Source organism: Petromyzon marinus, chromosome 4, assembly GCF_048934315.1.
Source record: "Petromyzon marinus isolate PM22_M1 ecotype Great Lakes invasive population chromosome 4, UKy_Petmar_22M1.pri1.0, whole genome shotgun sequence".
Taxonomy (NCBI): domain Eukaryota; kingdom Metazoa; phylum Chordata; class Hyperoartia; order Petromyzontiformes; family Petromyzontidae; genus Petromyzon; species Petromyzon marinus.
Genome location: NC_133670.1, coordinates 12,257,623 through 12,359,961, shown reverse-complemented (window position 1 = coordinate 12,359,961; position 102,339 = coordinate 12,257,623). Strand labels below are relative to the sequence as shown.

Here is a 102,339-nt window from a genome sequence, read left to right as displayed (position 1 = left end):
CCGAGAGTTTAGTAGAACTTCTCTGCTCGCTTTCGCAAACAACTGAACGAGAGTTTTTTTCTTTTCTTCCGAAGCTGTTGGTTGAACCCCGCCGCCGACGCCGCATTCCTTTGTTGCTGCGCGAGTCGTCGTGGGGTGTCCGTTCCTGGGCTGCGGGTGACGCAGAGTTTATTCCTGCCGCTGGTGCTCCTCCTCCTCCTCCTTCCCTGCAGGTGTTGCTGGGTGCTTCTCTCTGCTGCTCCTGCCGCTGCCCCTTCTTCAACTTGTTGCCGCTACTGCCGCCGCACGCCGACGGCAGAATTTCTACCGCCACTGCCGGCCAACCACAACACCACCAACACCACCACGACCACCACCACCACCACGACCCGTCAGCGGCTCCTGTCGTGTCGACACGCTCCGAGCTGCCCGCCCGCCCGCCCGTCCGTCCCGTCTGCCACCAGTCTCCCGCGTTCGGCTTCGGAAACGACACCGCCGTGCTGTCTGTTCCACCACCGCTGAGTAAAATAAAGAGTGGGGGGGGGGTGGTGTTTGTGAGAGCAGAAGAATAGGAAGACGCGGAGACTTGCGCCTGCGTGCGTGCGTGCGCGTGTCCTCCTCCTCCACCACCACCACCCCCGTCCGTCCGTCCATCCGCTGCCGACGCCGCGATGCTCAAGTTCCTGCGCCGCACGTTCGGGCGGCGTTCGCGTCGCTCGCAGCCCGTGGTGGAGCGCGACTCGCAACGCGCGCAGGTGCACATCCCCGCCGCGGCGGGAGCCGGCCGCGCCACGCTCACCTGCCGCGTGGCGCTTCTCGACGGCGGCGACGTCAGCGTGGACCTGAGCGTGAGTGAAGGGCGGCGGCGGCGATGTCGCGGACGGGTGGGTGGTAGATGGAGAGGGTAACCGGGATGGATGATGGATGGGGGGGGGGGTGTTGGCAGGGAGGTCTTTCAAAGAAGAAGAAGAGGAGATATTTTTTTTGGGGGGGTGGGGTGCGGGGTGTTGTGTTTGTTTTTTGACCAAAATAGTTTGAGAGAGCCGCATCACACGCAGAGCTGTCTGTGCGCAAACACAGCACGCGTACAGCGGACGAGAAACGCATTTTTAAGTGAACAAAATAGATGATGGCATAAACTGCGTCTAATTAGTCCTCCCCCCCCCCCCCCCTTTAGTTATTCTTTAACAATACAGTTAGATTGTACATTCTGTGGTCACTAAGACATTTCAGAGTGACCCACTGCCTGCCATATTTATTCAATTATCTTTACGTTAAATTACGTTTAAGATTTAAGTAATGAAAAAAACTGCTGCCCGAAGGAGGGAGGGTAGGGGGCAGCCATAGAGCTGCGAGTGGAAGCCGAAGAGCCGCATGCTGACGACCCCTCATCTAGAGAGCCTCACCTCTTGTCAAAGCTCGCTCCCTCCCTCCCTTCATCCATTCCCCCACCCGTCTAGAGGTCGCTCGTGCGACCTCCCGTGGCGGCAACTGAACCAATGAGCACATTTCTTAATTCGTCCTCCACCTCCAGACTCTCCACTCAGAAGTATAAATTGATACGCCACGGTTCAGTCGACGAGCAGGTCGCGGGCGGTAGGGTAAAGAGTGGGTACGCCCACGTGTATGTATGTTGCCTTCTTTCGCACCGTACGTCGCCAACCGGAGGTGCCCGGGAAGGACATCTGTCCAGCGTGGAAGAGTAGGCCAAGTACGCTCTAAAGAGGATCTCCAGAGCTCCCTCTAGTGGAGGCCCTTTCACGAGCAGTGGTGCGAACAAGACATTGCAGGGCTGCGCCTTTAACTTTTCACCTTTTACCACATTCCATACCGGGTGTTTTGACTCGGCGAGGTGCTTTTCTCAACGGTGTTTTTTTTAGGTGACGTCTAAATATACAGTGTAATCTCGTATCGAGGGCTCATTTGAATGTTATTGACACCTTAGCCATCAATGGGCATCCAGAACCGGACCCAAACCATAGACACCTGTACCGGAACACGAACCCTAAGTTCACACACTGGGACCTGAGCTGAAACATTAACACCATAACCCTGCAAAGGAACCTAGTACGGGGGTAATAATAAAAAAAACGTAACATCCACATGGTCACCTTACCATATCCCCAACCACATGAGGGTACGATACTGGCACAAAAATCCAAACCCTCACGTTCACATCGAGATCCTGCAATGAATTCTAGAACCAAACCTGCACAATCACCTGTACCGAATGCGATACAAGGTGCACCTCGTATGTGTATACCATGTGAATCACTGCGGCATGTGGCAGTGTGTGGGTTATTGCATGTATGGTTGTTAATGCTTTGTAGTATATTCCGAGAGTGGTGGAGAGTTGCTTTCTAGCCTGCGTTGAGCAAGAGGCCTTTGAAAAGTTTACCTTGATCGGGGCCTCTTATGTGGACACGGCCTACAGGAATACCTGGTGGAGTATTGTGAACATCAGGAGAGAGACAAAGGCAGCACAATGTCTATAAATACTTGGCTCTTATATGGCTATAAAGGGGGGTACATATATGCCTTCATACGGTATACTATACAAAGATTACGTTTTACAGCCCAAGATGTAACAAATCATGATGTGATGGAATTATGATATGATGCCCTGAGACAGGAATGTCTTCTGGTCAAGAAGTAACTTTGGTAAATTTTGCTCACGGCAGTGGCGTTATTTCAAACCTCGTTATTAAAAGAGGCCACAGATGGAATGTAGCCAGTGACTCATTGTAATTTACGCCCTGCCGATAATTTAATGCTGTCGTATGGCAGGATTATGTGTATTAAAAGCTACATTTAAATATTGAGGTTCGTGAGCCATATATATAACGGCTTCTGGTGTGGTTTCCTGTAAAGTATCGCTGATGAAGGCCGCTTGTGTTGTGGCCGAAACGTCGTGAGAATATTATTGTGTTATTTTATTTTATCAATTTATTATTTTATTCTCATTCTACGTGACTTTACCGAAAGAACCAAAGAAGATATATGTTCTGCTCGCATGTTAACCACGTCTCTAACTTGTATCACATCGACCACCTTTGCCTTTCTCAGTGACCCCATACCCCACTTTGAGCCTTGGCTGTATTTCCTCACTCTGGCAGCCTATCAGTATCAGACAGGTGACAGATTTATAGGGCCCATTCATATACCAGTGAATAACGTCTTCCCAACTGCATATTTTCCCAACTCTGGTATGCAGAGACTGTGTCCGTGTTCATTTTGCATGTGGCTGCGTTGAGCTGCTGTCTGTCAATCGTTTCATTTGTTGGAGACACTTCTAATACGGCTACAGTATTGAAATGCGGTGCAGTGTAGTAGGTCTGAGCTCGAGCAAAAGAGAACTAGACTTCTCAGTAAACCTCGTCGGAAAACATCACTTGTTCAGAGTTATCCCAGCAGTGTCAGTTTGACCCAATGCTCATGTCTAATCATTTTAAAAAGTACACGTTATTTTAAATAGTACAATAAAGTTATTTCACTTATATATTATATTTAAAAGAATTAATTTTATTTTATTATTGAAAGCATCATGGAAGGCATGCTCATTAAAGTCATGCTGCAACAATTTCCGGCATGTCTGTGTGGTGAGGTGACATCGCCATCCAATTCTCTGCTGCTCTGTTAGCCCTGCACTTGATCACTTTTTGTCCATTATCCCACTCCTTCTAGGCGCAATCTCTTCTCTCCGCTAACTCCGTACCAAAGAGGAGCCGCCCCTGGTTACCCCTCGAGCCATATCTTAAGCAGGTTCTCGTCAGCCACGGTCTCTGTGACCGCTCCTGATCTCTTTATCTCTGCAAGAGAGCAGGCTTAACTGGCGGTACAGTACAGCACTGTAACGTTTTTGTAGGGGGTTTACTGCAACAAAACACTGCATCAGGCCACAACTAGTTTTAAAGTTCCTTGTCTGTGTTGTTTCAGCCTTTTAAACCTCGTGAGATTAACGATTCCAAAGTGTACGACAATGGGTTACGAACAGGCATTTCATCATTGCAGACAAGTGTTATAGATATTCCAATTCGTTTACTGGTTAATGGAATTATTATAAATAATTGTACACACAAGCCTTGGACATTTATTTAATAGTTGACTCAAATTAACCCCGCCTCTGCATGACAAATGGTTACACCAGAGTCCATCAGCAGGTTGCGTGTGGTCGGACAAGGTGTGGGTTCTACCACCCCTTCCAAGACCTCTAGCCGGTGTGGAAGAGTAGGCCAAAAATACTCTCTATAACTTTCTCTATTGGAGGCTCTTCTGTCGGCAGTGGCATGAGCAAGTAATTGCAGGGCTGTGCCTTAACCTTTTATTTACGTGCTATAAATTTAAATATTATCAACTACTACTTATATATATGATGAAACTACATGCACGATAAGTCACCACACTACCTTTACAATAGTGATTTTTTTTTGCTAAACGTTTAATGCGTTTTTTATCCTTTAGAATGTGCCCCTTGTGAATTGTAGGATCACACTGCACATGCATGATGGCTGTCGATATGGGTTAACCTTAGATCTTGAACTCATTGTTTCAGGTAATTCCACGAGGAATTCGTCAAAATGTTCTCGTCCTGTCCTCTTATCCATCATCCCTCTTTTCCCATCCTGGCCCCTCACCTCCCCACCCCCATACCTCCCACAACAGCCCCTCACAACTGATACGGTTATCATTGATTTGTTGTGCCGCTTAAATGGTGAACTAAATAATCTATGGATTTAATTGATTTTACTTTGTTACAGCTGACATTTGATTGGTAGCGTACTGTTTATTTTTCGTGCCTATTGAGCACACAGGCTGTGTGATGCTACTGATTAACGCGTGCACACAAACTGTGGGTACTTCATATTCTGTAAATACCCAAACGCACACAAGCATCGTACAAATATAACTAACGTCTGCTGTAAAGAAATGGGAATGGCATTATCAAAGGTGAGTAACAAGAAAATAATGGAGAACAAAGATTGGATAGCATAAGACCCAGAGGCACTGAAATAAAACTTTACCAGGTGCATGATTTGACCACGAGGCATCTAATGCACTAAGTAAAAAAGAACATTAACTTGAAATGTCACGAATGTTGGTTTTACGCAGTTGCAAAGCAGAGTGCCAAGATATATTAGAAATTATGCGCACGTGTGTGGCATGATAAATGAATATATTCCCAAGTAATGGGATTACTTCCCGAATACTAGATCTCCATGGCAAGTGGTGGCTGTACCACAACCTCCACCGTGCCCTTCCTGCCAAAACTCTACACACAAATTAAACAAAGGTTAATTGTGCATTTACGGAAATCAGCACTGTTAAATAAAACAAAACATTCCATAAAGGATTCCTTTTTTCACGTTTTTTAATGACTGAACGGGTGATGTCCCTTCAAGCCCGACTGAGCTCAGTTGTGAGCCATCCTCAATTTGTGGTTTTATGTGAATATTAGCTTAACATCTCCAAAGGGCATGTGGGCTGTTGCTTTTACAATGCATATCCTCGATGGATCAGCGAGTCGAGACGGGTGTGCATTCTCGATCTCGTCCTTAATAGGATTTGCCTGTGGAGGATCTTTTCTCAGTGTGTCGAGATGTATGCCTCAACCCAACGACACCTCGTGGCGCGCACAGTGGAGTCCGATCCACAGGCCCATCCCCTTAGCGTGTGCGTTTTCTGTCCAGCAGTATTTGTCTATGACTACACCTGTTGTTGATGCAGTACATGTGAATGTCAATCCACTGCTGGATGAGGGCCTCATCGTTGTGGCGCTTGTTTGACCTTTCTTCACCAGGCTGGTCAGTGTAAGCTGGCCAAAGTGGGGAGCATAGATGCATGAGAATAGTGCAGCACAAGCATGTGTTTTTTTTCTGTACTGCCCACAACTTAGCCCGAAGCAGCCTATGACACATATTTTATATGTACGTGGTGTTCACTCATCCAAGTACTTTCCATAATTTGACATCTGACGAGATCGGGCACCTTCCTAGTGATATTTCGTCGGAAAATTGGATATACGTGCTTTACATATTATCAAAGCATTCATATATTCATTCCTATACACACTGTACATATGTACAAACATAAAACGAAATATCCATAATTTTGCAATGCTGTATTTATACTTATACAGTATTTTGCATTTCATTTTACCTCAGAAGGATATTTAAGTACATTTATTTCAGTATTTAGACACCGGGAACTAATTAAGAGTCAACACATTCTGCATGTCTTCAATGAGTCACTGGATATAACAACACACTTTGATTAGCACCCATTCTTAACCATACATGTTTATATTCTACAAAGCAATGTGAGCATTCTGGTTGATCCAGCTGTAGTTACCTATCAGGGAATCAGAGAACTCTGCAATGTGCTTTGTTGTGCAATTCTAATCTTCTGGCTAGTTCAGGCAAGTTTTGTGCGAATGAAGCTGTAATGAAGGAATTCATACCGTTTGGCAAACGTGACAGATCTGGAACGTTTACAGTAATATTCATGGTTCATTTGCTGGGTTATGCAAAAAATAATACACCTTTTTGTTATTGTGTATTGTAGATAAATGTATATAAAATGGCAATTCATTATAGCAGCGGTTTTTATTAAGCCACTGAGCAATGCTTTGCATTTATGTTGTTGTTTACCTGGAAGGCCTCCAAAGCTGTCAACTTAAGGTTCAGCTAAATTTAGATTTAAAGCTTTCGTGACTGCAGTAATTCATATTCTTAGCTCTTTCGGTAAAGTCACGTTGAAGGGAAACAATAAAATAATAAAATATACATAAAACAATAAAAATTATCACGACGTTTCGACCATAACACAAACGGTCGTCATCAGGTGTGTCGGTTTTCTCATACGTTTGTGTTATGGTCGAAACGTCGTGAGAATTTTAATTGTATATATATTTTATTACTTTATTGTTTCCCTTCAACGTGACTTTACCGAAAGAGCTAAGAATTTAAGGTTCAGCTGTTGAATGAGGCCATGGCCAAAGCGAGTAATCCAGGCCCTTGGAAGCATATGGGTTGAACCATTGGAAATGACTGTTCAGTTGGCAGGCATGATGACTGTGTTGCCCATCGTAATTGGGTTTTGATTGTCAACGATAAAGGCGTTGGCTGAGGGCATCTAGGTCTTTTAATGTGTTCTCAACATGTGGGTGTCAATGAAGTGGTGCCACACACACAATGAGGCCATTTGCTGTGAATGCTTGTTTATTAGGATGTTGTGGACCAGTGCACCAACCAACCAAGTTGGAAATAAAGCAGCCCTTTGTGAGACCTCAAAACCCAAGTAGCCTTTGGCCCGAATTCCTGACGTAATTGTTTATTGTTCAATGCACGCACCGCTGAACACTGTTGGATTGAACAGGAATGACCGGCTTAAGCAGGTTGCAGGGCGTCCTTATTCCAACCTTTTGAAGGGGAGTTGGTGCTTTTCAAAAACTCGATCCATGCTTATACGTAAATTCGTGGCTGTCGTGAATTCACATACAGTGACCATTCAATAACACCCGTTTATGATTCTTCAAAACACGTATTTGCATAGCGGTGAACGTATCGACCACCCGTGGCTACGGAGGTCACGTGAACTCAATACTGCACAAAAAAAGTAACATATTAATCAAAATGGGGAAAAACATTGATTGTTACAGAGGTGATTAGAGGGGTGCATTGTGAGAGCTTCGGAATCGATGTTACTGCAATTGATGCATCGCGATGGTTAGAAATGCTTGAGTGGGAGTTTGAGCTCTCATCACCGACTTACACAAAGAGTGGCTACGATGCCATTTCCAGCACCCTTAGATTAGCACGGTTGGCTACGTTACGGCGTGAAAGAAGTTAAACATATACATTTCACACACATACATACATTATGACCACTTGCATTTTTCGGTTACGACTAAAGTGGCATCGCCTTTATTTCACGCATGGCGTGTAAACAACTCATTCATTTGCTGGAAATATCTTCGCATGTAGTGGCTCGCAGAACTTGGCCAATTGTTGTGCGTCCGGCTCATTGCCTGGCTGATTTCCGTCTCGTCTGTGGTTCCCGAGCAATTTTGAGACGCAAGTCGCGTGGACAACCTTGTGTAACGCTAAGCATTACAGTATGAAACATTTCAGCAAGCATTAACGTGAACTTGCTTTTGGCCACGTCGTCGTTTTGCCACCTTGATGCTCGCTGCAACTTTCTGCAGTTGTGTACCGTCGAGAGTGAAGTAATTGTCCACGTGAAGGGACGCGTGCTGGCTCATTCATTAACAACGACTCTATTCCTCAACCTCTTGCTCCAGATGTTGTGTGCTCGCAAGCGCTGGTCGTCGTGCCTGGAGGCCCTGGCCTCATTGTGCACACACAAGACGTGTAATAAATAACCCCCCCCCCCCCCACCATTGTTAACAATTGAGTGCATTTGCGTAACAGTCGGGTTATGTGCATAATGCTCCTCTTTCATTAGTAATTGTCCTTTGTGTATGGATATGTTTTAGTCGAATGGAAGTTACGAGCGTAAGTTTATGCGCGTGTTATTTCATGGGGGTTGAATATATATACTGTACGTAAACTGATTAGAAATTGGTTGTTAACGTATATGTGCCAAACTTGGAAGGTATGCAGAGTTGAGCCTGGTTGGGTTGTGAGGTGGACAGATGATGGATTCACTCTTCAACACACCGGTGGGCTAAAGTAGTGAACTATTGGTCTTTTGTCAACGAGACACTTTTTTTTGCTGATTGGCCGTGTCGGGTGGTGGAGGGTTACGACACATTTATAAATAACGCGATCTAACCCAAAAACCATTATTATGAATAATATTGGTCGCGAAAGCCTACGTGTTAAGATGATGGCAGTGTACCATTATATATTATTAAATATATCTGTGCGGGGCTTTGAATGTTTTCTGCTCACACGTGCATGGATTTTTCTTCACGCTCTTTCGTAAGTTGGCCAAACATCCCAATGCAGGGCCCTGATAAAATAAAATTGTCTTCACATTCCGTCAGACTTTCCTGGGTTAATGAAGGCCATTGTTATTAGTAGGAGGGCAGCTGACAGACAAGTGCCTGACGTAATAAGTAAAACATCATCCTGCACTCTTTAGGATGCTTAGGATGCTTACCAAGCATTGCAGGACCCTTGCCTTTAGTAAGTGTGCCGTTGAAGGATAATACGGATACAAAAGTTCCTTTTGCACTCCCAATCAGTATGCATAATTGTGTATATCGTAAGTAGAAACATGAATGTGTGTTCTCAGAAAGCACTTGAACGTGTGAAGTTTTCTTCGCTACGTGTCGTGTGTTAAAACCGTGTAATCATACCTTGCAAACCGGCTGCAAAATTAAAGCAGTCAACCTTTCTCAGGAGTGCATTATAGTGTTCAATAATGCAAATAGAATTAGGTCAGATAAAAAAATGATGGTAATGTTGTACGGTAATTCATTATCGTCAGTTGCAGCCGTCATCAATCCACTGCTGGATGAAGGTCCCGCCCCCCAATCTCTTGCCATCTATTAGTGCATTCTATCCAGCTCCTGTATATGCGCTGATTTAATTTCACTTCCTACATCAGTCTCAACCACTGGCCATTCCTCTGCTCGCGACGTCTTCTGCCCAAGCTCATTTGCTTTTTGCGAACAGTCAACATGACGTCTCTAACTTGCGCATGTTCGTCTAATCCCTGCGTTTCTCTTTTGTTCTCTCTCTCAGCGTGACTCTAAATAGATCACTTTGTATCCTTTCAGTACCTTTCAGATTTAGTTCCATCTTCTTTGTCAATGTCCATGATTATAATCCATATTTCAACGCAGGTAATTTCCAAATCTCGTATTGCGGCACAAGTGTATGTTTCCTGTCATTATTATGGTATTGAAATGATCCTCTGATGCAGAGTAATTATGCTGTAGCGTGGAATTATTATGGTAACGAAATTGTAAGGACGGAACAAATTCCACAATACAGGTAGTAAATGTGTAAAATGTTAAATGTTAAAATGCTTTTATTTTTAGCATCGAATTTTTAGCGACTCTTAGAGAGTATATGTATGTAGTGTTTATGTTTTACACTGTATTAGAATGATAACTAGATTGTTTAGAGGCCTTAGTCGACTCACTGCTGGAAGGTTTGTTTTCAAGTATCATCCTCATGGAAAAACTTAACTTCTTATTTTAGCACGTGATTCAGTGCATGTATCATGAACTAAGGAATGGATATTGATTTGAGCATTCAATGCATCGTTCCACATCTAGTTTTTAGCACATTACACTATGCCAGTGTATATTGCCCGCCCCTACAGGCATATTGGTCTTCACAAGGGAGGCTCAGCACCATTAAAGAAGCTTGCTCTTTTATCCATTGTGCATGGAGACACTTTGACTTTATTAGCGCATGGCATACTAATTCATCACTGTCTGACAATTCTGATGAAGGACTCTGCAGGTAATTGCCACCCCATATAATCCCCTGATGCAACACTCCATCTAGCTCGAGCTGGTCGTTTCATTTCTACCATGGTGAATGTCCTCAAGCGTGTTCCCTCCTTTGGCTGTCAGGTCATGGTTGATAATGATGAATATCAAAACTCTTGATAATCATTTATAGAGATAATGCATTGATTATGTGTGTGTGTGTGCGCAACATTATGTTCAGAAAAAGGCAAAGGGTCAAGAGTTGTTCGACCAGATCATGTACCACCTGGATGTGGAAGAGACCGACTACTTTGGCCTGCAGTTCATGGACTCAGCACAAGTGCCGGTGAGTGACCTGGGACAGATTAGACAAGCTCCTTCCTTTCACATCCTGCATTCACTAACTTTATTTAGTACCAAGTGAGAGCCCATTGAGACCTGCATTTCTTTCCAACTGCACAACCAAGAAGCCACTCCAGGGCCGTGCCAATCCAGCCCGGTGCGGGAGGAGCCAAGTCGCGATTTCCTTACAGTTCATAGCATATGTCCTGACAGTGTTGTGCCGACTTATGTCACATGCGATGAACACGTCGTGAACTACACCCCAGCCCTGCTTGATCCCAAGCCAGATGCAGATGTCTTCGAGTGAGGCCAGCGTATCACGGTTTGGTTCCTGCCCGGCTAGGCAGATGGCCAGTGGAACAACCACCGCGTGCTGTGTGAACCCTACCACTGGCGCAACTCGGTGTGCCAGTGGTAGAGGGGTATTTGTCTCTCTTTTTCACGTAAGATTTGAATTTCAAGTGCTTTACGTCGTACAAATAAAATGTAGTGTACAGTATACATGCCCCTGGTAAATACAATCAAATACACCCTTGTTCAATCACCCCCTGCTTGGTCTTACAAGCTTCCGGTGCAGTCAAGTATGCCTCCTGGTGTTTTTAATTAGTGAAGGTAAGTGGTTGAAATTAATTGCTATTTTTCCAATTCTGTTGGCCAATCTAAGTGCTTTTCAGAATCCATATTATTTTTTGAAGAAAAAGTTTCGTAAAAAAGCATTTTTTTATTTTACGAAAAAAAATCCACACTTTGATATACCTTAAACGCCAACAATAATGATACCACTTTATTAAAGCATTTGCCAAATGTTTACTAAAGTATGTGTAAGCCCAGAGTTTCAGGCTGCTCTAATGAATTTGGACAGTCCGTGGGTGAGTGTTCCAATGCGGGCGAGTGCTCAAAAGGGTTACGAGTGGGAGTAACGGACGGGTTGGACTGCCCAGAAAGAAAGGCAAAGATATGAAAGGCGTTGCGCGTGGGAGTGTCGGATGTGGACAGGAGAGAGGGAGCGCGAAGCGCGAAGGGAAACAGAGCAGAGGTTTGAAAGCTTGCAGGAATGCTTGGAATGTGTACAGTGCATAGGGCACATTTGGATCAATATGCAGTTGAAGTCTACAATCTGTTCCCAGCACACGCAACGTTTGTATCATGTAAACATGCAAAGGACACACGAGGCTACATTATAACGCACGTTTGGTTTAATCGCGACCTTGCTCTGTAACTGATCTGGAAGCATTTATAACCAAATGTGCTCATGCAGCAATGGGCACTGCAAATGTATTGTTTTACATGTATTTTTATTTATTAAACTCTATTATTCATAAGTTAGTTGGGTTGCAGCCGCTGAGGCTTCCATGCCAGAATAAAATGATCACAGGTGGTGGTGTAGAGGCAACAGTTGGTGGTTCGCACAAATGTTGTGAAACTGCCTTCCCGTTGGTGTCGAGGTGTCATACCCTGGTCTGCCAGGAGAAGTCAGTACAGCAAGAGGACTAATTGTCATCTGATTCCATCTGTACGGGGGATCGAGTTTTGACCTGTCGCAAGCATCTGGGTGCTCCGGTTTACTCCCACTTCTTTCAACACTCAGTAATTGGCTGAAAATGTCTTTAAAAAATAAAAGCCCAATGCAAGCTGCTCCTGAAAAAGAGTCCCACGACTCAGTGTGTGGTTTCCCGGATAAGTAGGTAGAGAGAGTCTCGCATGCATGCCTTCCTTCACTTCAGAGCCCTGACAGCAGATCTCGTGTGTAGCTGCCAGCAGGATTTACTGTAGCAATTCTCGAGGTCAGTGTGAAATGTTTTACATGTGTGAGGCGTGTAACAATTCCTGGTGCGCTCCAGACTAAAACAACTATTTCACGTGTGTGTGTGTTAAAATAAAGACAAGCTGACATGTTTTTTTTATAGACGTAACTTTACACATATTACACTTGTTATTACCTGAAAAGTCCGTGTTCAAATGTAACTCACAAAATGACCTTTTAACCTTGTGATATAGCGGTGCCATCACTGATTCAGGACTGACCACAGACATGAACACCATTCCATTTGTTTTGTATTATCGCATAAACGTTACATTGTTCCGTTTGTCGACCTATCGATCTTCAAGATCAACATTAACCAGCAGCATTTGTTTAAACACTCAGTGCCTAGTTCGCAGAGAATTTAGTTTCATGCATTTGTTTTATTCTGATCATCGGTAGCAATTCCGCAAAAGCAATTGCTCAGGCTTAATGTTGCAATTGTTGGCCACATTCACTGGGTGGTATAAGTGAAGCTCGTTAATCTCTCAATGCTTATTTGCACACTTTTCCAGCTTTTGTTGCATTAGCTTTGTTAATGTCCACGTTTTTGATTCATTATTTCATAGCAGTAAGGCGCACTAATTAAAAAAAATATTAAGTGTGTTCTTTTTACTCATTGGAAAGAAATACTTAAATAAATAGACAAACTAGCAGGTTCGAGTGCTTTTGGAAAACTTAACTTAATAATGGAAGGGAAACAAAATAATAAAAAATGTTATTTCTCTTCTACGTGACTTTACCGAAAGAACCAAGAATATGAATCCCTGCAGTCACGAAAGCTTTAAATCAAAATTTAATAATGGAAAGCAAATTAAATTAGATTTCACCAAAATAAGTAGTTTGGTTAAAAATACATTCATTTTAAAGGTTGTATCACTTGCTGTTCTTGCAGGTGATTGTCTTTTTCAATTTGCCATGACCTTGGCAGCATACAATCACTGCCGACGACACCCAACTCTTCCCCTGCTTTTACCCCTGACCTTTCCTCTCGTATCGCCTCCTGCCTGGCTGCTATCCATTATTGGATGGTGTCTCACTTTTTCTCTATCAATCCTTAGAAAACGTCAATACATTTTTTTCCGGCCTCGCACTCTACTCTACCCATTCCCACCATCTCCTTCCCTCATTTCTTTCTCCTGTTTCATGTGCCCTCAACCTTGGTGTCACCTTTGACTTTTCCTACAATTTTTCCACCTACTCGCAGCTGCCACTTTCATTTATTAGGAAAATATGCCCTCTCATTTCACTTTCTGGCACCAAACTCTTAGTTCATGCTCTGATCTTTACCCACCTGGACTACTGCAATTATCTTTTTCTTGGTCTCCCTGCCTCTGCCCTCACTTCCCTCCAACAAATAAAAAAAAGCTTCTGTACAGTTATTTTAAATTTCCCGTTAAATTTTCAAATTTGTACCTCTCTTCTACGACTTGACTGGCTTCCCATTTGCGACCGTTGTCTTTTAAAATACCTGACACTAGTTTTTAAATCTCTGCATGGCCTTGCCCCAACTTATTTTGCCTCTCTCATCTCCTATGTCCCCTCTAATCCTCTTCATCCCCTATCTTTGTCTCTCTTGCCCTCCTTATCTATGTACCCAATCCCATTTTCGGTCCTTCTCCCTCCTTGCAACCTTCCACTGGAATAAACTTCTCCTGTACAGATAGCAGTCCCCCTCCTTAACATCCTTCCGTTCCTTTCTTAAAGATCACCTCTTCTCTATCGCCCATTATTTTTCTCATCTGGCCCTTCGCCCCTCCACTCGTTCCCGTCCCTTCCCAACTATTTCCTGACCTCAATTGCGGTCACTCATTTCTCAATCCTTGCGCACCCCTGTCATCTAAATCATTATATTTTGTCATAATTTATTTTACTATGTCAAGCGCCTTGAGTGAAGGCACTCCATAAATATCAAATACGGTAAGATATACAGAACATGGTGCTTGTGAACTTGATTAAATGCTGAATTAGTAACAAACGCTTTTAGCATTTTTACACACATTGGTTTCTATTTTAACATATCTAATGAGTGCATCCTTTACCAAAACGTGTACAGAAGTTTGCAGCTCCATCCTTATCCCAATATATAATTCACAAGTGTCCATCCGTCACATACTGTATCTCGCAAATGGTTACGTCGGAGTTGTTGTGGGCAGTTGAGTTGACCATACTTCATGGAGCTGGTCAGTGTTGGTTGGTGATGGTGAGGTGCAGAAATATGGTAGCCTACAAGTTGAGTAAAAGAATGCATTTTGCAGGAATGCCCTCTGCTGCCCACTGCATAGCCCCGTGCTGCCCACCACATTCCAACAATAATACGGGTGGAACAAGTGAGTCCATATGAGAGGTTAACATACTTAAACGGATAGAATGATACAGCTGAAGTGGCATACAATTGAAAGAGTTCTCAACACTGAACTCATTGACCACACACTTTGCCTTGAGCACTTCATCCATCATAGTTCTAACTCCTAACCAGTGTTCACGTCATTACACCGCAACAGTTCACTGGAAATATTCACATTCACCACGTGTCTCTCTTGCCCACAGCATTGGCTGGATAACACAAAGAGTATAAAGAAACAAGTGAAAAGTAAGTTTGTGGATTTGGATGTAAATCACTGTCTCTCTTGCATTGTTAACTTAACAGTTTACGCTTGAGCGGCATATCTTGTTAATCTGTTTCTTTTTTTACATTTTTTTTATCCGATGATGAGATTATTTAGTAATGTTGATGGAGAGTTTAGTTATCAATGCTGCCTTGTTATGGCTTCAGTATGTTGATTGATTTTCTTAGCTGTACATAGTCGGGCTCGAAGTGATGTTGCATTCACTAAAACGCCTCTGTCATTGTGCCTCTGGTGGCAGTCGGCCCTCCCTACTGCTTCCATCTGCGTGTCAAGTTTTACTCATCAGAGCCAAACAACCTGCGGGAGGAACTCACCAGGTGACTGGGGCAGGGAGGAATGAAGTGTTAGGGTGGGAGGATGTGGGGGAGGGGATGACTTAAGTGGAAGTGAAAGGTGGAACAGTTGTGGTTACGAAACAATGAAAACATTAAGGAAATGTTCTTATACAACAAAAAAAACAGTCATGGAAAATATTACACAGCTTAGAGAAAATGTTTTATTCTGTAAAATGTATATATATGAACTTCTTTCGCACCATACATAGCCAATCGTGCTGATCGGAGGTGCGAATTACAAGGAAAATAGAACGGCTGGCTTGAATTTCACTTGGCTTTTTTACTTTATCTTCCAGATATCTGTTTGTCCTGCAGCTGAAACAGGACATTCTCAGTGGCAAGTATGTATTCCTTGCAGACGAGCACAGCTGCATTGTCATGCAGAGCTGAGGGTTCCCCCCATGCTGGATCTGATGTCAGGTGACTCACCTGGTGTTCCCGTTCTGTCCCCCGGCCAGGTTAGAGTGCCCCTTCGACATCGCCGTGCAGCTCGCTGGCATTTCTCTCCAGGGTGAGCGTTGCATCAGTTCAATTAATGTTGATTCATTGGTACTACTGCGTAAGGTTTTCACGATTGCGCTGTATAGCTCTCCGATTTTTTTTTTCGGTTGTGCTGTGCGTTATTGGGCAAGTTGTCCAACGTGTTGCTCCACGTGAAGGGAGCTTATTCAGGAACTGAAGAAAATGAATAAGTGCCCAGTACGTGGAGTGAACCTCAGACGCTCAGTACAACCTGAAGACACATCGGAGAGCTATTGATAATTGTTAACGTTGTTTTCTTTTATTTTTGGTGTGAAGCAGTTACATGTTCTTACGAATTTAAAACATCTCTGCAGCTCAATAATATTGGTCACATTTTCTTAAATTTTTGGGGAATCTGTTGGAGGAATGGAAAAGCACTAATTATAATTAAATGTCGCATTTTCTCTCCAGCAAACATGACTCAATTGATTAATGAAACGATGTGGGCTATAATTACAATTTTACATGAATAGGTCAAAGCCAAAGCTGTGGCCGTTTCTTTGCCATGCATTCTCAAAACACAGTTTGGGTTCTGGGTCATTGTGCGAGGAATGAATTGGTGTCCCTTTCTCTACGTGTGTTCTTTTGTCCTCTGGTCCCTGAGGAGGAACACAACTGTGGCAGTTGCACTCCCTTCGCTTTTGTCTCTGCATTCTTCACACTGCCCTTTCAGACTTGCGTATGTGTTTATTGGTGATTTAATTTAGTTGTTTAAAGAATATCGCTTACAGCGTTATAATGAGACTATGCATGCACGTTTTATGCAATGTGTTAATGGTTCACGTTTGTAGCATGTACCGTGCTTTTGTCAATCCACTTCTGGTTGAGGGCCTGCCCATGCCATCCAGGTCATGAGTGGTTATTGGCCATACTTCACAATGGTCAGTGTGAGATAGTGGATATGGGGAACATAGATATGGAAGCATGGAAATGCAGTGTAACAATGGATGTTATTGCATTGCCACCACATAGCCGCAAAAGCTTTGTTTGTTCATGGTCGTCACCAATCCAAGGACAATATCCAGGCTCAAACTCTGCTTCCGTGACCTGATGAGTTCACACGTATTCCAGGTGATTTGGTCGTCGAGGTTTTTGTGCAATATATTAACTTTAATATTTTGAAGATGTTTTCTTTTCAAACCACCAGGATGGTAATAACACATTTCTATTTAATTTATTGAATTAAACAAAAATCAGAGCATTTCAATACAAATGTGTTAATTGAATAACAAAGGATAATGTCAACGTGGGACTGTGTTCATCATGGAGATTTCAGAGTGGAGAGACTCCCCTCCCCTCTCTGTTAGTTTATATCCTGCCCTGGTCAGGTTCTGTAAGAGGATAATATGTGAAATTCTGCTCTGCATACGCCTCGTTATACCTCTGCCATTGTCATTGGAAAATATGACTGAAAAGAATATTCAGCATTTCTGAAGTCCATCACCTACTGCATTGCCTGGAGTATTTTCCACGCAGACAAACGAAGGCAACGCGTTGCCCAGACTGTGCCTAGAACGCCGCACTTCTTCCTCTGTGACTCATCAGTGTGGCACAGCTCTGTCGACAAGTCACAAAAACCCTCGCCCCCCCCCCCCATTTTATTATTTGTTCTTCCTTTCCTTTCTCACAACTTATTTTTGAAAGCAGCGGTTTCTTCCTTGGGGCTGCTTTACAGCATTCACTGTTGCAGGCATTGTAGAATACACTTTGATGGAATAATTCATGATAAAGAAGAAGAAGAAATATAAATCCGTGTTTTGTGCCACAGGGATTTAACATGCGAGTTCACGTTCTGTTGGGTTATTAAAATGGGCAGCTGGTGCCGATGATACGAATATTTTCTTAAATGTTTCTTTTCGGAATAATGATTACATTTAGAATATGAATTCCTGCAGTCACGGAAGCATTAAGTCAAGATTATCAAATTTCTTCTGCAAGAAATTAATTTAGATGTGCGTCTGTGACTGTGCACATTTGTGTACATTATAGAGGGAATTAAAATGTGAATAGAAATGTTCTTGTGAAATTATTGTGTACGATTTAGTGATCATGAAGTGTGGCCTCCGATGCAATGTAATTCCATCAAACAGCATTGCGCGCACTGTGTTCCACCTGAAGTGGTGACAATAATGCAGCTTGAGCTGCGATTGCATCACCGTCTGTTTGGTGTTGGTGGGCGCATGCATGTGTGGACCAGCTGAGATTGGCGACTGTGACCCCGAGGAACATACGGCAGCTCTAGTGTCAGAGTTCCGCTTCGTGCCAGGCCAGACCGAGGACATGGAGATGGCTGTCTTTGATACGTGGAAAAGTTGCAGGTAAGTCAGACCCAGGGCAAGTGAATTTATACGTAGTGTGGCAACCTGGGTCATCGTTTCCACTTCCGTATTGCCACCACAATGCGAGGATGGGTTTTATTCAGAGGAATTGAGCCTTCTCTTTCTCTACCTACATTCAGACATCAGTATCTCTGGGGAAAAGAATATGAGAATGACTGCATTCATATAATTGAATTGGGCATAAACATCAATAAATGATGGGGAATAGTACATTGTAATTACAAATTACAGGAATAATCTAATGTAGATAGTAGATAAACAATAGACAAATTAGATACAAATTACAAATTATTTTGATTTATGTAATTTAAATTCCAATGACGTGTTGTTAAAATATATATGTAAAATACATGTAATTTAGATGCTGTCCATCTCTGCAGATGTAAGATGATGTATATGCTATCTACAACTGTAAGTAAGTCAATATACTAACAGCCGTCTCACTATTCTGAACAATAGGCATTGACTGAAATGTTAACCAGTATTTTGGCTGCTGTAATAGAATGCCTGTATTGACTGTTGTGAAGTGCTTTTGCTCTGCCTATATACACAAGACTGTTTCTCCTCTTTGCAACTTACGATTTCTTCCAGCAACTGATCATAGAAGGAATTACACTTATTTCGAGACTAAGTATTATATTGCTGTATTTAGATGAATTTGTAAAAAAAATATATATTATCATAGCTGCTGCTTCAATAAAACAAAATTTGGAGAGCATTTTTCACTGTGGAGTGTAGCAGATGGTCTCGAATAGAGCATGGGATATGTGTACCATACTGCAAGTAATGCATATGTAAATAAAGATTGTAAAAATGTTTTGACGAGGTCTCATTTTATTTCTAATCTCATTCCATTTTAAGTGATATGTTAAGGGGAAGCGTAATGATAATTACCTCCTCAAGAACCTTTGAAGTGGTAACAAATTTGTGCAATGTGAATTTAAATTTTGGAATATTTTTAATTAAGAAACAGCTTTAAGAGGCTTTAACAAAAAAAGTATATTTATTTATTTTAAGAGCGAACATCAACAAAATGAGTGATAAGACTTTGGATTAAGGGAAAGACTTTTGTTTAAAATACAGCTTTGTGGTTTGTTTTGACATCGGCACAATGTTCTTTACAGGGGCCAGATGCCATCGCAGGCGGAAATCAACTACCTTAACCGAGCCAAGTGGCTGGAGATGTACGGTGTGGACATGCACGCTGTCAAGGTGCCCTCACTCAAGATGCAGCAGCCCACACCAACTTGAGCACATGACCTGTGGTCTGGCTGGAACTCGGGGTCGTAGTGACCTTGTTTATAATTTTGTTTTATGAGGTGAATAGTGATGAATGAGTTACTTTGGGTTGAATATGTAACAGATGATAAAGTGTAGGTGCTGTCTGGAATACTCTTTTGCATCTTGATGTGATAATATGTTTTGATTTGTGTGTCAAGGGACGCGATGCCAACGATTACACCCTCGGCCTGACACCAACTGGAATATTGGTGTTTGAAGGAAAGACAAAGATTGGCCTCTTCTTCTGGCACGTGTTACAACTCTCATATGTGTAACCACATTATCACATGAGACACATTACTGGCATTATTTTAAAATAAAAAATAGGTAATTCCTCGTTTACTAAAGACGTAAATTTAAACTACATTTTACATTGGTTTGTGACACGAATGAGGCAATAAATGCTAGAAATTATAAATGCTAGAAGTTTCGAATGATCTGCTTTCTAGCTGTGCTTTCCCACCGTCTACACCATTTTTGCAACACGTGAAAAATGTATTTCACTTCTCTGGAATGTAGTACATTACTAAAACTGCCAGACATTTACTCATGAGCTTGAGTGCCTGCCATGTGCTGTCTTCTGTTGTTTGTTCCGAAGAGGTCAAAGTTCATCTTGCTACTGGCACACTCAATGCCCCTTTGCTAGCCGGTGCTGCATTCACCTCACAGTGACAGCTGCCTCAAGTGGTCTCCTGCCAAAGGGCATGTGTTGCATGAGCGGTGCGGTATACATATTAAGTAGTGATGATAATGCAATGTGCTCCCTGCAGGCCCAAGATCACGCGTTTGGATTTTAAGAGGGACAGGCTGACGCTGGTCGTTGTGGAGGATGATGAGCAGGTGAGTAATGTACTCAGTCGGAGAGCTCACGATCCTTTTTTCTCAGGTATGGGAAATATTTCCCAAGCTCGGGTCATGTTGGTAATGTCGTAAGTGTCACTGGCAGGGTGTACCATGCTAAAAATGATGTAACATTCTTAATATATGTGTACGTAATTATAATATGACTTTTCATTCCAGTTTTGATATCACTTCTGTAATATTTAATAAAAAATATATTTTGTGAAATTACAGTACTCCTCAATGATCATAATCTCACTAGCTATTTAAAAAAAAAACATACATGGGAGATAGGGATAAGAATATATATAAGATATAGGTTTTTTTTTTTTACAAATGAACAGAAATTCCAATTTTACCCTGCTGCTATACAGGCTGCCGGAGAGCGTTGAGTAAGTTCACCGTGTGTACGGACAGGGCAAGGAGAACGAGCACAAGTTTGTGTTCCGCATGGACCACCCCAAGGCCTGCAAGCACCTGTGGAAGTGCGCTGTGGAGCACCACGCCTTCTTCCGGCTGCGTGGCCCAACACAAAACGCCAAAGAGAGGCAGGACTTCATCCGCATGGGATCGCGCTTCCGCTACAGGTCAGGGTTCGTGGCACAGGTGCGCTTCTTTGGTCAGTCTCCTCGCTCCTCGCATCTCTACCATGGCAGAAAGAGGTCGCGATTCACCGGAGGAAATATCAAATCGCGTACCAGCTGTGGCGGCCTGTTTGACGTACGGGATTGTTTGGCGCAATGAACGTTACTACGACAGCTATTTGAAGATGGTTGTGGAAATACAGCGTGGCGTTTCCTGACTTTTTATGATGATGATGATGATGACGACTACGGTGGTGTGTCGGCAGTGGGCGTACTGAGTACCAGACAACAAGGATGGGCAAGGCACGCCGCTCCACCTCATTTGAGCGCAGGCCAAGCAAGCGTTATTCCCGCAGGCCTTCCTTCCAAAAGTGTAAGTGGAAAATAAAAAAAATAGTCTGTCAAAGCAACACTCAATAAATTTACTCACAAAAATGTCAAGAAGGAAAGTTAATACCCACAGACTGCGCTTTTGTTTCTTAGATAGATTGGTTCATTATAGTATCCTCGTTGAAAAGAACATTCTCGAATTCATGGTGTTTTTATCAAGCAAATTACAAAGTGTTGGTGAGCTTATCAATGACAAGAAAAAAATCCATGGTTTGCATTTTCAAATGTTCTTTCTATTTTGCAGTTAACGCTGTGCAAAGAATTCCTCCAAAAAGGTTAGTTTCTTCTGACGCACTTAAGATAATATGAAGGTAAATTCCGTTGTGCAACAGCCTCATTCTGAAGGGCATATTAAAGTTTCCTTTTGCAAGCCACATGGTGATGTGTAGTGAGTGGGGCACTGATTTGTACTGCTACACAAAATAGTTGGTAAGCAGCTTGCTTTGCATACAATCCAACGGTGATAGGTGCTGCGGGTTATGTTTGAAGTGAACGATGCAGTGTGTCCTCTCTTGTTTCTGACTATAGCATGTGTTGTTGTTCGTGTGCTTGCTCCTCTCCGCGTTTGCAGCATTACGACTGCTACAGCAAATAAACAGGTGAGCTTCAACTCGAGTTGCCACCCTTTTTCCACAAACTTAATTGGATTTACTGTACAGCATTTTTCTTAGTCGGCCTAAGTCAGGGATCGGCAACCTGCATCTTCATGGCCGTATGCGGCTAAGTATGGACTGCTTCGTGACATTACTAAGTAAGGACCACCGTCTCGTATTCACGTGAATTGCGGCTCTTGAAATATTTTTTTTTTACTGAATTATAAAAAAAATGGCTCTTGGTTGCCAACCCCCTGGCCTAGGTTTAATAAAACTCTGCAAAATTCTGTCGTGAAATTCACCAAGATGCATTCAATTCCTGCCACGCTATTACAATTTCCCAGACTGTTTATACTATCATTGCAACTTGAATTGTGATAATCAAATTTACCGGTGAAATGTTACATGTTTAGTATAGTGCCTTTCATGAATTGTGATAATCAATTTACTGGTGAAATGTTACATGTTTAGTATAGTGCCTTTCATGAATTGTGATAATCAATTTACTGGTGAAATGTTACATGTTTAGTATAGTGCATTTCATGAATTGTGACAATCAATTTACTGGTGAAATGTTACATGTTTAGTATAGTGCCTTTCATAAATTGTGATAATCAATTTACTGGCGAAATGTTACATGTTTAGTATAGTGCCTTTCATGAATTGTGATAATCAATTTACTGGTGAAATGTTACATGTTTAGTATAGTGCCTTTCATGAATTGTGATAATCAATTTACTGGTGAAATGTTACATGTTTAGTATAGTGCCTTTCATGAATTGTGATAATCAATTTACTGGTGAAATGTTACATGTTTATTATAGTGCCTTTCATGAATTGTGACAATCAATTTACTGGTGAAATGTTACATGTTTAGTACAGTGCCTTTCACGTTTGATTCGTTATGTGAAGTGTTGTTAAATTCATTGCGCAATGACTTTGTTGGTGCCCTTTCTCTGGTTCCTTGTGCCTTCTCATCCTCGGTCCCAGCCTGGGTCCTCATTCCCTGAGGTTGCATCTCTGCCTGCAGGAGGCATGCACCTCGAATCCAACCAAATGGCCAGCAACCCTCGGTGCGTAGCCTTTAACCAGCTCCTACAAGTTTTATTTCAGCACATCTGTGGAATTCTATCATGTTCACACATATTTGCAAATCACATTGTGATGCAGGATTTTGTGTTATTACAAGTTTTACATTGTCACATTGTATCTTAGAACTGTTGAAATGTGTAAGCTTCAATTCAATTCGTGGCTGCCGATTCTTCCGCTCGTGCTGTTCTCCGATTGACATGATTTCTGCAATGTTTGTACGTGAGAGAGAGTAAATGTGAGTGTGCGCGTGTCGCTTTGCCAATGTGAAGGTGGGGGGGCTGGCCAGTTCGTCTTTTGGTGGTGGCTTTCCCCCCTCTGGCTTCTGCACAGCCCTCATCTGATTTGTTGGTCGCTTTTTCCAGATTGATTGGTTTTGGTGTTCCTTGGTTGGCTTACTACCTGCCAAGCAGAGATTGGCTTGGCAGGGGTGGACGCCCAATTCTCTGTGCTGTAGTAAGTGGTGGTGGTGGTGAGCGCTGCTCTACTTTGTATTGGCATTTTGTCCTTTTAAAATATCTGGTGGGTCTCTTCCTGTCTGATGTCCTCTGATTGCTGCTTTTGTAACCGAAGAATAGATTGTTTGGCCACCTGCTGATCACGCAGAGCGGTATTGTTGATTGGTGAAGATTATTTACTCTGCTGTTAAATGGGCAACTATTATGTTAACAGCTGGATTTAAGCATGTATATTCATGGTTAGAAAACAACAAGGCTATAAATACCTAACTCATTCGTGGGAATGCTGCATGTGTAGTCCAATAGGTAGCATTTTTTACTTTCATAATAGCATGGTTAATTACTTTATAACAAACAAATTCGTTTTCTTAGCACCTCAGTATGTAACATTCCCATAAGAAAATACACATTTGCATGTGTACACGACATCAAATCAAAATACACTCTTTAGTGCCTCATGCCTGCACTCTTTTGCCCCTAATTAACCCATTAAAATGTTTTGCAATGTTTTGACTTATCTTTTCTAATAACAAAAGGCCATAAATGTGCAAGCCAATCTAATGATTCTATTAATGGCTGATTGGAAAAATGCACTTATGGTTGCATGCGCACACGCAAAATGTGCATTCGTGGTGCTTGCTCGTGCTCGCTTTTAGAAGCAATTATGATGCTAATGCTCACCGGCTGCAGCTGCAACCCCCACTCCGCTTGTTCACAGTGCTCACATTTGACTTGCTAAGCAGTACCCTGCTGCGTTATAACCATTGGCATCGTTTGGATTGGATGAGCCAGCATGCACTAACAAACCCTTCCCAACGACCCCACTTGTGAACCTCAACGCAGGCCAGCGGGTGAGCCCAACAGGGTGCGGGTGAACTCTGACCCCGCACGAGAGGAGTGGGGTCACGGGATGGGCCCGAACCAGGGAGGCACCGGGCCCGCTTATCACGGAGGATCCGCTCACAGCCAGCCCACCCCCACCACTGAGCTCTGAGGATGACTGCGGATATGATGCGGCGAAAACTAAAATCCAAACTAAATAAAAATGAAGGAAAAATATATAGAATGGTGAAGCTTTCAATGAGAAAGACGGAGAGACGAGTGAGTTCACAGGCTCAGCATTGCTGACATTCTGTTGTGCATGTAGAATATTCCTGCAGCACTTATCGGTAAACATGTACACTTTTATGTACAAATAATTCCTTCTTGTAGAGGAAAAAACATACTCCAGGACTGTATTGTTGTTATTGCTGTTTAACATACATAGCTAGAAGTGGAAAATCTTGTTTTTCAAACTTGCAGTGAGCTAAACATACCTCAAAACTAAATTTTTTGTAGAGTCAATGCAGTGCAGTATATTTTGCTTCCTCCAGTTCGGTGGATTATCTCTGAGCTCTTTGTTTGAAGTTTTAAATATGTTTAGCAAATATTCCTAAAGTAGGTTCTTCACAAATATAACTTCTGCCTTTGACACTTACAAGCAAGGGATGATAATAAAAAAATGTCTTTGAAACATGTTTCAAAATCACAGTCTAGCTGAGAAATACTCAATTATTTTATTTTACAAAATCTGTTTTGTATTGTGTGTGAGCGAAGGTGCCCATATGTAACTGAAGCAGTTTGGTATGGTATTGGAGTATGGTGATTGTGTGGCTGAGGTTGATTTCAGGTTTTATAAAAGCCCCTCCCCACTTACCCCCACCCCCTTCGTCCCCCACATAATCAGATCTATTAACCCGCACTTCCATTTAGCGCGGTTGGCTACATACGGTGCGAAAGGAGTTCAACATGCATACATGTGCTGTGTTATGTGCGAATAGTGATGAGGTAGCTACATGGAGAATGGTATCAGTCTTCCAAAAATCTGTGTATGGTTCCCAAAGCAAGGCACAATGAACTGTGTAAGCTGCCAAACCTGTCAATGTTTGGAAAGTGCATCAAGATGTGGGCACAGTAACAGTGCTAATCCTTGACCGGTGGCACTTGTGGCCTGTCAAAGCTAGCTTTGTGTATTACTACAATCATACTTGGGAATCAGTGTAGTGATAAACAGAGAGCTCTTGTCTTTGTCATTTTTCAGGTGAGCAGTTGAAAAGATAAACAAAGGTGCAATGAAAAAACGCAAGCACACATTGTTTATATGAGACATTTTATTTGTTTAGCTTAGTGAGAGTTTTGATTGCACTGCAATCATATTGTAGAAAATGTACCATTTGATTTGTTGAAATATAATCAGAAATATTTAAAAGAAGATTTAACTTGCATCTGCAGTGCTGTGAACCATCTTATTCTTTTAAGGTTACTGATTACTCAACCGTTCTTCTTTTAACAGCTTTGCAGTTGTTACGAACATTGGTGGTGGATTTGTTAAGATGCAGGGTAGGATGGATATATGAGTTTGTTGTTTCACCGTGTTCCGTATATGGCTTTAATGCCAAAGCTGGATATATTTTTTGAATGGAAATGTTATATTAAGGACAGAACAAGCTCTTTTCATGAAGTATACCTAACTTTCCAACCATATATGTTTATAAATGCATAATGTGTATATAACGTGACAATTCTATCTGTATTTATAGTAATGGCCTATGACCAAATCACCTGGATTTGCAAGATTGAGCCTGGATAGTCCATGGATGGGTGGGTGACCACCATGGCCAACAGGTTGTTTTGCACCGTGGGGACACCTGGTGGACAGCAGTGCAGCAAAATAACATTTTGCAACGTACTTGTATGCTCCCATGTCAATGCTCCCCACCTGCAACAACTCGCACTGAATCCGCAGTGATCAGCATGGTGAAGTATGGTCTAAATGATCCAGCAGTGGATTTACAAAAGGCTGTGCAATTACATACAGTAATGTATGCTTGGATTCACAGCGGTTCATTTATGAAGGGCATCTTCTAACATATTACATTTTATTTTGCTCACATTTTTGCTGTATTCCAGTCACTGTTACATTTTCACTCGTACACAAATATATTTCAATGAAAAAACCGATTTGCATTTAAGTTATTTTCTTACTAGCAAATATTTTAATGTAGGGACGAGTGGCTACTGACTAATTTCAATGTACAATATTGCTTGCAGTTATCAAGTATACTCAAATTTAATGTACTTCTAGCCCTAAATATAATGGTCAGCAGATGTAAAAAATATATTTTGCATTGGCTCTTTAGGTGACGATTTTACCTTGTGGCTTTATAGAAATACGTGAGTGTATTTCTTATATATTTTTGCTTAGATGTGTGCTTTTTCTGTAATGCAGGCATCTTCAGAATCATTGATTGGTGGGGTGTTTGCTGCTGGGTGTCTGCACTGAGCAAACCACTTGTACTTATTTTCCTAAACCACAGGTCTCATTATTGCATGGCTGCTCAGATTTTCTTTATCCCATTTACCTATATCCTGTGCTTCTTCTCGAGTCACATCCAATGTTCTCATATCTCATTCCACCACATCTTTTAATATCATCCTAGGTCTCCCTCTACTGCTGCCCTGCACCGGCATCCTCCAATGCCCGTGTAATTAATATCTTTATTTTTGTCTTCTCATCACATGTCCCATACTATCCCCATCCTAAAGCTCTAACTCCTTCATTCCTCCTCCTCTACCTGAGTAGAGCAACCACCTTAGCATTGTCATCCATGCCCTTCCAATGCACTCTAATTTCACGAAACACCTGTGCACGAGGACTTGTATAAATCTTGCTCAGAGTATATCGAGTGCTCTTTGATGCAGGTGTCATCTGGGAAAGTGCTAAAGTAAAAGTCAGGTTCGAGAGAGAGAGTGGTGCTAGAGGTGTGGGACTACTTCTGGCCTCGAGCTTAACTGTGTTTATTCCTCACTGAGTGTGTGGGTCTTCCAGATTTATATGGCGCTGAATCAACACCTAACCACTTTAAATGTAACGGTGTACTATAAATGCAGTATACATTGCTTTGTGCGTTTGGGGATGCATAGTTGAAAATGTGTACGTATCTCTTCATTTAATTTCGCATGTATTTTTACTAACCTACATATACACAATGTGCTGCGTCGATGCAAGGGGAGGTTGAAATGTGTTTACACTGTGAGAGCTCCAACAAGTTGCATCGATCTTACACTGGGCTTATTTCGAAGCGCCGTCTTTGTGTTAAACATTACAAAGCAATATGTTCGTTTTGTTTGGGGTGACTGTTGAAAAATAAAATATTAAATGTGAGTCTGCCCGTAAATTAAATATTCGATTATATTTTCCATCATACGTAATTGCATTGGCACACTGTATATAAGTAATAACCGTGAATTAAAGTACGCAGTGAACTATAAATAAATCACAGTGATTTAACAAAGTCACACCTTATTCCAATTGTTTACATCGCCCATTTAACAACACTTAAAAAGACATGTGATTCTGTAGGAAGCTGTTGTGGCATGTAATTTAATGTCATCATCAAAAATTCTGACGACGATTATAAACTTTTAACATTGACACAACCTTGACCTGATACCGCCTCAATAGCAGAAACTTCTCATGGGACGAGGCTATTATTCTGGCATGCCCACATTCCTCTACAGAAGTGCTTTTGCACAGATAATCTGCAGTGTTTAAAAAAAGTAAACCTGAATCCTTTCGGGGCAATCGGCGACATTCTTGGTTTTGTGTTGCAGTAGTTTTGAATTCTTGAGTGGGCGATCGTATGTGAGAAACTGCCTTGCCCTATGTATACGTATGTGTGTTTAGCAGATGGTTCCTGCATGCTTTTTGACGAAGGGCTTCAAGGCAGTCTGTGTGTTATCATGGTGCTTTCCTATGCAAAGGAGATGGATTCATGACTGATGTCTGGAATGTGGCAGTGTTTATACATTTGGTCAAGCCTGGCCTTCGTGTTTGTTAAAACACCATTTTTCAGGGCAAAACTACGGGAAGAAGAAGATATGGAGATTTAAAAACATGTTTGGCAGGTTCATGACAGTTGAAGTTCGGTTTGGGGGGGGGGAGGGGAGGATATGTGTGTTCTTGTTTTGTCTTTTTGTGGTGCTGGCCACCCACCCTCTCGTTTGCCGGTGCCAGCCTCCATAGGTGCTCGCTAAAAGCACTTGCTCCTACAGTCTGCTAAGGCCACAACGGTGGGTTTTTGTCTCTGCGCACCGCAGCGGAGAAGACTTCTGCCAGCAACCCCACGAGATCTCATGGCCAGCTAGGCGGAGTGCCCTGCGAAGCAGCCTGCTGCGGGAACAGTGGGGCAGCTGTGACCCACCACGTCTGTGCTGTGTGTAGCGGCCCCTCTGTGACCCCAGGCAGCAGCGACCTGCCCGTCACGGCCAATGACGACGCCGCCGACGCCGCCGCCTCCGCTGTTGCCGCGGAGAGGCTCGTGCCGGGCTGGTTCCCCCATCGCGTGGCTTCACCCACCAAGCCGATGGCCGCAGACCCAGGTAAGGGCGTACACGACACACAATAGGTGGTGGTGGTGGTGGTGGTTGGGTTGGATCGCCTTGAATATAAATGTGTCGTTAGGGGCCGTCCATAAATGACGTCACGCACCTAGGGGGTGGGGGGGGGGTTTGGGAAATGTGACGTCACATCGAAATGCGCAACTTTAAATAAACATAGACAACACGTTCTACTTAATTAAATATACTCTTTAATAAATGTTTTCTCCTACAACATCAGAGTGCTGCGCCACATTAAATACGCACTACAATGACAATAGTTTAAAGCGATTTGAAGCATGTTTTATTTGGGGGGGGGGGCAGAGCTTTGTGACGTCATATTTGAGGGGGGGTCTGACTTTTTGTGACGCTGTGTGACAAGGGGGGGGGGTCAAAAATCGTCCAAAATTGCGTGACGTCATTTATGGACGGCCCCTTAAACCCACCACCACGCTGACACAGCCAATTAGTAAGGTTTGTCATGTCAACAAAACATGCCAATTCGTGACTAGTTCAGCACACTGGAGTGTTGGAGAGTAACCCCACAACAGTTCTAGTTCAACTACTCTCCAACACACCGGTGTGCTGAATTAGTAACGAATTGACGGGTATCGTTTACGTGGCAAATCTTAGTAATTGGCCTGTGTCGGGTGGTGGCGGGTTTAACGACACATTTACGCACTCTAACCCAAAAAAAACCTCTCGTGACGGATAATATTGGTCGCGAAAGCCTACTTCGTCTTTGTCCGCCGCTCTTCTTTCCACGCATGGCAAAGGTGAAAGTCACCTTCGAGAGGAACCATCGGCGCGGGCGTCCCTGTGGTGACAGATACACTTCAGATATATATACACACACACACGTTAGGTGTGTGTATGAACATTAATTCAGGTGCACACCGCCACCGCTGAAACCCTGTACATGCCAATGTTGGGCCAACTTTCGCACGTGGTTTGGAACCGTCGGACAAACGTTGGCCCAACGTTCCATGTTTACTGGGGCGATGCCTTGTGCTGGGCGTTTAAATGCCCCCCCACCACCACCAACCCCCGCCGGAGTCCTGCAGTTGATTTTTCACGAGTTGCATATATCATGCCACCTGCAATGTACAATGTTCAGTCTTTGTTCATGTAATGAGATCTTTCACACAAGACTAGTATTAGTAAATGCGCGTGTACAAGAAAATACTACGTTGACTTTTCTATCTACGTGGCTTCACCGAAAGACCCAAAGAACATAAAAATACTACAGTATATTTGAAACCGGCTTTCTAAAAATGCAAAATATAATTATGGCTCGGTGATTTTTCTTACAAGGTGGATTAATAACCTTCCCCGACTTTTACATGAATACAATAATAGTAAAAACATTACAGTTACTCATACAAGCCACTGATTATTCCATTTCTCTGAAGTACCTTACACAGAAATGTTATTCACCACAGTTCCTAGAAATATGAAAAGATCAAAACCATTCAAAATAATTATGACAAACACTAATTAATCCTTCTAAAAGCTCTAGCACACATGTTCCGAGATGAGCACGACTACGTGTCTGTATTGTTCGCAAGTGCTTTTATACATTTGCATGTGCTTTTCTGAAGGTGTTATTGTGCACCCTTAACGTCCCTGTAAACATACCAACGTTGGGCAAACCGTGGCATGTGGTTGGAACCGTTGGGACTAAAGTTGGCCAAACGCTACGTGTTTACCAGGGGTTGTACTCGTCTGTGTGTGCGCACCACGAGTCGCTTGTGTACGTGACTGCTTTGTCCACATCTGTGCGTCTGTGTGTCCGCGCGTGTGTCTATGTGTCCGCGTGTGTGTCCGCCCATGTGTGTGCTTGCGTGTGTCTGCCCGTCCGTGTGTCCGTGGAGCCAGGCTATGAGGAGGCAGCTGCACGCCTCAAGCAGCTTGAGATTGAGAACAGCCCAGCGCGCCCGGCCCGCAACCCACTCGACATTAATGTCAACAACCTGGCGGTACTGCTTCCTCACCTCCCAGCCTCCGGCAATAATCTTACCAAACCAGTCGTGCTCCACCAGCCTAATGGAATATGCAAATGTCTTGTCAGAGCATTCGGAAATTATTGCGTGCCGTTTGTCCTACACATCCCATTGTACCGCTGCGGTATGAGTGGTCTCATACGCGACTGCATAGAGGACGCATGTGACGCTAGGTCGCACTGAGTTAAACAATGGCCCGGAGGCACTTGGCCTCCAGTTGAGATCTGAACAGAAAGCATTTCGACCCACAAATACCAGACTCTACTCATTCCATCATCAGCCATCTCGTGCTATCACGCTGTTGTTTTTGCATGGTGGAGAAGTTATGAATGGAAGCCAACTTTAGATCTCTCAGTACATGTGTAGTGACATTGAATGAGTCACTCTAGCGCGTGGCGCTGGGAGATTGGTAGACAATGGGATTGGGGGTAGCAGTCCGTTCTACCAGTTGGACATGTGGGCGAGGCACGGAGCCATCTGGGGGATCCAGAGGGGTGCGGGGCCGAGGGTAGAGCCTGGCCACGCTGGGGAGGATAAAAGGCGAGCTCCGACTCACATTCGGGGCTACTGCCATCTGGAGTGGAACTCGTCGTGCTGTCGACGTCGTGATCTTCGCCTCTTCAAGCTTTGGGTCTCGCAGCATGTTGGCTATCCTGACCCAGTATGTAGTTATCCCCTATGGCAGTGAAGGTCGGGATAAACAAGAGAGACCTCCTCGTGTCTCTGAATTAGTACGCTACACATGTAAATAAAAATTGGAGGGAAAACAAAAAAACACCTTATGTAACATCAATGATTCATGGGTTTTTTTAGTTAATTAACGTCAAGGAAAATACCTGCAAAGTTATTCATTTATAAGTCTTTACCTCTGCTAACTGAGACCTCTTTACCATGCATTAATTTATGGTGGGTAAAGTAAAATGTTTGTTATTGCACACTATACTGTACTGAATTGTGCATGCAAAAATGTTACATTTATATACAGCACATTGTATGGACTGTAAGCAGTCATTCTCCTGTAGCCACTCCTGGCTCTACAATGCATTTCAATATTTAAAAATAAACGTTTCTTGAATCAACTTGCAACTCACATTTTCTGACAATTCGTGTGAATTGCGAAGGGGTCATGAATCATAAAATACCAAAGCTAATATATTCATGAATGTATTGCAAAGATTTTGCACCATAGTGGAGTTTGATGGACATGTCTCTGGATTCCCATGCAGGTGGATAAGGTGAAGTTAAAAGAGAAGACTTTGAACACCTTCCCAGCAGCCACGGGCTCTCCCTCTATTCCTCTGTCCAACCTTAACCCAATCTCGTCGGTGACCATTGGTGCCTCAAACAACCAGGGCACCATCCAGGCCGCCTCCTCCGACACTTGGCACGAAGACGGCTCACGCACGGTGCAGCCCAATCCCTCCAGTCCCATCCCTCCGCACGCCTTCAGCTCTCTGCTCTGTTCGCCGGCGGGAGCCTGGCCTCCCCCTGGTCTCTTCATTGCAAACCCAGGGGCGGGTGCACCCTGCCTCTCTCTGGACCCGTCGCTCAAGAGCAACATCCTGAAAGCGCAGGTGGAGGCCGTGCTGCGTGAGAGCGGCAAGGTGCGGTGGCATGTGACCGAGTGGGTTCACAATCTTCACCCTTCTTAAGTCTGCGACAGTGTGCACAATAGACGCAGTGGTGGTGCACACCTGTAAGCCAGAATTTTCTGTCGAACTTAGACCCAATAAAGCAAGGGGATGGTCCTTGCCTATTTAATTGGCAGTTGACCAGAATTGATTCAAGCAAGCCTGACTCTGCTGATGAGACATTCTATTTCGAAACCAGTTCAGGGTTTGCCTGTATTGAAACATTGCTGCTGAAATTCTGCATTCCCACCCACGGCTTGTGTAAGAAATACTTTAGAAAAATTACATGGACTGACAGATATTTTAAGAAGACATCGGTTATTATTTTGTTATTCTGAAGAAGGGATTGCTAGACTTTGTTGAGCTGTCATTTGTGACCAGGTCACTTCTGGAAAAAAGCTTAATAGCTCAGTAGGCTTTACCTGATAAGATACAATAGCTTAGTTGTATTCATATGTTTTTACAGTGATTTGTTTACCTTTCCTATACTTTGCACTCCTATCGTGTTTTTGTATTGTTGTTGTCACGTTCTGACCCGCTCCTACTGGACATCTGTGAAAAAGAACTTTATAGCTCATCGGATTCCTCGAGTGTAAACACATATTCCTATTCTGTCTTCTTGTGCCTAGACATACATCTTAAGTGGTATAAGTTGGCCAGTAGATGGCAGTACAGTACAGTAAAGCTTGTTGAACTATTCTTATACACGGGAGTCTCCAGGTACTACTGACTTATTTAACCTCGTGTGTAATAGCCCTCGTTAGGAAAGTGACCAAACATGATCACATCTCTCTCGGGGAAAATAAAGTTGCATATTCAGCGAAGCTCTTCTGTATGACTAAAAGCTTAATTTCTGTGGTATCACAACATAGCTTATACATATTTATATATCATCGTAATAGCATAAGTGACAATGGTCATGGTGTAGTGCATGTTTATTCATTTGTGTATTGCCTTTCAGGTCACGCAGGATGATATTAATATTTCACGTCGGAGCACGCATGACCAAGGGGAAGCGTTCCGGTGAGATGCACACGGGAGGCTACAGGGGGGCAGCCACCTCTTGCTTGTCTACACATTTCTGATTCGTTCATTACCCATTCATCACTCGGAGGCATTGTGGAGTTATGGTTAGTACACTGTGCGCGTAATTGATTTATCTATACATGTATGCTGGGGAAAAATACTATTGTGATCCATTCTGTGTTTGAGTCATTGTGCATTTATAAGTGCAGTAGTTCATTCTTGTGTGTGCCAATTTGTTCAGGAGCTAAATGCCAATGTCGAGGTCTGCTAGCCATGAGAGGTCCTCAGGAGAGATTTTGTGTAGTCTTTATACTCAGGCAGGAGCGTAGACTGCAGTGGTTTACTATGTGGCCCATAGTTTAGATTGCATGGCCACAGTCGCACTGTGGATTGTCTTTAAATTTCCACAAATCAAGGAGATGTACGCATTGACCTGTTGATGTTCTGATGCGGTCGATGGCTACGGCATTGTCTTCGAGGAATCTCAAAGCCAGGAAGTGCGATGTTTGGGTCTAGAATTAGGTGTTTATTCTGGATGTCCATGTGCTTCCACTCTGTTTACCAGTGTTCTTCTGGATCATTTATAAATATGGCATGCATATGCAAGCATATACAGTTTTATACATATCGATATACTTTTGTAACTTCACATGTATCCAGTAATGGCAGAGTTTAAGGTAATTCGTATTGTCCAACTCAAGTTGTCTGCGTGCTCTATCAGCCGTCTAGGTCCAGCACACAGCAGCCTGCCTGTAGCGGGCGCACGAGACACGGAGGAGTCTGGCCACGGCGTTCGAAAGAGCAAATTCCCAAGCCAGCATATCACGTGAGAGCCCCATTTGTTTTCTGTTTCTTTACTCAGTGCAATTCTAAAAGACTGAAAATTCTATCGATTATATTGAGGACTAATTTTGTAAATTAGCCTCGCTTTTTATTTATCTAAAAAGGCATTGAAGAGGAAAACATTGAACAAATAAACTGTAGGAATACATTTCGATTTAAAGCTTTTGTGACTGCAATGATTCATCTTCTTTGGTTCTTTCGGTAAAGTCACGTAGAATGAGAATAAAATAATAAATTGATAAAATAAAATAACACAATAATATTCTCACGACGTTTCGGCCACAACACAAGCGGCCTTCATCAGGTGAAGGGGGCGAGACTGTCTGGTAGGACAGCGCTGGAGTGAGAGAGCCACGTTCAGATCACGGCTTTTAAGCCTCAAATTTCCGTACCACGGATAGCTACGGGCCCCGTTCAGACGGACGAGTTCGTCCATGGTCGGAACAGAGGAGGGGGAGAGAGACAGCTGCGAAGCCCTAGTATACTCCATGTTGTAAACCGTACCATTAACCGTGGTGTGAGAGGTATTAAGAGGCAATGCTGGCGAAAGAGCTGCGGTCTGAAGGTCATCGTAAAATTACAATTAATTAAGAACAGAAATGATTTAACACATCTTTCCAGTGGTTACTAAGCCTGAATCCATCTTCTCGGTTGAAATTGTCTCTGTGCTTGTATATGTGAATGGCCTCATGAACGAATCTCTCATGGTAGCCAGTTGGTTTGCAAAGAACCTCCGTCTTGGAGAAGTCAATGTCATGTGAGCCCACTGAATTGTAACAGTGATCTGCCACGGCAGAGGAGTTCGTCTTACCGTGTTTCAAGTCTGCTTTATGTTCGCGGATGCGGTCCGAGATATGTCTTTTGGTTTCTCCAATGTAGCTACTACCACAGAGGCACTTTAGTTTGTAAACGCCCGGGTACTGTATGTCTGGAAGAGCATCTTTTACAGATGGAACTAAATCACGGATTTTGTGTACTGTGTTGAATCGGACCTGGATCTTGTGTTTATTCAGGATTTTGGAGATCTTTTTAGTGACCCCTGCAATGTAGGGTAAGGTGATGGTTTTGGGTGGCTCCACAAGAGGATCCTTCTTCATGACTGGAGTGATGGCTTTGCGGATTGTGTAGTCGGAGTAGCCATTAGCCCTGAGAGCCTGGTGTACGTGCTTGAGTTCACTGGTAATGTGTTCCTGGTCGGAAATGCATTGGGCTCTATGGTATAGAGTCTTGATGAGGCAGTTCTTCTGGGATGGATGGTGGTGGGAATCCGGTTTCAAGTAAGCATCTGTATGGGTAGCTTTCCTGTAGACAGAGTGGCTCATTGAACCATCATGTCTCCTTTTAATTAAGACATCCAGAAAGGGTAGTTTGCCATCTTTTTCGACCTCCATGGTAAATCTGATGGCTGGGTGTATGGAATTGATGTGCTCGCGGAATTGGTCTAGAGCAGGCTGGCCATGTGGCCAGATGACAAAGGTGTCATCCACGTACCTCTTCCATAAGGTCGGGCGTAGAGTGGCAGTCTGGATGGCGTCAGTTTCAAATTTTTCCATGAATACGTTGGCTACAACCGGAGATAGGGGGGAGCCCATTGGGGTGCCCTCAGTTTGTTTGTAGAAAGTTCCATTCCAGGTGAAGTATGTGTTGGTTAAGCAATGTCTCACCAGGGGGGGTACATCAGTATGCAGTCCTTGATGAACCAGGTCTTCAATGATAGCGATGGTGTCAGGTACCGGGACTTTGGTGAACAAGGACACCACATCAAAACTGACAAGCAGGTCGTTTGGGGACAGGGAAATGTCTTTGATTGTCGATACCAGGTGAGTAGAATTTAGTACCGCAGAGGTGGTTTTTCCAGTGAAAGGTCGCAGTATATCAGCCAGAAAACGTGCCAGTTTGTAGGTGGGGGAGCTGATAGTAGAGACGATGGGACGAAGGGGTGTATCTTCTTTGTGTATCTTTGGAAGGCCATATAATCTTGGTGGTCTGGCAGCAGAGGGTTTCAACAGAGGGTTTCAACAAATTTGAGGCTTAAAAGCCGTGATCTGAATGTGGCTCTCTCACTCCAGCGCTGTCCTACCAGACAGTCTCGCCCCCTTCACCTGATGAAGGCCGCTTGTGTTGTGGCCGAAACGTCGTGAGAATATTATTGTGTTATTTTATTTTATCAATTTATTATTTTATTCTCATTCTACGTGACTTTACCGAAAGAACCAAAGAAGATGTAGGAATACACCCAATGTGATCTGCTTGTGGCAAGAATTAATTACGTGTTAAACATTGATGCGCCGTCTGGCATGCCTACAAACAACATGCATTTTATTTTATTTAAACGAGACTCGCAACTGCCTCCCATCATCCACCGGTGTTAAATATATTCATACTAGAGCCTTGCCCTTGTAGAGCTGGGATTTGGATGAGCACCATCTAAATCAGTTTGAGTCTTGTGACTTTGTTTAATGTGTAAACTTATAGCTCATCACTGCTGCTGTGCTTGAAACTGATACCTGCGGTCTTATTTAAGTTAAAGGAATGGATTACATTACATGGTGCGGCATCCACGCTGTGCATGACCAGATGTTTTCATCGGCTCTGTCTGGGCTCTCCCTTGGCATGTGATCCCAGCGATGAGACCTGTGATGGGACGAGCCAACTGCCTGTCCCCAATGGAGGCAGTGGCTGCATCAACCTGGCAGACCAGCCGATCATCACCAGCACCCCGGCAAAACCGTTGGTACAGAACGTGCCCAGGAATGTGTATTATTAACCTGTTTACTCTCACTGCTGCCTTAAACCGACTTTCATAATTTATTAACGGCTGGATGAGCTACTGTTTGAGCATGACAGCACAATCTGCATGCAATATACAGTGAAGGAAAAACGTATTTGATCCCCTGCTGTTCTGTACGTTTGCCCACTGACAAAGAAATGATCAGTCTATAATTTTAGTGGTAGGTTTATTTGAACAGTGAGAGACAGAATAACAACAACAAAATCCAGAAAAAACGCATGTCAAAAATGTTATAAATTGATTTGCATTTTAGTGAGGGAAATAAGTATTTGACCCCCTCTCAATCAGAAAGATTTATGGCTCCCAGGTGTCTTTTATACAGGTAACGAGCTGAGATTAGGAGCACACTCTTAAAGGGAGTGCTCCTAATCTCAGCTTGTTACCTGTGTAAAAGACACCTGTCCACAGAAGCAATCAATCAATCAGATTCCAAACTATCCACCATGGCCAAGACCAAAGAGCTCTCCAAGGATGTCGGGGACAAGATTGTAGACCTACACAAGGCCGGAATGGGCTACGAGACCATTGCCAAGCAGCTTGGTGAGAAGGTGGCAACCGTTGGTGCGATTATTTGCAAATGGAAGCAACACAAAAGGACTGTCAATCTCCCTCGGCCTGGGGCTCCATGCAAGATCTCACCTCGTGGAGTTGCAATGATCATGAGAACGGTGAGGAATCAGCCCAGAACTACACGGGAGGATCTTGTCAATAATCTCAAGGCAGCTGGAATCATAGTCACCAAGAAAACAATTGGTAACACACTACGCCGTGAAGGACTGAAATCCTGCAGCACCCGCAAGGTCCCCCTGCTCAAGAAAGCACATATACATGCCCGTCTGAAATTTGCCAATGAACATCTGAATGATTCAGAGGACAACTCGGTGAAAGTGTTGTGGTCAGATGAGACCAAAATGGAGCTCTTTGGCATCAACTCAACTCGCCGTGTTTGGAGGAGGAGGAATGCTGCCTATGACCCCAAGAACACCATCCCCACCGTCAAACATGGAGGTGGAAACATTATGCTTTGGGGGTGTTTTTCTGCTAAGGGGACAGGACAACTTCACCGCATCAAAGGGACGATGGACGGGGCCATGTACCATCAAATCTTTGGTGAGAACCTCCTTCCCTCAGCCAGGGCATTGAAAATGGGTTGGGGATGGGTATTCCAGCATGACAATGACCCAAAACACACGGCCAAGGCAACAAAGGAGTGGCTCAAGAAGAAGCACATTAAAGTCCTGGAGTGGCCTAGCCAGTCTCCAGACTTTAATCCCATAGAAAATCTGTGGAGGGAGCTGAAGGTACGAGTTGCCAAACGTCAGCTTCGAAACCTTAAGGACTTGGAGAAGATCTGCAAAGAGGAGTGGGACAAAATCCCTCCTGAGATGTGCGCAAACCTGGTGGCCAACTACAAGAAACGTCTGACCTCTGTGATTGCCAACAAGGGTTTTGCCACCAAGTACTAAGTCATGTTTTGCAGAGGGGTCAAATACTTATTTCCCTCATTAAAATGCAAATCAATTTATAACATTTTTGACATGCGTTTTTTTATTTTTTTTGTTGTTATTCTGTCTCTCACTGTTCAAATAAACCTACCATTAAAATTATAGACTGATCATTTATTTGTCAGTGGGCAAACATACAAAATCAGCAGGGGATCAAATACTTTTTTCCCTCACTGTAAATCCCGGGAGGGTGAGTTCTCGCAAACCCATAATACCATTCGCATCAATAAAATATGCTCTTTGAGAGGTCAATATTAGTTACCTTATGGAGTGACTGACCCATGCCATATGTAATTCCCACCACTGGTTCATTGACCTATTTGGGAATGAGCACTAACTAATTGCTATTTGAGTGGGGACAACACCGGCGTTTACATCAGTAATTAGAGTTGTAGTCCGAAAGAGATAGGAATGGGGGAGGAGGGGGAGGGGTGTTGGAGTGCATTTGCTTATTCCCAAATTTTCCATCTTCCAGCCCAGCTTCCTAAGCCCCAGGCTCCTGGGCTCGGCAGTGGAGACACTCGTGGATGTGAGCGACACAACACCTCTGGTGCGTCTGCAGATATATGTATACGCTTGCCCATGTGCGTCGGTGGTGTGTCCCCTAAGTTATCTCTCGGCATGTTAACGCTTTCCCATTCTGATAACGTACGTGTACGTCATCAGTTTTTGTTCCGTTAAAGTACATGTCATTTGTTCCCATGACATGTACTTTATCGGTACTGAGGCTCCTACAAGGCCATGTGGGAGGGCGTGTGGCACAGTTTGGCACCAGCTATTACACAGTGTGCGGTCGTGTCGCTACAGTTCTCTGTGGTGAGTACAATGTCTTTAAAAACAATGGCGCTATGCCTCTCTAAATACAATTAGTGCTAACCGCTTGCGCGTTCCGAGCTTTAGGGGTGAATGGGACCCACCCTGCAACTTGCAGACATCTCAGAATAGGAAAGCGTTAATAGCCGCCACCAATAATCTTGTCGCATGTATCTCGAGGGCGTATTTACCTGTAGATAGGGCAATATATTTCCCTTTTAGAAGAGCAACTTTGTGGTCACAGTACTGTTTGCATGGCACACTTAAAATTTTATCACGTGAGATTGCAGCCTAAATCTATTGCAAGTGGTAATTGCTTACAAACAAGTTTATTGCTAGTGATCCTAATCAATGATAATGAATGTACAGCAATTAGACCTGATAAAGTATTTGTGTTTTCAAGAGTGCATGATTTGAAACTGTAAATCAGGGCCATCAATAAGGGGAAGTGGCAATTTATTGGAACAACGTGGATATTTATATTCTTAGTTTTTTCGGTAAAGTCACGTTTGCAAACCGACACACCTGATGATGACCGTTTGAGTTATGGTCGAAACGTCGTGAGAATTTTTTTATTGTTTTATATATATTTTGTTATTTTGTTGTTTCTCTTCAACGTGACTTTACCGAAAAAACTAAGAATATGAATTACTGCAGTCACGAAAGCTTTAAATCAAAACGTGGATATTATTCACATTCAAGTTAAAATTGCTGCTGGAAATGAATACATTGCCATGAGTGTGCATGTGTAGCGGCATTGTTAAGCGCAACATGTATACTTGCCTGCATAGCAGTATTGTATGAGTCACGAGTACAATAACCGTTGACAGGGGTGAGGAGGCCAGAGCCCACTGCGGGAGGGGGCTGGGGGGGGCCAACGGTTGGACCCAGACCCTCTCGAGACAGGACGCTTGGGAGAGGAAGGATATAAAGGGCAGCAGCAGCTCTCCCAGCATGAGTCAGTCCGCACTCACCTCAAGACTCAAGACATCGAGATAGTGCCCTGGGACTTCCGACCTCCGGCCCTTGTCAGTGCCAGGAGGAACGGCCCAGTGGCGGTACCCATTAAGCAGAGTATAGTGTGAGGAGGGCACACTAAGTGTGAGGACGCATCATCCTCTAGGCTATCGGGTGGGAGAGGCCTTCACCTCTCTGTGTTAGGGACGTTCTCTACCGTTAGAGTAAATAAAGAGTGTTGCCTACGAAGAAGTCTCTGCCTCCTTTGTCAACACTACACTTGTGCATAGCCTTACTCTGTGGTCTGCATCTTCTTGGTGTGTACGCATATATGTTGAGTGCAATAGCTGAGTTAACACTTTTAAGCCCTGTGGAAGAGCGAGTTATTCATGAGGAAGAAATGCGACGTGGTCTCCTGGTGCTGAAAAAGCATGTGCATGTCAATGACCATTTGACAGCATCCAGAGTCCAGATGGTCTGTACACATTGCACACCACGTTCTGTCTGCTATGCAGGCAGTGGCAGAGCCAGGATATTCAGGTAGTGGGGGGCAACCCCTCCAGCAATGAAAAATGATAGAGGAGTTGTTAGTAAGTAAAGAGTTGTTATTAAGTAAGGACTTGTCCCTTGCTTTTTATCTGACGCGTCTGCGGCGATGGCGCAGCCATCGATCGAGGGTCGAATTCGAACCGCGTTGTGTGATCGGGATCGCGCTCGCTGAAGGTGTTGATGCCTTCAGGGAAGTCGTGTACTATGCGCAACTGCGCACAATTCTAAGTCACTTATAACTGCTTTGCCGTTACTTATTGCCAATTATGGACTCAGACTATTGTCCTATCATCTCATAGAGTCCCTGGCACGTAATAATATGCTACACAGTGGCAGTGGGGGTCGCAAAATGCCGATGTATTACTAATAAACCCCAATGATCCAAACGAAATTAGGGATTTCGATCGGATCATTGGGGGAGCACGTACCACCCCCCCCCCCCCCCCCACTGGCTCCGCCAGTGTATGCAGGTGATACAATTCAAAATTAATCCAAAGCCCCCATTTAATTTCCATCAGATAACATGGTCGTTTATACCATGTTAATTTTAGTCAAGTACTGTGACTTAAGAGATATATTAACTCTCTTGTGTTAAGTTTGTGCTTGTGACCGTATGTACCAATTCTTTAACCCACCACCCGTCTTATGACTGTAAGAGGAATACACATGTTTATTTTGTGCAATACAACTTATGAAATCCACAAAATGTTTACCAATTTCCCTGCAGGTCAATAAACAAGGTCACAAGTGTGCATTGTGCAATGAGAGGGAAGACGGTCATTACTTTGCAGATCCGAGCTCAGAAATTGGGGAGGGGGGGGGGGGGAAGTAACAAGTGGGAATGGGAAAGTGAGAGCGAGTGAGTTACATGAATAACAACTTGTGTTTTTCACTTTAATATCAGTGTTTTCATTTTCAGATTCCTGACGTGCCCAGCAACCTCGTGAAATACCTGACTCCTCATGCAACAGTGGGCACTCCAGTTAAACCACCCAATATATAATTGTTTTGATTGTTTATTTAATATTTATTTTTAAAACATACACAAATCACAGCCTTGTTTTGCTGCTTCAAACGATAAAAAGTTAAAATATTGACCAAAGCTCACATGACTAAAAAAATATATAAATGGTTGGATAATTTATCTATATATTTATTTCTATTAACCCCTCGATTTGTGAAAGCTTGGATAAATGCATGTGGTTCTACTACATCAAATTTCCACTGAATCTAATGCCTTTTCATGGTCTATTAAAAGCTAGGAATAAATGTATTTGAAAGGCATTTGCCCATCAGAGAATGTGATTGATAGTATGTATGTGGTTAATGGTCGAAAAATCTTTCCTCAAAACAGTTTTTTTGATTGGTTGAGGGGGTGGGGGTAGGAGATGGATGATCTTAGCCATGGCTGAGAATCAAACTTACGTAGATGAGTTAATCGAACTGTATGTAAATCACTTCCCTGTATTTTGGCTAAGTATATACATTTCAGAAAATGAATGTCATCAATAATTCCTTCACTAATGGCAGTAGAGTATATCACATGAAAATATCAATATTAATTTCCTTTGATCAGGTAATTAAAGTACCCAGGATATTGAGACATCTCACATATTACTTAGATCTATAATTAGACCCTGGTGCTGTGTGCGCTATTGAACCGACTCAACCTCGCTTTCCAAAGCCTCAAGCTCGCTGCAATTGTGTGTTCATTCAGGTGAAGTGTGCCGAAGATAGTGTGCCACTGACTGCATGCAAGCCGGGCATGCGGAGCACCGTGCTGCTCGAGACAAGTTTTGGCCCTGTGACGAGGAGCATCCCGGCGATGCTCGGGAAAGACCCTGTCCACGAACTCCCTCCCAGGTCACCCGCACCATCATGATTATCACCGTTGGTGTCAGTGGCGTTCTCATCACCAACATCGGCAGTACCTTCACAATCATCCCCATCATCATCATTGTAATGATCAACAGCAGCAGCAGCAGCCACCTCATCATCACCAGCAGCAGCAGTATATTCATGCTGATCATCCGCATCATCACTGGTTACTGACATCAGCAGCCACCACATCATCATTGGTTATTGACATCATCATTGGCATGATCATTATCATATGGCATCATTCATGTCATTACCACCATCGTCACTGACAGCGTGGTCATGCATCTTCCTCAGTGATGTGACGATTTTATTGATTAAAGTTGATTCTTAAGTTCATGATACACACATTGAACGGTGCATATGAGAACAGATTATGCGCAATGTATGCAATGTATATGCTAATGGTGCATGTAGACTTATTGAGTGGACAAAACTGTACAAAAAAGATTTTTAAAAAACTGATAGAGCGAGACAAGGGACTAGTCAATTATTAGATTTTTAATCACAACACCACATTTTGGCAAAGTCTTCAAGTCGTAGGTGTTGACCGATATTATCAGTGGCATTGCCTTTTTACCGATTGACATGGCTGGTTACTGCTTTTTGTAGAGGTTTGTGGTTCAAGCTTGACAGCCACCGTCGTTAATACTGCGTGTGTCACAACCAAATACACGAGCCATCTGCTTCACAATGGATGTTAAATATCCAAGTTACGTTATTTTAAATTAAGTAGGTCAGATGTGCTGGCGTCATGGTTACATTTGCTGGATTTGTAAAATTAACTGCTAATTAGTAACATGGGCAAATCAGCTAGAACCATCACCCACTATTAGCAGACTACCTGTCTGTGAAACTTAGCACCTTCATGATAGCCTTGTGCTATGATCGTGGCACAAATGGCAAATGTACTAATGATTTATTTTAACTCATAATGAGCTGCCCGCTTGCAGTGAAGGCACCTCCAATTAGCACGGTTGGCTATGTACGGTGCTAAATAAGTTCAGCATACATACTTTACATATATGTGGTTTTCACTGCAGGGTCTCTGAAGCCAGCAGTGGCCGGGACAGGCCAGGCTCTACCAGCACGAGGAGGCTGCTGACCACGGAACTGTGACATCGACGAGGCGGCTCAGACACGGGACCCTTCACTTGACGCATTGCTTGACGATAATTACGCCTTCCGAAAAGTGTTACAAGTCTTTAAATTTAACTGTAAAAAAACACGTTTTCCCCAGTCCTAATAGGCGAGTGATAATTACTTTTTTGTGTGACGAAAATTGCTTCCACCTGCACAATGTGGACTGCTCTTATTTACCCAGACCACTGCAATGCTCAGGTAAATTTTACTTGCCCATGGTTCCATGGAAAAACATTCATTTGTAGATCAAACTGTCCCGATGATTATGCTTTCGCAGGAGGGTTCTATATTGTCTCAAGAGTTTGTGTTTTTATTATTCCCCACTGCTCAATTGCAGGGAATATTTTGATGTTGCTGTTTGTGGTGTCTATCACACCAACAGCTACACCAGGTCTGGGAGACTGAAGAAGTGATTGAGCTTTGTTTTATTGCCCAAGTGTGTATTCATGCTTATTGATTTCCCCTTTCAATATGGCTTGTGCTGAGTCCTGACCTCAGCCCACCTTGACAAATAGCCCTCAAAAGGTCAATTTAAGAATGCCTGACATAATTACAGGTCGCGTTAAATGGTATTTTTTGTTAGAAAATGTCATGCAGGTGAAGCTTGTGTTAATTGCCTGTAGTTAGTATTCTCTAAATATATGATTTTTGTTATTTAAGTAACATTCGAACATATAGAAGTATGTACCTGATGTCACTTATAGTGGGTTGCACTTGCAGATTGTTTTCTGACAGCTGTGTTTTGCGACATCTCCAGGTGCTTGGTTACGTGATTTAGCGCCTTATAAATGAAAGTTGTATTAGCAGAAGATGTGAAGAAGCACAAAACTGATTGAGCATCATTCTTTTATTGGATTCATTCCTCAACTGAACTGTGGCGAATATGATTGAGCAAAAGATGTCAGATTATATCAATCCTCGGACTGCTGAAGAAATTTTTTTCTCGAGCTCACGATCCACGTGGCCATTGGCTGTAAATGCAGTAGGTTTTTGGGCTTTTCAGAGAAAGTTACTACCTTTTAAAATTACTAATTTTAAATTACATGTCCACTTCAATTCTATTCAACTCTAAGTTTGAAACATTTCTAACTCCATTGATTGTATCTTTCCTAACCGGTCTTGTAATATAGTCTATATAGCACACACCTGTTTTTAGTCCAATGCACTTTTAGAAAATGTGATTTTATACGAAAATGTACCCTCGAAAAATCACTTATTTTATAAATGTCAAGTGTTATGTATTTCTAATGCACATTTTACCTATGGCTTGTGTACTATGTTAATCACAAGTTCAGTTTATCTACTGTAAAGCATAATTATTATTTTTATATATTGTATCACTAATTTCCACTGTAGTTGCTTTAAAAATGAATGATTAAATATCATGGTTCCAGATAAAGTGGGTTGTAATGTGCTTTTTTTATTTGGCGAAGGAGAATTCGACTCAATTATATGCTCAGGATTTTTTTTAAGAGTAGTCAGTCATAGGCAGAGGAAATACAGCCTTCAGCCTTGAACAAGGGCAACACAGACAAGTGGGGGAAGGGAGTTCCAGACCATGGAGACAGCAGAGGAGACCGAGTGACCTCCCACTGAGAAAAGGTTGACTGAAGGCGTTGACAGGAAGCGTTGGTTACTTGACTGGAGTGTGTGGAGGGGAGTAGAGTGAGATGAGAGGAGAGATGGGCAGGGTCCATGTAGAAAATGAATGCAACCTTGATATTGATTCAATATTGCAAAGGTAGCCAGTGGAGGCATTGTGCTATTAGGGTGATTAGGGTGTGTTTTCCTTATGGGTGTGTTAACAGCATTTTGCATCGTATAGATTTTGGAAATGAGAGATTTAAGGAGACCCCAAAGGAGTTCAAGTGTCACGTTTATTTTGTTTAAACCAGGTGAAAAATCAAGTGATCAGGATAGTCTAATTTGCAAGAGTAACCTTGTGAATTAATCTGCCAGTCGGAGGCGATGCGTCCCATATACAATCCTAAATGAGTAATGTGCGGGTAATTTCAAATTTCCAAAATTTGGACCCCGCCACTGGCACACAGCGCCCTAGTCTTGCAAAAGATGTCAATAGATCCTTTACGTCGACTGTATGTATGTTGAACTTATTTCGCAATGTATGTAGCAACTGTGCTAATTTTACTGTGAAGTAGACACCTGCAGCGATGATTGCGGCGCTGGGTTTCGAACGGTGAACCCCTGCAGCGAGTGACTAACACACGACCGCTAAGGCATGGTATTTGCCATGCCTTAGCGGTTCTGCGAGACGTTTTAGCTGAAGGAAGTTAGTACCCATGTAAGATGAGAATGTGTCATGGCAGTATATGAGAGTGGACAGTGAGGTTGGGTTAATGGAGTGAATGGTGATGCAGCAGTGGAATATTATCGTCACAGAATAGATGGATGACATTACAGCTGAAGATGATTTTGCCAAGTTAAAAATATGATGAGAAGAGCAGAAGGCTGATGATAGAGCTTGTGGGGCACCATAGTACAGGGGACTTATGAATGGCGAAGGCTGCCATAATTTCAGGAAGCAGTGAAATAGCACGTCGGATTAACATGTTTTTGGTAACAGTGTTTATTGATCAATTACAATAAAAAAATCACGTCAGAATCTCTGATTACTGGTGCTCTATTAAAAGCGTGGTATTAAATCATGGTAATTAAAATGAAAATCATAACCCCCCCCCCCCTCAAAAGCCATTGTCAGATTCGCTCTGTTCCCGAGAGAAGAACCCATCCAGGCCGAAGCCTCTCAATGCACCATCGTCATCCCGACGTCATCCCAAACGACGTCGTGCTGCTTGAGGGAACGTGAGCATCCCATCCAGACGGCCGCCGTGTCCCTCGGGTAGCCGGGCTCCGTGCGCCGCGAATGCGAGTTGATGCGCCAGTAGCGCCCGTCCTTGAAGAAGAAGGAATGTCCATTGCCCCAGGTGAGCGCAGCGTCGGGGGACGAGGGCACGCCGCGCCACGTGGTTGCCATCTTCCTTGGGTACCCGTGCACGGCTTGCTCGTGATATTCATTCCAGCGCCAGTACTCGCCGCCCTGCAGGACATGCACAACATCATCGCCATGGTTTTTCGCAGTGCACAATCCATGATGCATCACGTCTCAAAGTGTTGTTATTATTTTTATAACGCTCATTTCCCCACGAAATCCTCACCAGAGTTTCAAGACACTTTTTGCATTTGGGGACGATATCGCTATGCGCAATCCAAATTGAATAATAATGCAGGTAATTTTTCAGCACTGGGATGTTTGGCCAGTACCAGTTACATTGTGTTTTTAGCTAAGGTGCGGTGACAGACCACAGAGGAACCCCATGCAGAACAGGGGGAGAACACAAACTTTACACAGAAAGGCACCTGAGTCCAGAATTTAACCCAGAATCTTGCACTAAGGCACCATCATTAGCACTGCGCCACCCTAATGTATGGCCTTGAATACACAAACACTGGCTGTGGTAAGCACTCATGTAACAACAAATCTAATGTCTACACGGCGAGCATGAATTGGTAAATTTAGCGTTAATTAATACACAAAGGCCTAAGCCTGAGAAAGTCCAGACAGCAGTTTAATTATATGAAAGAGCATTGCCTTGTTTCTTCCCTGGCATGCCTCACAGACCTTAAACACGTAGATCCTGTCCCGAAACATGAGGGCTGCATCGACATTGCTGGGAAGCCCACTGCTGGACATCATCTTGGGATAACCAGGATCACTTGCAAAACCACGGTATCGCCAATACTTGTCCCCTGCATTGGAGAGAGATAAATCAATGTCACCAAAAATTATCAAAAAGTCATAGGAAGCCTGAACGTAAGGGAAAGATGGACTGTCATATTTGTGCTTCTAGCCAGTTTCTCACATATATGAACACAGTAGTTTATCAAGCTAATATATTGATAGTATATGATCTGCAGTGTATTTAATGCAGAGAGAGGCTATAGCAACGTTGAAGACTAGGCATGAGTCAATAGACAATATTAGAAGAAAACATTTTTTATTTTGGGTGAGTTGTTTGGCTTATGCGCACTGTGAGAAGGTCTTTACACAAACCTACATGGAAAAAGAGCAAAAGGAGGACAAATACATGGACTGATAACATTAAATAATGGAGTCGTTTTAATGAACTAAATAAATGCTTCAGACGATGATGGGAGACCAGGAAAAAATGGAGATCTATGGCCACCATCGTCTCACCAAGGGACGGGACGATCGAGTGAATATTAACCTTTATATTTCAAACATGATGGCGACGATGGTTCAATGCAAACCTGCGAAAAAGAAGGTGTGTCCGGTGTGCTTGGAGTGCGCGGCAGCGCTGAGACTGGCGGGGAGGCCTGACCACAGGCTGCTGGTGGCAACTGGGTAGCCCTGTTGCACGCCTGTGTCCGTCACGACCCAGCAGTATGCACCGCTGAACGCGTACGTCCTCCCATCCGGCCCTGTGCCAACACAAATATGAGTGTTTTTTTTAATTGGCGTGCATGCGCTTCGGGTCATAAATAATGATCGACTCGGTGCCTCTCTGGGGAAAACTAGACGATGTCTCTTGTCTGAGCTCCACAGTCACTTGTTTCACCATCTGGAATAACCATGGATATTAAACATTTACAATGTCCTGCAGTCTCGTGATATTTAAAGGATTTGCATTTGTAGGATTTGCATGTAACTTTTCGTATATGTTTTACAGACAGTCAACTGTCAGAAAAGCTGTCATGGGTGTCTCTTGCAGAAGCTTGAGCGGGTGGAATTGTGAGCCCAAGGGTGTGAAAACAGCATAGGCGTCCTCCGAGGCACACCTTTAAAGAGTATTGTGGACCATGTGATGTGTACACTCCATATGGATCTGCTCCCCCACTGCCCTATATCTGTCTCGCCATCGATGCAGGTTGGCAACTTTATATGTCTTGTGGTTATCCAAGACTCAAAATTGTCTTTCAAATGTCATCTGAAGTTCAAATAATAAAACGCTAATTTACATAAGAAAGTTAATTATTCTCTCATATCCATATTGTCTGTATATCTCATACAACTCCATCTTTGTATCTTGCCTACAACTTTTGCTCCATCTCAGTCTCATCTCATTGCCATTTTTGTCTACATTTCTCTCATCTCACTCCATGTCGGTCTCTTGGCTATATCGTGATGTCATCTCACTCGGGGTTTAGAATTTAAAGGCCCCCCCCCCCCCCAAAATAAATTCTACTCGTGGGCCCCCAATGGGCCAGCACCACTGCTGCACATACCCATGGTGATAGCGTCCAGCTGAGCAGTGCATGGGTCCGGGACGTCATGGGGAATCGGGCTTCTTGTAGGAGCTGACTTCTCATTATTACCATGATCACTACCATCCAACGCTGATGTGCTGCGACCTGACCAATAAACATGTAAACACACACACACACCAATGAACATGTAAACACACACACACACCAATGAACATGTAAACACACACACCAATGAACATGTAAACACACACACACCGAAACCCACATCAGCCTTGTCAGGACATCTTGTCACATGGGCCACACCTGGTTCGTTGGCAACAGAAGGCTGTATTTCCACAATTTCTCAGCAACAAGTAAGCTTGCAGCAATGCTGGTGACTTGCTAAGAACCGATTTCATTCAACATAGGATTCTACAAATGAGCAGTACACACGCAGTAGTTTTGCTAAAAGAAGGTTTACAACTCTTCCCTTCATCTTTCATTTTATACACATCCAGTTGATAATCATTTCATAATCAACTTGATGTGAGAGTAATTAAAGACACGAGCTACGTCTCAATTTGCACATAGATTTATTAAAACGCGCCCTTAGTGTCAAGTTGTACACCAGGAATCACCACCACCACCACCACCACAACCACCACCTAAGAGAATAAGCATTGCACGATAGTCCAGTTTGGAACTATCTCACAATGCCATTCCCATCGCACACCTTCTGACCGCTCGGCTCCCTCGTCCTCCCTCCTTCCATGTGGCATCCACCGTGCGCGCGAGCGCGGCGGCGGTGCGGGCTGCGCTACCCGGCGCGTAGCGGTGTGGTGGCGCTTGCCGAGTCGTGTACCGTAGAGGCTCTGTATGCCCGCGATGTCGTCCGCGTGCAGACGGAATTTGGGTCTGTATCCCATATAGAAGGGCGCCATGAGGGCCGCCTGCTCCTTGGAGTGCCCGAGGCCGAGCAGGTGGCCGAACTCGTGCGTCGCCACAATGTGCAGGTTGATTCCCTGCGCAGTGCCCTCGCTCCACTGCTCGTCCTCGTCAAAGTGCGCCCGGCCGTCCTCAGGGAAGTACGCGTGCGCCAGCACACGGCCTAGGCAGCAGAAGAGGAGTGGGTGGAGGGCGGGCGGTTATGGCTACATGGAGTGAGAACACGCGTTGAGGGGTGACATGGCCTTAGTGGTAGCACATTCGCTGCTTTGTTGGAGCGGTTCACGGTTCGAATCCAGCGGGGGCCCTGAATCATTATGGTGGGTGTATTAACGATAACAATATACCGTGCAATCTGCTTTGCAAGAGAAGGATATTGTGTGCCTCTGGCGTCAGGGTTCGAATTTTAAATATTAGAAAAAATATATGCTGATATTAGAGGCAATCAGGAATCGAACTCAGTTGGCTGGATTCGCTACGACACACACACACAGTAAGCCGAAAAGACCAAAGAGGCGAATGTTATACAATAAGTATCTGTTAAGGCCAGTATGGCCAGCACCATGCCTGATTACCTTTGTGTTTTGAGTGAAAGTTTTTAGATACTGCATCAGGTCATCATGTATGAGTGAGCTATTCTATGTGAGGTTCACCACAGGTACAGACCACACTTGCCACTGATGTGTATCGTGGGCCGGATTGGAACCCACGTTGCAGGGATTGTGGCTCAATGCACAAACTGCTGTTCCACAACTCTGATGCTTGTATATAAGTTACACACATGGCCATAGCCATTACCTTGCCAATGGTATTTAACAATTATGTTAAAGGAAATTACGCTGTACTTTTCATCATGTCATCATGCAGATAGTTTTTTGTAAAATATTCTTCATCAATCATATTTAACCTTCCTTTCAACGATTAGCTCTGGGTGCCTTTTAAGCAGACAGTAGTGAATTGGAGAGATTTAAATTAGCAGGAGGAATACATGGATACGGGGCTCTGTGTTTAAGAGCGTGACAGGGAGGTGAGTAATGAAAAGCTGATTATGCTAGTGGCCAATTCTGAGTGAATCCAAGGGCTGGTGACTCATGTGTTAGACATATCGACTTGAATAAGGGCCTGCGTAAAAGTGCTGCTCACCTCGCCGTTGGCAAATGAACACAGGGCAACGTTGGAATTGTTTTTGTTTGTTACAGAATGACTCGCTTTCTTCCAAATGCACTCCGCTGCTTATGAGCAGATACACATGAAGATATTGACGGAAATGTAACATTGTCTCCTTTTTGAGGACATTTTGGGGAGTATGTCGTTGACATTTTGAACAAAGAAAAGCGCTAAAATACGTCGAATGAGAACTGACTTCATGGTATACTGCTTTTCTGAAGTGGCGAAGAAACGTCGTGACTTATAACAGACAATTGGGTTTAGCAGAAGATTATAATGTAAATGCCTCTCATTACATGTAAGGTATGTCTCGTGTGTCCGGAATACCGCGTTGTGAATTATTATACATTATGCGAACGATACAACCTTTACGAAATTGTTGCAACCATGATGCAACCATGAGCGGAACATCGGGAGGAAATATTGCCAATCCACTTCGTTTTATTGCAAGATTCAAAACCTTGAAGCCTTATAAAGTGGACATGATCTTGGTAATGTCATCCTCACTACGACACAGTCACGGTGACTGGTATAGTCATTGACCACAGTTGTGTTCTGAGCGCAGTTGATAAGCAGCCCTTGCACCAGTGGCACCCAAGTATGTGAAAATGTTGTTCACTGCCAGACAAAACGCTTTGTATGTGTAAGTTAAATTTCGATTTAAAGCTTTCGTGACTGCAAGGATTCATCTTCTTTGGTTCTTTCGGTAAAGTCACGTAGTTTATTCTCATTCTACGTGACTTCACCGAAAGAACCAAAGAAGAGGTGTAAGTTAGTTAAAGATAACGTTTATACCGAGAAATGCCACATTTTCATGGTCGGGGCTTGTGCATTCATAGACTGATCACCGTTAACTTATCACAAATAGTTTTTTTTTATTTCACAGTGTAAGAATCAATGTTTGTCCATTAAAATACTGTGAAATTCGTTCACCTAACCTTTGCACCCACAAGAGGCGCTACCATTCACCACAATGTAAAAAATACACTAAATAAAACTATGACCCGAAGTCACGACAATAAATCAAACTACTGGGGGTGGGTAGGGGAGGGGGTTGTTAGGTGTGAGTCATTTCACTGCTAATGCATGCACACATAAAGTGTAGCCATGAATGTGTCCAGATCATGAACCATTTTCAGTTCAATGCTTTATGAAGGCATTTCTATTTTGACACCACAACCCACAGTCATTTCCAGCTACAATTATCTCCCTCCAAAACGTGCACTGCTTTCATCACTCCATCACCTTCTTGGTCACCCGTACTTTGGCTACTATGTTGGCGTATATGCTATCAATAAGTGTAATTCGTCATAGTAATAAATAATGAATCTTTTTTTCAAGCATTTCTCTTCCTGTGCTTTTATGTCCATTATTGTTCTTCCATGAAAGCATTTCCAATTCCCCATGGCAAACTCAAACGTAACATTTTTATCCTGTGTCTGTTACATGTTATTACTTGCCCTATGCATAGATCAATGACATCCAACCTCAGAGAAAGCAATTGTATTCTTCATGAATTCAATGTTCCAAACGTACTACATCTTGAGAAGGACCTCATTTTTCTTCCATCACTCTGGCTGAGCTCTATACTCAGGAGCTGTCCAGCAAAACAAAAGATTTGGATTATTTGTCATTCAAGACATTAAATTTGATCATGGATATTTTGAAATAGTGTGACATTCACAATCCTGAATGTAATTGTTCATGCAGTATGAAGGATTTCATACCAATGTCGTCAGAAAACCGGGGACGTTTAAAATGTGTCTGTTTTTAGTTGCATCTCTGTTGTGCCAGCCCTGATTTCTAGTGTGCAATACAGGCTTGCTGGTGGCTTCACACAACGACATACAAACGCCACAGTTATTTTGTGCAAATCATATACAGTTTCAGTACCGTACTGCTAAATGTATTACAAAAAGTTTGTCTGGCTGCCTGGCTGCCTGGCGAGTGGGCGGGCAAGCATGTGGCGGTGTTGACATCACCAAATGTTCTCTGCCCTACATATAAGTCGTTGATATCCTCAGTTTAACCCGTCAGCCTTCGCGACTAATATTATTCATGATAAAGGTGTTATGGGGTTGATCGCGTAAATGTGTCGTTAATCCAACATCACGTGGCCTCAAAGTGCATCCAGCCGGGCACAGGCCGAATGACGGGGTGATTGGTATTGGTGGGGGTCATGAGATGGGACCGTGGCTCATGCTCACCCGGCCCATCGAAGGGCGCGAAGTCTCCGTGCTGCAAGCGGCTGAACTGGATGTGGATGTCGGCCTTGGACGAGGTCGGGGTCTCGTAGAACCGTAGCGGAGTCACCCGGCTCCATTCGTGGAAGGCGCGCGCGATGATCTTCTTCACCTCGTTCCCCTTCAGGTCCGGCGTCAGATTCAGGAAGTGGTACGCGAGGGTCGTCTTTCGCCAACGGCCCCCTGAGACGAAACAAGAGGCGGTTGGTTGTCATCGTGATGATCACCACCATCATCATCATTGTCATCGTAATGATCACCACCACCACCATCATCGTCATTGTTACCGGTAGCGACGTCCTCGTTGTCGTCCTCATCATTGGCATCGCACCGCTGAAAGCAGCAGCCTTTTGTTCCACTCTCGTTGCACGAACGTAACGAGAAGTACATAATCATTCCGCGAAAAATGTTAATCGACATTACAGTAGTTTATCAAGTGCGATATCACAACGTTGTGCTGTACATTGTTCAATCATACACTTTTGCAACTAAAATGCAAGTCTGCTTGTCTGGTATACCGGTATGCGTGTAACCGGATGATCTCTTCCTCCGGCTCTTATCCCCATTCCACGCGAACGTGATGTCCCTGCGCGTGTCTCCCACCCCGCAGCGTGGCTGTGCCATCTTCGCCGCGGTGTCCTCGTCCAGCAGGCCGGTTGCCTTGAGTCCCGCCATTTGCTGGAACTCACTGCGTGCAGGGCGGCGACACGACCACGGCACAAGAGGCAAAATAATACACTCGGCAGCAGGAGCGCCACTGCCCGCCACACGAACTGTTGATTCCCTGCTTTGGCATTGGAGTACAATAAACAATTAAAACACATTCGTCAATAGCACGGCCATCAAAGGAAAAATATATCACGCGTGACGTTTCAGGAAATGCCTATTCTTCATAGCGCAAGTGATTTATTAATTGTCTACCACTCTGTTGGCACCTGGCCTTGCCCACGCCTGGTGGCTGAGGCACATGAGCTGTGCATGCCCACCTTTGCATCCAAATGCTGTCAGGAAATTGATTAATCGTGCATTCTTCACCGATCTCTAGCGGCTACGTCTGCTGTTTAGGGATGATGCATGGCCCACGCTGGGTCTCTGATTTGCAGCTCTGTGTATGGCAATTATGGCCATGCTCACTGTGTCATAGTTACTTCATAATGGAGATCATACATCACTTCCAGAGGTATGAACATTCAAGGCACTTGAAAAACGACAAGGCGCATCCACGGCTCAAATACTGTATTCAAAAACCCACTCAGATTGGTCAGCAACTACCCTGACGGCCTTTTGCAGGTCACTCTGTAGCCAGCATATAGTAAAAATAATCTTACGATTTTAGAGTTGTGCGTATAACTACAGACACAAAAATACCACAGTACCTGATTGCTTTCTCCATTTCATTCTCGACTTTGAATCTTCCGTTCGATATGTAACCAAATTTCTGCAAGTATTCCTAAAATTCACACGCACATATAATATAGCAGCAACACATACATACAAATAAATGTCAATTAAAAGTTTAAATGTGTCACATTCGTGTAATGCTGCAGGATGGGTGGCACCTACCATGGCCTGTTTGGCATCCGGGGTGCTGCTCGGAAGATCCTGAGCCAGCACGTTGATCATTACGCACGTGGCCATGCAGGCCAGAGGCCACATGCGAAGTGCTGCTTGGGACAACCCTTGCATCGTGCTTGCGATATAGGCTCAACTCGACGCTTGGCAGGCTGCCGCTTATTCGAGCAAGTGCCCTTTTATATTACCGTGCGCTTCCAGCCACCCACCGCATCACACGTGACCCCCCCCTGGCAATCCATAAAAAAACACCGCAGGCACATCGGCAGTTGGGCAACTGGAAATGACTCAGTTCCACATGTAACTGGTGGTTTATTATTACTACAAGTTTGTTTTTATTATTTGTTATTGTGCTCGGACAATTTATCCTCATATTTGACATTCTGACCCGCTGGTCTGCCCAACGCCTGAAATGTTTTCCTCATTTTCTATTCAGCTACATATATGTAAAAGTATCTACAGCTTCATAACCAGTTGTAGTAGTCCACTGTGTTTTGTGGCTGTCCCCAAAGCTTCAGGCACTGATCACTGTTTTAACAAATAGACTAAATCACCACCGTCAGCAACTGTCTAGACTGCTCTATTTATTACTGCATTTTATAACCAGCATTCGTCCACATGACACCCATCACTGTATGCATAGGCCAATCTCCAACACTCTCTCCGGGCTCTCTATTTGATCTTAAAGGTGCATTGAAAAATGTGATACTCCGACTGATGCTCCTGTTGTTGTGGAGTGACTCATGCAGCCAGCTATGGCTCTAGGGTTTGGTGTTACATGTTATATAGTTTGTTAAAAATTCGGTCACAGTCCCTATGATCACTGTTACATTGCATTTATGGCTTTATTTTGGTGATTTCGAAAAGTTTTTTTGGTTTGGCCATGTTTTTGTTTATTGTAGTACGGAGTTAGACTGATGGCCTTAATCTTAGTTGTCTTGTGGTTGTTGTTGTTTGACTTGCATCCCACTGGGATTTTTGCACACAGCGTTGGTGTACGGTGCTATTTCAGGAATATTTTGATGTTTTTTCCTGGATTTTCTGTTTGCAGTCACAAAGTCACTTTAAGATGTTTTCTTGTTCATGTTTTTGTTTTTTTTGTTTGTTGCGGTTGCACCCGATTCAAGAGCCGAATGGCTCACAGGGCTATACCAAATAAATGGAACTATGTGCTATGAAGAAGGCACATTGCCAGAAATGTCGCCTATTGCGCTATGTTGTCCCTCTTAAAGCAGTGGTGTTGACAAATGTGTTGAGCTTTTGTTATTTTCGCGGTCTCACCAAACAATTTGCCAGATTAGGAACCCGCACCACAGGCACATTTGCATTGCAACTCTTTTCAGTGTCTCAATGTAATGTCATAAAAAAACTCTAATAATTGTACATCGCGTTGTCCATGTAAAACAACATTTCACAATCGCTGAGGATGCACAGACAAGCTGGGAATGCTGCCAGGCGATGAGGCGGTGCTAAACATTGCTCTGCAGTCCTCTAATAAATGTAGATGTTTTCAGCTAGTGGGTGTTTTATACGCTTGGGAAGAAATCGGAGCACTGAGAAACTCGTGCATGCACAGGGGCAACACTCTATCCCATAGAGAAGGGATTGATGATATTAGCCCATGCATTGTTGAATTGCAGGTGTATGTCTAGCCACCACCAAATACGGTATACTCATGGGAAATGTCATACCCTACAGACCATAGAATTTAAGACATTTTTATGAATTGAAGACAGAAATTCAATGCTGGGATAATAGTACAGTACTGTATATGCATTGTCGATGGGAAATTGTGGAATAGAGAATTTATAAATAATAAAATCAGAATGTCTACTCGTATTTGATAATGGACATTTTTAACACCACCATTTGAAAATGTTTTGATCACTCATATATGGTATTCACAAATTCTAGGCATATTTACAATTTTAGTTTGTGTTTGTTTTCATCTGACCCTGTGTGTATAACATGTACAAAACAAGTTGAAAGGAGGACACTTGTTAAAACTTCGGGTTTTATTTTCACAAGAAATGTTACGTGTTATTGCAAGGGTGATAAAATATAGACTTGCATTGCGGCCGCGTGTCTTAACTTAAATAAATAACATACCGTAGAGGCAACTATACACATATCATCATTATTATATTTACAACAATTAAATTTCACATCTGCAAATAAATAATTGAGAGAGCAACCTCGCACAGTAGTTTCAATTAAATGTCAAGAATTTAAAAAAACCTTCAAGGTCATTCAGCAAATTTATATAAAGCAGGTCAAAGGACTTTAATCATCACAAGTCATATACAACACAACGAACACATACAAAATTAAGGACACTCACACAACAGTCATAAATTAAAGTGTGTGCAAACCAAGTGTTCTCACATAATGTGGCAAGCATTTAAAGCGCTATCCATCTTGTGTGGGCTGCAAAAAATATGGCAATCATCAACGTTTTAAAATAAATGTATCCATATATGCAAGTTGTTACATACAACCTCCGGTACTAAAATACAGCACGTGGGTGCTGAGTGTGGAGCGTTTAAAGTGTATTGGTGCATGTGCTAGGAAATAATGAAAGTTATTAAATAGACAAAAACACAATACTCATGAGAACTCTAAGGGAATAAACGTATTGTTATTAATACTATGTTTGTTTAAAATCGTCTTATGTTGCTGTTTTGCGACTCATAATTTACAAGCACAGAAACTAAAAGCATTTAACAGCAAAAGAAAATCATGTTACCATTAAATGGGTTGAAGCTTTTTTTCACATTTTCATTTTTTATGGCAAAAAAAAATCTCTAATTCTCACTTCATCTACGTCGGTTTAGGGTCATTTATAACAATGCAGTACTTAACTTATGGTGTACCAGTGTTTTTGTAACACATACAATCTTATCGACAAGTTATTTCCATTTCTATACAGCACATTTCAATTGATGCCAAAAACTGAAGTTGCAAATTGAACTTGTGATAATGTGCGTGTGTGATTTCAGTGCACATTTTATTTTAAGCCATATATAGCAAAAGCCGCTGTGTCATTTTGATGTGCACCTATAGAAGGTTTTTTTTAAAGCTAGAATTCCACAGTATCACTGCCCAATTGTGACAGTGTGGGAGGGAATGTTGCTGCACGTTCACAGACAATGTGTCACTGAGACACGTTCTAATTTGTATCTTTAGTTCGGGCATGGTGCTTTATGCAGCTGTTTTAGCCTGCCTTGGCAGGAAAAACAGCGTAGTTGATTTAAAGCGAGAACTTAACTCATTTCCGGTGTGTGTGTATCACTATGTATGTTGTGTGTATATATATGAATTTGCAGTTTAAAAACAAGGTTTTTAACACAAATAACTATAATATGCAATGACGCTGCATGTGTGATGAAACAATTTGGAGAATTAAATGTACATGTGAACAATATATAGTCTAAAAATTGAGTTGAATTATTTTCATCATGCAAGACAGTTGAGAGTTGCAAATGGCCAGTCTATGCTTTCTTCCAACATGGATGTTATAATAATTAAAAAAGAATGGACTGTGTACACTAAACTGTGGTGTAGGGATGGACGTACATTTTACTCGTGACGTCTGCCCGTGCTTTTATTCGGGTGTCCACAAATGACTTCATCCCATTTTTAATGTGTATTGTATTTTTCGATTTAAAGCGTTCGTGACTGCAGGGATTCATCTTCTTGGTTCTTTCGGTAAAGTCACGTAGAAGGGAAATAATAAAATACACATCTTTTATTACCGAAAGAACCAAGAAGATGTGTGTATTGTCTTTATAGTAGTTTGCCTTCTGTAAATACACACGCGCGCACACATCATACGATGTGAGAACTAGCCAAAATGTTTTCGAGCATTGGGTCACAGTGACATCATGTTTGGCGTATTTTATAGCTCCCGATTTTGTTCTCATAATAGGATTAATAAATGCATTGATATTTGGGGTAATTACAAAGGAAAATTAAGTACAGCATCTGTAGATGTGTGCAGGATTTGCATGTTGCCTCCAACGTTTTCCCTGCCCCATTATGTGAATGTGCCTATGGATAGTCGTACGTATAGGTTGAATGTAAATTGTAAAGGTACAGCCCTGCAACTACTTGCTCACCCCACTGCTGGCAGAAGGGCCTCTCCTAGAGGGAGCTCTAGAGACTCCCCGTAGACGATATTTGTATGTACATGTATTGTACGTACTGCATACATATTTATAAGTTGATACTGATACAGTTGTAAATTCTGTATATAAATGCTTTTGAAGCCCTGTATGCATAAGGGAATAATTTTCCCCTTTTGTATCCCCATTAATAAGTGTCAAATTCTCCAAAAAAAAAACACTGTCAAATAGGTACATATGCAGTATTTTCGTCCACTTCTATGCTAGCGAGCATCGCGCGTCGCCGAATATGACATCTCTGCCTGCCAATATCAGCACCCCTGTAAGTACAGCAGTGTTGCACAAGGGCAGCCGTTGTTATGCTGTTGACCGAATGCTGATGTTCGGCGTCGGCGGCACAGCTAAAGCAAAGCCTCTGTGCGGCATGCGTTGCATATTGCTGCGGTGGACTCGGTCGTGCTTGAATGCGTGCGACGCTGCCCCCCCTTGCTCGTGCGCGGTTCTGCGCCTCCACTTGGTCGGCGGGCGTCACGCCCGCACCGCGGAGCTGCTCATGGGGGCAGTGAGCGGCACCATGGAGCCGCAGTCGTACTCCACGTCGACAGTGGTGTGGGGCCCCGCCGCAGCTCCGCTCAGGCTGCTCATCGACGCCTCGTGCTGCCGCTCGCGTAGGCTCTGGATGTAGCTCTGAGAGACGCGCGCGCGTGGGGGGGGGGGGGGGGGGCCCATGGGGGCAGACAGGGACCTTGCGTCAACTGCCGTAGCCCGGCACGGATGGGCAGTGCTCACCTCGCCACAGAACCACGTGTTCCCACGGTGTTTTGTAAGAAAGCCTTCTTAATGCACTGCCACATTGTGCGGTCTTATAATTTGTCTTGTCCACAAGGATCTTAGGAATGCGAAGGCTGACATCTTTTCTCTCACCTCTCTCACATCTGTCACCAATTATTCTTAGTGAAGAAAACACCCCACCCCCCCCCCCCTCGTTCATTTAAATCATCTTAGTGTTATTGCATCTCACACACTAATGTGCACAGGCGTGCATTTTGTGTACGCATTTTAATTAGACGTATTAAATGTAATTAAGAAACTGTAAGCCCAAAGGATATCAGTGCTATTCGGACACCAGACAGATCAACTGTGTTTTAAGTGAGCGTCCATGAAACATGACAGGCTGCATATGCAGGAATTGTAAGCAGTGGCAGAATATTATTGCATCATTTTCATGTTTGTGCCAAGACGGAGTATACCCCTGGGCTACATGGCTAATCTTACTGGCAATCCAAATATGTCCTTTAAACTGTACTCAGCCTGCATAGATTCTCTCAGCTGAGAATGAACATTTTCGTGGTATATACAATCCTGCTGCAAATTTGTACAATTTACACTTTGGGTTGTAAGGACATTAAGAGTTGAACAATACTTCTGGAAAATCGACTTTAAAACTCAAGCCTAATAGCTTTGTTATTACTCTCGCAATACGTCCCATTTTCATAAGAGCGTCCAGCAACCCATGGCCCCTCCAGGGCTGGCCTAACATTGACCGAATGGGCCACAAGGAGCAGTAAAGATAGGAGACATCTGGAGAGTTGCGCTTGCAGCTAAAACCAAAGTCCAATGGCATCAATGGGAAAACAAAAAGCACTTTTTATACCCCTTATGCCACAAGGGAGTGGGGAAGTGGTGGGCATGAGTTTGCAGTCATAGCATCAGCGAGGGAGCAGCAACAGATTATATACATTAGTTTTTTTGTTAAAAAAATGCATTTTCCATGGTTTTATTTCAATTTTGCGTTTGGTGTCATGCCATGAGCAAATTTATTTATGTGAATTCAGTTAGAGCATGGCCCACGGAATATCATATCATATTACAGAAATGCTTCTGAGTAATTCAAATGACCTGTTATTCATAATAGGGACATTGCAATGTCCTATGTGCCCTGCTATGGATGCATTCATCACATGGTAATTAAACTTTTTAATTATCAGAGGAAGATTTTTTGCCAAATTAAGGTAATAACTACATTTTTCACGGTTTTATCTAACTTGAAAGCTGTGTTGTGGTCAAACCTTGTAATCTACATTTCGTCCACTTCCCGTTGTCCAATCAATCCCTAATTTTGCACAGTACTCAGTTCCGGTGACAATGCATGCCTGTGTCAAAATCGCCATCAATTAATCATTTCCTTGGCTCGTTTAACGCATTTAATATTTTGTATGGAAACCTAATTCGACGAGTGCTTTGCGAACACGTTTTGTGAAAAAAATATATTAATACCAACGTAGGAGTCGAGTTCGAAGCTCGCCTGGAACATTTTTTTGTACTATTTCTTGTATTTTTTCTTATGTAAGGTCAACAGTCACATTCAATGCTTTGCTTAACTTTACAAAAGTTTATTATGTAGTGCATCCAATGGGACAATACATTGAGAGGGTCCGTGACGTCATTTTTGCACTAACCCCATTTAAAGCGAATTTTTAACATTTATATTGATTTTTGATTTAAAGCTTTCGTGACTGCAGGGATTCATATTCTTGGTTCTTTGATGTTTTTTCCATTTCAAAATTAAGCTGGTTGTGGTGGACAAATCGGTTGAGTGTTGCCCTTTTCAATACATTCTGAAATCAAATCTGTGAAGTCTGCACCAAACGCTGCTATCCAAATAGTATTTACAGAGTACGAGGTAATGAAAATGCTTTGCACTATCTACCAACCGAATTGTCATCAAAGCAAACATTGCAAATGTGTTCACGTTGCAAGCCACACATCAGCAGTAACAATAGAGCTGCACCGCCAAAAGCTCACAGGAATAATTTGGATCCCGGTGAAATTCTAGATGTGATTTGAGTCTTACCACAGCCAGAACAACGTCTATTATCAAGAGTTATACTGGTAGGAACCTCCTGGTTACACCAGCCCACAGGGGATTATTGTGTCCGACCGTCGTGCATCCAAAAATGGGAGGGGTGGGGCTGGGTGGAGAGGGGAGGGGTTGGGTGGGGAGGGAGGGGCTGGGTGGGAAGGGGCTGGATGGGGAGGGTGGGGCTGGGTGGGGAGGGGCTAGGTGGGCAGGGTGGGGAGGGGCTGGGTGGGAAGGGGCTGGTCACCCCGTGGTACCCTTATAAAACTCAACGTTTAACCTACTCACGCCGGCTTGTGCCCGCCCTCACAGTCGGGCATATTTGCGAAATACACCACGTGGTGCCGCCGTTGATCCTGGCCATTGACCGAGCAACCCAACGTTCCTACCAGCTCCCTCCGCAGGAATGTGTTACCTTTTGTGAACATCATCAAATTCACACGAGTATTTGGTCAATATGGCTTCCGTGGACAAGCAGTGCTCTTTGCTATGGACATCTTTGAAGTTAGTGACACACTTCCACGAGCAATGGCTAATACTGGAACGGTTGTCATCACAGAACATCTTGAAAATCTCAACATCACACGTGCATTCTCTATACATCGTGAACAGGTTTACAATGCACTTAACTGGCTAATTCGAAACAATCCACTTTATCGGGATGTAACAATCAATGAAGAAGCAAACATCGCTGATGTACATTCAATTGCTATTCCTGCGCAACAACCAGTGGGGCAAAATCAGCCGCAAAGGACCTGCAAATGCTGACATGCCAATCAATGAAAGATCGAGATTTGTTTGCGCTGCATGGCATCAAGCAAATGAAGATGTGTTTACATGGGCCAATGCAGGTGTTCAATGTTGTGCAATGGTGTTGGCAAATATTGTAAGAGCTGCTATACTGCCACCAAGCATATGGACCACAAACACATTGAATGTGAACTTGATTGCAGGTGATGGAATGTATGGAACCATTCGATTGGCCAAACTTGCGAATCTAGGATATCCAATGATAGCTAACGGATATCTGGAAGTCAAACATTTTGATGCCATAAGAAACGAATTCATTATGTTCAACAACTCATTCTCAATAGCCCCTGATGAGGAAACACTACTCGTTGGAAGTCTACAAGACTCAGTCAATGAAGACGATTCACAAGGAATCACAATGGGCGATGCATTTAATGATTTGTTCACAAATCATCAGGCTGGCGTACTAATAACAGGATCGAAATCACTAGAAATGATGCATTACGATGACAAATACTACTTCACTGATTCACATTCATGTGGTCAGAAAGGTGCACTGGCAGGCAATGGCAGAGCATGCATAATTGAGTGCGACACAATTGAAGAACTTGAACGAATCTGCAGACGATCAACAGGATCAAGAAATGTTCAATTCACCATCAACTTCATAGATGTTCATCCGAAAAATGACATTGTCAATCCAGGAATACGAGAAGAAGAAGATTCATCACCACATCTGCGAGAGGCAATGCAAGAAACTATGGCAGCACAAGTGGAATCAGTACCTGTACAAACATCAGTCATGGCTTCCATAGATTGTGATCAGCCAAATGTGGAGGATGAATACGAAGTCTGTGATAATACTCACGAAATAAGGCCTAAAACTACCAACAACATTGCCAACAAAGCACATGATTTGAAAGTTGAAAAGTTTGCATGGTTCTACCTCTTCCCAAAAGGAAGCAATGGACTCAAAGAAGTAAGAATCACTCCATTGGACTACTTTCAATTCAGAATTGTGGGTAGTGATACACCATTTCAACGCAACGACGACCTCTTCTACGCACAATCAATGTTCGAGTATTATCACATCCAATCTAACATCTCAACTTGTGGAAAGAAGGTTCAAGGACAATATGGTAGAGTAGAAGATCTTCACCTCTAGCTTAAGAATCTTCGAGGATCAGCTGCATATTGGCAAACAGTGCTGAATGAATTTATCGGACAAATACGTTCAATAGGACCACCAACATACTTCGGGACATTCAGTTGCGATGATTTGAATTGGCTTGATATGCGCAAGGCACTCTTAATAGCTGATGAAAGACCCGATGAAGATCCAAATGAACTCAACATATAGGCCACACAACGATTGATCGAACAGTATCCTGTCATAGTGACCCGACACTTGATGATACGATTTAACGCACTGATGAAATTCTTGACAAATAATCATGAAGTGTTTTGGTGGTCGATTGAAGGATTGCTGGTGGCGAATTGAGTTCCAAAAACGTGGAGGTCCACATCTACGTAGACATGCTCGTGTGGATAGAAGATCATCCCTCATTCAATACACCTGAGGGAATCAATAAAATTGATTAAATGTGCACAGCAAAAATAACCAGACGAGACTTCTGAGCGATATGAGCTTGTGAAAAAGTGTCAAGTTCACCACCAAACAAACACAAGCAAGGAGAATGATGACGACTCATCAATAGCGTGCTGCTTCAGATTGCCACGACAAGTTTGTGCTGAAACCCGCATCGTCTCTTAAAACATCTGATGACTTCATTAGCAATGGTGGTCAAATATGCATGCTGAAGCGAAGATACGAAGACTGATGGATGAACAATTATAATCCTACACTACTCAACCTCTGCAAAGGAATATGGACATCCAGCCATGTGGATCAAATGAGTCAATCGCGTACTACATTGCAAAGTACATTGCAAAATCTGAACCTACAGAGCTTTCCCCAGGAATTAGACAAGCAATACAGAAAATTCGACTTGAAGAAAATGATGTGTCGCGCAAACTGTTCAAGATCTGCATGAGAATAATGAAGGAGCGCGAGGTTTGAGCTAGTGAATGTGTATTCCGATTATGTCATCTCAAACTTCGAGCGAGTTCAAGAAAATGTGTCTTCCTCAATACTCGAAAACGCGGGCAGCCATGCAGAATTCAATGAACAAGGTCAGGCATCTGGATGTTGTGCCAACATCTTTGAACGACATGAAAAGCGTCCTTTCCAATATCAAGATATGTGCTTGGTAGAGTTTGCAAAGTTGTTAGAACATGACGCAAAAGCACAAGACGATATTCAAGTTAATATCGATTAAGATGGATATGAAGAGGTAGAAAACCCTGCAAGAGGAAGAGAGATCATCACGCTCACTGATAGAACACAAATGCTGAAAAGAACTGTTCCAGCAGTTGCTAGAGTGCCATAACTTGGGGTTGCAACAGATCATGAAAACTACTATTCTAGCCCTCTGGTTCAATGCAAACCATATAGAAGTTTCGATTTAAAGCTTTCATGACTGCAATGATTCATCTTCTTTGGTTCTTTCGGTAAAGTCACGTAGAATGAGAATAAAATAATAAATTGATAAAATTTTTTATTTTAAAATATTTTATTTTATCAATTTATTATTTTATTCTCATTCTACGTGACTTTACCGAAAGAACCAAAGAAGACATATAGAAGTTATATTCTTGGTTCTTTCGGTAAAGTCACGTAGAAAGGAAATCATAAAATAAATCCACAGCAAGAAAATTTTCTTGCTGTGGTTTTCACACCTGATGATGATATGCTTGTGTTGCAATCGAAACGTCGTGAGAATTTCATTGTTTTATTTCTATTATTTTATTATTTCCCTTCTACGTGACTTTACCGAAAGAACCAAGAATATGAATCCCTGCGGTCACGAAAGCTCTAAATCATACAGAAGTTAACAAGAGCTATTGCAAGCATTTGATACTGCAAATGACGCATTTCTGGCAAATGAACAACAGCTCAAACAGCTGAGTGACCACGTGCGAGTGCATCGTGAACGCGACGGACAACTGGAGAACGCATTACATCAAGTTCATGCGCTCAACAATCTCGAAGAAGCTGTACCAGTTCAAATGGAAGATGAAGAAGAAGAGGTGGCAGATGTGCCAATGGATGGAAAACAATTCCAATCGGCACATACAGCAATGAATGTAGGACCACAGGAAATGGTTCGAATGGTCGCAAAAATCATTAACATACATTTGCATGAAGACCCTGAGAGTGAAGACTCGTGAACACTTAAGAGTCTTCATCACTGGTCGAGCTGGAGTGGCCGAAACATTCCTACTGAAATTGTTGAAATATCAAATCAATCGTTGCTTTTGCAAAGAAAGCTGTCATAGTCTGTGCATTAATTGAAGTCGCTGCGCGCCTTATCGGTGGCACAACTCATCATTCCACATTCAAATTGCCTGTTCAAAGAGATGGTTGAAGCGCTACCATGTTACCATTAACCCGACATTACTTAAGAACCACGCGACTACAATGGAAGGACATTGAATGCATCATCATCGATGACATTTCAATGGTCTCATATCAGATGCTATGCATGATTGATATGCGTCTTCGACAGCTGAAGAATAAGTATGATCAATTTTTCGGTGGTATCAATGTCCTGTTCTTTGGCGATTTGATGGAGCTTCCTCCAGTTAGACCGAATAACACAACTGTCACTCCTATATATGGTCAGCCAGAACATCTACAACCAGCCACTCATCGATGGAGATGATTCACACTGTGCGAGCTTAAAGCAAATATGAGACAGCAAGTTGATAATACGTTCATCACTGCATTGAATGCACTGCGAGTTGGAAAAATGAGAGCTGAGCATTCCGCAGTATTGGAAAGCAGACGTCTTCAACAACCAATTGGAGAGTTTGCCATAGATAAAGCTGTGCGAATCTATCCAACGAAGAATCAAGTTAATGCTCATAATGAAGCAGTGCTTCAATACTTCAGGGCTCTTAAGACCCCTATGTACACAACAACAGCACAAGATCAATTAGAGGATGCCGCAAGAAATGTTGAAAATATCGAAATAAACACAATCATTCCAAAGGACATCAATAAGACTGTAGGCTTACCACGTGAATTGCTAATATTTATAGGAGCCAAAGTCATGTTAAGATCCAACATTGATGTCTCGAAAGGACTTGTAAATGGTGCTGTTGGATATATCCTAAAAATCACTTGCCCTATTCCTAGTCGTGCAATTGCACGAAAGACAAATACCCGAAATCGTTGCAATAGACTTTGGCCAGAACGACACACACCGAATCAAGCCTGAAATCAGTTCAGTTCCCTGCTACTCGTGGCTATGGTATAGCTGAACGAAGAAAGCTGCCACTAATTCTATCATGGCCATCGACACTGCACAAAATGCAAGGCTGTACAGTGGATCATGCAGTCGTGTACTTGGGATCAAAGCTCTTAGAAGCAGGTCACACATATGTTGCCTTAAGTTGTGTTCGCTCGCTGGATGGACTTCCAATTTAAGATTTGGACAAACTAAAACTAACCGGAAAGACACCATGATATAATGAAGCGTTACCAAAAATTGATGACATTAAAATCATCAACCAAGTTTAAGAAACTCGATTTGTGTCTCAAGATCTTATACACACAAATATGGTTGAGTACACTGCAAACAACATCAAGGCAATGTATCCAGTTAAGAACAGTACTCTCGGATCGCACTATAAAAGGTAAGGTCCACAAAATAAGTAGACTTAGTCTTAGACTGAGTCTATTTTTTGCAAGGATTTCTAAAAGGTATCAAACAATATTCCTTGTGAAAAAATCATTGTTAAAATTAAGACAAAAAATTGAAAAATAAACTCCTTAAAAACTTTTTTTTTTAAACAACGGCTTTATTTTAAAGTGCACTCAAAAGTAAAAAAATACTTTTTTTCAGCCGTCACCAGCTGATCAGAATATTATTTTACATTTGTAAATAAAAAATAAAACCGTGGGGCGCTCCTTTAATATCACTATTATCCTAATCGATGACCAAGAATAGCTAAAGATGATTATAAACACATGGTAGTCAATAGCATGACATTATATAGCAGGGCTATCTCTATTTGCTCTTACCAATCTCATGATGGTACATTGTTGGTTTAGATGCCTCTATGTGTTAGTAGCACGTTTAGAATCATCAAAACTATTCCATGCTAAAATTGGAATATTTAGCTTTTGAGGAGTTGGAACTAAGTATAATATGAAATGGGCTTGTAGCGTTCCTTTGTCAACTAAAGGCTCACAATATGAAGGGAGTGGTATCTGATATCACTAGAAAAAGGTAAGGTGTAAGGTCCCAGGCAACGTAGAATATGCGTGATATGGAATTTTATGTATACATAATAAAAAGCCTAGTCTTAAATTCTAATACAAAGTTCACCATTCATCTGCAAATCTCGACGAGCAAATTTTACTAATCAAAAGTTAAAACTTCAGAACATAAGTAATAAGTATTTGAAGCAATTGAAACGCACATGTCGACTTGGTTATGATAGGAACATTAACAAATGCATAAACAATAGCTGAAATAATTACAAATACTTTACAAATAGCTTCAACATAATTTGAACCAAATCTTCCACGCTTTTATTATATTATCGGATAAAGCAAACATCGATTGCATTATCGATATATAGTAATTACATGTACATGTCATTTATGTACTTATCTTCCCTTCGACTAATGTACTCTGACCAATAATAGAAGTTGCCATAGGAAGTTGAGAAAACAAATGGGTTTATGTATACTTTGGATCACTTTGCAGTCAACTGTTCTTAATAAAAGCAGTTCAACACGGATATGAGTAGAAAGCTGCTAATACGGAATTAATAATTATACTCAAAACACTTGTAAATGTTCTACACTTCATCGCAAATGACATCATTATGAACATTTTCCCTTCTACTAAAAATGATTGGAAATCGCTTATACATACATTCTATCATGCAAATACACTTTTATCAAACTCTAAAATTCTAAAGCAACTCATTATGCATAAAACTATTCAAGGAGCGCCCCATGGTTTTATGTTATAGTTACAAATGTTAAATAACATTCTGATCAGCTGGTGACGGCTATAAAAAGTTATTTTAAACTTATGAGTGCACTTTAAAATAAAACCGTTGTTTTCCAAAAACATTTTAAAGGAGTATATCTACAACAGAAATCATGTGTGCAGTCATTGGTGACTGGCTCAAACCACCAACTCATGACACGCAAGAACCTTGTTTCATCACAGGTGGTTGAACCCAAATTTTAAGCCAGAAACACAACTGTGCCAGTTCCTGGCTCAGTCCCATGAATTACCTGGCCACCATTACGGTTGTTTTGAATGTTTTTGGACACGAAATACAAACCCTAGGCCTCTGTCTGCCTTGGGGCGATATATATATATGAAAATATTATTAAAAAAATAATCCCTATTTAATCCAAACCAGTGAATTGTCCAGTAACACCATCATGTGTACGTTCCCAAATGCAAGCCTCTTTATAGAATGTACAGGTTTTACATATAATCCTTTACAACCCATGCATTCAGTGTCACCATATTCTCTGTAGAAAATACGAAACATTATATTCTGCAGTTAATACATCTTCTTTAATCCCTTATTATATTTGCCACGTTTGCTTTGTGCGATTGGTTCAATGTTTGTGAATGTAAGCAGGTGTTTTTGGCATCTAGTAGGCATGTCGAGATTTGATCACAATTTGGTCACAATTTTACTTGAAAAGCAATTTACGTTTGTCTTGTGAATACTGTTTCATTTTCCCTATCTCATTTGTACAAGTTTGTTTGCTCCATTAGCCCAAATGTAACAGCATGCCATTTGCATGTCATTTTCGCAAATCATAAATAATTGATTCTTACAATTGAATGCATGCACCGTGAACATTTCAATATATTCTTACCTGAAAAGATTGATCAATTAATCGTTACGTGCCCAGCATCCAGGCCACAGAACGAAGTCAATGACCACATGGGTGGCCCTCAGAGGCACCGCCGCTCACTCACCCTTTGTTTAAACTTGTGGTCCCGTTATTCAGCCTCGCCAAGTTTTCGCAACAATGGCAGGACTACTACAGGAGTACCCCACAACTCGGTAGCCCTGCATTTTCTGCACCGTGCAGGGGTGTGGTGGAGTGCACAGCGGTCACTGTGAAGTGCTGATGCAGGTCATACCGGAGGCAGCACATCTCCTGTGAAGCGGCGCACGGGGCAGGGCTTGCGGCGGTAAATGCCCTCAGGGGGGACGCGCTGCCGCTTGCCCACGTGCTGTTGCTGCTTCTGCTGTCGGATCCGCATCATCTGCACGCGCTTTTGCCGGTGCCTGATTATCACTGCACCACCGTCCAAGCACATGGCAAGATAAGATGTCACCATGGATTTTGCAGCCGTCGTGAACAAATTTACTCGTGCAGCCAGAGGATGATGATGACAAAGGAAAAATATATGGTGGTATACAGTCAGGTGAATTTTGGATGTTGGATGTCAACTGAAACCATGATGAAATCTCGAGGGAGAAAGAGATGACAAGACGTGGTGGCAGCAATGGCAATGACCATGATCAGATTTTTATTGCACCCTTGAATGCCATTCAGCAGTGATAATATGGGAGCATGCAAGTTATGATTGTTATTTCAGGATGTAAGGTTATCTTTGAATTGCGGCCAATGCTTTCAATCCATTCTCCAAGAAAGAGCATGTCACCACTGTTGTCATCACCGTCATACCTTCGGCATGGTTGGGCCTCTCGGCCGTCACCTTCCACTGCACGAGGATGCCCAGCAGGCCGAGCGTGGGCCACACGGACAGCACGGCCCAGCTGTACCAGCAGAATGTCGCGCTAGCGCTGTTGGGCGAGCGCAGCCTGTCGGAGGCGTAGCGCACAAGTGCGAACATCTCCACAAAGTAGTCGACAGCGGCGGTCACAACGGCCGCTCCGAACGCTGACGTGGAGAGGACTACGAAGGGCTTGGGCCACTGCAGCGTGAGCACTGCGAAGAGCATCCCCGAGCCCACAAGCGCGCCCAGCGGCACCCAGGCGGTGGGCGGCCGGTAGTAGGGCTCTATGGCCACAAGGGTCGTGGCGGCCAGCAGCAGGCCCAGCAGGAGGCCCGTGGTGAAGAGGCCGACTGTGCGAACTAGCATAGTCACGAGGCCGCAGAGCAGGCCGATGGCCAGGCCGATGCCCGCACTGGCCTCGAGCGTCAGTTCTGTGTCCAGCACACGCTCCTTGTGGCACAACAGGAAGATGACGACGGAGCCGAACATGAGGCCTGTCAGGAACATCACTGCCTTGATGCAGCGGTAACCTGCATGAGAGAGATAGCAGGCGCAGGGAAAGACGTCTTTTGCTGGACCATTCTTGGTACAGTTACAAGCTGCTGAAGAGTGATTAATACACAGTCACAGCAGTAGCCAGTGTATGCTGCCTTAACATGAATAGTTGGTGTCCAAAATGTCCTGTTACCTCTTGGTTACCTAAGTCTGTCTTTGATGTACCTATGTGTGTACTTAGAGCCCGATTTACCACTAGTCTCATATTTTGTAGATCCTCCTTAAGGCCCTCCATTCCATATTGAAGTAAGAGCTGAGCGCCGATCGCACACCCATCGGATATTTTGCCTTTGAGTTACCATGACATCATCCATGACTTTTTCATAGCTAATGCTAGGAAAAAAATGTGTTGTTTGTTTCAATAAATTAGTGTAGTGAGTGATTTATGTTTGATGAATTTACCTTGGTAGAATACATTTGTCAATTTTACATCGGTAAATTAATGTTGGATATTTTTTTTGTGCAATTTGTAATACAACATACATACTTATGCCCTTCCCTCCTATTAGCCTTAGGTCCCTCATAACCTTAATCTGGCCCTGTGTGTACCTATGTTAATATGATGGCAAATACTTTAAGAGCTATACTTTGGAGGAGGATATTCTAGCAAGAGATTGGGTTCTTGAAGTGGCAATGAACACAATAAGCATTCTCAAATGTGCATATGAAGCTAAAGGTGAATACTTGGACGGTATGAAAGTTGTGTGACCCATCACAACTTGTGCTTTAATACAAGACATTACAATTATATGTAATCATATTGTTACTTGTCTTTACCCATAGAGCAGTCAGTTTGATGATGCAGAAATCACCGATTCACTTTGGTCAGTCGCTCACAGGCGACCAGTCGCCTCCTCATCACTCTGCTGTCGCTACTACCATGGTTACGATTCCCATGAACTTAACCCATTGACTCCTCCACCCGTTTTGAAGACGCGGTCTACCAGACGGTTTTGTCTCGTCTACACCGTGTTCAACCGCCATACTGCAGGTTCTATTTCTGGCTTTCCCTCCATGTTTTGCAAAAATTGTATAACTTTGCTCAATTCAATAACCTTGCTTAAATATTACACCTTTAATAATGCTGTTTGTTGCTGGCCACTTGGTATTTCAGGCCTTTCGGCCTGTGTTCAGCAATACTGATAAAAATACAAATCGATGCTCTGTGGGCAAGAGGGCTTAGATGGGGATGTGTGTGGTTCTCAAATGTTACACTCATTCTAAACTCAACCTACTCTGCAGCGTTGTTTGTGCAGGCTACTGTATATCCATGGGCATTATTCTTAATGAGCACATTTCATGGATAGCTTACAACATTTCAAAGAGAACATGTCTCCTGCTTTCCATGCAAGGAGTGAGTGTTAACTTTGCTCCATTTTTTACATTTTGCCCCGAGCAGTAAACTGTAACCCGAGTCTTACGCCGGTGTAATAAGGGCTTGACCATTGCTACCCCACCAAAGACTAAAGCAAGACCGATCGTGGATGGGCGACCCCGACCTCAGCCACATCTCACCGAAGAAGCAGTAGACGATGCCGAAGACGCAGCATGTGCCGCAGATGGCCGTGGGCACCACAGTGTACGAGCGCTCGATCTCGTCCTTGCAGTCGCTCCACACGCCACCCTCCGGCACCCAGTCCAGGCCATAGGGCCTCGCCGCAGGAGTCGGTGTCGGGGCTGAGGTGGCAGCGGCAGCATCGATGGTGGCCGGGGAGGTCATGGTGGCGGAACGGGGGACGGGGCGGTCTGCTTGTGACCTCGCTGTGGCTCCCTTTTACGTCGTCATCATGCCGCAGGGCTTAGCACGGGCAAAGCACGGGCACAGGCGTGGTCCACAATAGGCCTGCAGGGTAGCGTGCATCAGCACAGATGTGAGACTCGCCCAAAACCAAATTAATAGCCAGGCGGTGGTGGTGCACGCCTGTAATCCAGCACTGGATGCGAGGGTTGGTGAATCGCACAAATGTTGTGAAACTCCCTTCCTGTAGCGATCGAGGTGCCATACCGTGGCTCGCCAAGATAAGCCAGTACAGCGAGTGGACTAATCGCCATCCGTATCTATCTGTAAATATCGAGAGTTTTGCCCCCTTGGCTGAAAACATCTTAAAATAAAAGACAACCTAATACAGAACCCTCATGAAAATGAGTCCTATGACTTAGTGTGGCTTTCCTGGATAAGTGCATTATAAATATTAAATTATTATATGAATGTGCCATACCTCAGAAGCTAAGCAGGTCTGAGTCCGAATAGTGCTTGGAAGGGTTATCACTGCACAATGGTTGGCACAGGGCTGCAGGGGCTTTAGGGGCTGCCTGGTTGGCAGAGGGCAGTACAGAAATATATATCGCTGTACTGTACTTCTATGCTCCGCCATCTATGCTCTCTGACTTCACCAACAAGCGCTGGGCAGGGTAGATTGACAAAAAAGGGCTCTACACACAGTGGCGGCTTGTCACATTTCTACTAGATGGGCTGTTATGAGTGACCTCTGAAAATATGGTTTTCTAATTAAGAAAAAGCTCCTCGTCATGTTATTGGCCTTCCCGTGAATGTGAAATAACTGTCTAATCTACCAACGGCAGACATGTAGAAACAATATGAAACAAATCAACAAAGCATTTAAATGCTTACTCTTTGGTTCTTTCGGTAAAGTCACGTAGGTAAAAAAAGAATCATCACATTTAGTTGTTTTCAATTTTGTTTTATTTATTTTTTACCTACGTGACTTTACCGAAAGAACCAAAGAGTATGGGTCCTTGCAGTCACGAAAACTTCAAATCTAGAATCACTTAAATGCTGTCCCCATGACCATCAAGTCCACACTACACGACCCCTTTGACAACGCCAAAAGCCTAAAGAACAATTAAAGATCAGCTGACACGACTCAACAAATTAGCCAAGGCAACCAAGACACCGCGTACTGAACAACATCAGCCACACACCGTCGTACACCCGCCTACACAAAAATGGCCCAGTTGCTTGACATTCAACTGCTCCTGCATAGTCATCCTTTCAAATTGAATATTTAGGAGTGACTCCACAGTATTCCTATTCTTTGGTTAATTCTGTGAAGTCACGTTGATAGAAAAATAAATGTAAAAAAAAAACTAAATTAACAAAAAAACATTTATAACAAAAAATGCTATCTTCGTGACTTTACCGAAAGAACCAAAAAAATATGACTCCACAGTGTTTGTTGCTAATTCTTCGTTCGCAGCACCTGCTGCCATCGTCATTGCTGTTGTTTCCTCCTGCAGCGTGTAGACCGTGGGTTGCTCTATTTGCACAGCGCAACCTCGTCTCGTGACATCGTCTCACTACAGCCACGGGCGCCTTTTTCACCGCCCTGAATGGGTCTCGAACGGCGTGGCTACAATGCTAGAAGCTCATCGCAACGAATGAAGAAGGGACATCTCTCACTCAGACGCCTTCACAGCCGCACCGAGACCTCCCCGAGGCACAAATGGTGTTGCAGCGGTTTCTAATATGAACAACTTAAAATGTTATCTTCATTAGGCAATTCACGTTGAAAGAATCATTATATTAAAAAAATGTAAAAACAACAAAACAATGTATAGAGAAGTATTTTCATTAGAAAATAATTTGGTGCCCCAACGCCCCTAGTGGACGAACTGCGCCTGGCTGTACATGAGCATGAACCTGAATAATATGCCAGGAGATGGCTATACGATCTTTGACCTATATGTGTGAATTTCTGAGCGTCATCTCATCATATATGTAAGTTTTCTCCATTCAGATACACTCCACTAATCTGTCTCGGATCGGCGATCCGGAATATGTTACCACACCACCGAAACGCAATGTGCCACTTGCTATGGCTACTCGTCACATGCATCCCATCTACCAGCGGCTTGGGAGATATTCAGTGGCAAATGAAGCCTCGAGTATACTGAACAAAGAATTGGCCCAATATCTCTTGAAAAACAGTATTGTTAATCACTGAAAGCATCTTCCATTATTGTCTTACTCCGCACATTTCAGTACTACAGTATTTGAGTAGTTTTCGGTGATTAGAGGGTGAAAGTAGACAAATAATTAACTCGGTAAATAGATTATTGTTATATACAAGTGAATATCGCTCGGATTATAAGCTACTCGTTATAGTGGAATTTGGGACATTGCTCAGTTGGTAGAGCAGCAATGTGTCTAATCGTGTGACTTAAAATCCATCATCCCTGTGGTGGGGCGGGGAGTCTGTGAAACGATTAACAGCAGGTAAACGCAACGGTGATTACCTACACAAAACAAAGGAAGGTTCACAAACAGGACCTTTCCATTGGAAAATACAATTTCCAAGGACTGCTATTTGTTGATAAGTGCTGCCCATTGCTCACTGGAGCTTGGGCACATCGTTGCTTTTAAAATATATGGACTTCATATTTTTCGATAAACAGCAATTCAATTCAGAGCTTCCTTTTGCTGATGAATGTTAATAGGTGTGACTTTTGCGTGTGAAATCATTTATTTGTCGTGTTACAACCGTGTCGGGAGCAGGAAAAAAAGACGCGTGTTGTAATTTAGTTAAACATTTTTAATAATTTTGTTTATCGAAAGTGTGACTATGCTAATGAGGTACAATGATTAAAGTCGACAATTTTCACCGGGTTCAGAGGAAGTGACACCTGCTATGTTTCCCCTCGAGTCTCTGCGGAACGGGGAAGGCCGCTCTTTTATTTCGCATGCAGTTATGTTACTGCAATAATACATCCTCTTTATTTTTGTAACAGACACGATCCCGTGTGGTATTATTCATCCAAGAACGTATGGCATTCAAGGAAATAGATTTTTGTTGTGTTCTCTACGCAGAAAACAGCATTTAGTTCGGCATTCGCCTCTGTGTCGTCGTTATTGCCGTTGTGTACACGTTGCTCGCCCCTGAGCATCCTCTCCCATAATAAACAAACCCCTCGTCGCATCTCAGCAGGGTGGAGGGATGGGGGAGACTCTCCTTGTGAGTGGTCACACCACAGGGATGAGCAGACGTGGCAAGCCCCGGCTGTTTAAAAACTCGTGTCACTTTGTCGATATTGACGAATGGGATTTTGAAGAAGGGCATTTAATTATATATTTCTTACTATCTATGACTCCATAATGTTAGAATGTTCTTTTTTGTCTCTTCTTATTTCCCAGCAGGGTGATCGCATGTATTTTGTTTCAATGAAAACGTAGACAAGTTTTCAAATGCGATCAATAGCAAACAAACGAATGCAATCCCACTGCGAACTGATGGTGCTTCGAGACGAGGCTGGCCAGCATGAACATCCCGTACCTAATGCACAGTGCGACTCGCTCTGGTTGCATAAGCAAAAACCCACAGCCAAAAAGCAGTGATTCTTTGCACATCACCGACCTGTCATAACCCTGAAACCAACCTCGCTAATGATTTCTAGACTCGTAAAAACATGCCCGAGGCCACCAGAGCCAAGTTTAACTACCCTAACACATTTTTAACAAACAAAAATCTCACGGAACAATGTCGAGGATGAAATGCCACTCGCATGTGGCAATGCATTCTCCCTTTGAACATGGCTTAATACAGTATTGCTGCATCACAGGGTTCACTTGCATAATGCCTTCTTCAGCAGCCACACAGCTTAAGGTGTTGTTAATCTTTTGAACCGAAACTTAGCGCTCAGCGGAAATGTCTGGGTGCAGTCCAGGTGTGTTTATTGATTGATGCAGTCAGAGTGTGCTTGTGATGTAGAGCAAATTTCAATTATGCCACTCTCTATTAGTGTGTAATCTGCAAAGACCACAATAATTAATTTTAATTGCCACTAGGGGCTTCGTGACTGGGCAGCCATGTGTAAACGAAATATGTTGAATCCTACATGCTACACCAAGGTAGAAAGCGAACAAGAAAGACATATCGCTTTTCACAGTCATATACTCCAACAGTTTTTTTTAATGGAAATATCTCAACAAATTTAATGAGGCTTGTTGGTTATTTTGCCTACACGAATACCGATTTTGTCCGCGACCTTCTTCCATGCATGTTCTTTCACAAAAAAAATCATCAACAGTGCACATGTACAATGTCTCTTTGTTTGAAAACACTATCTGGAATTACCTTCACAACATCACATCGGTATGCTTCGTGCATATTACTCAACCCACTCTGAAAATCCAGGCTTAAGCCATTTTTTTTTCTATTCTGTATTAAACCTTCAATTTCTGTATTAAACCGTCATGCATTAAACCTAAATCTGTCATCACCCATATCTTATAGAGATATGTTCACGTGTGCCTGTCTGTATGTCTTGTAGAGCGGTGGTGTCATAGTCAATGCACTGCACTACAAACCTGGCAAAAGACAAGATCGATTCCAGCTCACGGTCAACATCGGTAACAAATATCCGAGGCGGTTCTGGGCCTCCACTAGGTCGGTTCAGCCTTAAATGTGTACATGGTGTTGTGTAAACATTACCACCCGTGCGTCACGTTGGCCACCCACCCCCTCTAGCTCCAGCACTTGCCCCAACAGTCTGTTAAAGGCTATAAGGAGAGTGCTGTCTTTGTTGTGAATATGAAAATACTTTCAAGCAATTATATCGGGTGTAATACATGTGTAGAGAAAACCCCGACGTTACAGTATACTTCCAATGCACATTGTTGCTTTGCGTATATCAGATAAGGGCAAGGAGGATGCGTCTGTGATTATAATTACAGTATGAAAGCGTGACCGAGAACTCCAGCCAGCAGCCTACTGCTGGCCTCACTATACCCCCCATTCCTCATGTTGTCAATGAGCAATTGGCTAACCAGACAAAGCTATTAGCATTTCAAGGCGCGTACATCTTTGGGCCACCTTCACACTTAAAAAAAAAATCCGTATCAGAGCGATCTGCTATGCTGCCCTCCCGTAAATGACCTCATCTCTCTCTCTCTCTCTGCTACCTTCTATCTTCCTCTGTGGCTGTCAGTCTTATTCCACGTCTCCTTTTCTGCTTGGGGGCATCTCTGGTTATCTCACTTATTGTGCCATCTTGTTGCTCATTCATTGCAAAGGCACTGCAGAGAGGCTTTTGTGGAGATGGACGTCAACAAGTTAGTTTTGGTCTACCTTACTCTGAAATGTGATATTAAAATGACACGTAAAGGGCTGTTTAAGATAACTGATATAGGCATCCCTCGATTTACGAACGTTCGGTTTACAATATTCCGCGTGAACCACAATTCGCATACTTATGGACGCTTTTCAACGAATGAAATCGAATTTCCGCCTTAACGAAATTTGTGCGGCTGCAACATCGATCTGCGGACAGCATTACAGCATCCCTTGAAGTGCAACAGCAGCGACTCCACATCACCATTACAGTCATTGCCACATGCAGATATTTTGGTGAGTGCATTGTTGTAGTTTCCAATGTATTATTCACTCGTTTTCATTGTATTTTTTGTGCAAAGTGATTTAATTGTATATTTTAGGTTAGGAGTACTGTTGTAATGACTCTCCGAAAGACATCCCTAATTGTTAGAATTAAATTCATGGGAAAAGCCATTCCGATTGACGAAGTTCAGTTTGTGCGGGTGGGTTTTCAAGATCGTGACTTTCGTAAATCGAGAGATACCTATAGTTAGATGGTTATATCAAGTCACCCTGTACAAGCGGTGAGGACAATCCCAAATCTCCATTACCAAAGATATTTGTTGTCTCAATGGGCTCTTGCTTGTTTCTAGATTACCGACTAGCATTTACAAATAACGATTACAATGATGATCTGTCGTACAATATAACAAAACATTTTTATATAGCTTTTCTTCCTTTATCCTATAAATGTACCTGGATAAAATAGACGATTATAACACAACCCACTGATGTGGCTCAGCAATAACCAATTCAATAAACTCCTTTAAAAAAGTTACTTTTTTTAAAACAACGGTTTTACTTTGTTTTTTTTTCGGTAAAGTCACGTATAAATAAGAAATAATAAAATAACACAATAGCGTACGACGTTTCGGTTGCAACACAAGCCATAATCCGGTACAGAAGAGCTAAATTTACGAGAGAGAGGAAACACATAACCCCAGATGTATATACTGACACCCAAGTAGGGGGGAACTAACACAGATACAACAGGGGACACAGAGAGAGAAGCATACCAAACAAACAGGGTTTAGCAAAATTTGGAAACCATATAAAGCAACACAGACGGTCGGTCAAAACACAATTAACTCATAGTCTGGTTGATTACGCTATTTCAAAGATTGCTAAATTGCAAGTTAAGTATGAAATTTAAAATACAGACCGCGCACACACACATAGACATCCAAGCAGAGCGAACCAGCACAGACACGCACACAGTGAAGTCGCCTTAAATAGGCAGAGAAGGTAAGGCTGAGAGACAATGGGACAAAATTAGCATGAGGTATGCATGGAGCAAAGTGGGGCGCGGCAGCACCCACTCGGAAACACCAAGCCCCACAAACAGGCAGAGACAGCACAGAGACACAAATCCAAGCCAAGACACAAAGGCAGACACACAAGCAGAGACAACACAAAGACACAGACCTCATACCTCCCCGTAGAGGTGGTTCAGACTTGATTCGAAGCTTTCGTGACTGCAGGAATTACTCTTTGGTTTTTTTCGGTAAAGTCACGTATGGATGTCTATGTGTGTGTGCGCGGTCTTTATTTTAAATTTCATACTTAACTTGCAATTTAGCAATCTTTGAAATAGCGTAATCAATGAGACTATGCGTTAATTGTGTTTTGACCGGCCGTCTGTGTTGCTTTATATGGTTTCCAAATTTTGCTAAACCATGTTTGTTTGTGGTATGCTTCTCTTTCTGTGTCCCCTGTTGTATCTGTGTTAGTTCCCCCCTACTTGGGTGTCTGTATATACATCTGGGGTTATGTGTTTCCTCTCTCTCGTAAATTTAGCTCTTCGGTACCTGATGATGGCTGCTTGTGTTGCAACCGAAACGTCGTACGCTATTATGTTATTTTATTATTTCTTATTTATACGTGACTTTACCGAAAAAAAACAAAGAGTAATTCCTGCAGTCACGAAAGCTTCGAATCAAGTAGCAACGGTTTTATTAACAACTTCGTTTAAATTTTGATTTAAAGCTTTCGTGACTGCAGTAATTCATATTCTTAGTTTTTTCGGTAAAGTCACGTTAAAGGGAAACAACAAAATAATAAAATATATATAACAATAAAAAAATTCTCACGACGTTTCGACCATAACTCAAACGGTCGTCTTCAGGTGTGTTGGTTTGCATAAATGAATTTTTAAACGGCGCATTTATTTATTTATAAAAAACGTTAGCACCACGCGCAACGATTTGGCAGTTTATTTAGGACTAGTCCATCTATATTCTGAAAAGAGGAGGGGGGAGACGAATTTTTTTTATAATGTGATGCTGTCTGAAAGCCACTGTAAGCGTGAACAATCAATTATGACCTGAAATGGTTTATCAAATCTTTCCAATGATTGCTAAGATAGAATCCATCTTCTCGGTTGAAATTGTCTCTGTGCTTGTATATGTGGATAGCCTCATGAACGAATCTCTCATGGAAGCCAGATGGCTTACAAAGAACCTCTGTCTTGGAAAAGTCAATGGCATGTGAGCCTACTGAATTAGAACAATGATCTGCCACGGCCGAAGTGTTGGTCCTACCGTGTTTAAGGTTTGCTTTGTGTTCACGAATGCGGTCCGAGACATGGCGTTTGGTTTCTCCAATGTAACTACTACCACAGAGGCAACTTAGTTTGTAGACACCAGGGTATTGTATGTCCGGAATCACATCTTTTACAGACGGAACCAGATCACGGATTTTATGTAATGTGTTGAAACAGACCTGGATCTTGTGTTTATTCAAGATTTTGGAGATCTTTTTTGTGATCCCCGCAATGTAGGGTAAAGTGATGGTTTTGAAAGGCTCCTCAAGAGGGTTCTTCTTCATGGTTTGAGTGATAGCTTTGCGGATTGTATAGTCGGAGTAACCATTAGCCCTAAGAGCTTGGTGTACGTGCTTGAGTTCACTGCTTATGTGTTCCTGGTCGGATATGCATTGGGCTCTATGATACAGAGTCTTGATGAGAGAATTCTTCTGTGATGGATGGTGGTGGGAATCCGGTTTCAGATAAGCATCCATATGGGTAGCTTTCCTGTAGACAGAGTGGCTCATTGAACCATCAGGTCTCTTTTTAATTAGGACATCCAAAAAAGGTATCTTGCCATCTATTTCGACTTCCATGGTAAATCTGATGGCTGGGTGTATGGAATTGATGTGGTCGAAGAATTGGTCTAGAGCAGGCCGGCCATGTGGCCAGATGACAAAAGTGTCATCCACGTACCTCTTCCATAAGGTTGGGCGCAGAGTGGCAGTCTGGATGGCGTCAGTCTCAAATTTCTCCATGAAAATGTTAGCTATAACTGGAGAAAGGGGGGAGCCCATTGGGGTGCCCTCAGTTTGTTTGTAGAAAGTTCCATTCCAAGTGAAGTATGTATTGGTTAAACAGTGTCTCACCAGGGGGGGTACCTCAGTGTTTAGTCCTTGATGAACCAAGTCTTCAATGATTGCAATGGTGTCAGGTACAGGAACCTTGGTGAATAAGGAAACTACATCAAAACTGACAAGCAGGTCGTCTGGGGACAGGGAAATACCCTTGATTGTCGATACCAGGTGAGTAGAATTTTGTACCGCAGAGGTGGTCTTTCCAGTGAAAGTACGCAGGATTTCAGACAAAAAACGAGCTAGTTTGTAGGTGGGGGAGCCGATAGTAGAGACTATGGGACGAAGGGGTGTATCTACTTTATGTATTTTTGGTAAGCCGTATAATCTTGGTGGCCTGGCAGCAGAAGGTTTCAACGAAAACTGTTTAGATTGATGAATTAATGCGGTTGAATCAGAAATTATTTTGTTGGTTTGTGTGACGAGGCTGTTGGTGGGATCTCTTTTTATTTTTGTATAACTACCATCGTCGAGTAATTCTTTAATTTTGTTGTTGTATTCTATTTTATCCATGATGACAGTAGCATTGCCTTTGTCAGCTGAGAGGACTACAATATCATTCCTCTTTTTTAATTTATATAATTCAAAACGCTCATCTTTGCTGAGGTTGCTAGCTGGCATCTTAGCGTTTTTGAGGGTTGCAGCGATTTCAGATCTTGCTACGTCTGCAGCGATGTGACCCAGGCCCCTGAGAGCAACGTCTACTTGGGCAATTATATCATTAACTGGTATGTGTTTAGGTGTGACTGCAAAGTTTAGACCTTTAGCTTAAACGGATTTCAGACCATCGGAAATAGAACTGTTACTGCGATTAATTACGACTTTGTTAACGTCTAACTTTTTGGTGTGTGGGTCCGGTCTTTTGTTGAAGAGGAGGTTAAATTTGGAAATCAGGTTTTCCTTACATTTGGTCGACATAGTAGCAGCTGAAGAGGCAGTCATAACTCGCGATCTTTGAGAAGTGCGTCAAATGACAACCTGTTTCTTGTGCGAGCCGATTCCACAGTTTAGGGACCGCGGCGTTTTTGACCTACACAGAAATAAATAATTAATCATTCGTCCATACAAAAAATCGTAATTGCTTCAAAGGAGGCCATTAATTTATGATTTGATGCCGATTTTGATACAGGCATGCGTTGTCTCCGGATCTGAGTACGTGTGCACAATTTGGAATTGATTGGACAACAGGAAGTAGACTAACTTTTGATTACAAGATTTGACCACGACAAACACAAGTGAAGTAAAAAAAAAACCGTTGAAGAATACAACCGTTGAAGAATGCACGGCCCTTTGTCAAACTGCTGCCGGATGAAGGACTTGCGCCTGCTGTTCCGGTCATAGGAGTTGTTTCACCATATTTCACTCGGCTCTGATCCCAATCATGCTTCAGTAACCCACTGGAACTATGCACGTTTACATCTAAGTTGGGAACTCATTTCCTGAGAACTGCTTTTTGAGTTTAGTTTGTTTTCCATCCCCCGTACCTCCGATTAGCACAGTTGGCTATGTACGGTGAGAAAGAAGTTCATACCCTGAGTCAAGGCTACACCAAGCTGCACGCTGCTCAGATCGTTTTTGCCATTCCATTGTCTGCTATAGATCAATGCTTTGCCCCTTTACATTTATGTTAAGTAAACAACCCATGTAAACGATGGGTAATAGCAACAGTAACACATGGCATTGATACAAATTGTGCAGTGTTGTGTACAATACGTGTTTTTGTGCGCAATTAGTAAATTTGCACCGGTTTGCTTTACGACAGACATTTGCTCAAAGTAGTCTTAAATAATTTTCAGTATGCTGCAATGTCCTTTAAAAAAATAATGTAATTAGAAAATAACGAATTGCAATCTAATTCCTAAACTTATTATGAATGTGCCATATTATAACTTAAATTAATCGATTTGCATTTGTAGGGTTTTTTTTCAAATAAGGTTGTATTCTCATGTGCTTGATTAACAGCTATGGAGGCACTGGCAATTTAGCAGATACGATCAATATTTAGCACTGATCCTACATACAACAAGGACACAATCTCACTTGCACTTTAAAATACACCTCTACCATGCAAAGGGCCCAATTCGTTAATTTAAAAAAAAGTCTAATCCTGAAATGCTGCATGTCAGCAATATTGTATTTATTTTCCTTCTTTAGCAAAAAATAAATGCTTTCCCAGCAATAGCTTCCAATAAATAGCCATCGCAGAAACAGAGGAAAATGTGGACATTGCTGCTCTAGTTTAGAGCATCTCTCATGGATTTCCCTATGTTGTTCTAGCAAAGAGCCTATCTCACTGGCACTGCTTGACCACAGAGTAGTGTCTTGGTCAGGAAGAGACCCATGTTGTAATTTTGGATGAAATATGACAAGAGCTTTTGCTTAAGACTCGTCACCTTTAGTTTCTCCAATTAGTTCCTCCAATTTGTTCACGGTGGTCTGTATGATAACAAAGTTTTCGAGCTGTCAGGTTAATATCAAGAAAAATCATGATTGTGTTAATGCCTGTCTGGTGATGAGCTCTGCTAAAAACGAAAAACCTTAGCAACCGCAAGGCTTGCATGTTTTACTGCGCACTTACTTGTAACCACCACAAAAATGTTTGCACGTGTGAAAAACATCTTTTTTTTTGTGTGAAAAGTGCCGGATAAAATAAAATTACAATTATTATAAATTATACAATGCATTGCAGTGAACTGATAAGAAACCGCCGCCGATGAAAATGTCAAAATGTCAACGTTTAACATTTTCGGTAAAAAAAACAAACGTATTGCAATGCAATTTCCTACTTCCTCTCAGAACACACGAGGCTGTGAAAAAGGGCACGCGTTTTGCAACCTGTCGGACAGTAAGGGCCGTTTTTGCTGTACGCACGCAGAGCCTTCAGCGCGTGCAGTACGCACTGGCTCATTCAGTGGTCAAGGGTGAAACGCCTTGCTGCCCTCTTGCGAAAAACGAGGGCAAGCGATGCATGCTCATATGAACCCGTTTACTCATTAAACACGTGTGCCACAGACGCTACGCATGTGAACACATTTATCACACGTGTGCCACAAACGCTACGCATGTGAACACATATATTACACGTGTGCCACAGATGCTACGCATGTGTGGAATACATGATCACGGATTTGACACAAACTAATATACCCATATGCGTGCACTAATATAATCGTATTTCGAGGAAAATGCATAGGAATTGCCTCTGGCTAGGTGAGATAAACTCGACTGGTACCCCCTTATAAATACAGACACTCACGTGATGAAATAAATACATGTTTAGTGACATAGAATTGGTCACTTAGCAGCATAGTGCTGGCTGCTGGTAGGGAAGGGGATCTGCAGCTTGTAGCAGCCCTAACTGACAGCAGGCCACGTGATAGACCCGAGTGGGATCTAGGGGAAAGGTTACGGAAGGGACACGTCGAGTGCCCGTGAGTAGGTTCCAGAAGGGGGGCGTGGCCGGGGCGGAGCCAGGCCACGCTGCCAGTATAAGAGGGGCCCCGGGAGGGGACCTCGGGGCTGTCGTTTGGAGTGGGATCCCCATGGTTGCTGCTCAAGTTCGTCACCCTTGTCGCTGTCGTTGTCACTTGACATTGCGCTGCTAGACGGTAGTTGGCTGTCTTAGTTCAGCGCCGTCAGTGTCAGACGGCTAGTGTTGTGTGTAAGATAGCAGCCAGTGTAGAGTTGCGTATAAGCGAGAGACAGAGGAGTGTGTAACAGTATAGGGTGTGTATTGTACAAAGTGTGCTCGGTGTTAATTAAAGAACTGCCTCCAAGAACTTACGTCTCCAAGTCAGTCACTACACATGGCTGTGCAATGAATTAAAACCAAATTAACCATGAATTTATTTCTTCTCATTTTTTTCAAGCATTGTCAAAAAAATTTGGTTTTGCAGAGAATGTTTTGTGTGAACGCATAACCAGTAATTATACAGAAATACACAAGACTATATTTTTTTCGTGACATAAGTACATATCACAATTCATGGCCACAAACACACAATTGGGCATAGATAGGGCTGGTTTGATTTTGAAAATGTCTATACAGTAGACATTATTGACACAAAACATGACACTCCAGTTCTTATAAATTACAACTAGAATTTCAGAAATATTTAAATATTTATTATAATTTTGAGCCCTGTATAAATCCACTGATGAAGGCCTTTCCATGCCATGTCAGTCATGTTGTTTGACCATACTTCATCACACTTGTCAGTGCAGGTTGGTAAAGGACGGGGCCCAGGACAAGTCCAGATATCACTTGCCACTGTTGTTGGCTGGGAATCGAACCTTAGTGGCTGGGTTTATATTCCAGCGCACTTACCACTATTGCATCACTCCTGTCATATAAACAATGCTGTTGCTGCAGCACATCGTTACCAATGTAAATACATTCTTAAATGGAGAATGTCCATTGGTAATGGAGATAAAGTATACATTAATGAAAGTGTATTTAAAGAAGGTTAACATACTTGAGATTTACACTTGCACACACCACCTTAATTTCCAGTCCTTCATCAGCCAAGGAATCTGGAGCACATTCCACATCACAAGAGTATACAATTCCACATTGGAACACCAGATGGGTAACACGTACGATCCATTAAGGGACATGTAATATCCTAGAAACATACATGCAGGCAATGGCTGTAGTGGATATCATGCTTATATAAGGCAGTGAACGTGATAGTGTTTCTTTAAGGCATACGTGCGAGAGACTAAAACACACAACTACCTGTTCTGACATTCAGGGTTTCTATGCATTTAATGTGCATGTAGTCAATCACATCAATTGTTTCTGCTTCAAACATCAGTCTGTCGCTTCAATGAAAAAATACATTGAGGTACATTGAATACCAAGGTTTGTTTTGTGCATCTTATCATTGCTGAATCTCGGCTTTCAGCAGGAACCCACTTGTCACGTTGACATATATTAGTAGTGTTAAAGGTGGTACAGGTTATAATGGTATCGTGACATGAGATCATGCCCCTGCTGGTGTGTCAGGAGAGAATCTACAACAGGTGTGATGGGGGAAGGATATATGTGCTTCATTTAATAATTTAGAATGGGGAGACATAGTCACTCGCTTCATGAAACTAAAAACATTCGCAGCCACATTGTACCGACAGGTAGTTTTGAAATGTTGGCACTGTGGGCAGAGAAGTGGGGGTTATACCTTGCGCTCAATGCGTCTTTACAGGTTTGCCAATTCTCTTTGGCACTTTTCTTTAATACACAATCCCCATGCATTATCAGAGGCACCCGCAGTAATGGAACTGGTAGTGCGCCAAGCTATATTGAACATTCATCATCTATTAGGAACTAAAAGTGAATTTGTTTTTTTATTCCTCAAGAAATCCTCTTGCTCTTACATTCTATATCAGGCTGTGTCGTATTTATCTGCGACAGGCACATGCCAGGGGAAGAGTGATGCTGCGAGCAAGTCCTTGATGGTGCTCAGACGATTTTTCACAGGGCAGCTTCGTGGCACCGTGCAAAATAACAAAAAAACAGCACAATATTCATGGGATGGAGTGACACACCAAGGTTCCTCCATAATATTTACACTTTATATACACACACGGCGAGGCAGTTTTCGCTGATAATCACGGTCATTAATTTAATTAAACATCAGGGGCTGCATGTCACGCTGACCAGGGCGGTGCACAGTAATGCGTGACAATGCAAATAGGTATGCTGAAGGGGTATCACTGCGTTTCTCTGCGAATGCTCACTGGAATCTGGATGAATGTGGGCATTGCAAAACAACTGCCTATTGATTATTGAACATCCAGGCCACTAAAGGGAGCAGGGTGAAGTGAGAATTATGGTCTGAGCTGGTATTGTTTCCGTTTTAAAACACACGCAAATGCATATTTTATTGTATGAATTGCATCAATGTATCCATGGGATAGAAAGGTATCTCTTTAACACGTAGGCTTTAGCAGCCAAAATCATCCATGATACAAGTTTTTATTGGGTTATATCGCGTAAATATATAAATGTGTCGTTAAACCGGCCACCACCCGACACAGCCAACTAGTAAGGGTTGTCACATAAACAGAACATAGCAATTCGTCACTAGTACAGCACACCGGTGTGTTTGAGAGCCAAGCCACAACATTTACAATCTGAGTACGACGTTTCGCCAGTAATTACAACTAGCTTCATCTCTTTGTTGGTGTGTGTGTGTATCGGTTTGCAATTAACAAAAATATGTGTACTGTATTTGTTTTCCCAATTGATCGTAGCATACGGGTACAGCATATCCTTAATCTATATGTTCAAGACTATCAATGACTGTCCATTATTATGAAGTTAATTACAGGCATCAGTTGACAAGTCAATCTGTGGCATAAAAAGATAATTGTACGATGAGTAGTATAGGTTTGCAGGACCCCTGCATGCTAGCGAGTGTTTGTGGACTTAATGTACTAGTACTTGGTCACGATTCCAGCGCAGAGCGATGTTATTTCTAGCCTCTGAAAAAAAAACATAATCGTGGGGGTGTTTCACCATTTGCAATGTGTTACATTTGAGTGCCGTTTGCGGCGTAGAATAAGTGGATCGTCTTGACAGCTCAAACTGAGCACACTGTGTATATGGTACCGAATCAAGCATAAGGCTGAAATATATTTTGCTGTCACTCTGGCCAAATGTACAGAATCAGAATCTTTATTTAGACTGGCGGGAGGAATCCGGTGAGCTATGCAAGCTATTTTTCACACATGCCCAGTGTGGGCGGGGTCAGCAAGCTACAACAACAACAAACAATACAGAAACAATAAAACGATAGCGTTCCAAAAATAGAGAAAAGGTAAGCAAGTGGCTAAAAATAAACATAAATAAAGTTAACAATTCTCCGTACATTTCTGCCCATGTTTCTGCTCCAAATGCAAGCATTTGCACGGCAGCCACGTGCAACAAGAGGCCCCTCATCTGGTTGCAAAGGCTGCGAAGTGAATAAATATGCACTTGAGTCTGCAGTAGTGATCGACATCCCACTGCACCCACCACGTTCCTCGCACTCAATATAGAGGCACTGTGACTAGGCGATTGTCAACATCTGCCAGCATTGTTTAGAGCACACATGAAACTCAGGCGTGCGGATATAAAATACAATAATCAGTTAACAAAAAAATACATATTTTTTTAAAACTCAACACCTTCGTCAGAAAAGTGGTGATCTTCTGGGCAATGGTCCCTTCATTCACAGCACGCAGATATGCCACAAAGTAAAATGATCAGTTCGTACCCTAGGACACTTGAACTTGTGGTTTTAAGTGTTGCGGCACACTGTACTGAATATACACGTGGATGCATATTGCAGTTGTACTGTGCTGGATGTGACTCGGGGAATACTAGCACTAAGCATCAGGCACAAGTAGTTTTTTTTCTTCTTCTACTTAGGTATTTTCATGATGCGGGATAAAATAGTGGAATTTATAATTGGACGTCGGCCACTCTGTTCTTTAGGTGGGCATTTACCTGTGAGCACAGAACATTTGGGTGGTGGCAGCTGCTCCGATGCTTGTTGGCACTCCAGCAATAGCAGGACTGCTCAGATAATATGCAACATAATGTAATAACGCGGTGGTGCAATGTGAATCAGAGAATGTGTCCCTGGACTAGGAAGCAGCCCGTCTACTGTAGCTGATAGAGCTATCTGATGGGGGAGCACCATGTATCTACAATGAAAGCACAAGAGGCCTCATTGCAGCTTCCCCTCCAATTTTCCCAATCGTAGCAAAAAGCTCTATTGTGTTAGTACTCAAATAATGAACAGTTTTTCAGTCCAAATTAATATTTAAAAAACCAAGACTCGCTGCCAGAGCAGCCTTCATGACAATGCAAGACAATGTGTGTGAATTGTACTATGAGAGGAGACAAAATAATGTGATTCTAGTTGTGTTTCATGGTGATACAATAGTAATTCGCATGCCATTCGTGTCACTTCGCAGAAGGACATTGATTTGGTAAATTCTCATTTATGTATTGTTTATGTTGAATAAACGTAACAACATTTTTAATGGAGCATATCACCAAGTACTTAATTTCCTACGATACACTTTTAACACGTACAACGCAGTACGCTTGTTTTTTTGTTGACACAAGAGCATGTGAAATATTGTCAATAGATATTTATCTGGTGTCCATTTGTCCTCGAACACCTTCGGAGCAAATGGTGTTTAAATGACAAACATCCCCCCCCCCACATGCCAAACCAAAAACAGCAAATACCGCGATTCATACATTGTCATTCTACATCGAAATGCACGAGCACATTTTTTTTAACGAAGCAAACAATAATCACGAATCTCTCCACTGTTGCGTGGCATAACGCGGGACAACGCGTGACATTTTTATTTTTTTGAAACCGATGTTGGCAGCGTTACGGATTAACGCCAAGTCGAGCTTGTAGAGCATGTCTCCATTTTACCTTTTATGTTTCGCGTTTCGTGGACGCCGAGCCTCGCAAGAGCCATCGGGATTCCTCAGCCGGCGGAGAGAGCAGCCAGCACCAGCAGCCGCCGTCGTTGTTGTTCCATCACGGGCTCATGGGCGGGCTGACGCCGGTTCGCCCCAGCGGGCCCGCACACCGGGAAGCGGCGCGGGGGGGTGGGTGGGCTGCTAAGGCCCCCTGGCTCGAGGACATCTGCTCACCGTGGCCGGCGACACAGCTGGGGGCCGGACACGGAACGAAACGGCGCTGGTCGTGGGGACGGAGGTGCCCCCACCACGGCGCTGTATTCGCACGGCGCGCACGCTTGCACGGACGCCGCACACACACAATTGGCTCTGCCAGGGCTGTGTTCTGTGGTGCCGGCGGAGCGGGCGTCTGCTGCTGACCTCACGAGGATTCTACCATCTCTGAGGGTTTTTTGGGGGGGGGGGTAGGTGACGCGGACAGATGGAGGGGGGCTACGAGACACAATGGCTCTGATTAGTCGATGCGCATCCATTCCTGGGCCACCGTGTCACACCGCTTCATTAGAAGGCATTTGACAACATGCTTACCATCTGCCATTGGCTTATTCGGCCCTTAAAATGGCCCAGTACAAGCTTCATATTTTGAAATGGTTTGTTCCGAGATGCAATGCCATAAACCCAGTGTGGGTTATTGAGAGAGAGAAAAAAAATCTATTTAACAATCGTGATGTCTGTAAACAGAAACACTGTGCAGTTATGGAAACAACGGAGTGAATTTAACAGCAGTAAATGGTAGAACATTTCACATTTATTCTAACACCATATATCTATGAAAATATTTCCGCGATTGGAAAAGTATTTTTTGTTATAGTGCTAATGAGATAACAGCTTGTTTTCTCATTGTTTTCAAATTGTGTAAATGTAATATATTTGATGTCCCCATCACGAATGGTACAGCATTTATATGGTTTTGTTTCATGGTTATTTCATATTTGTATTTCAATGTTTTTTTTTATTTCTACCAACATATGGCATTATAGTGTGTTTGAATTAAACACAAATCATTTCATTAATTTCCAAATATACCCAACAGAGTGATCCAAATACTGTACTGTGCATACATTTTGCCTCCATAGAAACAGTGTTCATTTGTTAATGAGACTCATGAAGAATCAAATTGAGTGAAGGTCTCATTGAACGTGCAAGGTTTAACAAATATTAAATAAATCGGACTTTGATTATCGTAATCGTCGTCATCGTAATTATCCATGATCCACTGTTGGATGAAGGCCTCCCCAAGCTGTTGTTCATCTTTGCAGCCGCTGCTCATCTTTCCTCTCAGAGCGCATTTAATTCATCGGCTGCCACTAAATCAACATTCTTAACCACCGGCCATCATCCCTTCTCGTGACGTGTCCTACTCGAGACCACTCTCGCTCTTCTCAACAGCTTGAACTATGTCATTAACCTGTGTATGTTCTCGAATCCACGTGTTCCCCTTACTGTCTCTCAACATCATTGAATCCATGCATTATTACACGCTCTGTACACTTTTCAGATTTTCTTTCATTTTCCTAATACAAGTTAATGTTTCTGATTCATGTCAAAGCAGGTATAATGCTCTGTGTAACGTTATTCTTTTGGAACATTGGTACGTTGATTTAAATTTTCAAGATAAGCTTTCTAAAAGCACTCCAACCTACTTTTGTCTGCCTCTTTATTTCATCTACATGATCCGGGTCATCCTTTAATAACTATCCTAAGTTTATGCATTCAGCTGAGATTTCCAGTTGCATTCCACAGATCGATATCACTTTTTTTGCAGACTTTTATTTTTTTCTTATTTATCTTGAGCCCAACTTAGAAACTTTTGTATAACATCTTCTAATATGTTCTATAGTCTGTTGTCATTGGATACATGTTGACTATGTTGTCAGCAAATCTGAGATGGTTAAATTTATTCCTGTATAGTTTTTGCGTTTGCCAATATAAATGACACTCTCGATGTTTTCTAAGTCACATTAGGGCTTCCGGAGAGAGTTGTGAAGTTTTGTTATTCCTCCACTGCAGGAGCGCAGACTATAGTGGTTTCCGATAATGGTCCATAAATGGTTAATTTTATCTCCTTTCATATGTATGGCTTTCATCATGGGACCTCCTTTGCCAGTACCAAAATATGAGAAGAGGTTTTCCCCTTTTTTCCGGCAACAAAATAGGTGTTGAGATGTTAAAACACCAAACTGAAACCTTTTACGAGGAATCATGTCTGCATTAACCACAATACTTGTGGTCAGAATGCAAACAAAAAACACTGATAATATATTGGCATTGTCTTTGAAAATGATTGGTCCATACCAGAGACAACTTTCTTTTGAGCCTCGTCTCAAAACGGTGTTAGACCAGAGGACGCCAAAAGGTGTACAGCACAAAGACAACGCACTATCAGAGTAATTGTTTTCATTTTGACCGAAAGTATTGTGGTTAATGCAGACATGATTCCTTGTAAAAGGTTTCAGTTTGGTGTTTTAACATCTCACCACCTGTTTTGTTGCCAGAAAAAAGGGGAAAACCTATTCTCATGTATGACTTTGTTTCTCCAGTCCAACTTTCAGACAACGTGTACTTACATCACTGTGAATAATTCCCCATCTGATGTGACTTTTTGGTATTTTATGTAATATCAATGTGGCTTTTGCATTTTCATAAATCGTTTTTTATGGCCCTGGTTTGTGAGAGCTAGGATGGCTTGAATAATTTTCCATTGAGTATAATGACTTTTTATAGTCTACATATAAACTATCAATGAGGTTCTAGAAAATGCGAATTACTTTTAAATACCATTTTGCCAAGTAGGGATGTGTTCCTGATTTTTTGATTCATCCAATTAGTGTAAAAATCAGGCCTAGATATGAAATTTCCGGTGATCACAATTTTAGTTTTTGCTTCAGATTGATCCGAAAACCGAAAGCGGCGTCACTTCCACAATCTTCCCACCAAAAGCTGTGACATGTGGCACCAGGCGACATCGCGATTGTAAGCACTATAATAGTTTACATTAGTACATAATGGCATATTCTTGGTTCTTTCGGTAAAGTCACGTAGATAGAAAAGAAAAATAAATTTAAAATAATAAAAACAAAAAACCCACTATTATTTTCCATTTATTTCTTATTTTCTATCTACGTGACTTTACCGAAAGAACCAAGAATATCAATTCCTGCAGTCACGAAAGTTTTAAGTCAATACATAATGTCAATTACCCATAGAATATACTATCAAATTGTTCTGGAAATGTTTTTTTTTACATTACAATATATGAAACTTTTTTAGACCTATGAAAAGGCATCTGAATGTTTATAGTTCGGTTAGTATGGCCAAAACATGTGTACATTGTACTTATACAAATCAATACTGTATCTAACTTGAGTAAAACATGGTAAAGTCACGTAGAATGAGAATAAAATAATAAATTAATAAAATAAAATAACACAATAAAATTCTCACGTTTCGTCGCCGAAACGTCGGCCGAAACGTCGTGAGAATTTTATTGTGTTATTTTATTTTATTAATTTATTATTTTATTCTCATTCTACGTGACTTTACCGAAAGAACCAAAGAAGATGAATCCTTGCAGTCACGAAAGCTTTAAATCGAAATAAACATGGTAGCTAACTTTTAATTAACTGGTTCCATTTTTTTTGCCTTTAATTATGTTCACATTTTAATGATGATGAAAATGTAATTTCCCCTCACTGTAAATTAATCCCATTATGCCATTTCTAACTTTCCATAGAATCATTGCATTCCTCTTTTCGTCTCATATTTCGTAGTTGCTACATAGCATACAAGTAGAATATAACGCAATATGGACTTGCAATGTGCAGATATATAACGGTGTGGTGCAGTGGTGCAGTGGTTAGTTGCACTGCGTTACCAACCTTATGACCTGAAATTTGTTTTGCAATCACAAAGCACAGAAATAATTGATAAACTATACTGCAGGAGAACCCCCTTAATTATGATGATGTGACGAAACAATATTACGGATCTTATTTTCTATGAGTTCATTGCCACATTTACTCCACCTATGCATAGGATAAATGTGTGGATAACTGCAGACCATACAGCTCATAGGGATAACAGGAGTTGCAGGTAACAGGGTCGTGAATAAGAATAATTATCTTGGGCAGTGAAACCGAAAGAGTCCTTCACGTGAGTAGATCCTGAGCCAAAGGGGTCACATTACCCAGTGCCGTGTGAAATGAAACACCGCACACCAGTTTATTTTCAACTACAGTATATGCTTCATAATTATTACGGGACAATTGTAACATACTGATTAAAATGTTGCATATTAATGTCTGTATAGAGCAGATAATGGAGATGTGGCGCAATGGTTAGCGCACTCCGATATGAAAGCAGTTAACCGAGTTTGATTCCCGACTATGCATTAACATCAGACGTGAGCTGTATCTGAACCGATCCTATATCCTCCCACACCACCAACTTCACCACACAACACTCCCCATAATCGCAATGTATGACCCTCCATGATTGGCCTGGCTTGGAGAGGACTTCATCCAGCAGTGGATTGACAATGGGCTGCAATTATAACAAATACAAAAGTCTCCCAGAACAGAAAAATAATTGCGTTTTTATTTTATTTCAGGCACGTTAAATACGCTGCCCCAGAACAGTGTATTGTTCATCTTTAGTGCAGTATTGTTGATTATATTGTAAAATCCATGTAACAACAAATACACATTATTGACTGCATATCTCAAGTGTAAAGCCCATCAGGCCTATTTTAAAGTATAGTATTTGCATTTTGAATACTGTAAAATATTTGTCTCATATTCGCATGACATAAATATTAATATTTTACTTTTCCATCATCAAGTAGGAGATATTTGGAACTGGAGAAAAATCATGGGATTTATTACCTGAGCAGGGATCAAGCTGGGACTGAGATGGGAACTCCATCCAGCAATCTTCGTTCCTCGCTGCACCATCCACCCACTCCTGCTAATCCCTCCAGGGATGTAATTGAGTTACGTAGAAATATAGCTGTGTGGGTTAAGTAGTGCAGGAACTGAAGTGAAATGACTGCAGGGGGAAGGTGAAATGAAGTGGGAGTGGGCCATCAGCTACTATTAAAAGCTGCAACAGTAAAATATTTAGACGCAATTCTCATTTGTTGCAGCAACGTCGTTAAAACATTTTCCCTCGCGATTTTTGGTTTTAATGCAATTTAGTAATGTGCACAAAAATACGGTGTTTGTCAAATATTAAAATTACTAATATAATCCAAATGCACAATACCATGAGGTGACCTCATGTTCCACATTCAGTGGGTTAGCTGCATGTTAAACAAAGTGATGTATGTACGTTAACCAACGTTAAAGTCTTTGGAAAATGTAGTTCCTCTACATCAACATAACGCTGAGGCAAATTCGTTTTGACAACAAACACAAATGTCACGTGTGCAGATTTTCATTTCAATTCATTGCACCGACTGAACCTTTGAAACATTTGAAGACGAGCTTAGAAAAATATAAGTGAAGCAAGGCACCAGAAAGGACATGCATTTTTAATTTGGCTGATGGATTTACGAGACGTCAGATGTGCAGCATGGCACCACGCTGAGTGCAGACTTAAATGAGAGCTTAAGTCTCATAAGCGACAGACCACACTAATCAAATTTCCATTTTAATCAGCTCACGTGACAACACATGCTGTCCTGCTGCTACACAGGCGGCAAACAAAGTGCAAACAATTTAAAGGATTTATGCAATATTGTGTCCCAATGCAGGCTCTTCCGCTTAAGAGGCATAATCCTTTGCTTGCAATTATATATATATTTGATGGAAAGAAGATAGGTGTTGAGTCACAATTGCCCAAAGGAAGGTTATTCATTGAAAGGACAAACCTTCCCAAAATGCGTTCTGCCCGTAACATTTAATAATTTAACTTTTCATATAATTTAGTTTATTTAGTAATACTTCTGATTATTGAAGGGTTTGTCTGGTACTTAACAGTTACTTTTAGGTAACTATTAACATGCGGTCATCAGCAAACAGTTTTAAAATGTAAGTCTCATCAGGCCCCATGATGTTAAGAGCAGTCCCTAATCCTTCCCGCTATCTGAAATGTCACATTCCAAATATATTTATTTTAAGGCAGTGTTGTTGATGTGCGTGTTTTCTATTCATTTACCATTACTGCACCATTTGCTTGTTTACATGAATATACCCAGGATGTGTTTAATAAAGGAATAAACCAATGTGTTCCGCTGCAATGGAAAAATAATTAAAAGTAATCTTGCTCATTCAAGTTACTAAGATTTTGTGCGCAAACCGTTCCACTCCTATTGGTTTTTGTATTGTTGTAACTTTCTGACCTGCCCCTTCTGGACATCTGTGAAAAGAGCTTCATATTTCATCGGATTCCTCTCGTCTAAATACATATTCTGATATACTTTTTTTTTCCTATTTTAAACCATAAACTGTGTCACAATTTAAAAGTATATCTAAAACAGCAAAGCTAGTGCATGGATAGTTCTCCTTGACTGTATAACAGTGTGATTGTATTATTTTAATGTCAGAGACAACTTTCACATAAACGCCTTTTTATTTCTCTGGACACTAGAGCAATAACGGTCCTTGGACAGATGTGACTTTGACTTCACCCAACACTGCAAGGCCACACGGCTGCCTCCCAGGTCTGTAGGGACCCCATCAAATGAGCTCAGCGAGCTAATGAAAGAACCATTGGGCACCTGAATGCAACACCTGGATGGGACTTCTAAGAAAACGGCAGCACGTGAATTATTAATGAAAACAAAAAATGCAAAAGGTGTGATGGTTACCAGGGGAGAGGATGCACGTGGTGAATCAGTTATGAGTTACATGGGCAGGATTCAGAGCTGGAAATGCCACACATATGTACAGTCAATCCTTGAGCTGAATTTATGACGGTGGCAGCGCAATATTTTGCATTCATAATTCATGTGAAGTGTATACAGTAATCAAATATATCATCACGTAATCTGTAGAGGCAAAATAGTATGAAATCAATTAATGCAATCTCCTTTGGATGTGGCAGCTGAATAAATCAATAGCGGAGTGCGAGAGAAGCACATTCGTTTTCATTAATTAATGTAAGCAGTCATCAGTACACATGCACACACAACAAACTTATCATTTTCATACGTAATTATGGTTCCCAAATCTGTACCTAGATAAACAAAACAATAATTCTAATAATACATCTGGTAATCCTTTAATCGAATAGGGTTAGAGATCACTGAGATTCATAATTTAACTTCACAACATACATCTGGAAAAAATAATGGACAGTTTATTCTTTACATTTGTTATTGATACTATTGTATGATTATTATGACTGCTATTATTTGAATGTAGTAATGCATCCTGTCCTAATAACCAATTGCATGTGTGCTGTGTACCTCGAGGTGACTCGGAAGAATTTGGCCACACGACGACTTGGTTGAGATCCAGGCTGACAATTGCACACAAAAAACGTGACCCAGTGCCTGCACCGAACACCGATCAATGCATATCAACAATGTGCCGCCTTAAATTATTGAAGGCAGTTGCTAAATTCATGCCGCGGCAAGTCGACAGGCGCGTTCACGGAAACATGTGCACGTGCGTTGATTGTGTTGACATTATCTGTCACGTGTATTTTCCTCGTCACCTAAAAGGACTAATCAAAAAATAACGCCAATCACTTAATGAGCCATTCTAACAGTTGGTTATGTGCAAGTTTGCCGGCTGTAGTGTAGATCCCTTTTAAATATTTTTTTAAACAAATTTGTTTTAATAATTCAGCTGTTTTTAGTAAATATTCAGCTTTATGTGTACAATGGTTCTGTAGGAGAGAATGGTGCCAATAGTTTTTTTTATTCCAACCTTGCAGAGCTATACTGTACATGAGAGCAAGACGATTACTGCAAAAACTGAGTTTCTTCGAAGGGCGATTCCAATGTTAAAATCTTCATTCATTTGAAAGGGGAGTCTAATAGGAATTCTGCTATGGAAGACATGTGCTATAGAATTGTATTCTATTGTGATGTATGTTGAAATGCAATGTTGTAATTGACCCAATTTCACGCTGAATCTGATGTGGTGTTTGCAGAACAAAAGAAGGCCCATGGATCGTGGATGGCCTCGTAAAGTCTGGCCCAGGCACTGTCCTTACCTATGCCCATGCGTGGCCAGAATGCAAGGAGCGACTAAATGTATAGCCAAGCCTACAATCATACGTAGCTGCTCCGTATATATGACTGTCACGGTGCATAGACCTTCCCATCTCGTGTGAACACAATGCTGATATTGGGGGAGGCATTGGGCCAGTTCCACACAATGAGCAATGCCAATGTTGCTCAATGTGTGGAACAGTTGGTCCCAGGAAGTAGAGGCCCTAGTGGTAATGCTCGTGGTATCAGTAATAGTGGTTGCAGTGGTAGCTCTAGCGGTTCCAATGTTCTCACTGGTTGTCCCAGTGGTTCTAGGAAAGTCCTCTTAGTTCAAGTGGTCGTCCAGGAGGTCCCAGTGAGATTTATGGTGACTCTCAGTGGTAGATATGGTGATCTCAGTGGTAGTCACGGTAGGCGACTCTGTAACTAACTGACCATATCCATATATTTCAGTGCCGATTGCACTATGCTGGCCAGATCACATGAGTCTTAATGTCAAACCATGTTCCAATCAGACGATCCCAAAATCCCACTAGGAATCATTCAAATTCAAGAATGGCGACGAAATTTAAGGCAATAAAATGTGAGAATTGCCCAGCTCGACTACATGGATACTATTAATAGCTTTCCAAAGTTGTTTACTAGATGTACAATTACACAATGATATTTCACCTGAAAATGTTGAAATACTACTTTGTTCAAGACAGTTGCAAAACACAAGCATTGATAAGCGTTTTACATATTTGTTCTCACTCATTTACTTAGACCTGCTCAAGGCATCTAGACTAATAATTGTTTTATTCATAAAATACGTTTTTCACATTCAATGTATATTTTGATTCTCTGCTACTATGCTTTTGGCGATTTTTATCTTGTTATTGTACTGTTGTGTTTGGTTGAGAGTTTGTTATGCGTGTTTTTTAGAACTGCTTTACAATGTGCGTTGCTGCATGCATGTTATTATTTTACCAGCATAATGGAATTGCAAAAGCGTGGTTTTGGGTGCTGATCTGTATCATTGATTTTTATGCTGATTTAATTTTCCTGATTAATTACAATGAGTGGATTACAGAATCAATTTGGTTTCATGTGTCTTGAATGTTGTTCATAACTCATTAGGACTGGTTTTCTGCAGTGAAATAAATGCATTTGTTTGATGGAGGTTTTTAAATGTTTACAATAAACCCTCGACAGATTTAACATTTATCAAGGCAAGGCAGGAAGGATTACATGCCTACTACATGAATAGGAATTGTCACGTCCCCATGGCACTTCTAATTTACCACCGAATGCATCGTATGTTATGAATTAACACTTGTTATTGATGACTTATAATGCGCGATAGAATATTCGTTTTAATCATTTCTGGGAGAGGTGATGGCATTTATTTATGCAGATTTGCATATATATATAAAAACGTAATCCAGCAATAAAATGAAAAGTGAGCAAACAATGCCTATATATTCCTGGAAGCGAATTAATTCACATTTGAAATGACATTTGATGTCACTAAACCAATATCCTCCTCATATGTCTGAGAACATTTTACATATTAAATGTACAGTAGTTGTGTAAACAACCAGACTATATAAGACGTGATTGGTCTACCACACATATAGAACACAAATGCACCCACAGCCTTCACAAATAACCAGACATGCACATTAACATAAGTACATCTTATAAAAGTCACATAATAAAAGAGCTTATGGTCGCTATCGTGAAACAGTCACATGTTTGAGGTCCTTTTTGAGGCTATATCAATGGGCCGTTCACAATAGACACATTCGGAAAGGGGTCATTGGTAAAGGTTGTGATGAGAATTGATCATGACCACATGTGAAAATGCTGATGCACATCATTTTGTGAAAGTTTCCCAGGGAACAAACTGTCATAGTCCATATATGTGTAGTGACACAGCGCTGACTGCTGGACAGCAGCTGCAACTGCAGGTGGACACTTAGCATATACACGGTGTGTGTGCTGGCAGGGCGGAGGAACTGGGGCAAGGGTCACGGTAGACCTCGTGGGGAGGCCCCGGGAAACCCTCTGGTGGGTTCGAGAACGGAGGCGTGGCTTGGCTCCGCCCTAGCAGCGGAGAGCGGGAGCTTCGGGCTGCCGGTTCTGGGAGTGGACTCATCCCGTAGTCGCTGTCGTCGCTGCCACCTACGCCCGACCATTGCGCGGCCGGACAGGAGTTGGCCGTCCCGGTCGACGCCGTCGGTGCAACGCGGACAGGGTCGTGTCTGGGCCGGGTCGTGCAGCAGTGTGGTCGTGAGAGAGAGGGGGCCGGAGTTGGTGGCGTGAAACGTAATGAAGGACGGTGCCTCCTGCCGAGTGTGTGCGCCGCACGCCACCCGCCCACACGCCACCCGCCCACACGCGCCTCGACAAAGGAGGAGAGACCTACGACACTACATATGTAACGGCACCAACAGTAAAAAGGTGTTGGTTGGTTCAGACAATGACCCTTCTCTATGTCCTCTGACAGAGGGAAATTGCCTGCGCTATTGAAGGATGTGTCGATTTTTTTGTATATACAAAAGTGAAAACACCGAACCAATATCTATAAGAGTACTGCACAGCGTTTGTCATTTAGCAAGCAAAACTGTCAGGGTAAGCTGCTAGCTAGTGCATTTACTCCTCTTTTTGTAGCATGTTTGGAATAGAGGGGTGAAGGGCAATTATAGTCAAATATATATCTGCTACTTCAGCACCTACACCTAGGTTAAAACAAATTGGTATAAAAATAGCAAAAACCAATTTTCCCTTGCCTGAAATGAGTTAACATTTTTGCTGACTCGTCTTTTTTACAGGCCTGGATCTTCTGTCTGAAGTTATGAAATATGTACTGTATGAATAATAGACACATAGTACAGCAGAGTACGCGATACACTGTGCATATGGAGCATTTGATTGCGCTTGTGGCATTTTATGTAGGCGTGTGTGTATCATAAGTATTCGAGAGTAGAGATATTTAAACGTAACATCATTTTAAAAGAGATGCTAATCGATAACATTTTATGTATAGGCGTGCAGTACCCAGTAAAACATAGGTTATTCATAATAAAGTTTTTTGGGTTAGATCACGTTATTTATAAATGTGTCGTAACCCTCCACACCCGACACGGCCAAACAGTAAAAAATGTGTCACGTTGACAAAAGACAAATAGTTCACTACTTTAGCCCACCGGTGTGTTGAAGAGTGAATTAACATCATTTACAATTTTTGAGTACGACGTTTCGCTGGTAATTACATCCAGCATCATCGGGCAATTCGCCGGAATGATGAAGCCCTCCACCTGCTCCCGGTCTTAAATAGAGCAGCAGGGTGACGTCATCATTTAACTCATTTCAGGTGCAGAGATCAGAGGCGGAGGGGGGGTATTGTAATTATATAATAGATTGGTAATCAATTCTAGATTTAAAGCTTTCGTGACTGCTAGGATCCATACTCTTTGGTTCTATTGGGTAAAGTCACGTAGGTGAAAATAAAATAACAAAAAATCACGACGTTTCGGCCACAACACAAGCGGCCTTCATCAGGTGAAGGGACGAGACTGTCTGGAGGACAGCGCTGGAGTGGAAGAAGCCACGCTTAGATCACGACCTTTAAGCTGTGTGAGAAGAAAAACACAAAGCGCCTTGACAAAGGAATTAGCATTTAATTTAGCATTGAAATGGCTCATTGAAATAGCTAAGTTAAAGTATACACATCCGCAGAGGTACCCCTAGACAAAGGAATTAG

General features: G+C 42.4%; 3 protein-coding genes and 1 long non-coding RNA gene across 8 annotated transcripts; 2 read left to right on the top strand and 2 right to left on the bottom strand.

The window, feature by feature from the left end:
- Positions 1 to 496: 496 nt before the first annotated feature.
- On the top strand, positions 497 to 45,547 carry LOC116938703 (band 4.1-like protein 5). 5 transcript variants are annotated; one of them, XM_032946195.2, is made up of 25 exons: positions 497 to 827; positions 10,629 to 10,733; positions 15,081 to 15,123; positions 15,399 to 15,477; positions 15,792 to 15,836; positions 15,954 to 16,006; positions 18,215 to 18,335; positions 19,481 to 19,568; positions 19,796 to 19,884; positions 20,408 to 20,477; positions 20,895 to 21,064; positions 21,328 to 21,434; positions 21,696 to 21,726; positions 22,023 to 22,050; positions 23,035 to 23,117; positions 28,855 to 29,012; positions 30,888 to 30,988; positions 32,239 to 32,616; positions 33,605 to 33,666; positions 34,391 to 34,495; positions 37,138 to 37,246; positions 39,284 to 39,358; positions 42,047 to 42,097; positions 42,845 to 42,990; positions 44,049 to 45,547. In XM_032946195.2, exons 1-25 carry the CDS (start codon positions 651 to 653, stop codon positions 44,122 to 44,124), a joined length of 2,550 nt encoding a protein of 849 aa, XP_032802086.2. In that variant the 5' UTR covers positions 497 to 650; the 3' UTR covers positions 44,125 to 45,547. The 5 variants fall into 5 exon arrangements, with proteins under 5 accessions (XP_032802086.2, XP_075912917.1, XP_075912942.1 ...); XM_076056802.1 differs by having other exon boundaries at positions 42,047 to 42,109; XM_076056836.1 differs by lacking the exon at positions 497 to 827 and adding an exon at positions 9,549 to 9,790 and having other exon boundaries at positions 42,047 to 42,109.
- A 1,170-nt stretch (positions 45,548 to 46,717) lies between these two features.
- LOC116938704 (matrix metalloproteinase-19-like) lies at positions 46,718 to 55,472 on the bottom strand. The gene is made up of 9 exons (XM_032946196.2): positions 55,293 to 55,472; positions 55,106 to 55,179; positions 54,248 to 54,417; positions 53,694 to 53,912; positions 50,237 to 50,482; positions 49,414 to 49,539; positions 48,439 to 48,609; positions 47,789 to 47,916; positions 46,718 to 47,206 (listed from the first exon to the last, which is right to left on the bottom strand). The coding sequence occupies exons 1-9, from the start codon at positions 55,413 to 55,415 to the stop codon at positions 46,913 to 46,915; spliced, it is 1,551 nt and encodes a 516-aa protein (XP_032802087.2). The 5' UTR covers positions 55,416 to 55,472; the 3' UTR covers positions 46,718 to 46,912.
- A 1,826-nt stretch (positions 55,473 to 57,298) lies between these two features.
- LOC116938705 (transmembrane protein 198-like) lies at positions 57,299 to 90,824 on the bottom strand. The gene is made up of 5 exons (XM_032946197.2): positions 90,381 to 90,824; positions 72,965 to 73,292; positions 70,843 to 71,424; positions 70,292 to 70,449; positions 57,299 to 60,112 (listed from the first exon to the last, which is right to left on the bottom strand). The coding sequence occupies exons 2-5, from the start codon at positions 73,167 to 73,169 to the stop codon at positions 59,954 to 59,956; spliced, it is 1,104 nt and encodes a 367-aa protein (XP_032802088.1). The 5' UTR covers positions 73,170 to 73,292; positions 90,381 to 90,824; the 3' UTR covers positions 57,299 to 59,953.
- On the top strand, positions 78,677 to 101,662 carry LOC142907380 (uncharacterized). Its single transcript, XR_012930993.1, has 2 exons — positions 78,677 to 78,813; positions 100,582 to 101,662. It is a non-coding gene; the product is annotated as an uncharacterized LOC142907380 (long non-coding RNA).
- The last annotated feature ends 677 nt before the right edge of the window (positions 101,663 to 102,339 follow it).

Bases quoted from the DNA above. Each gene is read 5' to 3' on its own strand.
- LOC116938703 (XM_076056802.1), top strand. From the start codon at position 651: ATGCTCAAGTTCCTGCGCCGCACGTTCGGGCGGCGTTCGCGTCGCTCG. The intron at 22,051-23,034 runs GTGAGCTTCAAC...CCTCGGTCCCAG, and splicing joins CTGCTACAGCAAATAAACAG to CCTGGGTCCTCATTCCCTGA. The intron at 42,110-42,844 runs GTTAAACCACCC...GTGTTCATTCAG, and splicing joins ATGCAACAGTGGGCACTCCA to GTGAAGTGTGCCGAAGATAG.
- LOC116938704 (XM_032946196.2), bottom strand. From the start codon at position 55,415: ATGCAAGGGTTGTCCCAAGCAGCACTTCGCATGTGGCCTCTGGCCTGC. The intron at 53,913-54,247 runs GTATACCAGACA...GTTTCGTCTCAG, and splicing joins ATCCGGTTACACGCATACCG to GGGGCCGTTGGCGAAAGACG. The intron at 47,207-47,788 runs GTCTGTGAGGCA...CATGTCCTGCAG, and splicing joins ACAGGATCTACGTGTTTAAG to GGCGGCGAGTACTGGCGCTG.
- LOC116938705 (XM_032946197.2), bottom strand. From the start codon at position 73,169: ATGACCTCCCCGGCCACCATCGATGCTGCCGCTGCCACCTCAGCCCCG. The intron at 70,450-70,842 runs GTATGACGGTGA...ACGGTGGTGCAG, and splicing joins GAGGCCCAACCATGCCGAAG to TGATAATCAGGCACCGGCAA. The intron at 60,113-70,291 runs GTATGACCTGCA...CGCGTCTCTCAG, and splicing joins CAGGAGATGTGCTGCCTCCG to AGCTACATCCAGAGCCTACG.